Here is a 144,179-nt window from a genome sequence, read left to right on the forward strand (position 1 = left end):
TGACTTGGGGAGGGGAGAGAGAAGCACAGAAATGATGGGATAAATTCAGCAGTGAAACCCGCTAGACACTACATTGGAAATGAACTATACAATTTGGTGAGAGGGAAGTTGTGATGAGAAACTGTGAGAGAATGAGGGAGAGGGTGACACTGCTCAACAGGAAGTGTGCTCATTACCTGATTTATGTAACTGTAACCCCTCTGCACAGCACCCTTACCAGAAGACCATAAGACACTTAAAAAAGAAATTGAAACATGTCTGACTTCCTATATCTATTTATCTTAATTAGCCTTAATTTACAGCAAGTACCCAACAAGTATCTAGATTTTAGGAGGATAGCTATATAGAAAATATATTTTCTGACCAGAATGCAAGATGGTACATTAGGTGGTAAATGTGAATATATATGTGTGTGTGTGTGTGTGTGTGTGTGTGTGTGTGTGTGTATTTGTATATATATATATATATATATATATATATATATATATATATATTTCATGCTGATTGTATTTGTTACTTTTTTCTACTCACAAAAAATTCAGTCCATCTTTTAATATTTGAAAACAATCTGATATTACAAAAATAAACTGAAATATATCCATGTTCCATTGTTGCATTTTCAATGACAAAATTTTATGAGCCAAAAAGTTATGAATATAAAGGGGTGGGAAGCTTATAAAACTTAATATGGATCTCAGTATTAATATCTAAGTGAGACTGGAATTTAAGTGCTATAAAAAATTACAAGTGGGGCTGGGAAGGTGGCTCAGTGGTAGAGCGCTTGCCTTGCATGCACGAAGCCTTGGGTTCGATTCCTCAGCACCACATAAACAGAAAAAGCTGGAAGTGGTGCTGGGGCTCAAGTGGTAGAGCACTAGCCTTGAGCTGAAGAGCTGAGGGACAGTGCCCAGGCCCAGAGTTCAGGCACCATGACTGGCAAAAAAAAAAACTACAAGTGCCGGGCTCCGGTGGCTCATATCTGTAATCCTAGCTACTGAGGAGGCTGAGATCTGAGGATCACTATTCAAAGCCAGCCTAGGCAGGAAAGTCGGTGAGACTCTTATCTCCAATAAACCACTAGAAAACCAGTAGTGGCGCCGTGGCTCAAGCAGTAGAGCGCTCACTTTGAGCTGAACTACACAAGGACAGCACCCAAGCCCAGAGTTCAAGTTCCACACCGACAAAAAAAAAATTACAAGTACCTGAGCACCAGTGGCTCATGCCTGTAATCCTAATTAATCAGGAGGCTGAGATCTGAAGATCAGTGTTAGAACGTTTGAAGCCACCCTAAGCAGGAAAGTCCATGAGACTCTTTTCTCCAATAAACTACTCATAAAAAGCCAGACATAGAGCTGTGACTCAAGTGGTAGAGTGCTAACCTGGAGCACAGAGGCCCTGAACTCAGGCCCTGAGTTCAAGCCCTAAGACAGGCAAAAATAAATAAATATCACAAGTGGATGATAAAGTCTGTAAACACTGAAAATTTACAAACTAAAATCTGGAATTGCTGACTGTTCAAAAAATACACAGATGGACCATGGGTGGTGAAGGTGAGCAGCACAAAGGGATTATGGGTGAATATACACATGGACCATGGGTGGTGAAGGTGAGCAGCACAAACGGATCATGGGTGAATCATCATTATTCCAGCTACTCCTCCAGCCCCCAGTCTACAAGGCAAGTCTGAGTTTGATTAGATACTGCACCAGGATACCGTTAATAACGAATTATGCAGCCATTTCATTTGGACTGGTGAGTTAAGGAAAACATTCTGAGCAGACGTATCCAAATTCCAATAGCTTATCACTTGTGAGAGTAGGATTCAATGCCATTGAATCCAGAGTTTCCTAGCTTCATGGGAAACAGTGAGATTGTTGTATTACCTACTGGTACAGTTTGGTCAAATATGGCTGTCCTTGAAGTGATAGTCTCTAGAGGTGGGCCCTCCAGATCTGAGCCGAGTTGAGGTGCATGGACAAGGCATTGTGGGGAAAGCTTGCACTGTCACTACCTGTGTTGTACTCATCCTGATCACCTGCAAATATGACTGGAGATGACTGGAAACATATTTTTTATTGTGAAAATACCATACAGAAGGGTTACAATTACATGAGCAAGGTAATAAGTACATTTCTTATCAAGTATTGTTGCCTCCTCCTTTGTTTCCCCTTCCCTTCCCTTCCCATCCCCCACATCCCTCCAAAGTTGTAAAGTTCATTTTTTGACATAACGACTTGTATATCTCATTGTTGCAATGGGTCCACCTGTATCCCTATTTAAACAATCTGTTTTTTCCCTTCCCCTCCACAATTATACCAACATCAAATACAGTGAAAGCAGGAGTTATACCATGGGGGAGGGACATACAAAGCAACAAAAAAATCATCTTGTAAATGTGTTAGAAACAATCACAAGAAAGAAAAAAACATTTGAATCCTTATCTTGGGGTTTATTTCACCTAACATCAACTTATTTGACCTTTTCTGCTTGACTCAGACATATACTAGTTATTGCAAATAAGGGAAACCATGGAACCTATGTTTCTTTGGGCCTGGCTTACTTCACTTAATATATTTTTTCCAAGTCTTTCCATTTCCTAACAAATGTGGCAATGTCATTCTTTCTGATGGAGGCATAGAATTCCATTGTGTATATATACCAGATTTTTCTTGATGCATTCATCTACTGAGGGGCATATAGGTTGCTTCCAAATCTTAGCTATGGTAAACATTATTTACCATTTATTTAGTATTATTTACCATATTGCAGCATTCTGCAATAAACACAGTTGTGCTGGTAAGCTTTAGTATGGTCTTATTTGTGATCATTTGGGTGAATGCCCAAAAGTGGGATTGCTGGGTCATAGGGGATCTCTATGTGGAGTCTTTTGAGGAACCTCCATACTGCTTTCCAAAGTGGTTGAACAAGTTTACACTCCCACCAACAATGCAGTAAGGTTTCCTTCTGTCCACTTCCCCTCCAGCATCTGTTGTTGTTAGAGTTCTTGATTACAGTCATCCTAACTGGTGTGAGGTGGTATCTCAATGTTGTTTTGATTTGCATTTCTTTTATGGCTAGAGAGGCTGAGCATTTCTTCATGTGTCTATTGGCCATCCTTCTTTCCTCTTTGGAGAAGTTTCTCTTTAAGTCTTTAGCCCACTTATTTATTGGGCAGTTGTTTCTTTGAGGATTTGTTGTTGGGGGATTTAATTTTTATTCCAACCTCATTCTTCAAGGAAATAGAAGAGGCAATCCAAAAATTCATATGGAACAATAAAAGACCCAGAATAGCAAAAACTATCCTTTACAGAAAGAACAGTGCTGGAGGAATATCAATACCAAATTTTAAATTCTACTACAAAGCCATAGTAATCAAAACAGCTTGGTGGTACTGGTACATGAACAGACCTCAGGACCAATGGAATAGAATTGAAAACCCAGAAATGAACCCACAGACCTATAGCCATCTAATCGTCGATAAGTGGGCTAAAAAAATAGAATGGAAGAAAGACAGCCTCTTCAGTAAGTGGTGCTGGCAAAATTGGTTAATCACTTGTAGAAAACTAAAGCTAGATCCTTATATATCATTCTGCACCAGAATCAACTCCAAATGGATCAAAGACATTGGAGTCAAAGCTGACACTCTGAAAATATTAAAGGATGGAATAGGAGAAACCCTAGGTCTCCTTGGCACAGGCCGAAATTTTCTCAATAGACACCAGAAACACTACAAATCAAAGAAAGGTTGGACAAATGGGATTGCATGAAATTGCAGAGCTTCTGCATGGCAAAGGACATACCTAGCAAGATCACCAGAAAACCCACGGAATGGGAGAAGATCTTCACTAATCATACAATGGACAAGGGTCTCATATCTATAATGACTGGAGAATTTGACATCCCTGGCAAGGATGGAACTGAGAGTCTCCAAGGTGATCATGCAGACCCATTTGACACATTCAGTGATGGATTGTGAAATGTTGGTTTAGGGAGCATAACCCTTGTTTTTGAACGCAGAGTGCTTTCCTAGCAGACTTATTTTCATACTATAGCTGTTATAGAAACCATATATAGTGAAACTTGAATTATGCCAAATACCATATTGGGTATTAGAAATTTTTTAAAAAAATCTCTGTCTCCTTGAATGGAGCTTAGAGTCTAATAGGTAAATTATCTTAGCGCTACCATTCACTATTTTCACATTTTGGTCTCCTCATCTAGAGTGCACATTCCTCTGAAAATCAGATTATGCATCCCATAATGTGTATGTTTAGTTCTCTGCTCATTCATATGATCCGAAGCCTGTGCACCATAAACTTGCAACCCATTGCTCAGTGAAGATGTTGTTGGTTATAACCAAATTTCAATAAAAAGTATACAGAATTGAGTACAAAGCAAGGGAAATGACACACAGGTCAAAAGGTTGTACAGTAAGACATAGGCAGGGAACATGAGAATTTTGCTCCTTGTATTGGAGGTGCTGACCTTGATGGCATTTGCTGATTATTTGCTAGATTTTCAGAGTCCTAGTTTTCTTTAGTGACCTCCACTGTCAAATCAAGACAGTAATATTTGCTGACCTTTCAGGCTTGGAAGAATGAGCAAAAGAAGCATGCAAATGATTGCATACAAATGATCAGGCAGAGATTGGCCCAATATAAATGCTAACTAGACAAGGATGCAATTCACTTTACCCTGTAATTTCTATGCACAAAGAAATATCAGACAATCGATTGCTCCTCTTGTACATGAAAAATAGAAGGAAAGGATTCAGCATTCACAAAAATGACAATATGTTTAGCTAAAATTCTTCATATATAGCACACATCTCCTTCCAAAATTAAATGTTGATGTTAAAAATATGGTCATCAAGCAAATGGGAAGTATGTATTTTTATTGCATGTATTTCTGCAAATAGGTGGTTTTGTCTATCTTTTCTTTAACATTGTCTTCTCCTCTCCTCTGATATTTCAAATGGAAGGAACACAATTCACTTAAATTATGGATATTTACTAAAATCTTTTAGCTGTAGTCTTCATTCCTTATCCCAAATTTCCAACTTTAATCTAAAAGGAGCAATAGTTGGTTCTGGTTATTTATTAACAATTTGTAGAATCTTGTCCAGTATATTGGTATAAGTGTTATCTTTATTTATTCTACTTCTGGATCCCTATTTTCAGAACCATTTTACTTAAAAATAATATAGTAAAAGTATTATTCTTCCTCAAAACTGTTAGCTCAAAATTGGTGATAATTTTCAATGCCTATGACCAGGAAACATGTAATCTCTTTTTTGTTTAAATTATTGATCCCTTCATTGAGCTAGCATCTGCTAGACTGCTCCATTACAAAGTTAAATTGCTGTTTTATAATTCATGGCAAATATATAGAGTATAATTGAGTACTATTTAAGTATCTTACTCAGAACAAAATGTGTCACTACTTTTTATTATTTATCTCTGTTTTTAGTCATTCAGTCGTATGCCTGGTATAAATCTGTAATTACATTGGTTGTTCCAAATTGGCTGTTCTAATTCTTTTCTACACTCTGTATTTTTGTTTGGCATTTTCTGATAAGAAAAACAGTATAATCCTTTGTATATCACTCAATTGCCTTATATACTCTATTTTCCACATTTATTACCATTATGATTAGATTCTCAATTAATTCCAATATCTAAACCATCTGTAAGTGAGCTTTCCTTTCTCTTCAAGATTTATTTTTTCTTGCACTTTGCAGTTAAAATCAAAATGAAACAAAACAACAAAAATCACTGTCTGCTTACAATACTTCAATCAAGAAAGGCCTAGCTGGTTGTTGGTTGGAATCTCATGAGAACAATCACTGTTTCTCATTAGTCTTTTTCAAATGTTTTCAAATAAAAGACTGAACTTGTTCTGGAATCTTCTTCAAAATATCACTAATTTGCTCAAAGCATTATGGGAAGCACCATTTACGATTTTGAAGCTTCTTATTTGTTTTCCATCTCCTATCTTACATGACTTCAGAATTTATCATTGGCCTGAAAGGAAATCTAGCTGACTTATTTTTAAAGCAATTTTCCAATCTATAAAATTCTAATTTCTTTGTTCTCCAAATACAAATCTCATCTAGGGTGAGTGGAGGATTCTCAAATGCTTGGGCTTTTTTGTTCCAAAGTTGGCAAATTTGCTTGAATGTAAGAATAACTATAGAACTCTTCTCAGTCATTTGACGCTAACTCGCTCTCAGTCCTAGCTTCTCTATATCTTCTTGTTTTACCAGCTCTGCAAATGTCTTAACCAGATGATGTCTGTATATGAATGGACATTTAAAATTTTTTATGCTCCTGCTGAAAAATAACTAAGCATATTCCTTAGAAATAGAATCCTATTTTTGGCTTGGAAAGTTCTCATTTGTATTTGAGCCCATTATAATTTATTCCCATCATGGTTAGTTTTCTGGAATAATATCAACTTTCAGATGTATATGCCATATTTCTCCTGGCCCAAACTTAGAAACATTTTCTTCACTGTGACATCAGTATGACATTAATAGTGAAGGAAGAAATGAGGTTGTGCTAGTGTAAAGAGGTGAGTGATTTATTTTGTCTTACTTGATTTGAATGTTATTTGAGAGAACAAAGTGGTTATCACCAAAAGCATCAGTAAAGAACATAAATAATCAGGTCATCTCAATGAATGTCAACATATCTCTTCACTATTAGCACTTATGTAATTATTAAACTTAGATGAAGGCACTCACTGTAATGATAGTGTTTCATTTATTGTCATATGCATTGCTCTCCCATACCACAGTGCGGTATTTCATATCAAAGTATAAGCAAATTGCACTCTAAGGACACTCAGTAAAACCTTGCTGGTTTATCAATAGATTTGTATATTTTAAAGAGGTAAAAGTCTGTCATTGGTAATGCATGAGTGACAGTACATTTCTGGCCAAGGGATATATCTTCCAGTGTTGAGTGAGATTTCTGAAGATTGAGGCACTTTAAAATCAGTCATCTCTAGATGAGTCTTGCTCTAATCTGAAGCAATTGTTCACTGACAGTTGTCCATTTTTTATTCCTTCTATAAAACTGTATCACACAGTTATAACTTTCTTTGAATCAAGGATAAATATTATGAAGAGTGAATCAGGTATATATACATATACATATCTTTCAATATTTGGGACATACTAGTACTTATGTTCTGTAAGATACTAATTTTATTTTTTTTACACTTGTTCAAGTATTTTATTTTTAATTTTTATTGTGAAAATACCATACAAAGGGGTTACAATTACATAGGCAAGATAATGAGTACATTTCTTATCAAGCATTGTAGCCTCCTCCTTTGTTTCCCCTTCCCATCCCTTCCCATCCTCCCCCCCCAACACCAAAGTTGTAAAGTTCGTTTTTCCACATAACAACTTGTACATCTCATAATTTTAAAAGGCAATAAAATAGTTGGAAGTCCAGGGATTTATTTTTCAATTATCAATGTGGCTTTGAGTATTTTTTCCAATCTATAATATGAGTTCTTCATATTTATTTTTAGTATTCATAAATATAAGCTTATTTAATAAATGGGAAAAGAAACAGCTTTCAATTCTTTGTTCTAAGGAGGCTCAAAGTAGAAACTCTGAAATTGTAAAGTAGAAAGAAAATCCCAACAATGCAAATGTTAGCACGAAATGTTTGTGACAGTGTTCATTGCTAATAAATGTCATTACCTGCTCTCCACCATACAGCTACTTTTACTTTCCTCTTTTCTGAATGAACTAGTGGTACACAGCCCACATTTGATGGTTGGACAATTTTTCGCCTCTTCCTTTAAGACAGAGTAGATAGATGGATTATTTGAAATTCTATATGGGAAGTGCTTTTTATGCAAAATGTATTATTCTTATATTCAATTAATAAATTTTATCAACTTTAACTCATAAATATTTACTTGATATATGGGTTATAATTCAACACTGCAGCAATTTTCTCTTGTGTGTATGCTCTCTCTCTCTCCCTCTCTCTCTCTCTCTGTCTGTCTCTGTCTGTCTCTCTCTCCCTCTCTGTCCCTCAGAGTGCCTGTAAGGCCTGTAAGGCAGGCACTCTGTCACTTGAATCACGTCTCCAGCTCCTTCCTTTTCAAGGACAGGTCTCACTTTATTCTGGGGCCTCCATTCTCCTATTTGTGTTTCTCTGTTTTGCTGGAAGTGACTACTACTTTGTGTAGCCATTAGTTGTGATGAAGTCTCAGGGAAATTATTCCAGGAATGGCCTTGAACTTTGATCTTCGGATCTCTGCCTCCCAGGTATCTAGGATCACAGGCTTGAGACAAGATTCTTGGATATCTATTTTGTATTCAAATTCAACTTCTTAAAATCAGCCCCTGCCATCATCCTTACCTAGACTCTTCCTTCTCTGACTAGGCTAAAGGTGCTTTAAGATATATTATTTAATTATAGAATTCCAAAAAGAATATAAAAAATTAAAAAGTAAAGATGGATGTAAGGTGCATCTAGTTGAGTCAATCTAACAGTATGGAAGACTCTTGCTTGATCTGATGGCACAGAGGAAGATGATAAATGGAGGTAATTACATAATCTCTCTCTCTCTCTCTCTCTCTCTCTCTCTCTCTCTCTCTCTCTCTCTCTCTCTCTCTCTCTCTCTCTCTGCAATATCTGACACCTGTTCAATGGAAGAAAGATGTTTTTGTTAACTAAGTTCGGTTTTCATATAAGACAGAAAATAGAAAACACATCACTTCATTTGCATTATTAATTTGAACTAAGGAAAACAGAAGTACTGTTCTAGAAGCTGAAAGTATCCTTTTTTCCTATTTAAAATGTTTGCCTTTTCGTTAATTATTATCAATGAATGTTTTTCTTGTGGTACTGAGAATTGAACACTTTCTAGGCAAGTGCTCTACCAAAATGCTCCTGGATCCCCAAATGTTTACTTTGTAATATGCTATAATCATAATCATAATCATATTCTAAAGTTGTTTGTATCAGATGTGGTGAAACAAACATAGTTAGAAACCAGTCATAAGACAGTAAGATTGATTTATGGCTTACCAAGTATAGGTTTGAGTCTCATCACTGAGCTCAGGAATAATTGATCGCTTGGAGCCTTGTAGCAGTGGTTAAAAACTGACAAATACTAAAGTGAGCACAGTGGTTTATAGCTTCTGAAGGGTTGTGGAACCTCCATATTTCTTCCTCATCACCAGATCTACATTGAAAGGTAAAATTTAAAAGCTTTTTGTCTTCTTCACAAATTATGTTCAGACACTCAGGCACTATAGCCAAGGGAACCACAAGAAACAAGACAGGTAGCATGTGATTCACAGAATATCCAGGAGTATTTCATTGCTTTGTACTAGCCATGTAATTAGAGACAAAATTTTTGATGTTCCCTTCTAAAGTAGTGACAAGTGTTTGAAGTTTAATCTTTAGAAATGAACAGAATACTGAAAAGTAAGGTATTGAAATTCTTTTCTATGTATTAATTTGTTGTTTGTTTGCTAATTTCTGATATGTAATTGAAGCTTTTAGATCTGGAAGTTCCTCAGTAAACCACAAAAATCTAGCCACTGTTTAAATGATTTATTTATTAAATTTCTCACATTATATAGACACAAAAACATTTCTGAGACAAAACTAAAATGAAATTGTCTAATTGGATCTCCCTGCAGTTAAATGTGTAACCTCAGGAAAGAATGACTTCAAAATTACTTATCTTAAAATTATGATGACCAAGTAACTATAGGTTATTAGATTAAGGTGAAATTGTAAAAATATTTTAGGTGACATTTGAAAAATATATGGGTGGATTGTATTCAAATTCATTTCACAAAATAACAACTAAGAAATTCTTCTGCATTAATATATTAAGTTAAATTAAAAAATTATCCAATATCAAACTTTTTTTTTTTTGTCGGTCATGGGACTTGAACTCTGGGCCTGGGCACTGTCCCTCAGCTCCTCAGCTCAAGGCGAGCACTCTACCACTTGAGCTACAGCACCACTTCCGGTTTTCTAGTGATTTATTGGAGATAGGAGTCTCAAGGTCTTTCCTGCCCTGGCTGGCTTTGAACCACGATCCTCAGATCTCAGCCTCCTGAGTAGCTATACAGGCATGAGCCACCGGCGCCCGGCAAATATCAAACGTTTCACACCAAATGAACCTACATTAACAATGTTGTAAATATTTTACTAATTGTACTACAGTTTTTTTAACTCTTAATGTTTATTATGAATCTTCATTAGAAAATTACATTTCTAAGAATAGGATTTTAAAACATTATAAAAGCACAGATATATTTTCGGATCTATAATGAAGATTTTTATTTTCTTTTCTATTTCTTCCTATATCTTAGAGCTTGTCTCTGAGATAAACTATCTAGAAATACTGATCTCAGCTCTCATTACCTTTGATTGATTTTCATGGATGGGGTGGGTGAGGGGGAAAAAGAGAGAGAGACACACACACAGAGAGAGAGACAGAGACAGAGACAGAGACAGAGAGCGCACATCAATTTATATACCAGAGATGGACTATGTCAGGTTCTTACTCCTATACACCAAGCACACCACTTCAAGTCCTTGCTCATAATTTTTCAAATATATTAGTTGGGGAGCTTATTTCTTAATAGATAAATTGAGAAACATTAAGATAAGTGAGAAATACTCACTGTGGTGCTATAAGGTAGATAGACTGGCATGCTTCAGATTACAAAGAAGGCCAGGTGGAACCTATCTCACAGTCTAGGGACACACAGAATAGATTATAATTCAATACAATATCCCATAAACCCATTATGTGATTTAAGACTTAAAAATAACTCCAATATATTTCACTGTGTGAGGCAAAAAAGCACTAAAAATGGATTTTATTATTATAAGCTTAAGGTGTTCACCCAAGAATAATGTGTAAATATCAGTGGATACTCATAATATAGCAATATGCTGTAGCGTTGCATGAGGTTAATATTCCTAGCTAGGCTCCACTGACTGAGCCTAAGACTGCAAAAATTGTTTTTCCCAGTTGATGCTTAGTACCATTTGCCAGCATGACTTTTAAAAACTCTTCCAATTTAAAGCTGGGTCAAGTGCTAATGATTTAAGGACTTAAAAATCTACTTTTCCTCAATCTTCACTGCACACCTTAAGTTTGATGCAACCCATTGTGGCTCAGTTATGACTCACAATGTTTTGGTAAGATTCCAAGATAATTAAGACTCAGTATCAATTTCTAGAACTTTGGTGTTTGGGGAGAAGGCTCACAAATGTCATCTGTAAGATAATAACAACATAAAAATTTTAAAGGCCACTACCAGTTTCGAGCCTCAGTAGGAAAAGAAGTCTTATTTGAGCAATCTTATAATAAAAGTTTTTTTGAGAATTTTAAATCAGTGAATAATAACTAAATCTCAATAATAAAGCCCAAAAATTCAGAATGTCATCATGCATACAATAAATTAAGGAAAAGCAGAATCATACTTCATGATCCTAAGAAGGTTGATTCCAGGATCTTCATACAGAGTAAACATCACAGATGTTGAAGTTCCATCTCTAAAGCAACAGTATTTGCAAATAAGCTATGTACCTCTTGCTATATACTTTAAATTATCTATAGATGGTGTGCAATATCTAAAACAAGGCAAATACAATGTAAATCATTGTCCTGTATTGATTACGAAATAATAACAAGAAAAGTGTCTGGAAGGGAACCTTACTACATTGTTGGTGGGAGTGTAAACTTGTTCAACCACTTTGGAAACCAGTATGGAGGTTCCTCAAAAGACTCCACATAGAGCTCCCCTATGACCCAGCAATTTCACTTTTGGGCATTTATCAAAATGATCACAAACAAGACCACACTAAAGCTACCAGCACAACTATATTTATTGCAGCATTATTTACCATAGCTAAGATATGGAACCAACCCAGATGCCCCTCAGTAGATAAATGGATCAAGAAAAATGTGGTATATATACACAATGGAATTCTATGCCTCCATCAGAAAGAATGACATTGCCCCATTTGTTAGGAAATGGAAAGACTTGGAAAAAATTATATTAAGTGAAGTAAGCCAGGCCCAAAGAAACATAGGTCCCATGGTTTCCCTTATTTGCAATAACCAGTATATATCTAAGTCAAGCAGAAAAGGTCAGATAAGTTGATGTTAGGGGAATGAACCCCAAGATAAGTATTCAAATTTTTTTCTTTCATGCAATTGTTTCTAACATATGTATAAGATGATTTCTATGTTGCTTTGTATGTCCCTCCCCCACAGTATAATCCCTGCTTTCACTGTATTTGATGTTGGTATAATTTGTGGAGGGGAAGGTGGACCCATTGCAACAATGAGGTGTAAAAGTCATTATGTCGAAAAACGAACTTTACAACTTTGGTGTGGGGTGGGGGGGAAGGCGGAGGAGGAGGATGTGGGGGTGGTTATGGGAAGGGTTGGGAAGGCGAAATAAAGGAGGAAGCAACAATTCTTGATAAGAAATGTACTGATTACCTTGCTCATGTAATTGTAACCCCTCTGTACAGCATTATCACAATAAATAAATAAATAAATAAATAAATAAATAACATAAAATTAAAAAAGAACAATGTAGGTACACATTTAGCACAACTGCAATTAAAAAAAATATTAATGAACTGGGTACTGGTGGTTCATGCCTGTAATCCTGGCTACTCCGGAGGCTGAGATCTGAGAATAATTGTTTTTTTTTTTTTTTTTGTCGGTCGTGGGGCTTGAACTCTGGGCCTGAGTGCTGTCCCTCAGCTCTTCAGCTCAAGGCGAGCGCTCTACCACTTGAGCTACAGCACCACTTCCGGTTTTCTGGTGGTTTATTGGAGATAGGAGTCTCACGGTCTCTCCTGCCTGGGCTGGCTTTGAACCGCGATCCTCAGATCTCAGCCTCCTGAGTAGCTAGGATTACAGGCGTGAGCCACCAGCACCCGGCTTCTGAGAATAATTGTAAGAAGCCAGCTTGGGCAAGAAAGTCCGTGAGATTCTTACCTACAATAAACCACTAGAAAACCAGAAATGGCATTATGGCTGAAGTGGTAGAGCACTTGCCTTGAGCCTAAGAGCTGAGCCACAGTGCCCAGACCCAGAGTTCAAGTCCCTTGACTGACAAAGCAATAATAATAATAATAATAATGTATGATTCATAGACTTCATAGATATGGAACCCACAAATAGGGTGGGCCTTGTGTACTTATAGGGTAAATACAATGTCCTTGGAAAAAAATTAAACAAGTTGTTTTCAAAGGTTGTCTTTAGTTGTTGAAATTGCTGGAAATTTTATTTGCTTTTGCTTTAAATATTCTTTTAAGAAATTATATAAGTTTATAATTTGTATAAATGCAACTTTATGGTTACATATATATTTTGAATCATTTTCTGTATCAAAAATGATCAAAATTAGCTGAATAATTTTTCATCTAATTGGTTTTGACTTATTTGGTTTATAATTATTTGAAAGTGCTATTTGAATAATTATTAAAAAATAATTATTTTCTAATAGTGGCCTGTGTGAGGCTGGATTTGAACCACAATTTTCAGATCTCAACTTCATGACAAGCTAGGATTACAGAAATGAGCCACCAACACTCAACTTGGAAGTCTGTTCTTTAGGAAAAGTCTCACCTCTCTTAGTGTAAGAACGTCTGTTAAATGTCTTCTATGAGTCCTGCTGAGTCAGCCATATTGATTCACAGTTCCTTACAGAACAAATCACCATGGAGGCATCCTATGATATGAGACTGTTAGATAGTAATTCAGAAACAACTTTTCTGTTTTGAAATGTAGTAGTTCAAATTATGTTTATTAAAAAATATTAGCAAAAATTGAGTTATTACACAAACTTTAGTCTCTGTCAGCAACTTCATGTATTTTTTGGTAAATAAATTCTTGGATTTATTCAGTTCTGTATATGATAGCCATAGCGTGCACTCATTGAACTATTCAATGAGCTGTCTGAGATAATGTCTTACTCCCATAAGCTATTATAAAAATATCAGCCAGGAATGCTGACTCCAGACCCGAGTACCTGTGAGATCAGCTTCTCTATGCTTATGTCAGAGTGTTTTATCTAGCAAAATTGACATGGCCAATATGAGGGGTCAGGAATGTCTTTTTAAAATATAGCTTAGCATGATCACCTGCGAGGAAGAACATTCAAGAGCTAGGGAGCTTTGGATCTCAATAAAATTTACAGGTTCAGGCGCTCAGGAGTGGACTTCAGAGTGATGGTTTTGACAACTTTCATATATCACTCCCTTGGACTGCCTTTCAGCAAAGCTCATGTCAACAGAAATCATAGAAGATGGATTCACTACAAAAGACTGTAATACTAAAGCCTTTATATATCCCATACCAGTCTCAAGTCACAGCCAGGAGAGGCTTGTGACTTTCATACTATTCTCTTTTTTTATAGTCAAGACCATGCATACATGTGCCTCTTAACACACATGTACACACACACACACACACACACACACACACACACACACACACACACACACACAGAGTATTGTAGATAATACCATAGTAAATCCACAGCCTGAATCTGGCATTTTTATAGCAACTTAACAGCATATGTTTCACGTATTTAGCCTTAACATTAGCTACTTTTTAATCTGTTCCACCACTATTATCTTTTCTTCATAAAGTAATTTATCCATTCATTTTTAGTAAACAACCTTGTCAAGTTATTTGGATGGTATGAAATAAAAATCATCAAATTAACATTTAAGGAAATTAAGAAGCTAGCATTTCATCCCTGCAATCCTAGGAACTCACAAAGCCAGAGTTCAAAGCCAGCCTAATCAGAAGAGCTTACTAAACACTATCTATGAAATAAGTAGCAAAATCAGGACCACAGGTGTGACTCAAGTGGTTTGAGTGTCAGCCTAGTAAGCACAGGCCCTGAATTTAAACCCAGAACTGCCAAATATATAAACAATCAAAAATATGAATAATAGGAACAATACTAGGGAAAAGCTATAGAAAAGGCAACAATACTGAAGTTGTCTAAAGATCTATATACTGTTAACAAGAAGAATTCTAGTTTTTTTTTTCATGCAAATAAGCACCGAGAAATAGAGTATGGGATGTTTACAGTACAGACCATAAGAAATATTTTTAAAATTTACATTCAAAACCTACTTTACTCACAGATGTATTACACATACATGGCTTTGACTTTTGACCAAATGCAGTAAAAAGAAAAGAAGTAATAAAAAACAAAGGGAATTTTTTAAGAAAATCCTTAAATTCCTGTGTTTGATATGGAGAAGTGCTCAGTCATGTACATATTACCATCAGTTCTGCGATCTGTTGAGTGTTTCCCTATCCATGTTTTTGTAAAAATCTGTATCTCCAAAAGCCAATGGTTCCAAAAAACATGGGAAATGTGAATGTGATTAATTACAAGGATAATGTAAATTTTGAGATTTGTAAAAGTGTGCCATGTCTTTAGCAGAAGTTGGGATAAGAAGTGTCTATGTAAAATGCACAAAATATATGAAGATAATAAAGCAATTTGTCTATTGCTTATACCCTAGTGCCATTGTTATACTTGGTATAACTAATAGTATAACTTGGTATAACTAATAACAAAGGTATTGGTATTAGAGATAATAAAATTGCCTTTGTTTTCTATGTGATGTCATTTAAGGCATGACTATAATCCCTGTCATATTACAGGTAACTAGACTTTTGTTTTATAAATACTGATACTAATTATATGTTGAATGAAAGCAACATATAAGTCCAGACGGAGTTCATGTTCATCCACAGCTGTTCTTATTCACAATCAGAAATTAAAGAACAAAACAAAACATAACAATCTGCTCCAACAGAGTAGTGCTGGGTCATCAAACTCAGGACCTTACATGTAGCAAACTATCTTTCTATCACTGAAGTATACTCCAGTCCCTTCTTATTATTTTATGGTAAAACATTTACATCAAAGTTATCATTAAAGTCAGTATGTAGAAATTAAAGTCATATTAAGTCATTAACAAATAATGGCATTGAAATCTGGAATAATATGTGAATACAAAACAAATCACATGGAACATAAATGTGGAAAAAAAATTCCAACGTATTTTTTGTTGGTCCTGGAGTTTGAACTCTGGGCCTGGGTGCTGTCCCTGAGCTCTTCAGTTCAAGGCGAGGGCTCTACCACTTGAGCCACAGCAATACTTCTCCATTTTTTTACTATGTCATAATGCATTATTTACCTACCATGCAGGTTTCTTACTGCCCATTTTATAATAACTGCACTTCTATGATTAAATTTTAAATATGGAGATATTTTTATGTCATTATGGTAGATATTCTTGATTTCAAATTCTTCATTTGAAAACATGGAATGTAAGCCAAAGAAGGACAGGTTTAGTATTTTCACTTTTATAAACAACTTAAATTGTTTAATTATCTGTACATTGACTACTATGTTTTAGTGACTTGATATTCAAACATTATAAACAAACACTTATTAAGTGGCCATAATGAAGTGGAATATTATTTTGTCTGGGCCAGCTAGTGATAATGAGTTCCTACTTTTTTGTTTAGATTTTATCTGGTTAGTTTTATTGCTTGTAACTCCATAGGTACTTACAGACATCTACTTCCAAATCATGAGCGATAATCTTGATCAAGGGAACATGAAACATAAAATCTTTTATTCAAGGAAAGACATCTCCCTTGAGTCTCTCTGCTGCAGACATTTCATTCTTCAATATTCACAGTTTTAGAAGGACACCAGAGAACATAGGGGAAATACGCCTCCAGTATAAAAAAATATGTAAGTGCATTCAACATCACAAGCATTTGGTGTGTTACTGATTAGTTTATCTATGTTAAATATTTATTCTATAAATTAAAATTGTGCTTTAACTGTCTAGTGATAACTATTCAGTCCTCATGGAAGCATCACATATATTCAGAAAGTCACCACTGTGATATCTTGATCATTATAATTTTTAAAATCATACACATTGTGTATTAGCTAGTCTTTAACCAATGCAAATCAATTCTTCTTTCTTTCTTTCTTTCTCTCTCCCTCTCTCTCTCTTTCTTTTTTCCTTTCTTTCTTCTTGTATATAAATGATTGTGGAAAATGGAACAGAGACAATATGAAACAAAAGAGGAGGTATATAGAAATAGCAACAAAGAAATTGGCACAAAGCAAACAGGACAAATGAATATGAGTAATTAGTAATGATACAATAACTAAAACATTGAAAAAATAGCACTTTTCATAATAAAAAGAAATGATCATTTCCAAGATTTTCTCATCAAAGACCAATTACTTGACAAGGTCTCCATTCTGTGGACCCAGAACTCTACACTGACAAACTGAAGTTACAAACGATGAATAATTGTGTTTGAGTTTGTTTATCGACCTTCCTAAGAGAACGTGCCCAGTTCTGCCACACCTAGTTCATGGCACAGGTAACACCCATTCCATCCATCCATACTACCTGTTGCTAGGATCTATCCTGCTCTTTTGTATAATTCACTTGGTCTTTGTAGGTGCTTTGTAATACATTTTTGTAATAATCTGAATGAGTTGTCAGAATTGTGCCAGACTAAATTTGCAGAAGTGTGATAATGGTCCACTTCATCATCAAGCCTTGCTAAATAGACACATGTCTATTAATAAAGTTTTTTCATTGTTATGAAGGAGAAAGCTGACAACAGTGTGAGGATCTGAAAGATGAGGGGAAAGGAGGAGCCAGGAGAAAAGGGAGAAGGGAAGGAAGTGAAAAGAAATTCAAATATATTTGTGTCAATTCAATGGAAACTTTGTCTCCACTAAGCATGATGACTTTAAAGACTATTTGGTATGGGTATTTAGAAAGCTGCTTTTATTGTTAACTGAAAAAAAAATCTTGAAAATGAGTTAAAGCTTATTGTTTCAATTTTATTAAACACAAATGCCTTTTATACATGCCCAGAAAATATTTAAAATATGCATAGTCAGCTAATGACAAAATATTTTTAAATCAGAATGTTTCAACTAACTTTTATTTTCATATTTTGTAGGTTTTTTACTTTAATATTGCTGCAATAATTTTGTAAGATGTTTATGATCAGAAGACATTGTTAAACAACCCAACACAAACTCTTTCATCTCCTTAATCTGATAGTATGGAGTCATTTTTATTTGTACTTCCATCTCCAGTTCTGTGGCTAGATAGAGCATTAACTTGCAAATGAATATGAATCTTATCAGCAAAAACAATACAATCAATTAACTGTTGTTTCCATTAGTTTAAGAAGAGCAAGAAACATGGTGTCCTTTATTAGACATTTTTCCTGAAATACCTTTTACATTTATTTTAAAAAAGGTGAATATTTTCCTTCATGTATTAGAACCATATTTCACCTTTAAAACTCTGCCTCAAGGACTTTTCTATCTATTTGGTTAAACCCCATCACACTTATCCAGTGGAACTTGAGTTTTGGTAAGAGTAGAAAGAGTGTAATATTCAGAGGACTAGAGAAGTAACTATTTAAGGTGCAACTATTTTATTTTCATTGAACCATGTTTAGGTACAGGTGCTAACTCAGGAATCTAGATTAAATTTGACATCTCCTGAAAGAGACATGTGGCCTTGCTTAATAAAGTTTAAGTCTAATAGTGTTTCAAATTATGTATCTCAGCCAGACACTGGAAATAAATTTATCTGGTAATGTGGGAAGAAGCCATAACATATATCAAACAATTACTTCAACAACTGCAACTTACTTTTTTTTAATGTTCTTGGGTCTCAATCTTTTTCCAACATGCCTTCTTTTTTTATTTTATTTTCCATTTAGGAAAAAAAGACAAGAATATACAACACTCTTCATTAGTATGAAGCAAACATTTCTATTTTATTCAGGCACTCTGTGAATTGCTTGGTTGGAGGTGAAAGACATTTCTCCTTCAGTCCTCAACTCTTTCTCTCTTTTCCTTCAATACAGCATGAATCCTCTCAAAGTCTGCTTCCTCTTTTCTCAATGGAGAGTAATGATTTTGACATGAAAGCAAGTGTGAGAGATGGAAGAAATGTTTTCACTCCACTATAACTGCGTTGCTTGTGACGGACCCACAGCCCAGATTCCTCGCGTTCCTATGCTGTACATGTGCTTACCTAGATCCCGTGTGCAACTTCATGCACAGGTTCCCAAGTCTGGAGCCTCTTCATTTACAACAGATTCTTATCCACTGTCCCTCAAAATCTCTGCTGTACTCACTATGACTACATTAAGAAGGAGATCCAAAGTGAACAAAACCAGCATTTGTCCTCTAATATCTAAACTCGGGTATTGTGTTGGAATTCCTGTCAGACCCTTGATTCTTTGTAGTGAGTTTCATTTGGGAACATAAGTGGTCCTTTTTCAAAGGGTAACATACCTGGACATGTCTGCCCCACTTTGAAGGGATTGAGGCTTTGATCTATTCCTTTCTGAAGCTTTTCACACTTAAAAAAATCTATTCTCATAGTTTCCTTGCTTGTACCATTGTATTTGAAGGAGTCAAATCACTGAGACCCCTTTAACAAAGCAAAGGACAAGTATTTCCATTTTAACTAAGCACAAGGGTTAAAACAGAGAACAAAAACATGAAAGTCCGTGCTAATTTTCCTTCAACTAACTTACAGGTAATTAACAAAAGCTAAATTCTGTGCCATAAGGTATCAAGCTAGGTAATTCTCTTCTTGATGATATGGCAGTGCCACTATTGCTATACTACAGTGTACTATACCTCCTTCCCTTATCTTAGAAGTTTCCATTCATCCTTCAATGTTCAGTGCAAAGAACTATTGCCTTTCAAGTTCTAGCAAATACTGAAGCAGGGTTTCACTGTTTAATGGGTTCACAAGCTGCTGCCTTTATAGCTTATGGTACATATGTTTGCCAATCTAAATGATCCATTTGAGCTAAATTGCCACAGCTGCTAGAATACCTCTTTACCCATTTTGGAGCAAAAATGAGAATCAGAACAGTAAAACTGCTTCAAAATAATGGAACATATCTCTCAAAAGGAAAGAAAAAAAAGATAGCTCTATCATTACAAAATAATAGAAGAGAAAGAGTAAAAACCAGGATACAAATGTGAAAGAAAGATTTTCTTTTTCACTCTGTTAGTAAGAAACCAATTTCAAGAAAGTATGGTGCTGGTTTAGATTACCACCCCCCAAAGGCCTGTGTGTTAAAGGCTTGATCACAAAGGAGTATTACTTCAAATGATAGAGCCTTTAATGGGTTGAGACTAGTTACAGCTTGTTATTTCATTCGCGACTTGACTTCAAAGGTAATTGTGAGACCTCCATTTCTTCTTCATTTTGTTTCCTAGCTGTAAGGTGAGCATTTACTCCAGGATGCACTGTCTGCCATTGCTCCTTTGTCCTCCATGTTGGAGGACCAAACCAATGGTTTCTTCGTATCTCTGACAGAGAACCCTCAAACTCTGAACCAAAGCCATTTCCGCCTATAAATTAATTAATGCAGCTATTCCATTGCAGTACTTCAAAGCTGAGAAGCATAACTACATTAACAACTCATAATCAGAAAGAAAAACCACAAGGAACTATGCACCTCAAAAAAAGCTTATAGGGATAGGACACATGATTACTATGCAACACCATCATTAAACTTGTTACCTCTGAAGGCATATACTTGAAATCAATAGCAAAAATACTGTTTCTCCTTCAAGCAGAAAGTATAACAGAATTCAATTTTGAAAACAGATCAAGATAACTACCTCTTTGTAAAAGATAATCATGATATTAATCGGTTCATGCAAAATATAAATCAAGAAAATTAAATAACATCTTTAATAAAGGGACAGTGCATTGTAAAGGCAATCAGGAAAAACTTTTACCAATGAAGAACAGATAGCACACAATTTTCCTTTGAGGGATTCACAGTAATATTTGCTTAATATGCTGATAGACTTATTGAGCTTCTTGAATAAAATTGATTTACAATACAGTGGGGATTTTTCTAGTTGAAATGGGAAGAAGTTAGATGTAAAAGTGCTTTGAAATGCAGAATGGACCCAAACATTACTTCCACAGTGTATGAGCTTGAAATTAAATTAAGGCTTTGGGACATTAGGCAAAATAAATTGTAATTCTATTCACCAACCAAATAGTTATTATTTTAAAAGATTAATTGAGATATGTAATTCTGTTAAATATTCAATTTAAGTCTTCAATAGTTTAAAAACCCGATGTTGTTTTGCCTCTCCACTGAATCGTCTAAAACTAGACTGTCTTCCCAAATTTTTAATTATTTTAATGCAAGGATTGTGATTCTCAAAATTTCTCCAGATAAAAGCAATTTGTTTTCATAAAATCTTGATGTTTGTTTATGAAACACATGACTTAAACTTGCCTCTTAATCCAGACATGAGCTTCTCTCACTAGCAAATTGTATGGCAATATTAAAATCTGGAGCAGAAACTTCAGTTTTTGATACATACAATTAAATGTATCAAACTTTTTACATTTTTATCTTTCCATTGTTATATATTTTAACAGCATAATACTATTTCCCAAAATAAATGGGAATGTCTTCTAGTTGCGTTGATTTAGGATAATAGATACATAATTTAAGAACATAGAAATCAAATGATACAAATAGGATAGAAACATAATTTGGGACATAGAAATAAAACAAAATAGTATTGGTTCAATCATATTTAACTACCTGACAAAAATCCAATGAACATATTGTATTGACATCTGATATAACACTATCTGCATACATAGATATAGTTACATACATAGATGTAAATTTACATGAATGGTAATAAAACACAAGTGAGAACAATTTAAAAACATTTACCCCTTGCTTGCCTCTCCTATTTTCTACTTTTTTTTCTACTTATACATTTTAATTTCCAATGGCCAACATTAAGAGATGTAGTGGTGTGCTTCTCCTATTTCATCATTTTAAACTGCAAGCACACTTTTCCACTTATATACTTTTATTACAGATCTAATTTGTGAACTCTAAAATCACAGTACTAACTTCAAGTTTGTTTAAGGGTATTTTTATTTTCTCACTTAACAAATATTGTGGTAACTCCTATGGAATAGATTAACCTAACTATTTACAATGGCAAAATAAAGTTTCAGAATTATACAAGTTATTCTAAAATCCTACTACTGGTGTGCATTCAAAATTTTACTATAAGTTATTACAATAATTAATTCCTACAATTTTTAAAATAAGTTAGGTGGTCTAATGTGGGTAAATTAGGGCCTCAGAAGTAAGACTAAATTGAAGAATGTATATATTTATAAAATAAAAGCACTGAATAATTCCATTAAAATATAGTATTTCACACTCCTTAGACAATGTGTGTGGATACTCTTTTCTCTTCCCAGTTGCAATATTGGAATGATATTCAATTAAAAAAATCCCCTGAAAACTTTCTCAATTATACTTTCACCTCTGCTAGTTGTAAAGTAATTTTATATTTAATATGGAATTTTAAATTGTTCTCTTTCAGGAAGATGTTTCTAAACATTCAATCTACCAATTGCTAACAAATTGACTTCAAGCTTTTATTCACTGAAATCATTTATTTTAATTTCCATAATATAATCCATGTCATTTCATTTAAAATTTTGGTATGTTTTGACTTAATTAAATCAAGATCTATCTTCTTAGATATTTTGATTTATTTGGAATTCTGATTAATCAATTTAAGTCTTTTATTACTGGACTCTGTTAGGGAATTTTTAACTCCTTCTCAATCCTGGGGCTCTATAATGTATAAAATGCTGGCAAGTCTATGAGCCCTCTCAAGCTGAAATCCCACAGTGGTGACAATAGTCCCTACTTCCTCATGTTCCTTTAATATAGTTGGCAACATGTCTATTCTCTAATGAAACAATAAGAAGTCTTTCTGTTGCCAGGATTCTCCTTGGCCACAGTATTTGAGTCTCAAGATGGGTAGAAATCATTCCACACTTGCACTTTTACTATAGTTACTCCTACGCAAAAGAAATTCAATACATTTTATCTGTGCCCTTCTGAGTATGTTAGTCCTGAAGAAAAAACTCTACAGAGAAGTTTCACTGGGTCTGATTGCTGTCTGATGAAATTAGAGGAAATAGTACATATCAGACAGGAAGGATGTTATTAAAATATACAAACACTCTATTGTTTCTTTCTTCTAAACTATTCACTTACATTCTCCTCAAAAGTTGGTTTAAGTATAACATAGTACTACGAAGGCAAGAGATATAGTTCAATAGCAACTTGGTTAGCATCAGAAGGATCTAGGTTAGATCCTTAAAGCTGAAAATAATTAATAGCAATAATAATAACAATAACAACAACAATAGAAAGCCTTTAACATATGTTTGGGCTGCTATCTCCCAAACCATTTTCTCACTGTATAATTTGACAGATTGTTTAATAAACCTCCTCTAAAATTAAGCTGTTATTCTTTAATAAGGATTCCCTTCATTTTTGTTTTGAAATTCCTTCAAACAACTAAAAAATATTTTTCATTATTCACTCATATTTCAAGATTTTAATTTTCTTGACTACCTTGTTGAAAATAAGTCTGTTCATCCAGCTGTTATTTCTAATTATATTTCTCCTTTATGAAAAAATTCAATCACTGAGTTGGCAGAAAAATAGAATTATTGATCCTTAGGATATAATCAAATCTTCTCTTCCTTCTCCCCTGAGCTCCTCTTCACCTGTTAGAAACATCTGTGAGTTCAGCCACAGTTGGGTTTAACAACACAATTATGAGTTGATGTCATAAGCAAATGGAATATATTCAGCTGAAGTAGGCAGATTTCTCTTTAAACGATTATTTCAAGAAAATAAGTACAACTCAGAATCTGTTAAAGAAGTAAAATAACTAAATGTCAGGATTCAGTATAGTCTAAGGTTCATTCTGCTCAACCTAACATACTTGACCATAATATAATAGCAGACTTTGGGTAAGGTAATCCATCTCCCAGCCTCTAAAATGTTTCCTGGGTAAAAGAGAGATGATAGTATCACCCTTCTTTTATGTTTCAATATTAGAAACATGAATATGATATTAATGCTATAAACATAGTCAAATTAGTGTTGGAATAAGTCATATCATATTTGCAAACATTTGTTATTACTATTATTATCACTTGAGTGACTAAAGCATGGATCTAAACATGGCCCTATTATAATCTGATTTCATGATAAGCTTCTGTGGCTTAAAACGAAGACCATTTAAACAAAATTAGTAATTATTAAATGATATAGTAGCATCCCTTGTTGGCTTTTCTTTTTATCTAAATTATCCATTTTTTTAATTAGTTAAAGAAGTAATCAAGTAGAAGAGAAAGAAATTTGGGGAAAGGAAAAGTTGAGAATATGAGGAAAGGAGATGTGAGTAAAAACGCAAAAAATTCCATTAATCTTCTTTGTTACATTATTTTTCACAGTAACAATCATTGGGAAGCCACACATGGTGAATAGGGGTTGGTGATCTGCATTGCCATGCATAGTAAATGCACAGTCTGATTTCTATATTGAGATGGAGAGTATTAGTGTCAGTCCAATAATGAGGATAGCTGGCTCTGAGTGGAGCTTGTTTGGGGCTGGAGTTCTATGGTGGGAAAGAAAAGGATTGATGATACCTCTTCTCCTCCCTCTTCCTGGTCTGCCAGCAGCTCGCTCTCCCAGGGACCTGTCATACACACTGGGAGGTTGCCTTGACAAAGCAATAGTATCATCAATACCTATGATGTTTTAAATCTACCGTAGGCTCTGGGCATCTTATGACATGCTTCCAATCCCTGATTTTATTCTCCTTGACCTTGGACTCAGGATGACTTTTCTGTGCTTGTTAAGAGTTTTTATCCAGTTCTCTTCTGAGCCAAGAGTAACATGATAGTAGATAAGCACTCCTTGGCTCCGTTTTCTCTGTCCACTTTATTGTTTTTGGGTTTTTTGACGATTGTGGGGCTTGAGCTCTGGGCCTGGGCGCTGTCCCTCAGCTCTTCAGCTCAAGGCTAGCGGGCTACTGCTTGAGCCACAGCGCCACTTCCAGTTTTCTAGTGCTTTATTGGAGAAGCCTCTTCAGTAAATGGTGCTGGCAAAATTGGTTAACTACATGTAGAAAACTAAAACTAGATCCTTATATATCACCCTGCACCAGATTCAACTCCAAATGGATCAAAGACCTTGAACTCAAAGCAGACACTCTGAAAACATTACAGGATGGAATAGGAGAAACCTTAGGTCTCCTTGGCTCAGGCCGAAATTTTCTGAATAGAGACCCGGAAGCACAACAAATCAAAGAAAGGTTGGACAAATGGGATTGCATACGGTTGCAGAGCTTCTGCAGGGCAAATGACATAGCTAGCAAGATCAATGGAAAGCCCACCGATTGGGAGAAGATCTTTACTAGCCATACAACGGACAAGGGTCTCATATCTAAAATATACTTGGAACTCAAAAAATTAAACCACCCAACAACAAATCCTCAAAGAAACAACTGCCCAATAAATAAGTGGGCGAAAGACTTAAAGAGAAGCTTCTCTGAAGAAGAAAGAAGGATGGCCAATAGACACATGAAGAAATGTTCAACATCCCTAGCCATAAAAGAAATGCAAATCAAAACAACATTGAGATATCACCTCACTCCAGTTAGAACAGCAAAAATCAAGAATTCTAACAACAACAGATGCTGGAGGGGATGTGGACAGAAAGGAACCTTACTTCATTGTTGGTGGGAATGTAAACTTGTTCAACCACTTTGGAAAGCAGTATGGAGGTTCCTCAAAAAACTTCACATAGATCTCCCCTATGATCCAGCAATCCCACTTTTGGGCATTTACCCAAATGTTTACAAACAAGACCACACTAAAGCTACCAGCACAACTATGTTTATTGCAGCATTATTTACCATAGCTAAGATATGGAACCAACCCAGATGCCCCTCAGTAGATGAATGGATCAAGAAAATGTGGTATATATACACAATGGAATTCTATGCCTCCATCAGAAAGAATGACATTTCCCCATTTGTTAGGAAATGGAAAGGCTTGGAAAAAATTATATTAAGTGAAGTAAGCCAGGCCCAAAGAAGCATAGGTCCCATGGTTTCCCTTATTTGCAATATCTAGTATAGGTATGAGTCAAGCAGAAAAGGTCAGATAATGTGATGTTAGGAAAATGAACCCTTAAATATGTATTTTAATGTTTTCGTTTCTTTCATGCATATGTTTCTAACGCATTTATAAGATTATTTCTTTGTTGCTTTGTATGTCCCTCCCCCACAGTGTAATCCCCGCTTTCACTATATTTGATGTCAGTATAACATGTGGAGGAGATGGGGGCAAACAAGTCGTTTAAGGATTCAGGTGGACCTGTTGCAACAATGAGAAGTACAAAATGTCATGTCAAAACCAGCTTTACAATGTCGGTGGGGGGGGGGAGGGGGGTATAATTGGGTGGGGGGAGGGGGGAGGCTGGGAAGGGAGGTGAAGGGTAAACAAAGGAGGAGGCTGCAATGCTTGGTAAGAAATGTATGCATTATCCTGCCCATGTAATTGTAGCCCCTCTGTACAGTATGTTCTCAAATAAAATAAAATAGTATTAAAAAAAAAAAAAGAGTCTCACAGATGATCTTGCCTGGGCTGGCTTTGAACCACAATCCTCAGATCTCAGCCTCCTGAGTAGCTAGGATTACAGGCATGAGCCACCTGTGCCAGGCATCTGTCCACTTTAATTCTCTAGGGATGAATGCGGCACAAGATCTCTGAGGCTTTGTTTCTTTGTTTGTTTGTGACTGCATGACTTGTATCTCAAATCTGTTTTACTGGTTCTAAATGGGTTTGAGACATTTTGAATTGAGTAATTCTGAGATTACTCACATGCTGTGTTCAATAATTCTTTGTTGTCAGGGATTGTCCTGTGCTTTGTAGAGGTAGTTAGCAGCATCTCCAGTCCTTATCTGTTAGGTGCCAGCAGCTCATTCTCAGTGGTGACATCACAAAGATGTCTATGAATATTGCTAAATGTCTTTTGACCCTCAGTGAAGAATTGCTGGGTTAGAAGGTAGTGTTCTTGGGAAGAAAATTCATTGAGACACAGCAGAGTACCAGTTCTAAATCAGTTCTCTAAATCAATAACATCAGAAGCCACTTTCCATGGGTGCTCTTCACCATTGCCTCTCTTTGGAGTGAAGAGGGATTTTTAATATCACAGAGCAGGACTTTATAATCAGCTCTGAAATTCATACACAAGCACTATCTATCTATCTATATATCTATCTATATATAGATATAGATAGAGAGAGAGAGAGAGGAGAGAAAGAAAGAGAGAGAGACAGAGAGACAGAGAGAGAGAGAGAGGGAGGGAGGGAGGGAAGTAGGGAGGGAGGGGGGGTGGTGGCTCACGCCTGTAATTCTAGCTACTCATGAGGCTGAGATCTGAGGATCGCAGTTCAAAGCCAGCCCGGGCAGGAAAGTCCAAGAAACTCTTATCTCCAATAAATCACCAGAAAACCAGAAGTGGTGCTGTATCTCAAGTGTTAGAGCACTAGCCTTGAGCTGAAGAGCTGAGGGACAGCACTCAGGCCCAGAGTTCAAGGCCCACAACCACCGACAAAAAAAAAACAAAAAAAAAGTAAAAAGGTAGATAGATAGATAGATAGATAGATAGATAGATAGATAGATAGATAGATAGATAGATAGATAGATAGATAGATAGAAAGAAAGGAAGAAGTTTGTAACACATTCTGGACCACCTACAATGTACTTTTTATGTATGCCCCTATACAAATTGCCTTTGAAGAATTCGTTTTAAGCCATGATAACCTAGAAGATCATGATTCTGGGCCAGCTTTAGGAGAAAAGTTTCCTAGACTTCCTGTCCAAAATAACCAGAGCAAACAGTATATTCATCATCTTAAACACTGGGAATATCCAAAGTCCTCTCTTCTAGGTGTTTTGAAATATAGAATTAGATGGTTGTTTGTCAACCATTGTTACCCTACTGTAGACTGAAACATCTGAAGTTATTCCTTCCATACAGCCTCAAATCTACCCTCCGTATATTACACTTTCCAGCTTCTAGTAACCACTATTCTAGTCTCTGATTCTATGATATCCATTTCCTTAGCTTCCCAAACAATTGGTAATTGTCTTTCTATGTCTGATTTAATTCACTTTACCTGATTTCCTTCATCTATTTTGAGAAAAACAGGCAAGTCCTATTATTTTGAATTACTGGATAACATTCCATTATGTGTGTATAACATGTATTTTTAACTAAGCATCTCTCAGTGACCTCCTTAGTTAATAATATATCATGACTATTATGAATTATGGTGCATGGTGTTAACATGGGAGTTAAAATATCTGTTCGATATACTGGTTTCCTTTTTGTTTGAATGTACATCCAGTAAAGAATTGTCAGATTATATGATAGCTATTTCCAATTCTCTAAAATGATAATCAATTATTTTAAGAGGAATTTCTGTCTATATACTCATGTATGTACTTATGCATAATTCAGAGTGATAAATAACTATTATCAGTTGTGTCCTAGGTAGGTTAATATCTGTATAGTAATTGCTAATGTTTTACTAAAATACATATAAATATGCTAATTTATTTCTTTGAACTTTTCTAAATAAAAAAAAATCCAGGTAAATGTTACTTCCTAGATTAAAATTCAGAAGAAAAACAAGAAATATCTTGGGGCTGCAGTTCAAATGAACAAAGATTAGAAGATAAGATCAATAGCTATCTATTATAACTATGTATCAGTTGGAAGTGGCTTATTAAATGAAGTGAATGTTAGGAAAAATATGTTCAAGTTTAAAACCAACAATGTTAATAGTTAGCAACACTTTAGAAACACTTGACAGAGTGTGTTTTAGTAATAAGTTTGGAATCATGGTTTGAGTATAAGTGCCCTACCACTTGATATAAGTCCAAGACTTTTATTTTTATGTTTTTGGTGTTATTTTAGGTAGAACCTTGAGGTAACTTTCTTGGGCTAGCCTCAAACCCATGATGCTTCTGCCTCTGCTTCCCACTACAGAAATTATTTTTAATGGTCAAGCATATAAGGAAACAATTTTAAAAGTAAAGGATAAAATTATTACAACCAAAAATTGAAGTAATTGTATCATTAAAATGAAAGAGTACTTCAAAAGCAACTGTCAATAAATCTATTGCTCTTGTTAAAATTGTTTAAAATTAAATAATGCTACATTTTAAAACAATGTTTCAGAAATTTTGAATAATTTTCTCCTATTCTATATTTTCATTTCTTTAATAGTATTAACTAGGCTCTTCTTTGACATTTGGGATACATATTCAATCCATCTATTTGCATTTCTCTCTGATTTCTGCCCCAAGCTTTATGATAGGAAATAAATTAGCAAATGCCATGTTGTCAAATATGAGTTTTTAAATTTGGAAAACATTTTCATCTCCCTACTCTCCATTTCTTAGTGATTTTGATCTCATTTTATTCTTTCTCATAATATTTTATTCTGTAAAAGTCTTTTCAGATTTCCTCGTGGAAGGTAATCACTTCATTCTCTCTTCCTCTAGATTTTTGACTTTATCTTTAAAAGGCACATGACAGCACCTTAATCTCTAGTCAGTGAATTCCTTGAGAAATGTTTGGAGATATGCTAACAAAGGAGAGAAATTTAGGTAGATTCTGATTTAAGTCAGTTTATTCTGTGGTACTCCAGCATAAATGGTGAATCTCAACTACTGCTCTCATCAACAGCATGAAAGTCTACTTTTATTATTACTATTATTATATGCACAACAAAATTTACGTTCTCTGTTCATTATTTCTGCTGTACTTCACCTACTAAACATTTCACCTACATTGTGATCATGATGACTTCAGTTTCTTCCATACCACTTATATCTTGCACAATTTTATTTCTATTTTAAACTCTTATGATAGTAAAAGCTGATTATTCTTTCATTGCTGCAGTTCTTTGTTAGTGGTAGGTCATGAGCTATTATAGATGCATTTTCTTTACAGAGAATGCTCACTCTAAACCTACTACATACTACAAAACATCACTTTCCAATCAAGACTTTCTTCAGCAAATTCCTCAGTAAGGCAAAGGATTTTTTTTTATAAAACTAATTTGAGACTGCTATAAAAGATCAAGTAAAAATTTGACTATTGCCAGTGCAAACATTGTCCCAAGATCTCACAATAGTCTACAAATATTTTCAAATTATAGTCTTTACAACAGACTTCTGTAAGAATATCATGGAATCCCTAATTAGTCCAACTTTGTTTCTTGTATTCTCATCTCTGGCTCTCATCTCTGCAAGTATTTCTTTAAATGCAAGATGTTTTAAATACCATAGTCAGCACTGATATTTCACAAGAAATGAAACACAATGAAGCAATGTAGTAAATGAACACAAGAATCAATAGTTGTCAAAGGGAAGAGAAGAAATCGATAGGCAAAAGAATGTTATTTTCAAATCCTAAAGTGTCTGTGAACCCAAAAGAGTAGACAGAACTCTATAAACACATATCAGTCTCACTGTCTTCTGGCTATCAGATTAAAAGAGAAAAAATTAAATAAAAACACCAAATGCAAAATAAAGAGATTAGATTAAAACAAATGAAATGTACTAGTCCTAAGTGTGGTATTTGAACAACTTTCTTAAGTACTAATATTTCTCTAAAAGTCCATTTTTTTTCTTTTGTTGCTTTCTATTTCTTTGGTAATGTATCAATTTTACATTTGTTAACTCTTGGTGAAGATCATTTAATACAAACATTGGACATCTTTCATTAAGAAACACTTTGAGTGAAGATATTACCTAAAATGTCATATTAACAGAATCTCCATGAAACTAATATCAAGTTTAAGATTGATAGCTATTTTTTAATATAAATAAAATTTGTGTTGAAAATGGATAAAGAATCTCATTGTAAGGAAGAGTCTGCCTTGTATTTAGTTCATGAATAAAAATGTGTTGGTAGTTTACAAAGTTAAAGATTAATAATTCGCTTAATTTCCCTGAGTCAAAAGTTTATATAGCTATTTCCTAATGCTAAAATTTTGTGTCCCTTCTTATAGTATTTTATATTTTTCAATGAATTTTTGTAAACATATCAGGTGTGTTCCTTATACCAAACTTGTCATAGATATATTGACCCATTTATAGATGAAGAAAAATTTACTGGCTTACTCAAAGCTACACAATTGGGGATTGGAATTCCATTTATGGTTCTCTTAGAACTGCTTTCCTTTATTTTGTCAGTCATGGGGCTTGAACTCTGAGACTGGGTGCTGTCCCTCAGCTCTTCAGCTCAAGGCTAGTGCTCTACCACTTGAGCTACAGCACCACTTCTGGCTTTTACTGCTATGTGGTGCTGAGAAATCGAACCCAGGGCCCCATGCATTTAAGGTAAGTGCTCTACCACTGAGCCACCTTCCTAGCGCTAGAACTGCTTTCCTTGCATATTCTCTATAGTATGAATAATTTCATGCTTACATATAGAATAAACAATTTCATTGAAAAATAGATCCCAGTACTGTACTAATGTCTATGCTATCATATCCTTTCTGTGTTATCTGTGCCAATAGTTATACTATAAAGAGGAATAAAATAACTCAATACATTTTATGTTATCAGGTAAAGCTATGTACCTCTTATGTCAAGTCTTTTTAAATCATTAGTAACTAGAAACATTTCATGCCATAGACAGGTAGGAAGAATGATAGTAAAATCAAACACTTAGAACAAATTTAATATATTTTTGGTGTTTATAAACTATTAATTATTATTAATTATTAAGAAGCCTGGCACTGGTGGCTCACTCTTGTAATCCTAGCTACAGTTCAAAGCCAGCCCAGGGAGCAAAGTCCATGAGACTCTTATCTCCAATAAACCACCAGAAAACTGGAGGTGGTGTGTGGCTCAAGTGGTAGGGTGCTAGCCTTGAGCTGAAGTTATGAGGGACAGCACCCAGGCCTAGAGTTCAACCCCATGACTGACAAAAAAATTACAAAATTACTATTTCCTATGTTATATTTGAGTAACTGTAGTGTTATAGAGGTCCTGATTTGCTCCAGGCTACAAAGCTAGTTGGCATTCTCTCTAAGAAATAACTATGTCAAATAATTTCAGCTTACTGATGGAATGATCTGAATAATTTGTCAGAAAATGGTAATAAAACAAGCTTTGAATACTCTTGTTATAACATGAAGGACAGTCTGATTTTGAGGCATCACGAAAGCATAGGAAGACACAATAATGATATTTCCTTTATTTTATCTCTGGACTGCCTCTGAGTTGTAAGAAATGATAAATAGCCTTCACAAAAATCCACAAAAACTACACAGCTAAAATTTTTGACCTTCGATAACAAGATAGATTTGCTTTTTATACGAAAAATAGTATTGAACATGTCAGAGAGGTTTGGTGAACTCCAAAATAACAATTCTTTAGTCATATGGACATGTATCTAAATTATCATTCAACTTTTAGATATACTATAAGAAAGTATACAACTGATGCTATCATTTTAAAGCATCAATTTACAGTAGTAAATTCAAATTCTTCTTTGATTATAGAGTCAGAATGAGTGGCATGTTAATTTGGGGAATAGATTCTAGAATGAAATAAGATCTGCTTTAAACCAAAATGCTCTCTCTTATTTTTATTTATTTATTTTTTTTTGCAGAAGAAGGAGGACTTTATGAAGTAAAGTGTGATGGGTGATTGAAAAACTAGTGTTTCCATTTGTGGGAAATTTCCCTTTATTTATTTATTTTTTCTCTTTTGATTTGTTTTAAGTTAATGAAATGCCGGATGGCAGGATCTTTAATTGTATTTTTAAGTTTAGCTAAATAGAAAAGGATCATCATGGGACTTGAACCTCTTAATTCATTAATGATATTTTTGTACATTTTTAACACAAATATCTACCTTTAATCATTCATGCTTAACTCAAAAATATGATCTTGATGATTTTGTGTCTCAGAAACACTAGTCCTGTTTTATAGAGTTGATGCTATAATTTAAGAAAGGTAGAACAGGGCTGGGAAGGTGGCTCAGTGGTATACTGCTTGCCTTGCATGCCTGAGGCCCTGGGTTTGATTCCTCAGCACCACATAAGCAAAAAAAGAAAAAAGCTGGAAGTGGCATGCTGTGGCTCAAGTGGTAGAGCGCTAGCCTTGAGCTGAAGAGCTGAGGGACTGCGCCCAGGCCCAGAGTTCAGGCCCCACAACCAGACCCCCCAAAAAAGAAAGGTAAAACAATTCCATGTGGTTATAGAAGCCAAGTACATAGAAAGATATATCAATCCCTTTAGAACTAAGGAAATACCTAAGGAATAGAAAAAACAAACAAACAAACAAACTAATAAACTAGAAGAAAATGGGCCAAGCAGAGGGAAAGTACCAAAGTAGATGTGTGATGAATATGTTCAGCATACAGCTGAAATATGTCCAGGTCAAGATGAAGAGAGCCTGTAACACAGGAGTAAAATTGATCAAACCATTTCATTGGACTATCAATAGGATAGGATAGCTTTGGATAATTGTGAGCTGAGAAGAAATGTAATTTTATTTGTGCTTTAGAACAATCATTCTGACCACATTACTGATAATAAATTGAATGGGCAATGGAGAATATAATAAGGCAACTAAAGGCAACAAATTGAACCCAGATAAGAGACAATGCTCTGCATTTTGAGGCATGTAAAGTATGAACCTTGCTTGAAGTATGAAATGTGATTTTTTTTATGAATTATGAGATATTTAAGGAAAGACATCATTTAATGAGCATTTTATGTTTCTATTTAGTTCCGAGCAACTGGATGGGTATACTGGCCCTTTATACAAACCAAAGAGGCTTTTATAAAAGCTTGCTAATTGAAACAAAATCAATAGAGAATAAGGTATGTTCTTTAGCAAAGTGAGGAGAGACTATGATGAGAAAGGGAAAATTTTATTTTCTGTGGGGATATAAAAACCTAATAATTAGCTTTCTGATTGCATAAAGAAGGAAGAATGTACAGATGGCTGATAATATAATTTTATTCTAATTTTCTTCTATTTTGGGGGACGGGGGGGGTCCATTCGTGGGGTCTGAACTCTGGGCCTGGGTGCTGTCTCTCAGCTCTTCAGCTCAAGGCTAGTGCTCTACCACTTGAGCCACAGCATGGCACTTCCAGCTGTTTTTCTTTTTGCTTATGTGGTGCTGAGGAATCGAACCCAGGGCCTCAGGCATGCAAGGCAAGCACTATACCACTGAGCCACCTTCCCAGCCCCAATTTTCTTCTATTTTATCACTGAAATAGAAAGCAAAATTTTAAAATTTTAAAGAGAAAATTTTAAAGGTGTGAGACTAGAAAAATAATCACTAAGAAAGAAATTACAAATACATTGGAAAAATATGTGTTTATCTTTAACCAGGGGCAGGCTCAGAGCACATACAGTGCTATGTTAAATACAGAAAAAAAAAGTCATTCATGTTATTATGAAATAAAAGAGTAGCAAGAAAGCCAAATAAGCATACAATTTCTGGTTAATAAAATAATAGATTTTAAATCAAGCAATAATACAAATTAAAGCATAAAATTGTCACCTGCTAGCAAAAAGTTGGTATAATTAAAACATTCTAGTTCATCATTTTGGCAAAGTGTTGCTCAGTGTAAACTACTTGAGTGAGTAAACTCACTATAATTTCAATTGTCAGTTTGTCGTTTATCAAGTAGGGTAACTTATTTCTTGACATTGGCAATTATATATGGAAAACCTCAGGCATTGATTGATTTTAGCCAGGTTATCCCAGGTTTTATACATATACAAACACACATGTTTGTACAAACATATATGCATATACACACACAAATACATAAATGTGTGTAGCGGGGGGTGCTCTGAGGCATGAACTCAGGGCCTTGGTTCTGTCTCTGATCCCTGATCTTTTTGTGCAAGGCTAGTGCTTTACTTGAGCCACAGCTCTAACTTTGGCTTTTTTTTTTTTTTTTGGTTGGGAGGCTTGAACTCAAGACCTAGGTGCTGTCGCTGAGCTCTTTTGTTCAAGGCTAGTGCTCGACCACTTTGAGTCATAACCCTATGGCTAGTTTTCTAGTGGTTGATTGGAGGTAAGAGCCTTGTGGGTTTTCTGTCATGGCTGGTTTTGAACGATCCTCAGATCTCAAACTCCCGAATTGCTAGGATTCCAAGTGTGATCTATTGGTGCCCAATTTACTTCCAGTTTGTTTTTAGTAATTTGTTGGAGAAACATGTTTCATGGATTTGCATGGGTGGGCTTACTTACAACAGCAATCCTGAGATTTAGGCTTCCTGAAGGGCTGGGATTACAGGCATGGGCCACTGGCACTCAATTATATATATTTAAATTGGCTAAGTGACCTTCCTCTACCACCAAAAAAAATTCACTGTAGTGTGTGGCTGAGTAAGATTTCTACAAAGAAGGAGTGAAAATAATATGGAATGGTTAATGAGATTACAGATTCTTGAATGTGTTAAAACTTTACAATTCCAAGGGATTGAGAAGATGATCTGAGGGTAGAACAATGGAAATTAAGCCTTACAAGTTAATGTTTCTTTGTAGAAAGTCTCACCAGCTGTATCTAATGTTCACTGATGTTTTCTCACATATTCACAACAAACTTCACTCCCAAAAAGAAAAACACATATTCTCTTTGGAATGTTTAAAGTCTGCTACACTTACATGTTGCTGTTATAATTTAGATAACAAAAGACCCACAAGGTACTGTGTCAGTGTGCCCAGGGTGTCCAGAGTGGGAATGTTGGGAGGTGGTGGCATAGACCATTGGGTGTTGAGGATTAATGAAAGTCCTTAGGTCAATGGGAGCATGCCCTGTAAGCTGCATGCTGTTAGGGGATTGTGGGACTCTAGGAAGATTGTGGGACTCTGGACCCTTTCTTTTTCTCTTTTTCTACCCCAAACAAACCGTTTAGATATCCTAACATGATTCATTGCCACACTACTGGCCCAAAGCAACTGATTACACACTCAACTCTCAAAACTGTGAACCAAAATAAATATTTCTTCTATGTTAATTATTTTAACTAATTTTGAACAGTGACAGAAAACTAAGACAACTGGTATACTAATGAAAGACTAGTAGGCAGGCAGACACCAGTGGTTCATGTCTGTAATCCTCCATACTTAAGAGGATGAAATATGGAAATAGGTCACAGAATACATGATACTCTATCTCGAAATTAACTAGCAAAAAGCAGGGCAGGAGATGTGGCTCAAGAGGTAGAATAATATGTAAGCAAACAAGCTGAGTGAGCACAAGGCCCTGAGTTCAAGTCCCAGTTCTGCAAACAAGCAAGAACAAAAATTAGTGAATGATCTCCTGAGATTTATTCATATTATAAAACAATAATTATTATTCCTATTGTCATGTCTGTCTCATAACTTCAGTTAATATGGTTCAGACCTTAGAGCCTGCTCACTTCTAACTCCATCAATTACACTTTCTAGTTGCGGAAAAAACAGTCTCTGCACCTGTATACATCCAGTTACTGCCAATGTGAAAACAATGTGGGTTTCCAGGAGATATACCTTAACTCTGTTTGGATGCAGATGTATGGAGGATACTGAGGATTGATTTTAGTGCCTTGCACACTTGATAAGCAAGTGGTAGAGCAACTTAAGCCATGGCTTTCAACATTAGTTTTCATTAGTTATTTTTAAAGTAAGGTCTCAATTTATGTCCAAGCTGACCTGGACTATCATCTCCTACTAGAGATTTCTGGCAATGGTAGAGATGGAACTTAATGACTTAACCTAAAGCAACCACCTCTGCCTCCCCCCAAAAGCTGTATGTTAGAACTGTCCTTGCTGCAGACCCCAATGAGCCATCTCTCCTCCCCATTCCCCCTGAACAAATGTACAAGTGGTCTTGGAAGAGAGCTGGAGACCAAGGCCACATCTGATGCTGACACCCCTGACTAACACAGAGGCTGTTGAGACCTTGAAAGTCCTCAAAATAACATCCATCTCACCCTGCTTCCATCTGAGATATCCCTCTCCCCCACCAAACTTGACTCTTTCTACCTAATATTTAAAGAGCCCTAGTTGTAAGTGGGAGAGGATTGCCACTTCTTCTTCAGCAATGCTGAAGGTGAGTTGGTTACCCTTCCCAGACTCTATTCCCAAATAAAGCCTGTTGGTCTATTGCGTTCACTTCCTGCACTTTCTCTATTCTCATACTCTCATGACTCAGTTTTCTTACAACTTGTACATTTGCCCAGGCTGGACTAGAAACACGATCTCTCCATCTCTGCCTTCCAAGTAGCTAGTATTACAGGCTTGAGTTCCTAAAACTTGCTTTGCACATACTTTTGTTTTAATTGCTACCACCATAAAAAAGGATTACCAATTTATGTTTTTTTAATTTTATGCTTTGTGAGAAGGGCTCCCTGGTTGATGCTTCTCACTCCCTCACACTTATTTTTGTCTGTCATTTTATGTTTACCTCTAAAGTTTCCCTAAATAAACAGAAAATGGTCAAACAGACCTAAAATATTTTAATGACTATATTAACTATTATAGATACAAATGCTGAATACTAACTCTGCTTTCCATGATGGGGGATTCTGAATAAAGATAAATATTTCTCACCTTAAATATGATTGTGTCTTCTAGTGCATGTATTTCTATTTCTCTCTTTCTTTCTACAGCTACGCTTTAGTTTTCTCAGATCCTGTTCTTATATCAAACTATTCAAAATATCTAATCCAATCTTCCCTTCACCCAAATAGCAACTTGGTACAAAATCTCTTGTACTACGTGGTTGAGAAAGTGTTTGGCAATATTTCATGATCCTGATTTAGGATTTCTAGGATACTGATTCAAACTAGTGAATTGAAAAATGCTGAAATATATTACAACAATATTCCCTTTTATTTTATTCTCCACTTGTGAGCGTGTGTGTGTGTGTGTGTGTGTGTGTGTGTGTGTGTGTGTGTGTGTGTGTTGACACTGAGCCTAAATGCTTAGTCTTGTATTCTTGCCTTTCTTGATAATAAATGATACCCTCCCTGCCACATGAACTACATCTCCAGTCCCATTTCAGTGTCAATTAGTTTATTCACAGGTAAAGGTTAAAGGTGGAAATACTTGATTTATTATTTTTATCTTTTTTAAACAAGAAATTTGTGATGAATTAGTATTTAAACTTTAAGTTTATGGAAAGGAAGTTCTAAAGACACATTTTTGTTTTTCATTTGGGATTTCAGCTCACAGAAGTTTTTTTCTACATTAATTGGTAAGTTCCTGTATGGTACACTTCCATGACCTATTCTTTCTCAGTTACCAAAATAGCAAAGTATTATTCAACTTTATCTGTAAGACTTTGAAGTATAAAATATAAAAAATTAATATATTCACAAATAATCAAAGGAATGTAAAAAATGGAAACATTGTACTTTCGCAAGTAAATTCTAAGAACTTCCCCCCCAAAAAAAATCCAAATTTCTGTAAAGAGGTCAAAATGGTTGTGATGATATAACCTTTGGAAGATTATTTAAATTTTCTATGATAGAAAACTTCTTGAGACCCAATTTATTTACTGACAATTAGAATACATGTATATTACTGAATTGAACAATAATGAATAAGACTGCTTTGGTTAGACAGTGGAGAAGAAAGCCTTGAGGTAAGAAGATTGTATTAGAATTAAAAGTTTGGTAAACATTTTAATTCTCATAATTGAGTCTTACCATGAAAAGAGATAATTAATATTTTCTTGTGAATGTTAGGAGAGGACAGACATGAGTATTCCTTTGCTTTACAGGTTTATGATTGTTTAGCACACAGCACTGTAGTTGTGGGGAAATGAGCAGAGCTTAAGTATACCTAAACTTAATTGTATTTTCTTTGCTTGACATTTTCGATTTAATTAAAGCCTCCATAATGTCAAGGGTTGCTCATATTAATTCCTATTAATAAGGAACATGGCAATCAGGAATATTGTGCTTCCTTTTGCAAGTTCAGCTTCATGCTTCTTTGTGCTTTTGCAGTGAACCAATGACACGGGGCCAGGAACACAGGGCAACCAGTAAAGATCTATTAAGCTTTTAATGGCAGAGATATTCAGAATATAGTATTAATGATAACTTGTATGCATTGTTATATGCTTAACTGTCAAGTTTGACAACTACTAATTCATATGTACTTTGAAAAAGGATGATATTTTTATCACAGACAGATGACACCAAGGATATTGTAAATGAAAGTACAAAATGACACATAAAAGGAAAAAAACTGGTTATATTTTCAAATATTTCATACATTATAGAAATGCAATCAAGTAATTTTAACACAATTATTGCCTTGCACCCTTGGATTTCCTAAAATTCTTTATGGGGCTGAGCCAGGGACATGGTAATCAGTAAAATAGAGAAGAGGATGGAGTGATGGTTATTGCTATGGTGCAAACACGAGGTGACATTCAGGAATAATTTTTGCACATATTTAGATAGGTATCTAAAGTAAACAATGAATCAACCAAAAAACCTTTCATTAATATTTTGAATCTAGCATTTTGATGTAGCAATTATGCTAAAGAGATTTGTGAAATTAACAATGGGAAATGTCCTGTTTGAATTCAGTCGTAGTATGCTTAGGAGAGTAATTTTTAATGTGGGTATTAAGATTGCTTTTGGTATTTTTCCCACTTCAAATTTAGAAGTTTTTGCTTGGCAAAAGATCCAGGTAAGTACCAGGGAATGGTTATTTGCAAGGGTGGGGAGTTAAGGCCAAGAAGAGAAGAGTAGAAGAATGAAAGGGTGAAGGTAAGAGACTGAAAGCAAGAATACATTGTATATACCACAGAATTGAGAAAAAATAAGGGAAGGATTGAATCAAAAATGGAGTGGAGATGCTGAAGCAATGACACACAAGATGCATTGTATACATAAACTGCTTTGTTAAATGGCAAAAACATCAATACATATTACAAAAATTATCAACGTAAGGGAAGGGTTGGGTTGGGTCTGAAAGAGATGACCCTGATCAAGATTCACTGTATTCATAAACTGCTTTGCCGAATGGCAGCTCCTTTGTACAACTACTTAAAGATAATAAAAGATTATAAAATATTCAAAAATAATGAATATAAAGGATTCTGGTATGTTGTTCAAAGATCAGACAGAGTGGGAGGTCATATCTGCAATGTGAAGAATTTTCTGTGCTTACATGTAAACACCACAAAACACAATTACAAATTTGCAGAAGTTATGAAGAGAAATTTCACTGAAAGGGATATATATGTATGAAATGAACCCCAAGATAGGGAGACAAGTGGTTTTTTCTTTCTTGCTATTGTTTCTAACATATTTATAATGTACCATGTAAATCTGCCTCCTTAGAGCAGTAGGCAGCACATCAGTCTCATAATGTACCAGGTAAATTTTTTGTTTCTTTGTATGTTCCTCCCCCGCAGTATAATCTCTGGTCTCACTGTATTTGATGTCAGTGCCCTGAATCTTGTATATACACTGCTCTAATTTGGGGAGGGGAGGGGAAAGAAAACAAAATGCTACTTAAATAGGGATACACGTTGACCCATTGTAACAATGAGACATATAAGACACTATGTTGAAAAATGAACTCTCCTATTTAGGCGGTGGGGGGTGGGATATAGTTGTGGACATGGGAGGGAAGGGATGGTAGGAGAAAAACAAAGGAGGAGGCAACATTGCTTGATAGGAAATGTGTTATCTTGCTCATGTAACTGTAACCCCTCTATACAGTATTTTTACAATAAAAACATATTAAAATATGTCTTGAAAATGTATTCTTCACTAGTTGAGAAATACAAATGAACATTAAAATGAGTTAGCATGTTACACATAAGAATGTTTATTAGGGTTAGGGTTAGGGTTAGGGTTAGGGTTAGGGTTAGGGTTAGGGTTAGGGTTAGGGTTAGGGTAACAGAAATTAAAAATTAAAAAAAAAAGAATGTTTATAATAAAAATTACTAACAATACCATAGCTGGTAAACAAATATGGAAACTGGGGCACTTACACACTGCTAGTGAGACTGTAAAATGGTATCAGACTGAGTATCCTTTGTCAAATTTTAAAAATCAAAACATATAATTAACATCAGCTCAGTAATTACACTTAAACATCTTTATTCTACAGAAAATTGAAATCTAAACATAAAATGTTTTTTTTAAGTACTGAGGTTTTATCTTAGAATCTTGTACTTGACAAGTTGATGAACTACCATTTGAGCCACGATTCCAGCTCTGCTTCATTTCTTTTTTTTTTTTTCTGGATATTTTGAAGATGGAGTCTAATGAACTCTTCAGTCCAAGCTGGCCTTGAATCTAGTACTCTAGAACTCAGCCTCCTGTTAAGATTAGTAGTTGAGATTACACTCATGGAACATGTATAGGTGTCTAGCTATACGTGAAATCTTGGGAGTTGTTTTTATTCATAATAGCCAGTGATTATGTCCATACCACCAAAACCATTTCAGCAATAATAATAACAATAAAATAATTATCCATACAACAATTTGGATTGATCTCTACAGAAACATGTCAAATATGAAAGGCCAGTTCTGTAGAGGTGCATACTCTTTAATTCCACTAGCATAGCACTTAAGAAATGATAACATATAGCAATGGTGAGTATATTAGCAGCTGCCAGAGAATGTTCTTTGTAAAATAAAAGAGTAGATAAGTGGATATAAAGTAGAGGGTCAGATGGAGGATCCTATATTTCATGAAAATTCCTTATATCTTGAATGAGTCAGTATCTATTTCCTGGTTATTCTATCATATCTAGAGTCACACAGTGTTGTTATTAGCAGATATTGATTAAAAGCTTAGTAGAAACTCTTTATATTACATACTATAAAAATGACACATTTACTTAAAAATAGCTAAAGGATATGAAACTATAAAGTAATGAAGTAATCAAGATGCATTGTATTCATAAACAGCTCTATTTAATGACAACACCTTTGTACAACTACTTAAAAATTTATTTTTTAAGTAAGTGAATGCTTACATTAATGACAAAAACTTGATTTTAGGTAGCTAAAAAAGAATGCGGAATGATGTTTTCATCATCATGAAATCACCTGATCATCAAAAAGGACATAAATATCTAATTGTATACCTAACTGCTAATGGAACATGTACAAAGTAAGAATATTGTAAATTAAAAGAGAAAATCCTCAATATTTTAAAATATAATAATAGTATTTTAAAATGATGGAACAAAAACTAATTAAACACAAATGAGAATTAAACTCATTTTAATTATAGTTAGAGATTTCAATAATCTCCTCTGAATAAATGAGAAAACATATAGATAGCAATTTAGAAAAATTGTAGACGATTCCACAATAGCAAACGGCATGCCTAATTAAAATTTATAAACAGGGTGTTCCACTAAAAATAAGCAAGAAGACTATCCTCTTTTTTCTCAAGTATCTGTAGAACATTTATCAAAATAGAACATCTTAGAATACAAATCTCTCTAAACTCAAAAGTGTTCAAGTAATACAATAATATTGAAATTAACAAGAGAATACAGATAGATAAATGGATCAATAAAATGAACAGATCATTCATAATTAGAATCCCACATGTGCAGATAGCTATTTTATTGGACAGGTAAACAAGTAATTCAGTGATAGTTTGATTCTGTTGTTAGCAAGTAATGCCAGGCCATTTGTTTATCTGCAAACATAGAATAAAAATATTCTATCTCATTTAGTAAAACTAAAATGGAACATAGGAATAAAATTAAAACCTAAAATTGTACAAACAGCTAAAGAAACCATAGGAAAATAACCCCTGAAACTTTAAACTATGAGATTTTTATGCTGTATCATAAGTAATTCACACTGGAGCATGTTGATAAGATCTCTTTAATAAAATTGAAGACTCATTCTTAGACATAGCATACAATAATAGGCAAGCTGCAGAGTGAGAGGACAGAAAAAGGACTTGGTGCTACAATATTGGACAATGAGGGATCCAAGTATTTCAATTCTGTCTCACTCTGCTTGCTAGTCTCCAGCCCTGCTCTCCTGGCCCCAAACCTGGAAGGGTGGCATAACTGGTCTCCAGACATGCCCTCTTCCTTTTGGAAGGGACCACCCAAAGCAAAGAACATCTAGCTTCGGTATGTGGTAGATCTAGAAAGAAATTATGTACTAAAGACATCCAAATTGTGTGAATGAGAAATTTGCAAATGTTTTTCCCCACAAGTTAATTATGTTTCTCATTATAAAATAATATTTGAAATTAGTATGACTAACATGCAATAGACACCAATACTGTGTAATATTTTATTCTAAATGATTTTGCATATATTAACAGTTCATCTTGACAACCCAATCGATTAATGTTGTCATTCAAAGTTGAGACAGAAAGAATTATTTAAGGAGTACCAAACTATAGAGCAAAGATGTGAACCCTGGTCTGATTGCACAGTACCTTATTAAGCAGAGTCCTAGAAAAGATAGCAAAAATAAAAAATGAACTGATAAATAAAAATGGATAATTAAATCAATGAAACTATGTATTTAAAGAAGAAAAAGAAAATTTTATATTTGGTGTGGTAACTCATGAATGTGATCCCAGTGACTTGGGGATGGTGATTAGAAGAAATTTCCATCACATTAAATTATTCATGCAGAAGGTGTGTTTATAATCTCAACTATGTGAAGACTGAAAATACAACGATTATGATTCACTATTTTGATGGTGGATGGGAGAGGAAAGACCCTAAGCAAAAATAATAAAACCAAAAATGCAATGGGGCTAGGGCTGAAGACATGGAGGGCTTGCCTGGGAAATAGGTTCAAACCACAGTACCACTAATAAACAACTCAACAATAAATAAATACATACATACTACATACCTAAATTTAAAACAGATATATTTTAATATTTTATGAAAGAACATTTACATAAAACTTGCAAATTAACATTTTGTCATGACTAAGGACTAGTATAAAAATATCATCTAAATAATTTAGAGTTATAATTATATTTTAGAGCAAGTTCATAATCTGTAGTGATTTATAACTTCAGATACAGGCACACTTAAATAAATTTAAATTTTTCATTGTTATTAAAATATCCATGAATTACTTTGCATTGTTATTCTAATGTCTGTGACTCTTAAGAAAGAATGAATTATGAAAGGGTACCAGAGCCTTTGTTATTATTCCACAAATAAGCGATTAAAAAGGTATTTTTTTGGCTGAAACTATTGAACAACTCTCTCAGCCAAGAATACCTCCTTCCTTCAGAGCGTATTTGTCCAGTGCCCACTATATTCCAGGTCCTGAGAACACACCAAGAGATGCGACTGATGCAAATCATTCCTGCAGGGTTCTGTAACCTCTGCTGTAACTCAAAGGAATAAAAGATATCTGCTTTTCATAAAGAAGCTCAAAAAATATTTCTCAGTAGGGAAGATGGAGAAAATCAAGGGAAATATTTATTAAAAATTCATCAACCATTGATTTTTAACACATCAATTCAAAAAAACAATCAGTAGTAGAAAGGACTTGCTAAAGGAAGATTCAGTTGCTTAGAGATCATGGCAGCAAGGAGACTGGTCTCCTGATGTCAAGATCAGTTCTCTCTCTAAGAGATTAGCCTATTATTTAGTGAATATATATATATATATATATATATATATATATATATATATATTGAAGGTCATTGGCTTGAACTCTGGGCCTAGGCGCTGTCCCTCAGCTCTTCAGCTCAAGGCTAGCGCTCCACCTCTTGAGCCACAGCGCCACTTCTGGTTTTCTGAATGGTTTATTGGAGATAAAAGTCTCACGGACTTTCCTGCCCGAACTGGCTTTGAACTGTGATCCTTGGATCTTAGCCTCCTGAGTAGTTAGGATTACAGGCATGAGGCAGCGGCTCCCAGCCCAGTTAAAATATTTTTAAAGCATCTTAATATTAGTCCCATTAACTCAAAACAAGTGGTATTTCTAATTTATATTTTCAGAAATATTTTTTAAAGAATGATGCCATCCATCCAAAATAGATGAGCAGCCAACGAGGAAAATCTCAGAAGAAATGCATTCCATTATTTTGATAATCATAATTTCATACCTAGCTTCTTAGCAATAGGAATCATGGAAGGAAATGGTCCATCTATTTAACGCGAACAAATATTACTAGCAGCTGAAAAGACTGTTGTCATTTTCAATGCAATTTCACATTGCCAAGATAAAATGCCAGAATATTTAGGATAGAGATTGACCAATTACTTGAATGTTAGAATTCATCACAGTTAATGGAATAGAAAATTTCTCGTCAGTACCTTCTTTTTCCTTTGTCTCTCTTCAGAACAAGTAGTTTTTCAAGGAATCAGAGGTAAGGTATAGTGGAAGATTTGGATATGAGGAACCCTTGCTGTGGTAAAGGAGAGGATTATAGACTCACAGTGATGCACACTTGGACCAGATTTGAGGCTCCCTTAAGCCTGGCTTCAAGAGTAGGCTTCAAGAGTACAGACAGGTCAAAAGCTATGTATATATGACTGTGTAAGATGATGTTAATCGAAGTGAACCTCAAGACAGGGGCACAAGTGGTTTTTTCTTTCTTGCTATTGTTTTTAATGTACTTAAAATGCACTATGTGTTCCTCTTGTTTCTTTTTGGTCTTCCCCTAAGGTATAACCTCTCTTTTCACTGTATCTGATTCCTATGTCCTGCATCTTGTATATGTAATTTTATAATTTGGGGAGGGGAGGGGATATAACAAACTGCTTAACTAGGGATACAGGTTGACCATTGTGACAATGAGAACTAAAGACACTATGTTGAAAACGAACTTTACAATTTTGAGGCTGCAGAGGGAGGTGGGGAGGGAAGGGATTGTAGGGGACAAACAAAGGAGGAGATGACAATGCTTGATAGGAAATGTACTCTTTACCATACTCATGCAACTGTAACCCCTCTGTACAGTATTTTTACAATAAAAATATATATGAAAAAAGAGTACACAGTTCTCTGGCACATACTTAACCCGCTCCTGCCGGGGACCTCAGTCTTCTCTCCCACTTATCAGAACTCACTCTTCTTCAGACTGCTTGTCATCAGTTCATATCTGTCCCAAAGACCAGATTCTTTATTTTTCTGACCTTTGAAAAATTTATAATTAGTTAGTTATTATCCTTAAGTAGTTGTATAAAGACAGTTCAATGCAGCATGTCAGTTTATGCATTTTGGCCAATGTCACCCCTTTTTTGACCTTTTCACAAGAAACTGGTATTAATTTGCATACTTATGGGATACTATGATAATTTGGTGTTTATATACTCCATGTAATGTGTAATGATTAATTCAGGACAATTAACATTTAAGAAATAGAAAGATAAGGAAAAGGAAACTAAATGCTTAGAAAACTAGGTCCTAGATGTATGAAAAAGAATTTTACTTATGGTTTAAAGTAATTAGATTTTTGAGTAATGTGTATAACATTTCTATATTCCAGCACTAATTAAATATCTATGATTTTATTGTGTATTAAATAAAAGCAAAACATCATAGTCTATGTATAGTTTAGTTTGTTCTTTCCTTTTATATCTTACATAAAAGATGGAGAGGTGAATTTAGATTCCTAGTTAATCTTTAAACATATATGTTTAATATATATTTTATATATCTATTACACATAGTATACATATTTTGTATAATATATATATGTACTTTAATATTTTTCCATTGATCATCCTGGACAAGGTTTGTTTTTTTTTTGGTCGGTTGTGGGGCCTGAACCCTAAGCCTGGGCACTGTCCCTCAGCTCTTCAGCTCAAGGCTACCGCTCTACCACTTGAGCCACAGTGCCACTTCTGGCTTTTTCTGCTTATGTAGTACTGAGGAATCGAACCCAGGACCTCATGTATGCAAGGCAAGCACTCTACCTCTGAGCTACCTTCCTAGTCCCCAAGGTGTATTTTTAAGTTCAAATATATTTCATTTCTTCTAACCCAGGCTTTCCATTTGTCTGATATTTAATTTACACATCTTCATTGTGATAGGAAAAAACAAAAACTTGCAGATACAAGTTTGAGTCTAGTCTGATTTTTATAAAGTTTTATGATTTTGAAAAAGAATAAAATTATGCCATAAATTCCTAAAATGAATTAAAAGTCTTCAACATGTCACTGGCCTTTATGGGAAGTTATTTAATTAAATTAATAATAGCCAAAGAATCCTAAAAGTCATTGAAGTTTATTACTCATTTTATTTTTACCAAATCATTCTAAGTTTCCCTGGATATATGAAGCTGTAGAGAAAATTAATTAAAACTGTTAGTGTTCTATATTTGGAGTTTGGTATAGCATCAAAAATAGCAAGTTTTGAGCCAGGCATCAGTGGCAGATACAGCCAACCCAGACAGAAACATCCACAAGACCACCAAAATGTTAAAGTGGAGCTGTAGTTTAAATTGCAGAGCTCCAGCTTTGAAGCAAGGAAGCTAAGAGACATCACCCTGGCCCTAAGTTCAAGTCCCAGTATCAAAAACAAAAAACAAAAAACAAAACAAGGACCAAAATTTTAAAAGGTGAATTTTGTCCCAATTGAAAGAGGAAGTAATTTTTTGGTTGTTGTTGTTTCATATTTCATTGAAAAGACAGATGGATGAAAATATTCAAAGTAGGAGACATAAGAAAAATGATTGATGATGATGATGATGATGATGATGATGATGATGATGATGATGATGATGATGATGATGATGATGATTAGTCAGTCATGGGGCTTGAACTCTGGGCCTGGGCAATGTCCTGAGCTCTTCAGCTCAAGGCGAGCACTCTATCACTTGAGCCACAGCATCACAGCATCACTTCCAGTTTTCAAGAGTTTTCCGAAGCCAGTGCTGGTAGCTCATACCTGTAATCTTAGTTACTCAGGAGCTGAGATCTGAGGATTAGGTTCAAAGCCAGCCTGGGCAGGAAAGTCCATGAGACTCTTATCTCCAATAAACCACTAGAAAACCAGAAGTGGAGCTATGGCTCAAGCAAGCCCCAGGACTGACAAAAGAAAAAAAAAAGAGTCTCACAAACTTTCCTGCCTGCTCTGGCTTAGAAGCATGATCCTCAGATCTCAGCCTCCTGAGTAGCTAGGATTACAGGCGTGAGCCACCAGCGCCCAGAAGAAATTATTTTTAATGAATAAATTGTCAAAATAAAAGCAGGGAGAGCAGATCCTATTATAGATGGCTAAGATGACCTTATTGAAATTCCAATAAAGAAAAGAAATGGGATCCAAAAAACCTGCTTCTCAAAGTTTCAATCCAGACAACTGAATGAATCCATCTTCAAAAACCAAGAAATCACATAACTTTGATACAGATTCCCAGAAGATCGACAGTCCCTGGCCAATAGAACGGCCACACTTCAAAAGAGCACCTCACCATCTTGCCTTAAAAGATCTGTGAGAAAGACAAGAGGAACGGCTGTGGGGAGCATACTAAATTAGCCACCTCTGAACAGAAATCTGGGTTTACAAACATCTTGTTTCCTTGTCTTAGAACAAGTCAATCTAGTCTACCCAAAAGCCCCCTCTGGAATTAAGAATCCATAGAAAGGAATTCACAGAAGAGGTTGGAATGAAGACTAGAACAGCAAATAGAGTTGACTAAATTTAAATCTCCTACTTCCTTAAAGGTCCAGATGGTAAATTTGCTATAGATAGCTCATCATTGGAGGCTTTTAAATAGCTTGGTTGAGAATCAGCTTATGAACATGTCACCATTCAAATGCAGTGAATCTCAGCACAATAAAGCTGTAGTAAGCAAGACTGTGATAGGCAGCTTCAAGGTGTGATTTAACAATAGACTTGAGAAGGGTTGATTTTTAATTGAAGTTTAGGAGTATTGTATGTTTAGATGAAACACAATGGAACAAAATAAACACAAATCATGTAAAATAAGGGTTTTTCTGTCTGGCTCCTCACCATTGTTTAGAATGTTAAAATGTTAAAAATATGTTTAATGTAGCACTAATTTTAGGTTTCCTACCAAAAAAAATCAACCTAATGGAGTAAAAAAATCATTCAAACTAACATATACAAGATACAATAATACCAACTGTATTTTTTTTGCTTTAGCCAATAAAGATAATTACCTAGAAATCATTTTGTTACAAAAATCATTCTATTTACTCTAGGAGATTAGGGGTGATACTTGGGTATCAGTGTGTTTTTACTTCTCTGTTCTTTGTTCTTTAAGAAATGTGTGACACTGAGAAGGCACTGATTTTGAAGGCTTGGGTAGGAAATTGCTGAAATGGCATATCACAGCCACTATCCCCCAGTGATTCATCTTTACCTGGTGCTGGAGCAGCTTTCTACAAGCCCAATTGGCACACTTCTCTCCTGTTGGTATAGCTATATTTAGAATCCATAGCTAGAGAGCTCAGGGCTTCTCAGATGGTATTTTTAAATGTGTCATCACTGCAGACATGTTCTCCCTCCCTCTCCAACTGCTTCAGCCTCCCTCATACTTTCACACATCCAAATAGAAAAGAATCAAGAAAAAAATTCACATTGCAACGGAACCTGTGACACTAGTCTCATCCTGAATGTGAAGCTCCTGGCTTAGAAGCATGCTAATAGCTCCCTTGGCTCTTGTGCTTCCTGAGACTCGAATTTCTTTTAGCAGCCCAGACCTATAATGTTACAGCTCAGCATTAGGCTTATTGTTCACTCAAAGCCTCAAGGGAGAATATAGGAAGGTCCAGTGGAAAATTGCCTCTTCATTTTTAAGGAGTGGGGGAAGTCTTACCAAGATTTGCATGCTGGTATAACAAGAAATCCTAGCAAGTTCATGTCATGGCTCTGGTTCTGGCACATTAAACAACTGTGTAACGTGAATCATCATGTGAAAGCTAATTCTTTGTTCCAGCTTTGATGGTGTCCTTAGAAATTATCAGAGACAGGTAAAAGAATTTCTGGCCGGGCGCTGGTGGCTCACGCCTGTAAACCTAGCTACTCAGGAGGTTGAGATCTGAGGATCTTGGTTCAAAGCCATCCCGGGCAGCAAAGTCCATGAAATTCTTATCTCCAATAAACCACCAGAAAACCGGAAGTGGTGCTGTAGCTCAAGTGGTAGAGCGCTAGCTTTGAGCTGAAGAACGCAGGAACAATGCTCAGGCTCAGAGTTCAAGCCCCATACCGACAAAAAAAAAAAAAATTCTGTAATTTCTGTACGTGGAAACATGGAATAGTTATGAAGTCAAAACATTCTTAGCATGTCATTGGAATGACATGGATAATGGGAAAATCTTACCTTTACAGGAGTGGGAATCTTTGTTCTGACAAGAACAATTCAGAGATTTATAACATTATTATGATAGGTAGATAGAAAAACAGAGATAGATAGATAGATAGATAGATAGATAGATAGATAGATAGATAGATAATAGTGTGTTAAAAATAAAACAGTATTTTGTTAATTTTTTTCACTTTAATCAAAACTGGAGCTATTAGCACTGGTATCTAACCTGCTGAATGACATAAATGAGCTGAGCTGGAAATGTCATGTTGAGGGATGGCCAAGGACTGGAAATACGAGTGATAATACTCTGAAGACAAAGTTTTTTGGGGGAGGGTTGGTTCTTTTTATTTGCATTTTAATTTCATTGTCAAGGTGATACACAGATGGGTTACAATTACATAAGTAAGGTAGTGATTACATTTCTTACTGAACTTGTTATCCCCTCCTTCATTTTTCTCCCACTTTCCCTCCTCCCTAGGGTCCCCCCCTCAAGTTGTACATGTCATTTTGAAGACAAAGTTTTAAATAATCTTTTTCTTAATTTACCAGTGGAAATTTCCTCAGCTAGGTAAATATAAACTCAAGAAAAATTATTAATATTTTTGTTTTATGGAACAGAACAACAAGTGTAAAGGAGTTTATCACTCAGTGACTATAGAAAGAGCTTTAAGAGATAATGATAATAAAATTTTAACATGAGCAAAGACCATTGGCATAGGCAATGGTTATAAGAAGATACTTTATTTCACTTAAAATCTTAAATACAGATGATAGATAGACAAATAGATATAGAGATAGGCAGACTAAGACTGAACACAGACATAGACAGATAGTTAGGTAGATAGATAGATGAAAGATAGATAGATAGATAGATAGATAGATAGATAGATAGATAGATAGATAGATAGACAGGAAGTAATAGAAGATAGACATGTAGATAGAAAGAGAGAAAAGAAAGAAAGAAAGAAAGAAAGAAAGAAAGAAAGAAAGAAAGAAAGAAAGAAAGAAAGAAAGAAAAGATGATGAAGCATGAGCCAGTGGCTCATGCATGTAATCCTAGCTACTCAGGAGGCTGAGATCTGAGGATCTCGGTTCAAAGCCAGGCAGGGCAAGAAAGTCCGTGAGAGTCTTACCTCCAATAACTACCTGAAAACTGGAAGTGGCACTGTGGCTGAAGTGGTACAGAGCTAGCCTTAAGCTGAAGAGCTGAGGAACAGTGCCCAAGCCCAGAGTTTAAGCCTCACAACTGACAAAAATATAAAGAAGAATAGATAATGAGGCAGAAGCTGTGGAAGGACTTTTCAAATCCCTAACATTTGTTTTTACAGTAGGTATTTCCATGATATATTTCCATTGATATAAATTTTCCATATTGTAGAATCATGACTTAGGCAGGTCTTTAATTTTCTGGGATTCCAACCACAGTTTATCATCCATGCTCATTTTGCTAGATTTATTCTGGCAGTGCCAGTAAATGGAAGTGACATCTTGCTGACATCTGACATCCAGCATGGAGGAACACGTAAGACACAAATCTTCTGAGTGTCAGTACTACTGTGCAATGTGGTGTGAGCACTTACATGTATGTCCTCCATTCTTCCTATATTACACATGCTGTCAGCCTTCTCTTTTCTCACATCGGCCTCTCTTGTTTCCCTCTCTTGCTCAAAGGGCACCAGTATATACAAAACTATAGCGATCAAGCTGAAAGATACCAATATAAGGCCAGTTCAGATGTTCTAAGGCTCATAGAAATTGATTTTCAGCAATTTTTACATACAAGATATAAATAATTATCTTTCTTGCTGTTTTTTTTTTATGTAGTTTAATGTACTATGTGATTTTTTTTTGTTTCTCTTGTATCTTCTTCCCCTATGGTATAAGCCCTGTTTTCACTGTATTTGATTCCTGTGTCCTGCATCTTGTATATATATTTTTCTAATTTGGGGAGGGGAAGGGAATAATCCATTGTAACAAAGAGATGTACAAGACACTATGTTGAAAATGAACTTCACAACTTTGGGGGATGGAAGGGAAAAGTGGGAAGGTGGGGACAGAAGAGTTGGTAGGGGAAAACAAAGAAGGAGATAACAATGCTCAATAGGAAATATACTCATTACCTTACTCATGTAACTACAAACCCTCTGTTTAATATTTTTACAATGAAAATATATTATAAAAAGATATAAATAATGAATGGACTCTACAGTGATTTATCACAACAGTAAGTTATAGCAGAACTTTATGCTGATGTCATGGTGATAGCTACCATTGAAATGAGAGTGAAAAGTTCTATCATGGATACTCTTTTAATTATGCTATTTGTATGTTTTGAGAATTGTGTGAGCCCTCAACACAACATTGTGATTAGAATTCATTTATGGTTTGGGGCAAGTGTTTAACTTAAACTCACTGGGGACATTGAGTCAGATTCCTCCAGCTCAATCCCTCATAAACATATCAACTTTGAAAACTATGTAAGATAATTGCTTAAAAATACAATTATTCAAAGATAATAATAAAAATAACAAAATATATTTTATTTAGTTGATAAATTATAGATAATTGTTACAGGGAAACTTGATGACTCACAGAATTATAATTGTTTCCATTTCTCAAATGAAGAAAGGAAGATTTCATGAGAGGTTAATTGCTCAAGCCATGGAATACATATAGTGTGATTTTATATATATATATATATATATATATATGTTCATATGAACTATCTATATGACTGTGTCTATAGTTATAGTTTTACATAATAGGTTGTCTAGGACCAGCCATCTTTATTTTTATATTTATTTATTCTAAACTTGATGTACAGAGGGGTTACAGTTATATAAGTCTGGTAATGAGTACATGAACTTTTCAACAGTGTCACGTGTTCTCTTTTTTCTCCCAGATTTTTCCCTCCCACCCCCTCTTCCACAAGTTGTATAGTTTATTTTCAACATAATGTCTAGTGAGTATTGATGCATTTGTTCACCCTTTGTCCTACCATTTCTGCTCTCTCCCTTAACCTTCCCCAAATAGATAAACATATATAAGCCAAAAGGAACAAAAATATAAAAAGGCCTCAAAGGGAAAACAAAGGAACAAACAAAAAACAGAAATCATAGTAACAAAAAACCCTTTTGTTTCCCTTTCTCAGAATTCATTTCTATACTCATCATTTTATAGGATCATATGCATGTACCTATTGAGCCTTAGTGATCCTATCCTTTGGTCTCACTCTGTGAATATTTTGAGTCATGTTTATCTCTATCTACTTTTGTTCATAATAGTTTTTTTGTTTTGTTTTCATATTAGCCCTGCATATTATTCATTTTATTTAATCTTCACATATACTGAGTGCTAATTCAAAGCCTTTGAACACACCATTGAAATTTGATTTTGCTGATTTGTATTATTTCTGGTTTTATAAAAATGGTAGGGGGATCTGTCTGAATAAAGAATAAAGTTTGTGCAACTTGCATCTCACAAATAACTACTATAGAATACATAATTACATTCTTTCTGCTTGTAGCTGGTAATAGTCTATCTCTCATATATTTTGTGTCTTCATGATATGCACAGATAAAACTATTTTTTCTGGCTTTAAAATTTTTGTTAGTTGGCCTTTTTTAATAGACAGCAAGATTTAGTGAACTAACCTTCAAACTTCATATTCTCACTTTAGCTCTATTTGGAGACATGTTACTTATAGTCAAATTGATCAATTACTACTTACTTAAACAAATGACTTTCTCTCTCTCTACTTCAATTTTACTGTAGGTTAAAGGAAGATGACAATATAGTACTTCTGTAGAGTCGCTTCCAGGATTAAATGAATTAATATAAAGCAATTATAATGAATGCCTAAAATGGGAAATATATCACTATTTCCCCTATTTCATCTGATTCCTCTACTTGCCCTCATGTGTGTGTTTTTATGTATTTATTTAGCAAATTTAAGAAACCATCTTAACTACTGCTACTTGAGAAAGATGTGCCAATGGAAAGAAATCTCCATTGAGATATTTACATTTAAATATAAAAGTCATCTTCTCATAAAATTGATGAAGAAATACTTAAAATTTTAAATATCCCCTGTATCTAATGTTCACTTATTTAAGGATTTTGTCAATTTTAGTTAAGAGGAATTCCAATGGGTATCTTTTTCAAAGATCTGAAAGATTTGTACAACAAAACCTAGGACATCACCAATCATATACAAGTAAGGGACAAGACTTAAGTGTTGCTAGAGGTCAGTGAATTTATAATAGCCATCTGGAATTTCTTATTGTTAATTTAAATCAGTTTGGAGAATTATTTCATCCAGTTGATAATCTTGATATCTGGGTTATATTCTCTATCTGTTTTTGTTTCAGAGAGTTGTAATGCTTGCTTGTTGCAAAATTATTTTTATTTCATGAGTTCAAGGCAGTTTCTTGATGCCTTGATCTGCACAGAATGAAATTTTACGTAGGAAATATAGTTTTGATGTTCTTTTGTATCATTTTATGACATGGGCTACTATTGCACTTGTCACTTCCCTTTAATAAAGAAAAATACCCTTTGTCTCCCATAGTTTTTGAGTATCTGAAACATTGCCCTCATAACTCAAGATGAGTTCTTAACATGGTTCTTTTTCTTATCATCTGTAAAATGGAGGTTTAATTTTAGGTTTTGAACTTATTTGTTCATCTTGTCCTTTCACTTACTTTCTAGTATATTTATAATATAACTCTAACCTTCATGCTATGAAGTTTTCTGTAGTGGAAAGTATGAGCTCAATACATTCAAAATTGGACAAAAGCAATCATATTAAATTCCTAATCTTCTTCATTCCTGAGTTAAATAATCCCCTTTTCTACATAACCACTCTAAAAACAGGTTAGCTATGACAACAACTAACAGAAATGTAAGAGAAGAAGCAAAACCTGACTGTCAAGTGCAAGTAGGACTATTTTTATCTAATCAGAGAACTGATTAGAGAAAAATCCTCTTTATGTGAGAGGCAAAACTAATAAATTCAAGGGGAAATAACAAACAAGATAAATGATATATACTAATTAAAACAAAAACAACAAATATTTGCTAATTCATTAGGCTTGAGATGACTTAAGCTTTCAAATAGAGGCATAAAACAGCTGGCTACTGGCACAAGAATAGGTCAGAGGAGCAATGGAACAGAATAAAAGACCCAGAAATGAGTCCAGAGAGCTACAGCCACCAATATTTGATAAGGAAGCAAAAACACAGGTCAGAAAAAAAATACAACTTCTCTAACAGTGCTGGCAGAATTGGCTATACTCATGCAGAAAACTGAAGTTAGAGTCTTATGTATCACCCTGCACCAGAATCAATTCTAAATGGATCAAATACCTCAATGTAAGGCTAGATTCCATGAAAATATAACAGGAAAGGATAAAGATTCAGAATCACAACCAATAAAACAATGACTGGATAAAGAAGACTGCATCAAACTGAAGAGTTTTTGTATAGCAAAGGACATATCTAGTAAGATAAATAGCTCACAGAATGGGAGAAGATCTTTACTATTTATGCACCAGAGAAAGACCTCATATCTAAAATATACTTAGAGCTCAAAAAATTAAACCCCCTAAAACTAAACTCGCAAAGAAACAACAGCCTAATTAATAAATGGGCTAAAGACTTAGAGACTTCTCAGAAGAAGAAGAATAGACAATAGACACAGGAAGAAATGTTCAACTTCTCTAGCCATAAAAGAGATACAAATCAAAATAACATTGAGATTCCACCTCACCCCAGTTAGAATGGCCAAAATCAAGGAAACTAACAAGAATAGATGCTGACAGGGACATGGCCCAAAGGGAACTTTAATCCATTGTTGGTGGATTAAATGTAAACTTGTATAAGCTCTCTGGAAAGCAGTATGGAGGTTGCTCAAAATACTATACACATAGAACTTCTTTATGACCAAGCAACTCCACTCCTGGATGTAAACTGTAGAGCACAAACAAAGCCACACTAAAGCTACAAGCACACCATGTTCATTGCAGCATTGTTTACCATAGCCAAGAAACGGAATTAACCCAGATGCCCCTAAGTGGACCAATGGATCAAGAAAAGGTGGTATACACCACAGAATTCTATATTTCAGTCAGAAAGAAGGATACTGTAGTACTCCTAAGCAAATGGAATGACTTGGAAAAGTTTTATCAAGTGAAGTAAGCCAGGCCCAAAGAAACATAATAGCGTAGTTTCCCTTATTTGTTGTAACTAGAATATGCCTTTAAACTTGTAAGTAAGTGTAATAGATGGAAAAGACAGTCAGACATGAAAATTATACAGGACTCTTGACATTCACCCAGTGAGACCAAAGGAAGATATTCCTAAGGGAGGACCTCAAAGGCTAAATAGCTATGTGCATATGATCAAATAAAATGTTTATTGAAATGAATTCCAAGAAATGAAAACAAGAGGCTATTCCTAATAGCAGACCTCAAAGACTCAATAGCTATGTGCATATGATCATATAAAATGATGTTTATTGAAATGAGTTCCAAGAAATGAAAACAAGAGGCATTTTTTATTATTTTGGTTTTTGTTTGTTGCTTTTGTTTTTGTATCTTTTATCTGTTTTGGAAAGGATAAGGGGAAACTCAGAATGGATGGTACAAAGGGTGGCCAAATGTAGTGCTGCAGTGTTGGAAGAGAAAACCAGGGAGAAAATGAGCGAAGAGGTGACACTGTTTAGAAAGAAGTGTACTCATTATTTTACTTATGTAAGATAACAATAAAATAACAATAATCAATAACAGTAAAATAAATAAATACAGTGGAGTGGTCAGGATCATAAAATCTGAACCAAGTATTCAATGTTTACCCATTAAGTATACAAATGGAAATACTCAGAATAATTTATGGCCATTAAACTTTTTTGCCTAAATTCAAGCACATTTCTACATCAGTTTCTCCAACTTGTAAGATATTTAGGAGTAGAGAACTGTGTTAAACAGTATGACATATTACTGAATGTGAAAAATAACACTAGAGAGATAGCCTAGTTTCTTTAAGACGTAAATGAAGACAAGGAAAGAGAATGAAACATATTAGGTAAACCAAAATATCGAGGAATATAAATTTAGTTGAACTCTTACTAGAACAAAGTTAAACACACATTTTTAAAAATTTGAATAATATTGAATATGGACTGTTTTGGTTAATAGAAAATTAATAAATAATTATTAACAATGTAATTAAACAATTCATAACTTTTATAAATAGTTGATGATTAATTATCACTGGACATTTTTCAGTATTTAATAAAGTTTTTATTTAATCCTTAAGTTTGTAGCTGTGTTTTTTCTGATCATGTCTATAATTCTAGCTTCTCAGAAAGGTGAGATCTGAAGATTGTGATTCAAAACCATTCTGGGCAGGAAAATGTTAAAGACAATAATCTCCAATTAACCACCACAAAGCTGGAAATGGAGCTGTGGCTCCAGTGGTGGAATACTCTTGTGCCCAGGTAAGGATCCCAAAGACCACCAAGGAACCGATTCCGATGCAAGTACTAGAGAGTCATTTATTGCAAGCTCGAGCCTGGATTCACAACAGTCCCAGCCGAAGCGGGTCAAAGCTGAGAGCCCCAACCCGACCCTTCCTCTAGCAGGGTTTTAATAGGATTTTTACAGAATTTATGCATCATTGCAACACTTAACAAATCATATCACACCTCGGGAAAATCATAAAATAATTGTAAAAGATGATTAGCATAACCAGTGGCGGGATCTGACCAGGTACTGGGGATTGGCTGATTCATGGAGTTGACGCTCTTGGAAATGATTGGCCTAAAGCAGATGGTCTGAGCCACATCTGAGTGGTCTTCAACTTGCAGAAACATCCGGAACTTTGAGTTTTTCCTGTCATCTGCTGATTAGCTGTAGTTAGTGGAATTTATGGCAAAGAGGGTTGTTCCTGGAATTTGGGCTCAAGGGGATCAAAGGGAGTTGCTGACATAGTTCCTGGACAAAATGGAATCCAAACCTAAAATTGCTATATTTTGTTCAGGCTTCACAATACCACCCTTGAGCAAAGGAACTCTAAGATAGCACCCATGCTCTGATTTCAAACCCCAGTAAACCGGCAAAAATAAAAATCCTATGGTTAGAACATTATGTATAATTGACATAATCAGACATCTAGGAATTACTGCATGGTACTCTAATAAAAAAAAATGGGCTGAATTTTGGTGGAGTCGTAAAGCAAACAAGAACTGCTGAAAATAGGTCCCAGAAGTCTTCTTTTACCATCATATTTATTTTCATGCATGCCAAACTTTAATGACAGAACATTAATTTAGAGACACTGTGTATAAGCCACATGAATCGAAGCAGTTATACTGCCCGCATATATAGCTCCCTAATGGAGTGCTAAATGTAGTTCAAACAATATCAAAAGGAACAGAATTTGATGAAACTTATTGTTTTTGCATTCCCAGATCCCCATTGATAATGTACAGCTCACACCTTCGTGTTCAATAGATGGGTTGACTGTATGCCTTATTATAGAGGCCAAGCCTGTTAAAAAGGATACAAGATGTCAAAAATCATAAGCAAACAACATCCTAGACAGACAATCATGGGAGGGTACTCACTTGGTATGTAATTTAATAACTGCTAATGCACTCAATGAGTTGGTACTTTACCATTCTATACAGTGGTTGTGTCTTCCTCAATTTTCTTATTTATAGTAATTATAGTGCTTGCATACTTTATACCAGAATTGCTTTTCCTCGATTCAAGTTTCACATAGAAGAAAGACATGAGTGCTTCTTTGTTGGAGGCATGGACTTGCAAGATCCCATATGAGTTACTACTGTGTGCCATGAGAGTGTGTGCTGGCATGCATTCCTCTGGGGGAGAAGAGGGTCATGCCTTCCTCCGAGCGGGGCAAAGGTCCTGCACCTGGTGCCAGGCTCAGGTGATGGTTTTCAGGAAGTGCCATTCGTGCTCCTCCTAGTTAATTGTGTAGAACTATGCCTCAAAATTCCTTTTGTGTTTTTTAAATGGAGCCCCACCTGCACCTTGCTTACTCTTTTATTACCTTGAAGGACTCTTTCTGATCACTGATTAAAAGTTGCTAATTGTCCACATTCCCCAAGAAGGTCAACTTTCTGTCCCGTGATGGTCTCGTGACTGTCCAGTGACTGTCCCCTGACTATAGACTTACCTTCTTTGCTCCATGCCCCATATAAGTGTATGATGTTTTAATAAACTTTGTCTTTACCCATGTGGTATGGTCCCATTCTGCCTACTAGACACCGAGTTCCTGGTGTGTGAACAGCAACATATAATACTGAAACTGCGTCACAAATTTTGATATATTTGTCTCTCCTCATGACTATTAGTGACTGTGAATTATGGCATCAGCCCAGGGCCAAGAACAAATATAATGAAGTATGATTATAAAGATATAAGAAAAAATAAGACATATTTTGTGTGGTTATACATTTTTACCATTGTAGAATTTATTTTCCAATTTCATTCTATTGTTAATGAGGCCTTGAGTTTTTGTGAGTTAAATGTATCACTTCTTACAAGAATTTTAAATTGGGTACTCTTTTATATGGCTTTTGTCTTAAAAATTCCCAACCCCTCACAACAAACATATACTTTTTTTTATCTTTTTTTCATTTGCTGTTTATTCCAACAGATTATTATTAAACCTGATGGCTAAGTTGAATTTCTTATGGCAAAGTTAGCACAGAAAGTTTCTTCCTTCTTTTCTTCATTATTTTCCCTATGTAATTATTAGTATGTTCTTTCCCTCACACTGATGATGAATATATATTGTAGTAGCTACTGTTAAAATAACTTATAAAAGACAGAATTTTTTAAAATAAGTGAGGATTTTTGAGTAATGATGAGAGAATAAAGTCTAATCAAATATATAAATGCATCAAGGAAGCAACTTATTTACCAAAGACAATTGTGTGAAGAAGCATGCAGACAAAATTTAACAGCAAGCAATCAAGGAGACAGAAAGAGATTGTCACTGCATGGTTTTACTTCACCTCACTTCAAAATTATTGTTTGTGGATGAACATGAATCCGTACACATCCTGTTGTTCAGAGGTATTATATTTATTTTTCTTCTTTTTCTCATATCAAGGGTATAGTACATGGCATGAGAGGTGAGAAACAAAAACTCTGCTGGAGAGAAATAGGTGAAATGATAGATGCTAAGAACAAGAATTGATTCTTCCTAAATAGAAATACGGAGTCTAAGATTTTACTGATGTAGCAGAAACATGTGAATTTGTGATTTTTCCCTATGGATGCAAGGTGCCCAGAAATTTCTATGGAAAGAAGGCTTTGCAATAGAAACAACAGATTTATTAAACGTTGCATCATCTGAAGCCTGAGCAATCTTTTTCTACCTGAGCGACCCAACAACAGGTCATCAGCTCACAGAGGATGAAGTACATACCCTGCATCCTCAAGCTCCAGTGAAATAGTAATAAAAGTCTGGATTTTTGTGACCAGTCAAATTTATCTGCTTTGTACAATGAAAAAAATCTAAACAAAATTGCCAGCCGTAGGCATTTCCCATAGTTGAAAAACATGACACTCCTGTAGACATTACAAGAAAAAAATCTATTATTCTTTAAAGTGGAGTGATCACGTGTGATATGAAAGTATAGACCTAATAGTAGAGTGTATTCCCTACTCACAAAGACTTAGTAGACACAATGAATCAATAAAGGAAAATCTCAAAAATGTAATCATATAAAAATAAAATGCTTTAATGAGGAGTTCATTGACTTAGGAAACAAAGTAAAAAAGAAAATAGCACCCATTATAGGGCAATGAATAATTTAGTAATATGAAAGAACAATGAAGAGGCAGAGTAAAATCAAATCATGAATACAAGGAGAGGTTTGAGAAAATCATATCAAGTCTAGAATAAAATGACAAGAATACCAAAGCAATAAAAATGAAGGTGAAAATTTTAAATATCAGACATAATCCAAAATAACCCACAAAATGAGAGAAGCTAGTAATAAAAGGAATAGTAAAAAGAAATAAAGGTAATATTTGAAATACAGGACAAGGTATTGCAAAAAGTCTGTAATATGCAGTTGACTGTAATATATGATTAATTTTTTGAACATCAAATATAAAGAAATGTTCTTTGGGTAATTGGAGAGAGAAAAAAAATCAAGTGACCTATCATGAAAAAAACCTTTTGATTTCACTTTAGGCTTCTCCATGGAAATATTAAGTGCCAAAAAAAGACAATCCAAGCACCACATAGTTCTTGGGGAAAATAAAAACCTGAGCTGAGATTTTATACATAACAAAATTGTCCTTCAGGTACAATAAAATAGGACAAAACAATACACAATGACAGGTATTTTCAGTTATGTAGAAACTTAAGGAATACAATATTTATGGATCATTTTTAAAGAAAAAAACAAACTTGATAAATAACTGCAGTCAACTAAGTGATGAAGCAAAACAAAATAAAATCTGAAATGGAAAACCTGTCATGAAAGTACTGACTGAAAATATTGAATCCATTTAAAAATAGAATTAATACCAAGTTTTTCTGGAAACGGAGGTGGTAAAATAAAATACAAATTTTGACAATGTATGAAAAAAATACAAGTTAAAATGCTGGAAAGTGGATGAGAAGTGTACCAGTCTATCTAATCTTTCTATCCACAGATCAAATAACACTTTGCAAGTTAAAATAGGCATCCTTTATTAATGATTAAATATGATTTGACTAAATGTGGACAAAAAACTTGACTGGTCTCAGTTTTTTTAGGTGAAAAGTTTTGTAATAATTATATTAATTCATAGAGTCAAACTTGCATTTTATTGAACATAATGTGTTAACATGATGTTATCCGTCAAATTATTTTTAACATCACATTTTATATCCTAATAGGTAAAGTTGGTAAGGCAGACATTTGATTAAGTTCTATTTTTTTGCTTTTGTTATTCTTTTAAAATTATCTTCAATTAATTGTACAAAATGATTCCAATCCTACTTAACAATTTATGAGTACAATGCATAACAATAAGTATCACCCTTTCTACCATTCTTCCTCAACTTCATTTTGCTATGAGTCAAGAAAAAAAATAAATTTAAGACAAAAGAACATGAAGATTGAAAATATTGTAGGAACTTTAAGACAAAAAAGAAGATGGAAATCAGTCTTATTTTGGTTCCTGAGGCACCATTTGGTGTCAATAAAATTCAAGCATGTTTTATTTTCCATGTAACAGATTAAATATATCTTACTACTATTAGCTCATGTTAAAGCTAACTACTCTTGAGACACAAATGTGATCAATGACATCTCATGGAGAGCAAGTAGCAAGACATTAATGTAGAAATTTTAAAAAGGCATTTCACATGTAGGTTAAAATATTAAGTTTCATTCAACTGTCTAGAAACATCATTAGAATTTTTTTTTGAAGAACATTGCTGTTGATAACAGAGAAAGTGAGTCTTTCCTGCATGTCAGGATGTGAATAAGATAGGGTTCTTGGATCTTTCTGAGATTTCAGTGTTGTATGGAGACATGGACGAATATTCAATTAGTTAGCTGAACCATGAAGAATAAAGGAAAAGGTATATCCTAATTCACTCCCATCCAGGCAAAAATCTTAGCCAGCTGGTGGCTGGTAGCTTATGCCTATGATCCCAGCTATTGAATTGAGGCTGTCTGTTTAAAGGCAGTCTAGGCAGGAAAGTCTGTGAAACACTTGTCTTCAATTAATCACCAGAAAGCCAGAAGTGGTGCTGTGGCTCAAAGTGGTAGATTGCTACCTTGGGGCAGAAAAGCTCAGGGACAGTGCCCAGACCCTAAGTTCAAGCCCCACAACTGACAAAAAGAAAAAAAAATTTAGGCATTCTATGACATGAGACCTAAAAGATCCTTTTAAGATCAGCTTCTCCAACACAAACAAGTGTTACAATATTTCACAAATACATCATACGATTTCATTTCTAAATTGAGATCACCTCAATTAATGCATCTGAAGGAGTCACCTTTATTTTCACAGCTTACTATGAATGTCCTTACTTTTTCTACGCTTTTTTTTCTGATCTCCCCATATGAACAAAATTCTTGTTTGTTTCTATTTTCGTATATTTTATATTACTTATGTTTCTATTTTCTTATGCAAGTTTTTATTTATGCTTCTAAAATAATTCCTATTTTGAGAAACATCATGCCTAACAGGGGCAGGAATTATTTATCTTTTTTAAGACCCCTAAATATTTTTGAGTAAAGACTATTGATTAAATAAATACACTAAGATAGGTTGACTGAGAAAAAAATTAAAAGAATTAATTAATTAGTAGGATGTGCACCATTGGCTTAACAGCTGTAATCTTAGCTTCTTGGGAGATTGAGATCTGGAGGATCAAGGTTCAAGGCCATCTGACAGAAAAGTTCATGCAATTTCATTTCCAAAATAATCAGCACGAACCTGAGATAGAAGCCAGGCATTGGTGGCTCAGGCCTATAATCCTAGCTATTCAGGAGGCTGAGATCTGAGGATTACAGTTTAAAGCCAGCATGAAAGGAAATTCCTGTGAGACTCTTATCTCAAAAAAAAAAAACATTCAGAAAACCAAAAGTGGTGCTGTGGCTCAAGTGGTAGAGTGCTTGCCTTGAGCTGAAGCAGCTTAGGGACAGAGCCCAGGCCAAGAGCTCAAACCCCATGACCAGCCAAAAGAAGAGGAAGAAGAAGAAGAAGAAAGAAGAAGAGGAAGAAGAAGAAGAGGAAGAAGAAGAGGAAGAAGGAGAGGAAGAAGGAGAGGAAGAAGGAGAGGAAGAAGGAGAGGAAGAAGGAGAGGAAGAAGGAGAAGAAGAAGGAGAAGAAGAAGGAGAAGAAGAAGGAGAAGAAGAAGGAAGAAGGAGAAGAAGAAGGAGAGGAAGGAGAAGAGGAAGGAGAAGAGGAAGAAGAAGAAGGAGAAGAAGAAGGAGAAGAAGAAGGAGAAGAAGAAGAAGAAGAAGAAGAAGAAGAAGAAGAAGAAGAAGAAGAAGAAGAAGAAGAAGAAGAAGAAGAAGAAGAAGAAGAAGAAGAAGGAAGAAGAAGAAGAAGAAGAGGAGGAGGAGGTGGTGGTGGAGGAGGTGGAGGAGGAGGAGGAGGAGGAGGAGGAGGAGGAGGAGGAGGAGGAGGAGAAGAGGAGGAGGAGGAGGAGGAGGAGGAGGAGGAGAAGAGGAGGAGGAGGAGGAAAAGGAGGAAGAGAAGGAAGAGGAGGAGGAAGGAGGAGGAAGGAGGAGGAGGAAGGAGGAGGAGGAGGAGGACGAGGAAGGAGGAGGAGGAGGAGGAGGAGGAAGGAGGAGGAAGACAAGAAGAAAAGAAGTGGTGCATGGGTCCAATAGTAAAGTACTAACTGATAAAGCTAGCCCAGCAAGTATGAGGCCCTGAGTTTAAATATTGTCCTGGCAAGAAGGAAAAAGAAAAAGAAAAAGGATACAAGAAAGTTTTGAAAATGTATTTATGGACTGTCAGACTTCTAGGTATAATTATGAATAGTTTTGTGGAGAATCAATCGACTTAGGAAACTGTCAATTGTAAGGTAAAAATCTTATTTTGAAATAAAAGAACTAAGCAAATCTGAATAAGTGTTCAAAGCCCTGTAGGACAAAAGTCAGACCCTTGATGCTTACAAATTACACATTTGATATTTAATATTATGTAATTGTCTGACTTTTTATTTATAAAGCAGACTAGTGAAGATTTAAAAACATTTGCACTGTAAAATAAAGATGAACTCAAGTTATGGCTCCATACAGACTGTATATGTGTGCATAGATATCATATTACTTTATACATGGAATTTTTGCAAAGCCAGCCCATGTATGCATATTGGATGAGAACGTATGCAAGCTGATTTAAAGAAATGTGCATATTATATTCTGTGTTGCACTGCCCTTTGGATTTTCATATCAGATGCTATTGTTTCTATTGGGAGCTTAGAAGGATGAAGTTTAGCTTAATTTCTTTTAATTTCAAAGTCTCTGAAAAATTATTTAATATGCTTTCAAAACAATAGTGATGAGGCATAGCCCAGGCTAACTAGACAATCAGCTTCCCAGATGACTTAGTAAAAGAGGAAATCATGTTTTAGAACCAACATTAAATTAACAAAGTTTGCATGAGGCCTTTGAGCCTAAAACTTTTAATGAGGAGGCTGACTTACAAGAATGTTCAAGTTAGACAAGATATTATCTCTGATCTCCTTTGAATTACATATTAAAACAATAATTAAACACTTTTGAGAAGTGCCTGATTAGCTGTCGTGAAATTGTAAGGTATTTCAGTTGTAGAGTAGAAAAATGTGTTATCCATGATGCAGCTCTGGGACAATTGAGCCCCCTTCTCTAGTGTTCTTGGGGTACAGGTTTTTAGTTGGTTGGTACATTATATCTGTTTGGGGTTGAGAACAGCTAAGCATGCACACAAACAGATTTAAAATATCCTGTAAGACACTACTTCATCGTTCAGTTCAGACCTTATGGTAAATACTCTAATTAGGGAATCCAGCTCAGTTAAATTTTAGAATGTAACTTTAGTCATTGTAGATGTATCATACACAGTCATTCAAATGTGATATGTGATAGCAAAGGTAAGGAATAAAACATACATATAAAGGGTAATCTGGGTTTTTCACGATCAGTTAAAACTAGATTTTAAATTGCATCAAAAAACAACTATACAAGAGATTTAACTATTGGACACCCAGGTTTTTGTTTTGTTTTTGTTGTTGTTGTTTGTGTTTTTTGCTGTGGGTACTGGGCATAATATTGGCGCCTGGGTGCTGCTTAGAGGTTTTTTGCTTGTTTTTTGTTTTTCTGTTTTTTTGTTTTCTGTTTTGATCAAGAATAGCACTGTAACACATGAGTCACAGTTCTACTTCCATTGTATGTGTAATACACCCCCCCCACACACACACATGTGATTAATTGGATATAAGAGTGATCCTCAGATATCAACCTCTTCAGTATCTAGGATTACAGACATATGCAGCCACCAGTGCACAGTTTCTTACTCTCCTTCTTCCTTCCTTCCTTCCTTCCTTCCTTCCTTCCTTCCTTCCTTCCTTCCTTCCTTCCTTCCTTTCTCTTTCTCTCTTTCTCTCTTTCTCTCTTTCTCTCTCTCTTTCTTTCTTTCTTTCTTTCTTTCTTTCTTTCTTTCTTCCTTCCTTCCTTCCTTCCTTCCTTCCTTCCTTCCTTTCTTTCTTTCTCTCTTTCTTTCTTTCTTTCTTTCTTTCTTTCTTTCTTTCTTTCTTTCTTTCTTTCTTTCTTTCTTTCTTTCTTTCTTCCTTCCTTCCTTCCTCTCTCTCTCTTTCTCTCACCTTCCTCCTCCCTCTTTCTCTCATTTACTTTGGTTTTGCGAGTCCCATAGCTTGACTTCAGACTTTGATACTCTCATTTTGTCTCTTCCTCACTGCTGGTGTTCTACCACTTGGATAATAACTCTAGTTCAGATTTTACCCCTGCTGGTTAAGTGTAGATCCAGTCTCAGAGACTTTTCTTTTTCTTTTTCTTTTTTTGAGTTAACTTAGAAATCATATTTTTTGTTCTTAGTATATATTTTTATAGTAAAGATAATATAGAGTGGGGTTACAGTTACAGAAACAAGGTAATGAGTCCATTTCCTATGGAGCATTGTTAAACCGCCTTTATTTTTCCCCTACCATCCCTTTCCTCCCCACTTCCCCAACCTTTCCCTCCCCTACCCCCCCCTCCGCAAAGTTGTAAAGTTCATTTTCAACATACTGTCTCGTACATCTCATTGTTAAAATGGGTCATCCTGTATCCTTATTTCAGCATTTTGATATTTCCTTTCCCCTCCCAAATTAGAAAAATGTTTCTACAAGATGAAGGACACCAGAATCAAATACAGTGACAACAAAGGTTGTACCGTGGGAGAAGAACATAGGATCCTGTTAAATGAAATTCCTAGACTGTTACCTTCTGTTTCTAGGTGCTCCTCTACACCCATTATACTCATTTTAGGCCTTCTGATGTTGAATAGATCTATCATATTTCTTGGATTTGTCTTGAATAGTTGTCCATTCTTTCTTTATAATATCTAGGCTGTTTTCAATCCCAGAGATTTGATCTTCTACATAGACTAACCTACTCTCAAGACTTTCTATCTTTTTTTTTTTTACTTCTTTTCCTTCTAATTGATCAGATTTGATGGTTTCAAATTCTTTGTTGGAGTTTTTTTTAGGTCTTGTATGGACTTCTTTACTTCCTTAATTTGGTTTTCAGTGTTCATTTAAAAATTCCTAGGTTGGTTGGTTATGGTTTCATTGGACTCCCTTTCCTTCTGTTGGGCTTCATTCAGCATTCCCTTTGTGGCCTCCATGGATTCCTCCAGTTGTCTGTTTTTGGATTCCATGAATGCTTCCATTAATCTTTATCTATTCTTATCCCACTCTCAATTTGTCTATTAGTCTTAGATTAGCCTCATCACATTTGTGATATTCCTGTATTAATCTTTGGTTAGCCTCATCACACTCACACATTTCCCTTTCATGCTCACAGTGAGACCTTTGCAGGCTTTCAAACATTTCATTCAGCATGTTTACTAGTAGTGTTTAGAGCATTTTGGGAACTCTCTTTTGGGTTATTCTTTGACTGCTCTGTTGCCTGATTGTCATGAATGGGAGTTGAAATATGTGGACTTGCCATTTTTCTTGTCTTTCTGCTTTGTCTGCCCCTTTGGGTATGATAGCCAACCCAATTCTGAGCTAAAACACTATTTTAACACAAGCATCAACCAGAGCCCTGTAGTTGCACAGATTGTTTGATCCAGTCAAAATGGATACAGATACAATCTAGTTCAACAACAAACGGCTAGGAATCAATGGACTAAGAGAAATCAAGGAAATGGTCAGCAGACTAGAAATTAATAGGCTTATGGAGTACTGTTAGGAGAAAATAAGATTGGAGAAACATAGGGAGGGAAAGTGAGAAAACAATTCAGAAAAATGGCAGGATAGAAGGAAAGAAAAAGAGAGATAAAGAAAAATGAAAAATAAAAAATTTAAATTGAGACGCTTAAAAATTATATAAGTATAAAGAAATAATTCTACAGTGAATGGAGTTAAGGCTGGGAGTTGGTGAATTGAGTAATCCATATCTGAATTAAGTATGCACACAATGAAAGATAAGGTCTAATAATTGAAGACAGTTATATATCTGGGGATGAACAGAATAGCAGTTAAGTAAGGCAAAAAGAAAAAAAAAATTAAAAAAGCACCAAAAGGGAAAAGAATAGAAAGAGAATATTTTAAAAAAGAAACAATAACAACAGCCACAAAAAAAACTAAAATAAAAATGAAAAAATAGACAATAGTATTAAAAATTAGGTTGATAAATGTTCTTTTTTGGGGGGTAGGGGATTGGCAGGGGCAGATCTTGTGTCTTCCCTTTGTCCATAACCAGTCTCTTGGTGGTAGAGTTCCTGGTATGCTTGTGGTGTTTGGTTGACCTGTGGCGTGGTTGGTTTCTTTCTTTTTTTTAATTAAGTTTTTAATTGTGAAAATACTGTACAGAGGGGTTACAGTTACATGATCAAGGTAATGAGTACATTTCTTATTCAGCATTTGTTGCCTCCTCCTTTGTTTTTCCCCTACCATCCCTTCCCTCCCACCTCCTCAGCTACCCATGCCCGCACCCCTCCCCTCCTGCCTAAATTGTAGAGTTCGTTTTTCGACATAGTGTCTTATACATCATTGTCTCAATGCGTCAATCTGTATCCCTATTTAAACAATTTGTTTTTCCCTTCCCCTCCCCAAATTATATCAACATCAAATACAGTGAAAACAGGGGTTAAACCATGGGGGAGGGACATACAAAGCAACAAAAAAAATCACATGGTATCTTATAAATATGTTAGAAACAATAACAAGGAAGAAAAAACCACTTGTGTCCCTATCTTATTAGGAAATGGAAAGACTTGGAAAACATTATATTAAGTGAAGTAAGCCAGACTAAAATTTTAAACCATGCATATGACATTTGAAAATTCCATACTAGTAAATAGGTTGTTACCCAGTCTCCAAGTAAAAATGCAGAAGGAAGACTCTCTCTACCAGGCAGATTTTTGTCATGCCAGTTGATCCCTCTCTTAAATGAACACTTTACTGACAGTCAATTCTATATCTAACACTCCTTTGCTATATGGCTTTATGTAAATCCATCAAGTAACTCTCACATTACATTTCATAAATATAATTAGTCAAGTACTTTTTCATTTTTCTATTATACACTAAACATTTCATCTTTACTAGGACAAGTTTTCAGCTTTGGAGATACTGAGAATATTCACATCCCAGATTTCTTATCATCAAACAAGATAAAATCAGGACTTGGTTATAATAGGAGTGCAAACCATTGTTACCTTCGATAAGACCATGGACAGATTATATTTAATCAGAAGAACAAAAGAGATAATAATTCAAAACCAACTCCATATGTCTGGCTAGAGAAGCATTTCTGAGATTCTAATTTTCTAAGGCAGAAAGAAATGGAAATGTATGTCAAAATGTTGGAACTTTGGAACTACGTGATTGAAACAAATAACCTTCTGATTGTTTCTTTTTAAAAAAATTTTACATGTGTCATTTTAATTAGAATACATAGGCAACATGGTACTATGAGATAAAAAGAGATAGGTTACAGAACATTTTATACTAGTAATGGACAGATGGAGTATCTGCCAAGGAAAGGGCAAATTCTTGTTACATAATATTTAATAACTATGCTGGACATATGGCAGAGGCTCTGTCATTCCACTGCCATAGACTTTAATCTCTCCGAAAAGTAGGAAACAAAGCATCGTACCGATAAGGAAACTCAGCCGTGAGTACTGACTGATAACTAGTCACGAGAAGAGAGGAACCAGTTAACAAAGTTAACAAACTATGCTTAGAGGCACATTTTAACCTCAGAAGTTAACCTCAGAAGTGTATATGTGAATATGTCAGGCTCAGTATTGTGTTTCTATATTTATTTCAGTAATAACAGGTCACCAAAATCAAATTTAAGAAATGATGGGAATATTTCATATTGTAAGTGTTAACATAAAAAAAGCTTTATTCCAGCTAAATGGTGGTAACTTCAGGTGATTAAATTAAACTATCCTTTTGGGCAAGTTGTAATTCCCAACCATCTTAAGAACACCTGCCAGGTACCACATGTGTCTTTCTGAATTTTTCTTGCCTCATTTTCCCTGTAGCCAATTATTACTTGCTTTCTGAATCTTCACTAGCTATAGACTTGCTTCTAAATGTTTATGTATATATGGACATATATGTGTATGTATAAAAAAATATATATATATAATTCATATATATGAACATATGTATGTATGCATATATGTGTGCATACATATATATACAATTCATAGTTATGAACATATATATGTATATATATATATGTGTGTGTGTGTATATATATCTATCTATATATGTATGTATTTGTCTCTTGTAAGTATAGTTTTCCTAGTCCTAGACAGTCACTTTACAATCATCTTAAGGAAAAATACCAAGACTGATCAATAATGTTTTCATGAAAAGGGATTGAAACTATCCACAAGGAACAGCTTTTTGCTTTTCAGGACAAGACAACCCCACAGTTCACAATGACTTACAATAAAAAGTCATACCCTGGACCAGGAGATTTCAAGAGATGACAGAATAACTCTTTTTCAAAGATCCTGTAGAATTAGAACTCAGATAATGATCAAGCAGCCAACACCTGGACTATTCATTAATATACAATTTTATGCCTCTGCCCCTAATACTTCCTATACTTACTAACATTCATGTCTAGCCCCCGAAGATGGAAAAACAAAACTGTACTGCTGTCTTCCCATGGTTTGCTTATGTCAAATAATCTCCTTTCTCTTCATTCATCATGGTTTTTTTTTTTGGCACATAGACATAAGTCACTGAACCTTTTTTTAATAGGATTTCCTATTCCTTTACTACTTTCACATCTTTCCTGAATTCTCTTCCATTACAGACTGAAGTATATCAGCTGAGCTGAGCATCTGTTAAACATGTAAAGTTTTAATTCACTGATTATATAACATATATGTATATGTATATACCATGATATCATACACATGGAAGATAGTGTATCTGTTTCTCTTTCCTGACTTGCTTCCCATCTCATCCTAGTAAAAGCATAGTAGGTCAGAAGAAGCTTTGTCTTCCTATCCTCTTGCTGTGTAGCGGTCCCTGGTAGATGGGTTGATAAACTAACATCTCCAGTGTTTAGAGAAAAAAGTCCATTCCATTTATACTCTCTGATATAGTAGATTTTGTTTTGTTTTGTTGTAAACTTCCTACCCTTCTCCTCTGAAGAAAGTTGTGTTTCTGGGGCATTGTCCAGTTTCTCTCCTCTTTCTGTTTTGTTTGAAGCTAAGAAACTAGAAGATAGGGAAGAAAATGTTTGCACTGTGAAGTCACAAATTTCTAAATTAAAATTTTCTTTTGTTTATTTGCTTACTTAAAGTATATGAATGCTAGAAGATAAAAAATACTTTAAGGTTTCTATGCTACAATTTGACAGGAAAACTTTCATTCTAATATCAGAGTAGGTTATACTAAATGATGCATAAAACCCAAGTTTCGGTGAATAGTCTTAATTGTACTTTACACAGCATTCAAATTTTCTTTGCTTTTATCTTACAATAATTGAATATTCTATCTTTATGGTGTAAGAATTTTCTTATACATTCTATTATTTTAATTCTGGGCCTTAATCCAGCAGGAATAAGACTTATACTCAGTGGAAAGAATAGTACAGAAAAATCACATAAAAGATTTCAAATTGTCATAAGTGCTACTCAGAGTGAAGTACTTTTAAAATATAAACTAGCAGTTTTTTGAGAGCAGTGGAGGCTTAAAGATTTTTTCCCAGACTTCCTAAAAGGTTGAGGCATTTTCCTCATTTTTATTGTCTTGTTCTATTTTTAATATCTGAAATGATTGCAATTCTTTGCTTACTCATCATGAATCTTCTTTTTATGCAGTGTAGGCCCTCTGAGAAGAATGTTTCTTCTAGTCACTGTGAAATCTCTCTCATTTAGATCTGACAAATTATAGATGCTCATTAAATATTTGTAGAATGAATGAATGGATTTTAGCACATTGTTCTTCAGAGAACATACTTGAGTAATTTCCCTGAGTATGATCTTGATAGTACAAATACATCTTTCAAATAGTAAAATCATTTGCCTCATGCATTTTTCCAATAAATCCCCCACAAAAACATAATTAATAACCAGAAATGTCTAAGCAGTATGTTCAGAGAAAGATTGTTTTGAAATGTCATTAGCATCAGAAAGGCAATCTATTTAGAATAGGACAGGAGGAAATTCAAATGGACTTAAAAAGATACTAGTTAAAGCACCGGTTTAACAATGTCCAGTAATAAGAACATCACTCATGAAAATAATTTTAAAAATACTTTCACCTATAAAACATAGACCCATGAAAGAATAAATGATTCCTTTCTCTGGCTATGGTTTGTTGCCGTCACTGGAATATATAACTATATAACAGCAATTGGAAAACAAAGAAAGGAAAGTATTTTGAAAAGACTTCATTATTACATACATCTTTAATTCTCAAAGGTTAATGTGCTTATGAAATAAATGGTATTTTAGATTGTAGGTTCTCACACATTAGGTCTTAGAAGTATGAACAAGATCTGAGCATCCACATGATAATAAGCTCCCAGACGTGATAACCTTAAACTACACTTTGTATAGCATGGAACCAGTCTTGAGAAAACATTAGACCCTTTTAACAGAGTTATAGTTATAGTACATCTTTGTACATGGGCACCTTCACTTTGTTAAAAATCTCATGAGCTCAAATCAAGAGCTTCTTCCATGAACACAGGTTGGTGGCCGGATCTCTAACCAATAGTGCATCAACTGAAGGTGAAAATAGGAGTCTCAGGAAGAGTGCAAATTCTGTTGCGGCTGAGTGATCAGCATGGTAAAATAAAAACCGGCATGAGACTGAATTTTGGACTTGAAGTTCTGCTGAGTGTCCTCTGACTAAGGGAAGATCTTTATAATTTCAACACATCTATCTAGGAAAGGTGAAGCATTTCTGGGGAAATTGGTAAGAACATTTGTAAACACCTGACGATATGGCTCAGGGTTACAGATTTGTCTTATGACAATTTTGGGGGTCTACCAATAAGAAATTATGTTTTAACATATATGAAAGTTTCAGGTATACAAATGTTCAAAATGGATTACTAATAATAAAAAAATCGAAAATTCATTGCAGTGAAATAATTAAATATTTAAAAGGAAGTATATAATATAGTCTTTATTTGGACTTATTATTATCTAGCAAGACAAGGATCAGATTAATCATTTTATCCACATTTTCCATATAAATATTTGCCTGCTATGAAATAAACTAGTTTGTTTTTATGTAACAGATGTTCCTGAACACCAGCAGAAATTAAGGTATCATTCCAATACACATATCAAATTCAGAACCATCTGATGTGAAAGAAACTGTACCTTTAAAAAAATTTCATTCAAAACTTTATTGCAAATATCAAATCCATACAGATAGTAAATTCTAAGTCCAGGTACTTTTGTTTTGTAATTAAATTAGAATATTTTTGCAATTAAAATATTTTATCATGTTTATCATTATGATATATTTTCATACATGTTTATTACATATGATATATTTTCAAATAATATACATTGTGGAATTGTTAAATTGAGCTAACTGACATATATATATTTATGCACTGTAAGATGAATGAAGTATATTGAATCAATATACTTGTTACAAGAAGTATTGCAGCAATTGGGCCATTGCTTTCAAGAAAAGGAAGAGAAAAAGATTGGGGAAGAAGTTTAAAGTAGATTAAAAAATAATTACTGAAAAGAGCTCTTGAGTAGACTGTGGTTTATCTGGTAAATAGGCTATGAGGGAAAGTTTTATCTAGAAAAAAGTTTTACAACCTTCCAGAAATAATTTAGCCCTTCACCTATGGGAAAGCTTCCCTGGAAAAAAGAAGGATAAAAGATTAAGGTTTTATTAGCTAGTGAAGTGTAACGGACAACAACCAAAAATGACTTTTTATTGAGGTTTTACTATAAACTAAGTATTTGAAATGGTTTCCCTGCCAAGTCCTTTCAGTTAATCCTCACAGCACCCTGAAAAGAACACATTACATAGATGGCTCTTTACCCTCTGCCTGTTTCTTGAGTTAGATATTGCAATACTATCTGTTGGATATTGCAAAAAAACCTCAATACAATTTTACACATGTATATAACTATGAATAAACATATACACACGTAATTATTATCACATCACATATAATTTTGTCACTATGTATATAATAATACTTGGGTACTTAAGGTGAGTGAACAAGAAAAATTTTGCTTTCTGAAATTACACAGGACCTATAGGGGTAGGAAACACAATGCAACAGTGATACTCATAAGACACTATGTTGGAAATAAACTTTACAACTTGGGGGGTGTGGGGGGAGTGTGGGAGAGAAGTGGGAGAAAATGAGGGAGGAGGTAACAATGTTGAACAAAAAATGTACACATTTCCTTACTTATGTAACTGTAATCTCTTTGTATAATGCCTTTACAATAAAATAAAATTTTAAAAAGTCAAATTAAAAGAGTAATCGAAAAATTTTAATTTATTCTTCTTGATTACAATTCACAAGCTTCAATGTTACTGTAAATATTCACATATACCTTCCACACTGTCCAGGACAATGTCTTGGCAAGATAGAATCAGTGACTTTTGGCACTGGATGAAGTTAACATTTTAAGTCTTCATTGAGTCATGCTTCACCAGCCTCCTTTGGGAAAAAAAGTGCAGTATTATAAACATAATATATTTCTACTTCCTCAATGTAAGCAGTGCGCGCGCGCGCACACACACACACACACACACACACACACACACACACACACACACACATATGCCAGATAAGTTCTACCAATGCTTATGAAACCACATTATTGGAAAGAAAACAAGCAATTGCATATTAAGATTAAAGACTATGCCAACAACTTGATTGTTAGCAAATTACAAACACTCAAAAACTGGGAAGAATGAGAGGTGATGAATGGCTGAGAATTGATATCACTAGTCAAAATTAAGACTGAAGTTTTGTTTAAGACCAAGTGGCAACAGCCCCTCCCAGAGGCAATGTCAAAACATGGAGAAGAATCCTTGCTACCATTTCATCTGCATTTGAACTCAAACTCAGCAATGCACTGGCAGCTGGCACAAAGGAGACAGTCCAGGTATAATGTGACCAATTTGAATTTCAGATATATCTGTAGGAAGAAAAGACAGCAGGAGAAAATCCGGTGTGTCTGTCTGTGTGTAGATGTAACAAATGGAAATTTATCAGATGTGGTATGTAAGGGACCATTTGAGTTTCTAAAAGGCTCCATTATCACTGAAGCAAAAAAGTAGGTCGACAGAGCAAGCGGTTTGCTTCACCCAATAAAATAGCATTCCTTCACGTTGATAGATTTCCCCATCGCTCCCAGTTGTACCCATTTCAGGGTCATTCCACAAAAGAGACGCTCAGTCTAGTTACCGTGATGTAAAGTGCATTGCTAGGAAAATGTCATTCCTTATATTTACGCATGACTTCAGCAAAGACCTGGAACCATTTGACAGATCAACTGAAACAAAAATGCGTGTGGTTTACAAGTATAGAGTGATTCACATAAAATCCTGAATTTGTGAGCTTTAAGGAAAATGTGTGAAAAATAAAAACCGGTAACTCCTCTCTATGCTCTCTCACATGTGTTGTCAAATCAATTCTGTTTTCCAGGCTAAAGAAATAGTTGAGAAATGTTGCTAATATAAGATATCTATTCACTTTTGCAGGGTAGATTTACCTGTTCTAGACAAGAAACCAGACGCTGGAACAAAACTGGAGTTTTAGAGCCAAGTGGGTAAGGAAATAGACTATGCAGATTAATCAAATTCCATGTAACCATAATTTACATTCTGAATTTCAAGCGATTTAGAACTCTCTTCTTTCTCCTTTTACATTGTGGTTCTGATTTTCCCCATTGTAATTTTATTCTTTTATTCATTTACTTGCCAGTACATGGTTTGAACTCCAAGCTTTGAACTAATATTCTATCACTTGAGCCACACTTCTTGCTGGAGTTTTTGTTGGTTTTGTTTGGAGATGGAGTCTTTCAGGCAATTCCTCCCAAGCTAACTTCAAGTCACAATTCTCTAGGCCTCTGCTTCCTAAGTAGTTAAGATCACAGGCAGGAGCACTGGTACTTCGCTATAAATTTAACCTTTAAGAATGAAAATAATCATGAACTGAATATATGTGCCCAAAATATATCCTTATGAGAAGATTCAGAAAATATCACCAGCAGTTTCAGACCTATAATGATTCAATTTACACTTATGCACACACACTAAATTGACAGGTAGATAGAAGAAATATCTTTATCTATATAAATATCTTTATATATGAATTGATGACAGACTGAGTAAATACAACATATTGAATCACTGCTTTGTATGTCATCATTCAGTGGATATTAGAAAAGATCAACACTTGAATTTTTAGATCAACCACTAATTACCTAATAAGAGCTTCTTGTTAGTAAAAAGTCAATGACAGTTTTTAGTGGGGGGGGTGGCAAAGATAGATAAATTGACAAAAAGCAACTCAGTGAGTAAGAAGTTGATAAATCATATTTCAATCAATTGTTCAAGAATTTTGGCCACTAAATGAGACTGGATACTGCTTTGATAACCTGGGGGCAAAAATATACATCTCAGTAACTGGCTTAAATTTGAATTTCTACTTGACTCTGAGACTATGTATACATATATCTAACCCATGATACAGGTACCTTACTTGAAATTATAGGAAAGAATTCACAGATATATCCTAAATAATATAAATTATAAATATCCTCTAAATAAAATATCAACAAGTAGAATCAATCATAAGCATGTATCCCTAGAATTTATTCCAGGAACGTGAATTTGGATACACAGTAGTTAATCATTTCACATAATAAGAGAGGAATGTCATAATATGAATAGATGAAGAACAAAACAAGTAAAAAATGAATAAATTGTGACAAAATGCTATGTACTAAAAATATGGAAGTATACATTCTCAACATAAAAAAGGGATTAAAATAACTCCACCACTAATATCATAACTAGTGATGAAATAGGCCCTCATGTCGACTACAATCCAAACTTGCATTTAACTGTGCACCTGAAGTTATAACCAATGGAATGAAACTGTCAGAAGATACAATAAGACAAAGAGGAAAGAAATAAAACTCCTTATTTGAAGACTGGATGGTAAGTCAAAATTGAAAGTATTGAGTGAGTTTAGCAATTTCATAAAATGCAATGTCAATATTCTAAAACAATCTACAGATCAGAGGCATACAATTAGAAAACACTGAAGGAACCTAAAAGTTTAGAAGAATCAACAGAACAATGGATAAGAACCCATCATATATTCAAAATATGTATTTCTATTCAGCAATAAAAATGGAATCATACATCTCTCTCTCTCTCTCTCTCTCTATATATATATATAACACAGATAGATTTTTTAATACTGTTGAATAAAAGAAGTGAAAGCCCGTGTTCTATAAGGTTCCATTTATGTTATATAGGTAGGCACTAATTTTATTTTATTTTTATATTGTGAAACTACCGGACAGAGGAGTTACAATTGCATGGGCAAGATAATGAGTACATTTCTTATCAAGCATTGTAGCCTCCTCCTTTGTTTCCCCTTCCCATCCCTTCCCATCTCCCCCTCTCCCCCCAAGGCACTAATTAATGTTGATCAAAAATCAGGACACTGAACACCAATAGGAGGTAATGATTAACTGTAAGCATCCTGTCACATTAGAAATATCCATCATCCTTATTCAGGTTACACTCATGTATATTTATCAAAACTCCTCAGTCACATATTAGTAGCCTCATATTTCACCATATGTCAAATTTTGTTACATAAAAAGTGATTATACCTGGTTCTTCTGTAAAAATCAAGTTGAAAATGTTGATATCAAAGTACAGAAACTGTCAAAACTGGAAGAATAAAAAAGTGAATTGCAAGAATCTTCCTAGGTTAAAAAAATTGAAGATGATATATTTTTCCTAAATTTAGAAATACATGCAACTATTATTAGGTAAATCACAGAAACATGAATTCTTCTTTTGAGTAGAGGGTCAAAAGGAATATTTGAGCAAGAGTTGGCTATAAGAAAGGAAATACTTTGAAAATTCTAAGCTCAGTAATGATATTATGGAAGTCTTGTGGCTTTCTTACTGGAAGGAAGAAACTTCTAGACTTCCTATATGATTGAGTCCAAAAAATATTAATTAAGCATTGTTACCTGAATTTGTTGCTTGAGGGAAAAACAGATGCTATGGAGAAAAAAAACTAAAGAGGCTATGGGAAATACAGCAGTATATATACATATTACCTCTGATTTCCTCTATGTATATATTCCATAGGCAGAAATTTAAAAAAAGATCACTGACCTGAGATCCATAGGAAGACAGATGCCTTTATGTAGAGGGAAGGGTGGTTTTTTGGTTGTTTGTTTGTTTGTTTTTTAGAATTAACAAGGCAATAGAATGGTTACCATAAAAGGAAGAATCACAACCCAGCATGACAAAATGACCAGATGTAAAATCTCCCTCACAACATAGCAGAGAGGTGCATGAAGAAATCTTCAATGTCATGTGAAATAAAGAAAAGGGTGGCTGAGACATGGCCTTGAACGTGAGATCAAGCAAAACCGGAAGAAAAGCATGCTCCTTAACCTCAAATGTGGCAAAGAGCAGGGCAAGGAGACATTTTCATAAGCCCTTTCAATTGCATCTACAATGAGCTCCACTCATAATCACAAGTCAAGGCCAAGAGAAAAGGTGAGGCATTAAAAATTCTCAGAACGTACTCAGTCTTCTAGAACCAAGACTATACTTGTCAGTGCTCAGAGCAGAAAAAGCACAAGAATAGATACAAGTAAATCTGTGTGTAGCTTCTATGTCCTTATGTGTATTTTTTACAGCTGTATATAAAAGATGAAATAAATTTTGAAACTTTCCAGTGTCAAACAAGTACTTTAAAAAAACCTAGAAATTAGTTAGAAATAATATTTGGTAAAATATATGATAATGTAAACATGAGGCAAGAAAATTCATTTTAATGAAGATAGAAACTTAACAATTAAAGTATCAAAAATGTTGAAACATTGGCAAAACAGCTGACTAAAAGAGGTGCCTGGGGAACTTCTTTCCACACAAAAAAGGACCAAAACCTAAGAAAAGCTATAGGCATTTCACTCAGGTACCTGAGGCAGAGTGCTGGACTGCAGTGGGAGTGGAATAGAGATAATGATGCACAAATACTAGCCACAACCCTATAAAACCAGAACTAAGCCAGCAGCATCTACCATTCTGTTTCTCCAATGGAGATTAACCTTTACTTGAGGAGGATTTCCCACAGTGACTAAGAAGGTAAGCTCAGTCCCCACTAAGCCATGTGCACTGAAGTTATTTCTGGTAGAGAAGCTAAGCAGCCCTCCCAAGGAGGCCTTGAGCTCAGTTTGGGAAATTGCTAAGGAAGGCATGCAACTAGATGGCGCTGAAGAAAATGTACAGCCTGGGTGATGGCCTCCAACTAGGCTCCTAATGTATCCAACTATGTGGAAACCTCAGCCACCTAAAATCCCCGATAAGTGGCTGACTTGTCTTTAAGAACCAACTACATGGCGATATTTGTATTCAGAAGTGACCCCCGGAAGCTGCCTGGCTGTCCATCCAGTTTCCTGCTGGTCTTCCAAGTAGCCAGATGGCTACTCCCTACTGCCCCCCCCCCCCCCAGGTTTCTGCTGAGAGATCTCTTACTGTCAGGTGATGTTAGACATGGCTGCGATTCTTTCCTTCTTGTCTTCTTCTTTCTCCTCCTGCTGCCTTCTGAGACTATCCGTACACTGTTCAGAGCTTGTTTGTATTTTTAGGTAGACGGATTTGGCTGAGTTGAATATGACTGGAGGTCTTTGACATTTTTGATTTTTGGTTGTTGTTTTTGCTCTTCCTAGGGCTTGAACACAGAGATATTGTTTATGAGCTTTTTGGGTTTTAGGCTAATGGGCTGCAATTTGAGTCACAGCTCCACTTTCAGTTTCTTTTTTGTTCTTGTTGTTGTTGGCTAATGACGGTGAGTCTCATGGACGTTTCTGCTTTGGCTGGCTTTGAACCTAGATTCTCATATCTCAGCCTCCTGAATAATTAGGATTACAGGCGGATGTCACTGGCACCAGATTTGGGTTTTCACCATTTTTATAGCTGGATATTTATATCATTCTCTACTTTTGGTAACTTCTCCATTATAAACTTTTAATATAAGCTTTCTAACATATTATTATTTCACAGTCCTCTTGAACCACTAAAACCTCCATACTGTACAAAATTCTTGTGTGCTCTTCTCATTCTACTTCATTCATTCTCTTTCTCTCCCTTTCTCTCTCCTTCTCTCCTCTCTATCTCCTTCTCCCTCCTTCCCTCTCTCTCCTGAACATAAAATTTTAAATCCAAAGAAAAAAGTGCTTGCCTAGCATGCTTTAGTACTTGGAGTCCATCTTCAGTAACACAAATAGGGTAAATAACAAACAAACAAAGCCAGGCACATTCCTTTAATTCTTAGCATATCAGGAGGCTGAGATCAAAAGGATTATGATTTGAAGCCAACTTGAGCAGAAAAGTCCACAAGACTTTTGTTATAACATAAGTTATTTTGGAGAGGAAGAAAGAGACTGGAGTTATGACTGAAGTGGTCAAGCTCCAGCTGGTCAAACAGAAGTAGTTGAGTTTAAACAACTGTATGTACAACAAATGAATTTTAAAGAGACTTTTAGTAGACTTTCAGTGTAAACTGATTTAAAACAGATACAGGAAATCAACCCTTCCATTTCCCATAATTTGATTAAAATTTTATTACCAAGATCCAGAACATTGTTGACTTTACTCACAATCAATCACTTTCACCAGTTTTCTAAGCACAATATTCATACAAATTTGGCTACCTTCAGCATATATTGTTTTTCCTTGACTTAGGATTTAAATTTGTCTCATGGATAGCTTTAGTGCTTGACTTCTTTTAAATGCCTCAGTGTTGCATTCTATATTAATCTGTCATTTTTTTTCAGTTTGTTTTGGAATCATTGTGTCTAAAAGTTTACATATATACTGAATTAGCTTTTTCCAAAGAAATTTTTTATTCTTTTTTTTGTTGTGAAAATACTGTACAGAGGGATAACAATTACATGGGCAAGATAATGAGTATATTTCTTATCAAGCTTTGTTACCTCCTCCTTTGTTTCTCCTTCCCATCCCTTCCCATCCCCCCATTCCCCCAAAGTTGTAAAGTTCATTTTTCGACATAACGACTTGTACATCTCATTGTTGAAATGGGTCCACCTGTATCCCTATTTAAATGATTTGTTTTTGCCCTTCCCCTCCACAAATTATACCAACATCAAATACAGTGAAAGCAGGGGTTGTACCATGGGGGAGGGACATACAAAGCAACAAAGAAAAAAATCTTATAAATACGTTAGAAACAATCACATGAAAGAAAAAACATTTGAATACTTATCTTGGGGTTCATTTCACCTAACATCAACTTAAATCCCCCAACAACAAATCTGCAAAGAAACAACTGCCCAATAAATAAGGGGGCTAAATACTTAAAGAGAAACTTCTCTGAAGAGGAAAGAATGGCCAATAGACACATGAAGAAATGCTCAACTTCTCTAGTCATAAAAGAAATGCAAATCAAAACAACATTGTGATTCTACCTCACCCCAGTTAGAATGGCTATAATCAAGAAATCTAATAACAAAAGATGCTCGAGGGGATGTGGCCAAAGGGGAACCTTACTACATTGTTGGTGGTAGTGTAAATTTGTTCAACCGCTTTGGAAAGCAGTATGGAGGTTCCTCAAGACTCCACATAGAGCTCCCCTATGACCCAGCAGTCCCACTTTTGGCATTTACCTAAATGATCACAAACAAGACCATACTAAAGCTACCAGCACAACTATGTTTATTGCAGCATTATTTACCATAGTTAAGATATGGAACCAACTCAGATGCCCCTCAGTAGATGAATGGATCAAGGAAATGTGGTATATATACACAATGGAATTCTATGCCTCCATCAGAAAGAATGACATTGCCCCATTTGTTAGGAAATGGAAAAGCTTGGGAAAAATTATATTAAGTGAAGTAAGCCAGGCCCAAAGAAACACAGGTCCCCTTATTTGCAATAACTAGTATATGTCTGAGACAAGCAGAAAAGGTCAGATAAGTTGATGTTAGGTGAAATTCTTTTAAAGTTTATTATTGTAACTCACAGTGCACTCTTTTATTAAACATTTCTTTTTACTTCAAGGTTGGAATCATTTTTCATTTATCTTAACTCTGCAGGCTATGTCAGACAAAATTGTTTACTGACAGTACAGTTGTCCTTCTGTTTGTGTTTAAAGTTGAAAAGATGATCAACACAACAACATTATGGTTTCCCTAAACAGGTTCTAAATGTTAACGTCTGATTGGCCAGGCAGGGCTCTTTACTTTGGACAGTTTATTAAGGTCTCTGTAAGTGGGAATTTATAGTGACATTCAATAATTCAATCTTTTCAAACATGCTGCTCACCAGTTTTATTTTTCCATTTGACTACCCTTATTGTAGACCATATTCTGTGAATTCTTCAGCCCTGGTAAACTTAAATGTCATAAATCCTTAAATATTTTCAAGCAATAAATCTTACTTTCTTATTAGAAATGATACATACGCTTTTTGAAAATTCAGAAGAGAATACAAAATTAGTAAACAAATAAACCCGTCATCTTGTTTTTAAAATATTTATTAACAGTATTAATTACATTATAGGCTATTGCTATTGGAAATGCCAAGAATGTGAAGAAAGCTGTAGGCATAGAAAGTTGTAGCTGAAACTAGAGCCAGATGAAAAGAGAGGCCGCCTAGGCTGCAAATGACAAAGCCAATGGGATGGATCTTTCCACAAGCTCTGGAGCTCACATCACACATGGAACTGCAGGTTTTAATGCTAACACTGATGGGTTTTGGTCTTGGTTTACTCACTTGCTATCATCTGTGTTGACATTACTCCTATTTTGAATGGGAATGCTTAAACTCTGCAACATTGTATGTTGGAAGTATGTAGCTCACACTAAATTGTACAAGGGCTCATGGCTACCAGTTTGTCTTGAATTTGTCTTAAAATTTTGCACAATGCTGGCGCTGTTAAGATATGATGAGTATTAGAGATGGAAAAAACATTTTGCACAATGAGACAACCATGAGCCTTTGGAAAAGGGGCTAAATGCTGTGTTTGGAATATGAAATATTCCTCTTAGACTCACAGAAGGAAAGTTTGTTTCCTAACTGGTGATATATATTTGGGAGGTTCTGGAAAGTTTATATGTAATGCTACCAAGCTGGAGAGACTAGGCTACTGGGAGCATTCCCTACAATGCTGTTTATAGTCTCTTGTGCCTGTCCTCTTCCTTTCCCTCTCCCTCCCCATCTCCCTCCCCATCTTTATCTCCATCTCTATCTCCATCTCCATCTCCATCTCCATCTCCATCTCCATCTCTATCTCCCTCCCCATTTCCATCTCCATCTCCATCTCCATCTCTATCTCCCTCCCCATTTCCATCTCCATCTCCATCTCCATCTCCATCTCAATCTCCCTCCCCATCTCCATCTCCATCTCCCTCCCCATCTCCATCTCCATCTCCATCTCTATCTCCATCTCCATCTCCATCTCCATCTCTATCTCCATCTCCATCTCTCTCCCCATCTCCATCTCCATCTCCATCTCCATCTCCATCTCTATCTCCATCTCCGTCTCTATCTCCCTCCCCATCTCCATCTCCATCTCCCTCCCCCCTCCCTCCCCATCTCCATCTCCATCTCCATCTCTATCTCCCTCCCCATCTCCATCTCCATCTCCCTCCCCCTCCCTCACCATCTCCATCTCCATCTCCATTTCCATCTCTATCCCCATCTCCATCTCCCTTTCTGTTTCCCTCTCCTTCTCTCTTTCTCTCTCATTTTCTTTCTCCCTCTTCCTTTCTCTCTCCTGTTCCTTCTGCTTCTTCCCCTCTCTCTTCTTTCTTCCTCTCCCTTTCACCTTGTCTGCCTAGAAGGGGTAGCTTCTACTGTATGTTCCCCCTTTAAGATGTTCTATGTCACCATGGACATTCAGCAAATAGGCCAAGTGACCATGAGATGAAATGTCCGAAACCGTGAAGTGAAGTAAGTCTTTCCTCCTTTTAAATTGTTTCCCCCGACTGTTTGTCACAGTAACAGGACATTGACTAATACAACAGGTGTAGAAGTAGCAAAGTGCATCTCATTACATTGTATAACTAATAAATATTTAATAAATATTTAAAAACAAAGATAATGGGCTTATTTGTTTACTATTTTTGTATTCTCATCTGAATTTTCAAAAAGCATATGTATCGTTTCTAGTAAGAAAGTAAGATTTATTGCTTGGAACTATTTTCAATAAAAGAGCAAAATAGTTATTTTGCTTTATTCAATTAATTGAGCTAGAGTACTATTGTAATAACAAAACACCTAGGGAGGCCATAAGAACGAGATGTAATTTTAATACAAGTTGGAAAATATTTTTGTTTTATATTTAAAAACTATACTATCATTGACAGCCTCTTGGAAATAGAAACTGAGCTCTAAGTGGCATCATATCTTAAATGTCTATTCCCTGTGATATGTATTACTTAATATGCATCATTATCTTATTTCCTAATTCCTATATACAGATGCCTAATTTTGATGGAGAATGTATTTTCCATTTTATTTGTCTATCCATGCTTGGAGGCACAATTTAATGAATAGATCAATACAAACTCCAGGAGAATTAACAGGATAAGTAAACAAAATCCATTTTATTTTACTAGAAGAGAAATAGATTCATGTTATTTTTGAGCTTTTTCCTAAGAGAGCAGTAGTCTAGCCTTTTGAAACAAAGCTATAATTATCTAAAGTCTCATTCAGCAGGTCCAAGGAGGTCCTGAAATTCACTGTTCTTAACATTTCCATATATAATTCTTATTTCTTATCAAGTAAGAGAGGTACTTGAATTTTATCTGTTGTTTCTCCTTCTAAATATCTGAATATATCTGCATATTTACTGATGTGGGTACAGTGTTTCTCTATTGTATTGCTATTGACATTTTTTGTGATAATAAGGCTTTGTTGTAGCAGGTTTTCTGTGCATTACAGCTTACTTTGCAATGCCCCTGGTTTCTGGCCACTAAATGCCAGTAGCGCAATCCACTTTGATTTTGACAACCAGATGTTGGTAGCTGAGAACACAGTATTAAAACAGTTGACCTTCCAAGAAGATAAAGAGAGCAGCTCCACAATCAATGCCAATGGATAAATCACCAGGCACATAAGGCAGCAATAAAACTGAATATCTGACCAATAAATATGTCATATCTCATACCTCCTTAGCTCAGTAGGTGTGTCTCCTATTCCAGGCATGCAGCATCACAAGCAGCCTTTCTTATTCTTGCATATTTAAAGTCCAGAATCTTACATTTTGACCCTTTTTTAGATTAACTTATTTTTTGTCTTCTCACATTTATATTTCTTTTACTTGTATATATCCATACAACATTATAAAAATTTAATTTAGTTTTTAAAACTCAGCCCTTGTACTTAGTTCTTCCTTTCCAATAGTAAGATCTTTATTTGTCATCAATAAATGCTGATCAATTTTTTGAAATGCAAATATGCCAATTTGCTATTAAGAACTGGTGGATAACATGTATTTAATGGTTAAGATGTTAATGAGATGCAGATGTCCTTTATTTAAAGTGGATAACTATCTTATAGTGAAGGGCTTCAGAACCATTGTTTCTTAGAGACTTTATTGTGCAATGGTCACACTAACTCTGTGATTCAAAGGCATGGCTTAATACTGCAGAGGAGACATGTCTACATTAATTTTGGATCTACCTGTTCAGACACTGAATGAGTAACAGCAAGAGGGGAAAATGCACTGTTGTTTTCTTTCCAAGTTAGTAATCAGCAAGGACATCTAGTCTGTCTGGAATTTAAAAATGCTACTAGACCAGAAGGGTCATCTGACTTTCACATAATAACTTTGGAAATATAATTGTGAATACTAATCTTTTCTACCATGTGTGTTTGACTCACATCACCCTGTGATGATTTCAGATGATAGAAAATTCATTACACTCATTTCGGGTACAAGAATTTGAAGATGTCAGGGAAGAACTGGAGGAGGAGATTCACTCACTGCAATTTTGTTTTGTTTTTATTCTGTTGTGTTACCTTCAGAAACACTAGCAGTATTGGCTACATTGTTTGAGATTGACTTCATTTGAAAATCTCATAAAATAAACAATGCATATACTTTATGTTTTGGAAATTGACTGCCAGGGCAGAAAATAAATTTGGAATATTTCTCATGGGACTTCGCAAGCTATGAGTTCAGAGCAGACATCACTGGTACTTCAGAAACACAGGAATAGTTGCTTAGTCAGAGCTAGTCCTATGTGAATATTTATGGGACATCAGATCTCTCTCTTCATGCAAGTGACCTCGGTAGGGGGTGGTGTTGAAACATATTGGCACTAACGGGTTATTTTTAGCCAGCTACATTGGAGTGTTTGTTGTGGTTTTAAAGTAATCATCAATTGAAGAGCCAGGTCTTCCTTGAAGGCATAATTGTGACTGAATCTAGATTTACAAAGACAGTAGCTTTCTGGGTGATAAGACGTGGGACAGAGTAGAATTATCCCCTACAAATACTTGTACTGTGGGCATATGACTCCAAACCTTAGGGAAGAACCAGTCCTGGTGTGTGAGATGTGTGTCAGATAATCCAAGAGATTGAAGAGTGTAGTCCTTATCTCAGAACTATTGAAGGACAGGGAATCATTAGGCAAATATTACAGTGTGGATACAAAAGATAAGATGCTCTTCACAACCAACAGATAAAGTAAAACCAGGCAAACTGATAATATGTGAAATGATTTTATTTCTATAGTAATAGGAACTTCAATTGAGGTGGGAACAGATGTGTTACTAATACGCTATAAACTGGTTGTTCACAGTTTACCTGGAACTGTCAAAAAGAAACTGAATGTGCCCAAACTTGATATTTTTCAAAGATCTTTTACTTAAAGGAAAAATTAATATGTGTATTGTATAAATATATGGATTATATGTTGATTATAGAAAATATTATCTATAGTCATGGTTGCTTTTCATTCAAAAGATTATAAATGTATGTGTTTATATATTTATTCATTATTCTAGGCTTTATATTTAGGTTGATGTATCTAAACTTGATATATCACAGCATATAAAAGTTTTTGTTGTGTCAGAAATTACAAAATGGATTTTGGATGAAGGTGGAACTTACAATGCATTAGTACTATGATCTGTTTCTTTTGCTCATGAAGATTTTATGTGAAGCAGAAAAAACATGGATTTGTCTCTGAAAAAGTTGCAGAGATTAAATATAGTTTCTTAGAAACTATATTTAAAGTAATAGTGACTAATATCAAATTATATAATCATCATTTTTAATGTTATAACTACAATTGGCCTATAAAATGTCTAATTTTACATGATAAACAGTGAAAATAAATTGTAAGATCCTTAGAAGATGCATTGTTATGACAATATGAGAAATGTTTCCTCTAAAGAAAAGGAACTCTTGGATCTTACATAAAATGGATAAATTTATGCTTTATAGGGGAAAATAGTCCACCTAGAGTTAAAAAGGGAGAATATTTGATGTCTTTGGAAAATATGTTCTCACTTATAGAAATTTACTTGATTTGTCACCTAACAGTGTAAGTCTAACCTTTTGTGAAGCAACTAATACTTCTACTGGAAATTTTCCTTATGTTCTTTTGTTTCCTTAGTCCACACCCTTGAACCACAGGTGAGCAAATGCAGTAATGATATCTATTAGACACTATATGAACTAAGCAACTTGAAAGAGAGGGGAGTTGGAAGGGAAAAACTGGAAGAAAGTGCGAGAAGAGGTGACATTGTTCAAAAAGAAATGGACTCATTATCCGACTTATGTAACTGTAACCCTGCTGCACATCACCTTTGCAATAACAACTAAAAATAAAAATTCACAGGGTGCCAGTGGCTCACACCTGTAATCCTAGCTACGAGGAAGGCTGAGATGTGAGGATCACGGTTCAAAGTCACCCTGGGCAAGAAAGACCGGGAAACTCTTATCTCCCATAAATCTCCAGAAAACCAGAAGTGGCACTGTGGCTCAAATGGTAGAGCACTAGCCTTGAGCTGAAGAACTGAGGGACAGCACTCAGGCCCAGAGTTCAAGTCCCATGACAGACAAAATAATAATAATAATAATAATAATAACAACAACAACAACAATAACAATAATAATAATAAATTGCATACAAAATCTCATCTCTGCCTATTTTTACCAGGTTTATTCAGGAACTAAATTCAGGAAGAAACTCTTAAGTGTTAGAAATACTGGTGTGAAGATGAAAATTGAACAAATGAAGAAATGCATAATATGGATGCAAGAAAATAAAAGTCAACAATTAAACCACAGAAAACAACTGTATGGAAAAGAACTTTTGAAAACAACTTTAAGATACAATTTGTGTACACTTATAATTCATCCACTGAAAATACAAAATTCAGTGATTTTTAATGTATTTCAGTATGTGAAGAAATCAGTATCATAATATAATTATGGAATATTTTAATCTCTCTTAAAAAGGACTTGTATGCAATAGATTTTACTTCCTTACTGCTGCTCAACGTCCAAACTTTATGCAACAACCTACTTTCTTGATCTATTATGGATAAGCTGCTTGTTATAGATATTTTACCAACTTGAATTTCACAACATGTTTTATCATTTTGTAACTTCTTTCACTTAGCATAACATTTTAAAAATGTTTTGCTCTTGTATATGTTAAATTCCACTTTATGTTAACCTTTCTACCTTAATCTATGAAAATGCTGACAGTCATTATGAAATAATGATTTACATAATTGGATAGCAAACAGGGCATGATTATAATCTCTGAGAGAATTTGATTGACAAGGTAAATCCTATAAATGCAATAGCTTACATTATAAAGGTAGTTTTCAGGTGATGAAAGTCAGGTTAACTTCAGAAATGTCCACTAATAAAGAGACAAGAGATTAGGGCTCCAGATACTAAAGTAGCCATTATTATTTGTGAGAAAGAATACTTTGAAGGAAAGAAGCTACATATTTATGCATACACACACACACACACACACAAACACACACACCAGACAGTAGTAGGTTAACTAGAAATGTGTATAACATATTCCCCAAACAAGATTGGAAATATTAAATACAGAGCACATCTACTTGAGTTTTCAAGTTCTTTCCTTAGAAATAGAGGTAAATTAGAACTAAACCAGGCTTGGAATTTACTACAATCAATATAAAGATGAAGTTATTATCTAAATGATTTAGGCTTTATGAATTTTTGTTGTATTTATAAATATCTGATGGGTTACCAAAGTGATATCTTGCTGAATATTGATACATACTTGTTGAATGTTTGAATGAAGTGACAAGATCTTGCCAACGTTATAAAAGTTTAACTAACAAGGCTTCTGTCTTAAAGAAATGTTCCTATTCTCGGCTTTCCTGTGACATTTTAATCTGCTGGTTTATATCTATCCATTTACCCACCTCTTTGTTACTTCTATTTCCATCATCTATGTACAAATTTTTATTGGTAAAATAAACTTATAAAACAAAGCCTTCCTTAAAATTAGTCTGTCAACAGATGGCTGAGAACTCTTAATTTATGATGTGCAGACTTTATTATGTTAAATGTGTTGAGTATTTTCAACACAACCCGGCCTGTTACCAGAATTTAAGAACAACTTGCTGCCCTTTTGCTTTAGAACACTAACTAATATCTTGTTCTTTCAGAGTATTCTTTCTCTCTCTATTCATTAATAATTTCCTCATGTGTCATTCTACCTTCCTGCCTCAACAAGTTTAGGTCTTATGACCCAGACAAGAACCTCAGATTGTACAAAAATATAATTACGCTTTTATTCTAAAATCCATATCAATCTAATAGAAATATCCTTAACTGAAGCAAAGAACTACGTTATTATTCCAGGTAATATTCAGTAAGGAATGTTCCATATCTGGAAAGAGAAATATCCATATTCACACCACAAATATGAGCATAATCCATTCATGGTACGACGTGGTTTCATTTTGTATGCTTTGTGTCCAGCTCACATATGTACTTTTTTTTTGGTCAGTCATGGGGCTTGAACTCTGGGCCTGGGTATTATCCCTGAGCTCTTCAGCTCAAAGCCAGCGTTCTACCACTTGAGCCACAGCACCACTTCTGGCTTTTCTGTTTATGTGGTGCTGAGGAATCAAACCCAGGGCCTCATGCACATGAGGCAAGCACTCTACCACTGAGCCACCTTTCTAGCCTCTCGCTTATATACTTTTCAGATTGTCATAGGAACTAAAAATCCAGAATTATTCTAAAAACTGAAAACTGAGTAGAAAATTTGTGTCATCCAATAAGAACACTTCATAAAACATTGACCAATAATCATACTGCCAGTGTTTCAGATGTGTCCTTTGGGTGATCTTGTCCTCCCTTCTTTCCCACTCCCTGCATAATAAAGGATACATCATGGGGGGGGGGGGGATCATGCAACTCGCCATCTGTTTTTGCTTACTCAAACTTACAAGAAATTTGCACAGTGCTGGAACTTAGTAGGTTAGTAGTTTTACTTTGAATTGCAAAACATTCTAGAAGAGAAATAAAATCTTATACATCATCAATTTACACGTTATTATGGTTTAGGGAATAATCCAGAAACATTCAAAGTCATCCTAAATACATAACTAAACAGTCTGTAGAACAGAACTCAAGCTTCAATCTGTATTTTAATACAATACACCTATCACAAAAAGATCTGTACTGTGAAGGTGAGAAATATTTGGAATAATGGCTCATCTTATGTTAAAAATGAGACACTGATAAATGCCCAAAAGTGGGATTCCTGGGTCAAAGGGGAGCTCCATGTGGAGTCTTTTGAGGAGCTTCCATACTGCTTTCCAAAGTGGTTGAACAAGTTTACACTCCCACCAACAATGCAGTTGATTTCCCTTTTGTCCACATTTCCTCCAGCATCTGTTGTTATTAGAGTTCTTGATTATAGCCATTCTAACTGGGGTGAGGTAGAATCTCAATGTTGTTTTGATTTGCATTTCTTCTATGGCTAGGGAGGCTGAGCATTTCTTCATGTGTCTATTGGCCATACTTCTTTCTTCTTCAGAGAAGTTTCTCTTTAAGTCTTTAGCTCACTTATTTATTGGGCAGTTGTTTCTTTGCAGATTTGTTGTTGGGGGATTTAATTTTTTGAGTTCCATGTATATTTTAGATATGAGATTCTTGTCTGTTGTATGGCTAATGAAGATCTTCTCCCAATCTGTGGGCTTTCTATTGATCTTGCTAGCTATGTCCTTTGCCATGCAGAAGCTCTGCAATGTCATGCAATCCCATTTGTCCAACCTTTCTTTGATTTGTTGTGTTTCTGGGTTTTTATTAAGAAAATTTCTGCCTGTGCCAAGGAGACCTAGGGTTTCTCCTATTCCTTCCTGTAATGTTTTCAGGGTATCTACTTTGACTTGGAAGTCTTTGATCCATTTGGAATTGATTCTGGTGCAGGGTGAAATGATCAGAAACAATACCATACTAAAGCTACCAGCACAATTATGTTTATTGCAGCATTATTTAGTATAGCTAAGAGATGGAACCAATCTATATGCTCCACAGTAGATGAATGGATCAAGAAAATTTGGCATATATACACAATGGAATTCTATGCCTCCATCAGAAAGAATGACATTGTCCCATTTGTTAGAAAATGGAAAGACTTGGAAAAAATTTATATTAAATGCAGTAAGCCAGGCCCAAAGAAACATGGTTTTCCTTATTTGCAATAACTAGTATATGTCTGAGACAGGCGGAAAAGGTCAGATAAGATGATGTTAAGCAAAATGAGCCCCAATATAAGGACACAAGTGTTTTTTCTGTCTTGCTATTGCTTCTAACATATTTATAAGGTGATTGTTTCATTGCTTTGTATGTTCCTCCCCCATGGTACAACCCCTGTTTTCACTGTATTTGATGTTGGTATAATTTGGGGAGGGGAAGGGTAAAAACAAATTGTTTAAATAGGAATACAGGTGGACCCGTTGCAAAAATGAGATGTACAAAACACTATGTCAAAAAACAAACTTTTCAATTTAGGCAGGGGTGGGGTGGGGAAGTGTAGTTGTGGAAATGGGAGGGCAGGTATACTAAGGGAAAAACAAAGGAGGAGGCAACAATGCTTGATAAGAAATGTACTTATTACCTTGCTCATGTAATTGTAACCCATCTGTACAGTATTTTCACAATAAAAAAACTTACTAAAAATGAGATACTGAGGGAAAACTTATCAAAGTTTCAAGATAATGACAGAATTTGGAATATAATCAGGTCTCATGATTAACAGCAGGTTTATTCTTCTGTATACAATGTCTTGGTTTCCGCCAAGGCTAAGATTTTAATACATTGTCTCGACCACAGCACTCTGAAATGTTCATTACCTACAATGCAATTTCTCATATACAATTTTTTTAATTCCCAAACTAGTTTATGTTTGACATTTTCAAATGCCTATTTATGACAGAGAGAGAGAATGATAACCATGGTTGTTATTTTATGGTTTTTTATATTCTCGTTTTTTGATATGAGGAATTGAACCCCGGCACCAAATGATCTCTCACTTGAGTTATATAACCAGCTCAAATTCATGAATATCATATCAGTATATTAACACCTCTTAGAGTAAATTATTTTTCTTTTTTATTATGATAATAAATACTAAGGAGAGGAAACTGTTGCCACAGTTTTCTTTTTTGGACTTTTCTGTGTGGACTGGCTTCAAACTATGATCCCTAGATCTCAGCCTTCAGAATAGCTAGGATTACAGGGGTGAGAACTACATATGCCTAGCAAAAGCCTCAGTTTTTAACCATCATTTAAATTTAGATCTCTGCAAGTATCAACTTATTCTGACTATTCTTTTTTCCTCTGTATATACAACCAGGTTTCTCCTTCCAATTTTCAAATTGTCTTCATTTAAATTAGGCTCTGTTTATTCACTTAAATTAGACCTCTGTTTATTTTTTCTTGTCTCATTCCATTAATCGTAATAGAAGTGGAAATATATACTTGGAATTCTTTATACAAACAATTGAATATTTCAGTATCTAGGATCTTCTCTCCTGAATAACATTGGTAGAAACTACAGATGTCATAACTTACAACAGAACTTAGCAAAGCACACCCCATGTACCACATCTAGAACACCACTGGTATTCAAAAATCACAGACATGGCTACTGGTTGATGTCTTTTCTCTTTCAAGTTATAATATCAATTATGACAGATTATGTAGAATACAAAACCCAGCATACTTAACATCTAGCTATTTACAAAAATATTTACTTTTTCAGCTGGGCACCAGTGACTCACACCTGTAATCCTAGCTACTCAGGAGGCTGAGATCTAAGGATGCCAGTTCAAAGCCAGCCTGGGCAGGAAAGTCTGTGATACTCTTTTTTTTTTTTTTTTAAATTGTATTTTATTTTATTTGAGAACATACTGTACAGGGGGGCTACAATTACATGGGCAGGATAATGCATACATTTCTTACCAAGCATTGCAGCCTCCTCCTTTGTTTACCCTTCACTTCCCTTCCCCGCCTCCCCCCTCCCCCCACCCAATTTTACCCCCCTCCCCCCACCCAATTATACCCCCCTCCCCACCCCCACACCGACATTGTAAAGCTGGTTTTGACATGACATTTTGTATTTCTCATTGTTGCAACAGGTCCACCTGAATCCTTAAACGACTTTTTGTCCCCATCTCCTCCACATGTTATACTGACATCAAATATAGTGAAAGCAGGGTTACACTGTGGGGGAGGGACATACAAAGCAACAAAGAAATAATCTTATAAATGCGTTAGAAACACATGCATGAAAGAAACGAAAACATTAAAATACATATTTAAGGGTTCATTTTCCTACCATCACATTATCTGACCTTTTCCGCTTGACTCATACCTATACTAGATATTGCAAATAAAGGAAACCATGGGACCTATGCTTCTTTGGGCCTGGCTTACTTCACTTAATATAATTTTTTCCAAACCTTTCCATTTCCTAACAAATGGGGAAATGTCATTCTTTCTGATGGAGGCATAGAATTCCATTGTGTATATATACCACATTTTCTTGATCCATTCATCTACTGAGGTGCATCTGGGTTGGTTCCATATCTTAGCTATGGTAAATAATGCTGCAATAAACATAGTTGTGCTGGTAGCTTTAGTGTGGTCTTGTTTGTAAACATTTGGGTAAATGCCCAAAAGTGGGATTGCTGGATCATAGGGGAGATCTATGTGAAGTCTTCTGAGGAACCTCCATACTGCTTTCCAAAGTGGTTGAACAAGTTTACATTCCCACCAACAATGAAGTAAGGTTCCTTTCTGTCCACATCCCCTCCAGCATCTGTTGTTGTTAGAGTTCTTGATTTTTGCTGTTCTAACTGGAGTGAGGTGATATCTCAATGTTGTTTTGATTTGCATTTCTTTTATGGCTAGGGATGTTGAACATTTCTTCATGTGTCTATTGGCCATCCTTGTTTCTTCTTCAGAGAAGCTTCTCTTTAAGTCTTTCGCCCACTTATTTATTGGGCAGTTGTTTCTTTGAGGATTTGTTGTTGGGTGGTTTAATTTTTTGAGTTCCAAGTATATTTTAGATATGAGACCCTTGTCCGTTGTATGGCTAGTAAAGATCTTCTCCCAATCGGTGGGCTTTCTATTGATCTTGCCAGCTATGTCATTTGCCCTGCAGAAGCTCTGCAATCTTATGCAATCCCATTTGTCCAACCTTTCTTTGATTTGTTGTGTTTCCGGGTCTCTATTCAGAAAATTTCAGAGTGTGCCAAGGAGACCTAGGGTTTCTCCTATTCCATCCTGTAATGTTTTCAGAGTGTCTGCTTTGAGTTCAAGGTCTTTGATCCATTTGGAGTTGATTCTGGTACAGGGTGATATATAAGGATCTAGCTTTAGTTTTCTACATGTAGTTAACCAATTTTGCCAGCACCATTTACTGAAGAGGCTGTCTTTCTTCCATTCTATTGTTTTAGCTTCCTTATCGAAGATTAGATGGCTATAGGTCTGTAGGTTCATTTCTGGGTTTTCAATTCTATTCCATTGGTCCTGAGGTCTGTTCTTATGCCAATACCAAGCTGTTTTGATTACTATGGCTTTATAGTAGAGTTTGAAATTTGGTATTGATATTCCTCCAGCAGTGTTCTTTCCGTTGAGGAGCGTTTTTGCTATTCGGGGTCTTTTATTGTTCCATATGAATTTTTGGATTGCCTCCTCTATTTCCTTGAAGAATGAGGGTGGAATTTTGATAGGTAATGCGTTGAATTTGTAGATAGCCTTGGGAAGTATTGCCATTTTCACGATGTTAATCTTGCCAATTCAGGAGCATGGGAGGTTTTGCCATTTTTTAAGTTCTGTGTTGATTTCCTTTTTCAAGATTTTAAAGTTTTCATCATAGAGGTCCTTCACTTCTTTGGTTAAGTTAATTCCTAGGTATTTTATTTTTTGTGGGGCTATTACAAATGGAGTTGCTTTCCTAATTTCAGCCACACTTTTCTCATTGTTGGCATATAGAAAAGCCATTGATTTTTGGGGGTTAATTTTATAACCTGCTACTTTGCCAAAGTTTTGAATCAGCTTGAGTAATTTGGGAGTGGAGTCTATGGGATTCTTTAAATACAAGATCATGTCATCTGCAAAGAGGGAGAGTTTTATTTCTTCTTTCCCTATTTGGATCCCCTTTATGTCTGCATCTTGTCTTATTGCTGTAGCTAGGCATTCTAATACTAGATTGAAGAGAAGTGGAGAGAGTGGGCATCCTTGTCTTGTTCCTGAGTTAAGAGGAAATGGCTTTAGTTTTTCACCATTGAGTATAATGCTGGCTGTAGGTTTGTCATATACAGCCTTTATTGTATTGAGGAATGTTCCATGGATTCCTAGTTTTTCCAGAACCTTCATCATAAAGGGGTGTTGGATCTTGTCAAATGCTTTTTCTGCATCTATTGAGATAACCATGTGGTTCTTATTCTTGCTCCTGTTGATGTGATGAATAATATTAATTGATTTGCGTATATTGAACCAGCTTTGCATCCCTGAAATGAATCCCGTTTGATCATGGTGTATGATTTTTTGGATGAATTGTTGAAGTCGATTGGCCAAAATTTTGTTGAGAAGTTTTGCATCAATGTTCATCAAAGAAATGGGTCTACAGTTCTCTTTCTTTGATGAGTCCCTGCCTGGTTTTGGGATGAGGGTTATGATGGCTTCATAGAATGTGTTTGGTAGTGAGCTTTCTCTTTCAATTTCATTGAAGAGTTGGAGGAGTATTGGTCTGAGCTCTGCTTTGAAGGCCTTGTAAAATTCCGCTGTAAAACCATCTGGTCCTGGACTTTTCTTAGCTGGGAGGTCTCTTATTGCTGTTTCTTTTTCAATGCTTGATATGGGCCTGTTAAGCTGGTTTAACTCATCTTGGTTTAGTTTTGGCATGTCAATATTTGCTAGGAAAAGGTCCATTTCTGTCAAGTTCTCAAACTTATTAGCATAAAGTTTTGAGAAGTATCCCCTAATAATGTTCTGAATCTTGGTTGTTTCCGTGGTGATGTTTCCATTCTCATCTCTGAGTTTATTAATTTGGGTGTGTTCTCTCCTTTTTCTGATAAGGTTTGCTAAGGGTCTGTCAATTTTGTTAAGTTTTTTGAAGAACCAACTCTTTGTTTTGTTGATTCTTTCTATAGTTTTTTTGGATTCTAATTCTTTTAATTCTGATTTAATTTTGATTATTTCTTTCCGTCTACTGGATTGGGGTTTATCTTGCTGCTCTTTTTCAAGGAGGTTTAGATGTGTCATTAAATTGTTAGTTTCCGATCTCTCCAATTTGTTGATGTAGGAGCTCAGAGCTATAAACTTGCCTCTGAGTACTGCCTTTGCTGTGTCCCAGAGGAGCTGGTATTTTGTGTGTTCATTTTTGTTGAATAGCATGAACATTTGAATTTCCTTTCTAATCTCTTCCATGACCCACTCATGATTCAGCAGTGTGTTGTTCAGCCTCCATGTGATACCGGACTTTCTTTGGTGGCTTTTGGTGTTGAGATCTAATTTTATTCCCTTGTGGTCAGAGAGAATGCAAGGTATAACTTCAATGTTTCTGAATTTAGACAAGTTTGCTTTGTGGCCTAAAATGTGGTCTATTTTAGAAAACGTTCCATGTGCTGCTGAGAAGAACGTGTATTCTGTTGCTGCTGGGTGAAATGTTCGGTAAATGTCTGTTAAGTCTAGTTGATCTATGCAGCTGTTTAGATCTGCGGTTTCTCTGTTGAGTTTTTGCCGAGTTGATCTATCTAGTGGGGAGAGTGGTGTGTTAAAATCCCCAACAATTAATGTCTTTGGATCTATATGGGATTTGAGGGAAAGTAGTGTTTCTTTGATAAATTTGGGTGCTCCATTGTTTGGCGAATAGATATTTAGAATTGTAATATCCTCCTGAAGGAGAGATCCTTTAATTAGTATGTAGCGACCTTCTTTATCTCTTCTCACGAATTTTAGTTTGAAGTCTATTTTATCTGATATTAGGATTGCAACTCCCGCCTGTTTATGAGGGCCGTTTGCTTGGTAGATTTTGTTCCAGCCTTTAACTTTGAAAATATGTTTGTTTTTATGGGCAAGATGTGACTCCTGCAGGCAGCAGATAGAGGGGTCTTGTTTTTTAATCCAACTAGACAGTCTATGTCGCTTAATTGGAGAGTTCAGTCCGTTAACGTTAAGAGATAGGACTGAGAGTTATTTGGGGGTTCCTGCCATGTTATCCACCTTCTTGGGGGCTGTGAAAACTGGGTTCTTCCTAAGGTTCTTGGATTCTCAGTTTGGGTGCAATTTCTTGGCCTTTGTTGCGTTCTTGTTGGTTTTCTATGTGTAGGACATCTTTAAGAATCTTTTGCAGGGCTGGTTTGGTGGAGATGTATTGTTTCAATTTTTCTTTGCTATGGAAGGTTTTTATTTGGCCTTCAGTTATGAAGGAGAGTTTAGCTGGGTACAGTATTCTTGGTTGATAGTTGTTTGTTTTTAGGGCATGGCATACGTCATTCCAGGCTCTTCTTGCTTTGATTGTCTCTGCTGAGAAATCTGAGGTGATTCTAATTGGTTTCCCTTTATAGGTGATTAACCTTTTCTCCTTGACAGCTTTAAGGATCTTTTCCTTGGTCTGGGTTGATCCTGTGTGGATTATAATGTGATGGTGGGATGTCCTATTCTGGTCTGGTCTATTTGGGGTTCTAAAAGCTTCTTGTATCTGAATAGGCCTATCTTTTTGTATGTTTGGGAAGTTCTCTGCTAGGATCCTGTTAAACAAATTTCCTAGACCATTAACTTCTGTTTCTAGGTGCTCCTCTACACCCATTATCCTTAGATTGGGCCTTCTGATGGTGTCTTCCAGGTGTTGGATAGACCTATCATATTTCTTGGACTTGTCTTGGATGGTTGTATGTTCTTTCTCTATAATATCTAGGCTGTCTTCAATCCCTGAGATTCGATCTTCTGCATGGTCTAACCTGCTGTCGAGACTCTCTACTTTGTTTTTTATCTCTTTTCCTTCTAATTGGTCAGCTTTGATGGTTTCAAGTTCTTTGTTGAAGCTCTGTTTTAGGTCTTGTATGATTTTCTTTACTTCCTTAATTTGGTGTTCAGTGTTTGTTCTCAAATCACTTAGTTGATTGGTTATGGTTTCTTTGGACTCCCATTCCTTCTGTTGGGTTCCATTCAGCATTCCCTTTGTGGTCTCCCTGACTTCCTTCAGCTCTTTGTTAATGGATTCCATGAATGTCTTTAGTGATCTTTGTGTATTCTCTACCTGGTCTCTTAATTGGTGAATTACTCTTTGATTAGTTTCCTCCTTTCTGTGGGATTCCTGCAGTTCTCTTTGAGTGTTCTCTGCCTGCTCACGCCATTCCTCCCTTTCTCTTTGAGTATTCTCAAGTTGTTCACGCAAATCCTGTATCAGTTTTTGAGAAGCTTCCTCACGCTTATGATATTCCTGTATAAACTTCTGGGATGCCTCCTCTCTCTCCCTATCACGCTCATACAGAGTCCTTTGTACATTGTCAAACTTCTCATTTATCATGTTTGCTATTAGTGTTTGTAGAGCTATTTGGGAACTCTCCTCTGGATTATTCTTTATCTGTTCTAATCCGTGATTATCAAGGTTGGGAATTGAGATACCCGAATTTGCCATTTTTCTTGTGTTTTTCTGGCTTACTCGGCCCATTTGAGATAAAGATTGCACCAGTTTTGTGCTAGAACACTATCTTAAGGCAACCATCAACCAAAGTTTGCATTTGTACAGTCAATAGTCTACAGATACAATCTATTTCAACAGATACATCTATTCAACATCAAACGACTATATGTTAAAGGACTTCGAACCGCAGAAAAGAATTTGGAAAACCAGAAATTATTAGGATTAGGGAGAGATGTGGGTAAAAAATAGGAGTAGATTGGTGTGGGGAGGCACAGGGAGAGTTAACTATGTCCTAATCACAGTGCAGGAAATGAGTTGGTTAGGATGCAAGTAGAGAGAGAGAGAGAAAGAAGAGATGGAAAGGGGAATAAAGAGAGACCAGAAAAAGAATAGAAACGTAAAAATTAATGTTATTATAGAGGTTAAAAGACCGTCTATTTAGAGTGGAATGTGAATATGTTCAGAGAAGGGGAGGGACATAGAGGAGATGTGAAAAGCTTTAAGGATGGGAAAGGGAGAAGAAAAGATCAGAAGTTCAGTAGAGCTAGATAAAAAACAAAAAGATAATTAAGAAAGAAAGAAAAAGAGAAAGAAGACAAGAAAAGAAAGGAAAACTCTTATTCACGTATTCCTAAAATAAAAATTATAAGATGAGAAAAAAAAAGGTTACTGGAAAACAATTATTTTTTCAGAAGAGGCAAAAATTAAAGATTAATAAAAGTTTTAGAAGGGAAAAAATTCATATATATATATATATATATATATATATATATATATATATATATAAGGTAACAAAAAACAAAAAACAAGCAAAAAAAAGAAAAGAAGAAGGAAAAAAAAGAAAAAAGAAAAAAAGAAAAAAAAGTCTTTTGATTTTTTTTTGGGGGGGGAGGAGTGGGAAGAATCCTGTATCTCCCTTTTGTCTGTAACCAGTCTCTTGTTGGAGTCTCTGGTCAGCTTGAGGTCCTGTGGCTTGATTGGTTTCTTAAGTCGGTTGGTTGGAAGAGGCAGAAAAATGCTCTGCTTTACCCAAGATTTTGAGATCCCCCTCCCAGGTTAGTTTTCTGGGAGGGTGGTCTGCTTTGAGAGTCACAAAAGAGGGGGATGTGGTGATGAGGCTAGGTTCTGGGTAGAGTTGAGGCCTTTCAATAAACAGTAGCTTTTCCCTGGGGCTATTTTGTGATAAAGCTCACAGCGCCCAGCCTGGAGCCATTCTCAGGGTTTCTGTTTTGCAATTGATTGTGGTGGCTGCTAGAGGGAGGGGCAGCCTCTGGCTCTGGTTACCCAGTGAAGTAAGGCACTCCTATGGCTGGCGCCTGAGCTGGGTGGCTTTTCCCTGGATGGAGCTGAGTCTGGCAGGTCACTTCGCCGTTAAGTTCTTGTGACCTGCCAAATGACTCATTTTATTCCAAGGCCTGAGCTGGAGCTAGCAGCTCCTCCGAACTTTGTGGGTATCCAAGATGGAGATCACCGGTGCTGGGGGGGGAGGGGTGGCCTTCCCTCCTCTGCTCCCTGAGGAGTGAGGATGTCGGGCTTGTACTCACGCCTAGTCTTGGATCCTGGGTCGTCTCTGGTCTGCAAACAGCAGGATGAAGATGTTCGCTCCTTGTCGGTTCTTGTTGGTGTTGAGTAGAATCCGCTCGTCCGCTGAGTCTGGCTCCTTCGTCCCCGACTCTCTGTGTCTCAGGTATGTCTCCGCGGCGGTGGTCGCCGCCGCCGCGGCCCCGCCGCCGGAGCGGCAGCTGCTGCGTTTCCTTGGCTTCCCCTCTCTTGTCTAACTCTCTGTCCTGTGATGACACACTTGGTGTGATTCTCTGGCTTAGGACTGTTCACTGGAACTCTAAAACTCCTTTCTATGTGAGAGCTTGTTCAGATTCCAGCTTCTCCTCCGCCATCTTCCCGGAACTCCCCAAGTCTGTGATACTCTTATCTCCAGTAAACCACTCAAAAACCAGAAGTGGCGCTGTGGCTCAAGTGGTAGAGTGCTCGCCTTGGGCTGAAGAGTTCAGGGACAGCACCCAAGCCCAGAGTTCAAGCCCCATGACCAACAACAACAACAAAAATAACTTTTTCAATTCCTAGTCTGCAGTTGATAATTATCCCTAAGTTGTTTGCTATTGTCCATGAATATGTAAATTAATGTTAAACATACAGAGTAAACATTTTGGAAACTCACATGATGAGTTGACAGACTCATGGCATGTCTTTGAATCTATTGAAAGGAAAAGAGTCTTGTTCTATTCTGCTTTAATTTTTTTAAATTATACCACTAATATATTGTGGTTATAGAACATCAGCCTTGCATAGATTGAAATGAAAAGAAATAAATGAAATTTAGATTTTTATCATGGTATGGGAAGTATTAGATCAGAGTTCTTTTCCTGCTTATAAACCTGGCTCTTGCAGAGAAGTAAATGTTCTTGTATGTTTTTTTTTACATGAGTATTTTATCAAATTCACTCCCAGTGTAGTCTTAATTTTTCAAAGACAAGAGCTATTGAAGCGAAAGAAAATTCACTGATAAAATTAACACAAAAGAATGAAGAAATAATATTGTTTCTGGCTTAAGCAAACCAAAGGAGAAATATCAGTGTAAAGATTGGATATGATATTAATTCTGTCTGGGAATTATTAATCAAAAAGGTTAAATTTTGTTATATAACTAGGTATGAAAATTATATATAGTGCCCTTTAGCTTAATGATTTCAATTTTCTTGCATCGTTCATTTCACAGAATAGTTTTTAACTATAATGCTTCTATAATCTTCATTATTGAAGAGCCAAATAATTTCATCTCTTATGAGAATAAGATTTTTTTTATTGTTGTTGTCGCTGTTGCTGATTTTGTTGCCTTTTGCTTTTGTTTGTTAGTTTATTTGTCTTTGGAAGGGTAAGGAAGTCAAAGGAAAGATGGCACAATGAGTGAAGAAATACTGCTTTGGTACTCAGTAGGCAATATGTGGAAAATGAATTCTAAAACATGTGGGTGGGGCAAGAGGGAAAAACTGGGAAAGAACAAGGGAAGGGGTGACATGGTTCAAAAAGACATGTACTCCTATGTAACTGTAATCCCTTTGTATATCACTTCTGTAATGACAATGAAATATATATATATATATATATATATACTTAATTCTTGGATAAAAGAATACAAATTATTAATAAGGCATAATATAATAGAACTCATAAATGCTTTCTTTCAGCAGTATTTTCCATATTTTGTGATTTACAAAATCTGATTGAAACTTGCATTCCATATTAAGAAGTTTGATAGAAACAATTTCCAGTTATTTCTGAGATAACAACAATAACACAGTTCACAGCAAACAGCTACAGTTAGTACTTACACCATATTTTTATAGTTTAAAAAGTGCATTTTAGAAATGTGTGGTCCTGCTAGATTTCAGGCACTTAAATCTACCATCACAGAAATGAAAACTGGGACAACAATCAGTTGTCCGGAATTGAATAATTAGTGAGTGACCAGGAAATTACATTTGTGTTGTCTAAACTGGGTCTCCTGGTTTTCAATTATTCAGCTATACCCTGGAGTTTCATAGCCTATGCCCTTGCTTTTAGACTTCTTTGCCCGACTTTGTTTACTGAATGTTGACTTAAGATGCTGATAGAAATCCCTCAGTTACCAGCATGATAAAAATCCAAGTCCTTTCAAATATTTTTTGTTCATGAATATTCATTCATTGGAAACCACTACCAAAACATGCTGGGTAGAATTAGACTCTGAAGTCTAGATGAGAGAGGACTTGAGTGTAAATGAGAGACTGAACTTCTGAAAATGTTCAAGTAATTGGCATTCCTTAGACAGTGTTATCCTCTAGGTTTTTCCACATATAACCTCACAATCCCATAGTAATCAGATTATCATAAAATGAAGCAACCTAAAATTCTAGGAAAACAGGGGAAAGTTCTGGCCTTGGTGGGTTGATTATAACTATATAGAAAAATGTAATTGCTCTAGAGAAAACTTTGATATGGAAAATAGCTCTGATTTATCCCAATGCCTCTTACAATTAGCTCTTTTACTAAACGGGCCTATTAATCTCAATATTTCGAGGATAATTGTTTGTAGCTCAGTGATAAATAGCAAGATACCATCTGTACATGAAATCTCTTTCTATTTCTTTCTTGTTGGTGTTTTTCAATGTTAAAGCTATTTTTAAGGCCATGCATTTTAATAGTGAAGAACTAAGAAGCAGACACTTCTTAGCAAGTTTGGAGTAAACTTATATCACCAAACATATGCATCTTAAAATTTTCAAGGATCTCAGTTGCTGGCAAAATCAACTCAAAATAAAGATCTACAACTACTTCATTTCAAGATTAGTATAGTTGTATGCATTCATAATGCAGTATAATCAAATAGGTTACAACAAAGATATGTTGTACCAGCAACTTTTTAATAAATAAAAAGTTGTTTAGAACATTAAAGTAATTATGGAATGTATGATGCCAACAGTCAGGGAAATTAAAATTCATAAGTAGCAAACTATTTTATACACCATGTATGACCAAATGGGGAATAGAATACTTGTCAAAAGACACCAAAACAGTATGTGCATAAACATACTGTACTTGATTCTTACAATGGAAAAGGAATAATATATATTTTTTTTCTGGCTCTGATTAAATGTGTCAACACTGTTCCTATCATTTGAGGCAATGATTTTTTTTCTAGACAAAATGGAGGGAAAATATTATAATAAACCTTGGCTACATTTGATAATATCTGGATATTACTTTTACAGAAAATGTGTGGATAAATTGATTGACTTACTAAAGATTATTTTTAATTAAATCATTTTTTCTGCTTGAAAATTAATATTGCAAAGATATATAAAATGAAGAGGGTCCTTCAGACTTTGCTATTGCTGTTTCTTCATCTTTACGGTGAGTAGTTAGGTTCACTTTACACTGAACATGATGGATTCTGCAAGTAGGATACACAATATTCCCCAAGTTGTCCATGTTAAATGCTTAAGTAAATGGAAGATGAACATGTCTAATAGGAAGGTAGTGGCCCCTTTTAAGAACTGGAGTGCAGCAGGAGGTCTTAGAGTAATTAGGGCATACTATCAAATGGGATTATAGGTTACTGTCTGTCTGCCTCTCTGCCTCTCTCTCTCTCTCTCTCTCTCTCTCTCTCTCTCTCTCTCTCTCTCTCTCTCTGTCTCTCTCTCTCTCTCTCTGTCTCTCTCTCTCTCTCTGTCTCTCTGTCTCTCATGATAAAGTGAATAGCTTATGCTGTTATGTGTTCCTACCATGACATACTGCCTAACACAGGCAGAAAAGCAATGAAGCAAGTTGACTGTGGAGCAATACCTCCAAAACTGTGAACCAGAACAATTCTTCTCTCCTTTTAAGTTGATTATCTTAAGTATTTCATTGCAGAAATAAAAAGCTAACTAATATATGAACACAAAACAAGTCAAAGAGTTTTTTTTAATTCTGACAAAGACAACACAGATGATTTAAACCGGTCTTAAAGATATTTCTCAAAATTCAGTGAGTCACATACTAATACAAATCTTGTTAAAATGCATATTTCACAAGAATGACATCAACAAAATGGTGGTCACGATTCCATATTTTTCCAATTTCACAAAACTTAATAAAGTAAAATAAAGCAATAAAGCAGAACTTTCCAAACCAAATTTGGTAAATGTTCCAGAACTCTAGAAAGTATTCTTATGGCAATGACGTGTAGGCGGTAGCAGGAAACAGGTCATGGAAAACTATACAAAATCATTTTCATGTTCTAACTTACCCATGCCTCCTTACTCCTTGCTTAGAGTGGTGGCCATCATGAAGCAGTGACTGCTATAGTTGTAGTTTTTAGAGTAAAAAGAATAGACATGATTTTGTTTAAAATACCTGGAAAAGCCTAAAGAACCAATCTAAGTTCTTATCTCTATGTTGCTTCAGTCACAACTCAAGCCAGAAAAGTATAAAGTGTAGCTTGAAAACACTGCTAGGCAAGCAAGCAACCTGTAGGTAAATAGGATTATGAACTAGACATACAATAGATCACCAAAGCCATAAGAGAAAAATCAAGAGAATTCCTGATGAAATCAGAACATCCAAAAGGATTTGTAAACACAATGGAATTTAACAGCTATATACCCCACAAAACTGCCTCAAAATACAGGGCCCCCCAAATGAAGACAAATACAGTAATTTATTATAGTAGTGACTTCAAATTCCTTCCTTCAATAATAAATATAACATGTAAATATAAGATCAGTAAGAAAATACAGAAATAAACCTAAAAGATATACACAGAACACTCTCACTCTCACTAAAACAGTATCTAAGTGAATCATGTGTTAGTAAAGAAGAAAATATTCCTAAATTTGAAAAAATCAAATAACATTTTCTCTAATAACAACAGGATGAAGCTAGAAATCAATTACAGAAAGAAAACTTAAAAAGAGAAGAAGCAATTAATCTAAACAACATATTCTTAAACTTCTAATGAGTGTAAATAAAATCACAAATCAATTTAATAATGCCTAGAGACAAATAAAACTAAAAACAGCATGGCATGTTTATGGGATTCAGTGAGAGAATTGATATCTCTAAATCCCTTCACTAATGGAAAAAAGATTCAAATACATAAATTAACATTGCACCTTAAGGAACTATAAAAATGAATAAACTATATTCAACAATGATGGAAACAATAAAATTATAGAGATTAAAAAATAAATAAAACAGTGAATAAGATGATTGATGTACTCCATGTACATACATAAAAATAAAATAATGAAACTCATTAAAATTATACAGAAAGTAAGAGTAAGAAATCATAATAGAAGATTTGAAATTTTATCAAAGTACATTATGTTTGTCTATGGAAATGAAGCCTTTTTACATATATTCTATACTAATCAAAAGAGAAAGAAAACATATATGGAAAACCAATAATAACAAAAGTTGTTATTGAAAAACTGAGCTAACATACAATGAAAAAAGAAAAAAATGGCTAATAAGCATGAATTTAATCAGAAATGTAAGTAGGAACACTATTATTCATTTTTTAAAAAAACCTGAAAACAGAATAATAATATAGAACCAAGTATACCACAAAAATCATATTCTAAAAAATAGTTAATTTCAATAAAATGGAAACATTCCTACAAACATGTATTACCAGAACAGAATAAAGCAGAAACAAATATCAACAGATACTAAATTAGCAATCAAAGAAAATCTCAGAACCATATATTGAAGCCCAAGGGCTTCAACCAAATACTTACAAAAAATAAAGCCTTTAAAGATCTCAGAAATAAGAGAGAAGGTAATATTCTCTAGTTCATTCTATAAAGCCACCTTTGTTCCAATACCAAGGAATCTAAAAGAAAATAAAATTGCAGATCCATATCTCTTGTGAATATAAATGCAAACATCCTCATCAAAATGCTAGCATATTGAATTTCATATCACAGTAAATGGATTTTATGTGGTGGCCAAGTGGGTTTGTTTAACTTAAGACAACACCAGCACATCGGCAAATCTGTTTTCCAGTGCTCTACGTACAGTCATTTAAAATAGGAACCAGGTGGGAAGAAATGTTGGAATGTCCATGAACAGTCAAATTGACAAATAAAACATGGTATGGTATAAAACATGGAATGTCAAGTCAGTCTGATACATGAACACAGTCCCTCCACAGCATGCAGAAGACTTGAGAATATTATGTGAATTCAAATAAGGGGGAAACACAATGATTTTTTATTCCATCTAAGTAAGTATTACAGAATAGGAAAATGAATTGAGATATATTGTAGATTAGAAATTACCACAGGCTGGGAGAAGACCATAGTTGGAAAATATTGTTTGAAGAATTTTTTTCTCTATATCATATTTGTTTTCTTATTATTTTAAAATACTTACAAATGAGTTGCCATGCAACAGAGTAGTTAGAAATACATCTTGATGAATGTTCCCCCTTTCAACATTGTCATTCATCACTCTATGCCCACACTTTCCCTCACTCTTCTTAATTTTGTAAGATACATATTGAATTTTTTACTGCATAGTCCTTCTCCTCATTCACCTACCCCTCTCCCAGTGACTCCACCACTTTCAACTACCCATTTCCTGATGTCTATTTTGTTGAAATTTGACTTTGATTTTCTAAGGAGTTATACTATTTGAGTTCTCACTTGAATCTTCCATATTTCTGTTAAAACATTTGTGTATTCCTGCATACCAAGCAATGTATTCACTTACAAATTTATAAGCTAATTCTAGCTTCCATATATGAAGAAAAATATGGAATCTTTGTCTCTTTGCGATTGACTTAGCTGAATTAACTTTTGCAGGTATTTCCATTCCTACACAACTGACACAGTATCATTCTTTCTAATGGATAATAAAATTCCATTGTATATATACACATATATATGTATATATCCATATATACATTCATATATTTGTATAGGTTACATATAAACATATAGCCTATATATATATATTCCATTATATGTGTGTACATATACATATGTATATCTCCTACTGTTTCATAATCCATTTGTCTATTGAGGATCTTCTGGGCTGATTCCATACCTTGGCTATGGTGATTAGTGATGCAATGAACATGACTTTGCTGGTGGCCTTACTATATTCTAGTATATATCTTTTGTATATATGTGCAGACTTGGAATTCCTGGATCTGCAAGTAGTTTTAAATTCAGTTTATTTAGGAATCACCATAATCTTTTCCAGAGTGGTTGAACAAGTTTACATTTCCATCAATATGGTATTAAGGTTCTCTTTTGGCCATATCATTACCAACAGTTGTTATTGTTTGCATTTTTGTAAATTTTTTTGTAATTCTCAGGAAAGGTTTGGGAAAGTATAGTTGTAAAGGTTACACAATATTTTGAATACAAAGAAGACCTGGGACAGGGCCTAGGTCCTAAGTTCAAGCCCCAGGGTAAGCACAAAAAGCCACTGAACTGTATATGTTGTAAGTAAATTGTAATTTTATGCATATTTTATGAAATTTCAAGATTAAAAGATTAATTTATAAAAGTTTGCATGGTTATGCATTATTCATAAATTCAAATAAAAACAAAACATATTCAAAATGCCATATTAACTTATTATTTGTTTTGAAAGGAAAGAAATCAGAAAGAAAGGAAGAGACACAGAAAGAAAGAGAGAAGGGAAGAAAGAGAAAGAACAGACAGATGAAGGAGAGAGGAAGAAAGAAAGCAATGATAAAGATATAGGGTGGAAGCAAAAAGAAAACAAGTTGAGCTATAGGATTTAAATAAATAGAATCATACCACAGACTGTACAGATTTAAGCTTGACAAAAAACATATAGTTTGTTTACTGTAGGACCTGTATTGTTTAACACATACATTCTTAATGAATTTCTAACAAACCTTGAACATGAAAGGAAAAAATGGAGTATTTCAAGTTGCAGAACATTGGAAATGTAAAGCAAGTCCTGGGAATCAAATCCAGCACCTTCTGCATGCCAGAGGCAATTGCTCTGCCATCTGAGCAAGTCTTCCACTCAAACAAGTCATTTAAAAAAATTGTTCCATAAACTCCCTTCTTCGTATGATTGAAAAAGATACATTATTTTCCCTACATGGTTGAAGATTTTAGTTGCAAATTTCAGGAGATAAGTGTCATGGCCTCCAGCTGTGCTTATGAAAAGCTGCAAAACTTATAAAATTTAAGGAAAAGGGTATTAATGCCCTCCTTCAAACAACTTACCTTCAAATACAAGCGTATTACAAAATGGATAAGTAGATGCATTCTTACCAGTCTAGGCTATCTAAGGAAGACTATTTTTATTTATATGTGTGTGTGTGTGTGTGTGTGTGTGTGTGTGTGTGTGTGTGTGTGTGTGTGTGTGTGTGTGTGTGTGTGTGTGTAAAATCTCCTTACAATGTTTGGTTACATGTTTGGTATTAACCTTGCTGTTTGGTATTAACCTTATGCATATGAGTTGGATGCATTTATTGGCTTGGGTTGCATATAAGCCTTCTGATGACTTGGTCTTCTTTGATACTGCTAGCTCATAGGACAAGTGTTAGAATCAGCAAGAATGCTGTATTCTCAATTTTAAATGAATGTTTAAAGGATACTATTATTACCCTGGTTATTTTAAATCCTGAAACTTTTCTTCCCATAAACTTATTTATTAGCTCATATTTATTGCCTTTATTTCTGTTCTGTATATTCTATTTTTTAAAAAAAAATATTGTTAAGGTGATGTACAGAGGAGTTACAGTTATATAAGTAAGGCAGTGATTACATTTCTTGTCTAACATTACCCCTTCCCTCATTTTTCTCTCTTTTCCTCGCATCCAATTGCCTGTCCCTCTCCCCAAGTTGTACAGATCATTTCCAACATAATGTCTTGTGCGTATTGCTGTGGCATAGCTTCCCTCTTTGTCCTTTGACCCACCATTTTGTTGTTCCCCTTCCCTTCCCTAATTCAGGTAAATGTGTACACAATACCTAGGGTACCAAAATCAAATGAATATGTTGTCATTGAATCAGTTTGGGTACAGTTCAGCTCCATCTTGGCTGTTTCTTTTGTATGTGTGCTGTGGTGTGTGTGTGTGTGTGTGTGTGTGTGTGTGTGTGTGTGTGTGTGTGTGTGTGTGTGTGTGTGTGTGTGTTGATGGAGATTGAACAGAGGGCTTTGTGCATGATAGGCAAACAAACCCTCTCCCACTTAGTCCATCATCATTTACTTAATTGAGGTAAAAACTAAATCTCAATTTTCAGTCCCATCGATACTTCCTATGTACCAGGAACTAAATATTTTAAAATCTGTATCTTATATAACTTCCATGATACTCTTGCAATTGAAGCACCAGTGTTATATTCATGGTCCACGTTTACAATGTAAGAACTTGTATAGAAAGTTTATCTGATTTGGGAGAGGTAAGTGGCATCACAAAACAAGGGGACTGAGGGTAAACGAATGCAACAGTGATATTCACTAGACACTATGTTGGAAATGAACTTTACAACTTGTGGGAGGTGTAGGGAAGTCAGGGGGTGGGAAAAAAGGAAGAAAAGGGTAACACTTTAAACAGAACTTTGGGGAGGAGTGAGGAAGGAGGGGTAGGGAACGCATAGTGGTAGAACAACAAAGGAGGGGTTAACAATGCTCAACAAGAAATGTACTCATTACCTTATTCATGTAACTGTAACCCCTCTGTACAGCATCTTTTTAATAAAATAAAAATTTTTAATGTACTCATGACCTTCCTCAGGTAATTGTAATCCCTGTGTATATCACCTTTATAATAATTTTTTAAAAGAACTTTGTCACAGAACCATGACCTCTCAAAGCCAGCATCCTAACATTGTAGTCTGACTCAAGATTCTGTTCTTCCTGTCACTGTTTCTCTGCTCAGAGCATTTCTTGTTTGCTCTGTTCCTTAGTTACCTCTGCTGCTTCTGTTAGCTTCAAGGCCCAGTTCAAATGCCACTTCGTACTTGGTGCCCAGAGTGGCAATTCTATGTTCTCATATATTTTTATAGTTTGCATATTCCAACCTTTGTGTTCTTTTCTGCACTATTGTCATGCATGTGCAGGCTTGTTTTCAAAATGTCATCCATATTTCTATTTCTATTAATGTCTGATTTCCACACGTATCTTTAAAAATGACTCTCTTAAGAATCTGGCCAAGGAATGTGCAAGTAAAAAGAACCCAAATAGTTCAATGATATTTTCCTAGTTTCTTTTGTTTTAAAAAGCCAAATATGCATATAATGAAATGTCAGAACCTTAGGAGAATAGCAAGAGGGAATTATCCAAGTCTACTTCTAATAGCCTTACTAGAATCCCAGAGAGGCAAAAAGGCAATTTGCAAGTTAAATCACGAATAACCCTAAACTCAATTTTGTAATCACTTTTCTAGAGTTGATAAGCTACGGGCTCACATGGGAACATGGTCTACTTTCCTGGCAGGCAGGCAGGCAGGCACCCAAACTGTCACTCTGACCACCTTATCTCCTCTGACTTAAATGAGCAAGAATAAAATGTTACCTAAAAGAAGGGATGAAGAAAAAGAAGGGAAAAAATACCCACAGTATCTCTGGGTTCTACATGAGCAGATTCAACTAGCCATGAATAGAAAATGTTTTTAATTGTGTCTGTACCAAGCATACAGACATTTTCTTATTGTTAACCCATACACGGCATTGAAGTACAACTACATATAGAGTTAACCTTGTAGCGGGGTATTCATCATTTTTACTTCACCATAACAAATATGAGAGAAAACCATCTCATAAAGACTTCACACTTTCAGACAATGGCTATTGGCCTCATTGGGCTTAATATGAGGTAGTACAAGCATGGTGGGGGAAGCCATTTACCACATTATAGCAAAAAAGTGAAAAAAAATAAATATGGGCTATTAGGTCCTTCTGTCTCCTCTGTTATCTATCAGTGACCTAACTTTCTTCCACCATCAACCTCCCTCCACCAGCACTTTAAAAGTTCCCACCTTTTAGTGTCAAGTGACCGAAGGTTCAACACAGGGACTTTGGGAGAACATTCAAGATCCAGACAAGCAATTTGGTTTTATACATAATTGTGAAATGGTTTAAAGCATATGAGAGTTTATATGCAAATACTAGTCCACTTAATAAAGAGACCTGAACATCTGCAAATTTTGGTATCTTTATGTGTAGTGCAACTAGGTCAGGAATCTGATTCCTGAAAAAATTGAGAAATGACTGACTATATAAACACTAAACCATGGTTTGAAAGATTAACTTGTGTTTATAAAATATTTCATTTTAGCATCTTTATTTGTTAAGATATAGTTTATCACAAAGTCTTTTAATCTTCTTGAGCCACTAGAATAGAATATCCTAAACTAGGTGAATAGCTTATAGGCAACTGACATTTATTTCCCACAGTTCTATGGGCAATTAAAATCAAGGACAAGGCCCTGTCATATACATTTTCTTGTCAGGATTGGATTTGTGGTTCATGAATGGAATCAACTGCGACTTCACATGATAGGCACCCAAAGAAGTTCTCTAGGGTCTCTTTTGAATTCCATTCTTTAAGGACCTACCTTTATGACCTAAGCACCAGCCCCTCCCCAAAGTCAGATTTACAATTGTCAATATTCAGATAAGGTATTTGGTCTTCTATTGCCCTTGAGAAAAGCTACTTTTGAGAATAAAGATTAACTGGTGATTTTTCCCTTCTACTCCCATTATCTAACAAAGATAATGGGTTAAAGATTGTATGTTAACTAAATCATGCTTACAAGTGTGACCATTGCCTAAAGGCATTGGAACATTTTCTGAGAAATAAATTTGGGGTATCTCTTCACAAAAAAGAATTGTTGATAAAGGGGGGGAGTGGTCAAAGAGAATTAGCTTGGTTGAATCTTGATCATGCTGTCTTGTGAGTTTCAACACTAAGAAACTGAGAATATAGTTCCTACTGTGTAGATGTTATCTGAAGAAAATCCAGCATATTTCAAGGAAAATGCATATGTGCAATTTTACATGCGTGCACATTTAAATACATACAGATTTTGTATATATTAATATAAAACAATGTAAAATTAATGCCTGGTAGGTGGATCTGTCTTCCTTTTGGATGTTATACACTCAGAGGATTGTGGTCCTGCCAACAACACTGGTCCCTCTGAGTTTTACTAATTTTGAACTGCTGTCCTTAAGAACTATCAGAAATTAAGTTCCTTCTGTAGTAAACCATTAGGTTCATGGAAATTGGTTTAGCAGTTCTAAGAATTTAATACACCCAAATGTAGAATCATTTTGTGCTACACTAGGAGACTGTTGTTCCCTTTGGAATCTAACAATCTCTCATGTTTGTTTAATGATTCTCTGATTCTTCAACCAGCTCTGTTCTTTTTACTTTGATCCCTCTACTTCTGCTTTTTATCTTAATATTATGAATGTAATCAATACATTGAATACTACTTTTAAAAGTAGTTAAGATGGTAAAATAAATGTCAGGTATATTTTTCTCACAATAATACTTTTATTTATTAAAATAAAATATTGAAATTGTACCTTATACTCTGCTTTTAAATATCCAATTCTTCCACTAAATTTTACATGAAAGCTGATCAGGTACTTTCAAAATATGTTTAGGAAGCCTATTGGTCTATAGTTCATCTTTTGATATCACTTGAATGTATTCCTCCATTTTATATATATATATATATATATACATAAATATATACATATACATAATATGTATACATACATATATATATATATATATATATACATATATATTTGAGCCAGAGTCTTGCTCTGTAGCCTAGGCTCGCTTCTAACTTGTGATCCTCTGGTCTCAACTCTCAAGTGTTATTATGAGAAGTTTGGGGCACCTGTCAACACGTTGACTCTCTGCCCTTCAATACCATTGCCTTAGTTCAAGTGCTTATCATTTTTTCTTAAATTGTTGGAAATGCCCATAACAACTGTCTTGAATCCTTCTCAGTTGGTTTATGTTACTTGTATCTCCCTGTGCAATTCAACTATGTGGATTCCTTGTTTAAATATGTCTGTCTTTTCCCATGTGGTTTTGGAATAAAATAGAAACTCCTTACAGAACACAGAGGTCTTTTAAAGTCTATCTCACCTATTCATCCATGTTTTCTTTCCATTATTCTCTTTCATCCTATTTCTGCTTGATGGATGTTTCAATAGCCCAAAGCCCCATGAATTTCTGATTATCTGTAAAATGTACACTTTCTGGGGCTACCCTGTTGTGCCCAGATAGCTGATATTTTCAGAATGGATTATCCAAATCAGAAAAGCATAATTAATGTTTATGTGAAAAGTATTCTTCATATTTTCCAAAACATTACCATATCGATTTCAGTAGAAGTTCAAATATACAGTACTGAACTCTGACTTTGACACATAGTGGTCAATACAATTGTTTTTAAGTCTCTAGAAATTTCCTGGTAAATACGGCTTTTGTATAGAGCACAAGCTTATTTTCTCATTCTTTTGATTAGTATTACTTCTGTTCTACTTACATGCTTATACCCCAATTTCTCAGTATGGAACTCAGAATCACAGATGAATTTGCAACATGGGAAGCCTACCAATTTCTTTAGGTCTATTTTCAAGAAGCGTAATGATATCTTCAATTTGAAGTAAAAATATCTGAACTGGAAAATGTTTTCCAGAAGCCTGTAATAGGAACACTTCTAATTTATCTCAAAGGAATTTCAGTCTGCTGTTGCTTGTCTAAAATATGAAATCTTTGGCTGTAGTCACTGCATTTTTCCTGTATTCAAGCATGCTAGCTTGGCTCCAGTCTTTGGTGACCAACATAATGAAGCACAGATTGAAAGCAAAGCCTCTTTAGTGGAATAGGAGGTTTGAATTTAAATGTGTAATACTTTTATTTAAGAAATTGTGTATGGGAAAAAAATCAGAAAGTCTGCTTATCTCTAAAGAGGGAAAGTGTATACCCTTTATCATTAACAACTACATTTTATGAGACACTTAAGAAATGAATATGAGTACCTATTTTAGTCTTAATCAATAAATCACTTTTCAGACACAGCTTGTTTTCCTTACATAATTATGATTTTGAATCTTCTCCTAATAAGATTTAGCAACAAATATAGTGATAGATTGAATTCCACATATCAACTTCTCAGATTTCCAAACACATCTATTTTATTTTGTAGATTTTTCTTTGCTCTGAATTTTAAGACATTTGCTAATAGAACCAAAAGATGCACTGACATTGATGAAATTATAAATCCACTGGTTTCTGACAAACACAGTGTTAAAACAGCTAGATGATGATTATAAATGAATTTCAAAAGTCCAGAAAATATTTTGGGGAGGGGCAGGTGTAGTTTTTTTAAAAATAAGTTTTTTATTGTGAAAATACTGTACAGAGGGGTTACAGTTACATGAGCAAGGTAAGAGTACATTTCTTATCAAGCATTGTTACCTCCTCCTTTGTTTTCCCCCTACCATCCCATCCCTCCCACCTCCTCTACTAGACTCCCCTCTCTCCTCTCCCCCACCCTTGCCTAAATTGTAAAGTTTGTTTTTCAAAATAGCATCTTTTACAATCTCATTGTGTCAACCTTTATCCCTATTTAAACTTTCTTTCTAAATGATGTCATTAACGTTTGAGGGAAAGATTGCCCTCAATGTAGCAGACAACGAACTTCAAACGTAAAGTTATTATGTTGCCTTATTTTATATTCAATTAGTACTTATATGTGGATATGAAGCTGGTAAAACCTCTGCATAAAGCTATGCTTTTATAGGGAGAAAATATGGACTGTAAAAACTAACTAGTAAAGTAAGATTCCCTGAGGTGAAAAGGAAAAAAAAAGGAAAGAAGCTCAAGACAAATAATGTGGATTTATTTGTCTGCAAAGAAACTAACTTATGCTTATAGTCTAGGTAATATGTTTTGTATGTTTCAAATCAAATAACACAATTTTGATTCCAAGAGCACATATTCATAATGATAACCATTATTCAATAGAGATAAAAGATTACTCTTCAAACCAATAAATCTCAAAACCTATGAACATAAGTAAAATCTATAGGAATATTGAAATATTAAATATCTAGTTCTTGTCTTATATTTTCTTTTATGATAAACACACTTTTTCCACCTGGGGCAAGGCCAGGGTACAGACATGAAGGCAGTAGTGAACTATGGGTGAGGATTTCTGCCTAACTCTTGTGACCTTCACTGGACATCCTTGAATTTCAGCTCCTACATCTGTAACATTGACTATGCAGTTTGTGCTATTTGTTCTAATTCTTCAGAAAGAGACAACAAACACAGATCATGTCAGGAAAATACAATATACCATCTGATATGGTTGGAGGGATTGTCCTCAATTTGGGGCCCAATGTTACACAGCAGTCATAATTTCAAAACACAATAAGCCTTATTTTAACCTTAAAAAGGGGTATTTATAAACAATTGGGAAAACTGAAGGTGATATTTACAGTAGGGTTATTAAGTCAAAATTGGTGTTCTTAACTGGATCTATTTAGAGCCTTTATCAGGTAATGACTTTGCTGTGTTTTTATTACTTTTGTTACTGCTGTTGTTTCCCAAGTATGCAGGAAATTCACTTAATTTCTAATAGACTGACAAGAGGAGAAAGAGGAGTGAAGAGAGGAAAGAAGAGGAAAGGAGGCAGGGAGATTGGAGGGAAGAGAGAGGAGAAGGTAGGCCAGTAGAGAGGAGAGGAGAAGAGGAGAGAAGTATATCATCAGAAGCAAAAATATCCACTTTAAAAAGCACTAGCCGCAGTATAAACTTACCAACTGGAAAGAAAGCAATTAACATTGCATCCTAGAAGACAGCTTCCATAGTTTTGGGTCTCAACTTTTAATAGAATTTTATAAATTCAAGAGTAAATAGAAAGTTCTAACATTGGTACGTATGTTCCTCTAATATACACTGAGAACTTAATCTGGTATCATCTTAAGTATAAACAAGAAAATATGTGTTTCAGTAGGGATTCCACTTAGTAGTGGTTATCAAGATCAAAACTGAAAGATTCGTTGACTTTAACACACATGATAACCCAGGTATGATCTTGTACAATCTTCTCACCAAGTACTTTTTTTAAAAAAAAATTATTTATTTATTTATTTATTGTGAAAATACCATAAATAGGGGTAACAATTACATGGGCAAAGTAATGAGCACTCATTATCAAGCATTGTTGCCTCCTTCTTTGTTTCCCCTTCCCATCCCTTCCTATCCTCCCCCCCCCAAACTCCCGCGCCAAAGTAGTAAAGTTCACTTTTGACATAATATCTTGTAAATCTCATTGTTGCAATGGGTCTACCTGTGTCCCTACTTAAACAATTTGTTTTTACCCTTCATCTCCACAAATTATATCAACATCAAACACAGTGAAAACAGGGGTTATACTGTGGGGGAGGGACATACAAAGCAACAAAGAAACATAAATATGTTAGAAAAAATAAGAAAGAAAAAATATTTGAGTCCTTATCTTGGGATTCATTTCGCTTAACATCAACGTATCTGACTTTTTCTGCTTGACTCAGACCTATACTACATATTGCAAATAAGGGAAACCATGGGCCTGGCTTACTTAATATAATTTTGTCCAAGTCTTTCCATTTCCTAATAAATGGGGCAATGTCATTCTTTCTGATGGAGGCATAGAATTCCATTGTGTATATATACTACATTTCCTTGATCCATTCATCTACTGAGGGGCATCTGGGTTGGTTCCATATCTTAGCTATAGTAAATAATGCTGCAATAAACATAGTCATGCTGGTAGCTTTAGTGTGGTCTTGTTTGTGACATTTGGGTAAATGCCCAAAAGTGGGACTGCTGGGTCATAGGGGAGCTCTATGTGGAGTCTTTTGAGGAACCTCCATACTGCTTTCAAAAGTGGTTGAACAAGTTTACACTCCCACCAACAATGCAGTAAAGTTCCCTTCTGTCCACATCCCCTCCAGCATCTGTTGTTATTAGAGTTCTTGATTATAGCCATTATAACTGGGGAGAGGTGGTATCCCAATGTTGTTTTGATTTGCATTTCTTTTATGTCTAGGGAGGTTGAGCATTTCTTCATGTGTCTATTGGCCATCCTTCTTTCCTCTTCAGAGAAGTTTCTCTGTAAGTCTTTAGCCCACTTATTTATTGGGCAGTTGTTTCTGTGGAGATTTGTTCTTGGGGGATTTAATTTTTTGAGTTCCAAGTATATTTTAGATATGAGACCCTTGTCCATTGTATGGCTAGTGAAAATCTTCTCCCAATGTGTCGGCTTTCGATTGATCTTGCTAGCTATGTCCTTTGTCATGCAGAAGATCTGCAATTTCATGCAATCCCATTTGTCCAACCTTTCTTTGATTTGTTGTGTTTCTGGGTCTCTATTAAGAAAATTTCAGCCTGTGCCCAGGAGAACTAGGGTTTCTCCTATTCCATCCTGTAATGTTTTCAGAGTGTCTGCTTTGACTTCGAGGTCTTTGATTCATTTGGAGTTGATTCTGGTGCAGGGTGATATATAAGGATCTAGCTTTAGTTTTCTACATGTGATTAACCAATTTTGTCAGCACCACTTACTGAAGAGGCTGGCTTTCTTCCATTCTATTTTTTTAGCTCCCTTATGGAAGATTAGATGGCTATAGTTCTGTAGGATCATTTCTGGGTTTTCAATTCTATTCCATTGGTCTTGAGTTCTATTCTTGTGCCAGTACCAAGCTGTTTTGATTACTATGGCGTTGTAGTAGAGTTTGAAATTTGGTATTGATATTCCTCCAGCAGTGTTCTTTCTGTTGAGGATCATTTTTGCTATTCGCGGTCTTTTATTGTTCCATATGAATTTGTGGATTGCCTCTTCTATTTCCTTGAAGAATAAGGTTGGAATATTGTTAGATATTGCATTGAATTTGTAGATAACCTTGGGAAGTATTGCCATTTTCAAGATGTTGATCCTTCCAATCCAGGAGCATAGTAGGTTTTTCCACTTTCTAAGTTGTTTTGATTTCCTTTTTCAGGTTTTTACAGTTTTTATCATAGAGGTCCTTAACTTCTTTGGTTAAGTTAATTCCTAGGTATTTTATTTTTTGTGGGGCTACTATGAATGGAGTTGCTTTCCTGATTTCAGCCACACTTTTCTCATTGTTGGCATACAGAAAAGCCATTGGTTTTTGAGGGTTAATTTTATACCCTGCTACTTTGCCAAAGTTTTGAATCAGCTTGAGTAATTTTTTGTCAGTCATGGGGTCTGAGTGCTGTCCCTCAGCTCTTCAGCTCAATGTTAGCACTCTACTACTTCAGCTACAGTACCACTTCTGGTTTTCTGGTGGTTTATTGGAGATAAGATTTTCACAGTCTTTCTTGCCCGGCTGGCTTTGAATGGAGATACTCAGATCTCATCCTCCTGAATAGCTAGGTTTACAGGTGTGAGCCACCGGCACTAGGCCTAGGGGATTCTTCACACCTGCTCTGCCAGTCCTGTACAACTTGACCTATGCCTTTCATGCTTTTGTTTTTATGCTTTTTCCTTTTTAAGGCAAAATCTTTTCATTACATGTACCCCAGCTGAACTCAAATTGATCATCTGAACTTGAAATCTTGGGTCTGGAACTGGTGTAGCTAAACATATACCACTTCACCTGACAGAAATCAATTCTAGATGGAGGAATAAAGAAAATGTTAATAATTTAATAACTTAATGGAAACAGTGTAGCATAGAATAGTGTAGAATATCATGGAAAGTGTCATTAAATCTTATGCTCAAATATGTTCAACTTTTGGTAAACTTTACCAACATGAATTAAGTTTGTCTGTACTATGAAATGTGTGTGTGTGTGTGTGTGTGTGTGTGTGTGTGTGTGTGTGTGTGTGTGTATGCTGGTCCTGAAGCTTGAACTTAGCACCTGGGTGCTGTCTCTGAGCTTCTTTTTGCTCAAGGGTGGCGCTCTTCCATTTGAGCCACAGCTCCACTAATGACATTTTATTTGCAGGGAGGGAAGACAGTTAATTGGAGATGAGAGTCTCATGGATATTTTTCTGCCTTGGCTGGGTTCAGACTGAAATCCTCAGATCTCAGCCTCCTGTGTAGATAGCATTACAGATATGAGCCACTAGTGCTTACTTATAAATTTTCTGTCTCAGTTTCCTCACATTTGAAGGTATATAACATGAAGGCTGCCTTTGCTTTGCATAAAAGGCTATTTGTGGATGGCTTGTATTAATATTTGATGGTCTGACAAAATATTAGTGATTATAACTGGCTTTCAGTAAATTTTGATAAATTGTTTATTTTTTCTGAACACACATGGAAAAATTTTTTATACAATTTGTGTTCTAAAAGTATTTATTGGCAATAATATTTCTCAGGAAGGAATGGCACAGAATCTTTTTAACTATTCATCGGATCATCCATATCATTATTAACAAAACAAATATAGAGAGGATATTCACTGCATGGGTCACATTATGGCTATCACCCTGTCTGTCTCTAAGCAGGGATTTGATTAAAGGAATATATTATTCATACTGTTTATTACATTTGCACTTAAGTATCAATGATAGGTTTATAGGAGCTCATTTTATTATAAAGTTCACAATGGAGATTTGTTGCCTATATATACACTTTTGCATACATCAGATATTGTATTTAGAAGGACATATTTATTAAAAATGAATAATTCATTAAAACTTGAGGCTAGCCTATCACTTTACCTATCAGAGTGTGGAAACATAAATTGTCAAATTTCTTTAAAAACATATACGTTTTTCCTATCATACTCATAAAGGCCAAAGGAATTTTAGCTTAATGCACATATACTCCTGAATTGAGGACAGTCATGGCACAGTGAGTCTTTCTCTTTATTGCACTATTATATGGTTTCATGGTGAGGTAGATTCATGATTCTCAATTGGTTGTCTTGGAACAGAACTCTTTCATGGAAAAAAGTTAACATATTTTCCTTCTGTCTACTATGCTATTCTCTTACCATGTTTTTCTGGACATAACCCATTAAACTCAAATCTTCAACTAGCCCAAGCATAGTTGAACTTGACAAATGTACACTCTATGTGGTAATACCACAGTGAAACCCTTGTACAATAAATATGTACTAATAAACTATTATTAAAAGAGGACTCTGTTTGGGGATGGGAATGCCTATCTGCGGTAGAGCATTTGCCTAGCATTTGGGAATCCCTGGGATTGATTGGCAGCACAGAGAAAAGAGATCGATGACTTTGAGTTTGCCAATGTGTTTTGGTCAGTGACAAACTTTCCTATAGCCATGAATACTTTATCCTCTCTCTCAGTGAGGCTTATTATTTTATATGTCACATACTTGTGAGATTAGTCTACGTATATGTACTTGTTGATGGAGTCTCTGTGCTTATTTTTAATAAATCAAAGTTACTTGATTTAGTTTATGAGCCTTATAACCTAAAAGGAACAAACTAACACCAGTATTCCTAAGAAAAATGACTTTAATAACTGAAAGAAACTATAGAGGCAAAATAGTTTACAAGTTCATATTGAAAGATTAAGTTCCTATAACTTCTGGGTAGAATGTTCTTTCAAATTTTCTGTCATCCTGCCATGGTCAACTTACTGCCTTTTATGGTAGCAATTGAAACGACATTAAAAAAAAATCAAATTTCTTTTCCTAGAGTAAATGGGTATGTGTTGCAATGCGTTGTGATAGTTCTTAGGATGAATAATAAAACTAGGCCTCAATTTTGTTTGCCATAAATGGATCCATGCCTGTATAATTTCTCTGCTCTCTGTAGTAACTTATGAATAGAATGATAATATAAATCTGACAACATTTAATTTTATAATTATGACCATGAGAGCATTAATCTGGCATTGTTCTCTTGGTATGTTTAATTGTAAACGGAGCATACCACCAATATATTTTCCACTTTTAAGTACTGCTAACATTAATAGATTAAATTAAAATAATATTAAATATTATCCCTGCACCTACCCTTATGTGTAACCTTAGGCTATAATCTCTGATAATTTTTTAGTTTGCAAAAAAACCTTTGTTGTTTTATTTGATTTATTTGTGCCCATACCATGTCTTGAATTCAAGGCCTTATATTCTTGTTTATCTTTCTTACTCTTGGGCCACATCTCCGTAACAACATTTTGCTCATTAATTGGAAAGGATTCTCCTAGACTTTTCTGCCTAAATTGGCTTTAAACTGTAAATGTCCAGGTCTCAGCTGCCTAAATAACTAAGATTCTAGATATCATCTACAGGCTTTATTTAAATTTATTTAAATTGTAATTATAATGTGTTCCTTAGTTGAATGTGGGATATTTTTATATCCTATTTTTATTTTGCTCCTTTATTTCCAGATGATTCCTATTTGTCTTGCCTTTTAACTACAGTAAAAACACATTATACCCAGAGTCATAAATTATCATTCCATTAGGAGTGATATTCATGTGGCATATATTTTAAATTCCTTATCAATTAATTAATAAAGCAGAATGTCCTACTTACTCTTCTAACCTACATAATGTTGAAGTGGAAATCAGTTGAAGGTTCACTATTTTATCTCTTTTTTTGTCAATGAAAAGCATATTCATAATTCATAGAACTGAGTTTGTAAAAAATTCAGTGAAAAACTAGTATGTTTCTAGATTGATTGAAATACACAGTATATTTAAGTATGGTCAGTTTTCACTTAATCTCTAATTGATGTTGAATTTCATCATAAATCAATTCCATGTTTAGGCACAATGACAAGTTTCTGACCAGAATTATATCTATCATGCCTCAAGATCCCTGTCTCTGTTCAACTTTGTCATTTGGATCCATGCTCCTGCCATCTGACAAGTATTAGCATGTCATTAAATGCCAGAATCATTTTTCACTACCTAGATATCACAGCTATTTCATTGACCCTGCTTTCAATCAATAGTTGTCTGATAATTAACAATATACTATTACTTCTTTCTGATTCAAATATACAAATTTAAATGAAGATTTTTAGTCTTTCCATTATAAAAAATTATTATTAAGGTATACTAAAATGTCTTATTTTTTACCTTGGAAAACATCCTTTCTCCTTGATATAAAGCATTGAAGGACAGGATGGAAAGGCAGGCTGTAGTGTTGTAAGACATGATACTTCACAACGATTCCATACAACACCTCTTTACAATATTATTACCTTATCCTTTATAAGATATTGAAAGATGAATGTATTCAAATCATAGAGTTAGTGATAGAAGTTATAAAGAAACTTTTATAAAAGTGTCTATAAGTTATTTTCCACAGTATGCAGCTACGATTGGAAGTTTCAGGCATTTTCAACATTAAAACCAGAAACAATGAACAGAAAATCAGAAGTGTGGCAGCTACCATTTGACTATCCCTCCTGTCAAATTTCCTACTTTTTGCTGACTGGATCCTGGAAGTCAGGAAATAAGATAGTTTTATATCAAATGTTGCCATCTACAATCACATTGGAACAGATCTTAATCTCTAGTGTACTCAAATCACAAGTGCTTCTCCTGAAGTCCTTAGAATAACGCACAGCATTGCATCTAATTTCTATTTTGCTATCATTATTACAATATGCCAAATGTCAAAAAGAATGATAAACTGAACTGTATAGATTTTAAAATATCACCCACTGTATAATAAACTGAGAGAAGAGCTATATAGAGGAAATCAATGATACAAACCTTAATTTAAAAATTAGTTGGCAAACATACATGTTATAGGACCGAAAAGAGAATAATCATGTGTGTGTGTGTGTGTGTGTGTGTGTGTGTGTGTGTGTGTGTGTGTGTGTCTATGTGTCTGTCTGTGTATTCTGGGGAAGGGACTTGAAGAGAACACTTGCTTCATAACACTGTGAAGATGCCTGGCAAGCCTTGCTATTTGAAGAGAAAATGCTCCTGCTGGTGTTTATTATTATCAAGTGCATGGAAAACAGAAAGCATTTGCTTCATCAATAGTCCTGTAAAAGTTGCAATTGGAGTCAGAATTTGATCAAGTTTGCGATAATCGATTCTCATCTGCTTATCTTAGAAGTTCCAACAGTAGGTTGTTACTGTAACAACCTTGGTGAATGATGGGTGAGATAAATTTCTTGATTTATAGTTCATGTATTTCATGAATGCAAAAGCTAATAACACAGCTTAAATATATTTAAATTTCATAAGGCTCTCCTGAATAATTTGGTAAACTACTGTGTGGATGGAAAAAAAATCAGTTTGAGTACCCCCTTTTTTAGAACATCTTGATGGGGATTTTTTGTAAGGTATTTTAAAATTATGGGAGACTTAAACTGAAAACCAAGATGAGACACTAAAAAGCACACTGGATTAATTAGATCTCTTGACATCCCAAAAGAGTGCTTTGAAAGTTCTTTCTCAAGATAATTTAGGCTCTGCAAGATTTAGAATCACAAATTCAGTAGTAGTGATTTTTGACAATTGTTAAATTTAGAGGCATATTTATATCGATCATTTTTATTCCAAAAAGGAGACTATTATTATTATAATTCTGCCAATCTTTTCTCTGTAACTCAAGTTGCTTTGCATGCACAATTTATGCAATTTATAATCTTGCCTGTAGATTTTATCACAGCTTATTGTATGGTTATGTTGATTAAGGAAAATAACCCTACACAATCTGTAACTATTTTTGCTGTTTCTTAATTTCCTTACCTGCTTCAAAACAGAGGCTATGAAATTGTTATGTATCTTCATATAGGTTGAATGTAAAGAGCAAGGTAAATTTTAGGATGGAATCCATATTTGGCTGGGATGACAGGCTTCATATGTGATTTATTTACAATGTTGCACAATACATTCCTATTTTCATTCCTAGTTTGATGCTAGGATGACTAATGTTTTAGGTAATGCCACTTAGGTATTTTAGAAAAATCCTCATGACTATATTTTCATGTTTTTCACCTAAATTTTGGGAATCAGAATTTGGTTTAGTTTCTGAAAATCTTTTCTTATCTATTTATTGACCTTTTTTATTTTTAACCAAAGGCAAAAATGAATTGGGAGGATATGGCAGGAATTACAACACCTCTATCTGTCAACTTTTTTAACATAGATAGATAGATAGATAGATAGATAGATAGATAGATAGATAGATAGATAGATAGATAGATAGATAGATAGATAGAGATATTGTAAAAATACTTTACAGAGGGGTTACAGATACATTAGTAAGGTAATGAGTACCTTTCCTTTCGAGCATTGTTACCCCCTCCTTTGTTTTTCCTCTACCATTCCTTTCCTCTCCACCTTCCCAACTCCTCTCCCAACCCTGAAGTCATAAAGTTTGTTTTCAACATAGTGTCTTGTATATCTCAGTGTTACAATGGGTCAACCTGTATCCTTATTTCAGCATTTTGTTATTTCCCCCCTCCCCAAATTAGAAAAATGCATATACAAGATGCAGGGTACCAGAATCAAATATAGGGGTTATACCATGAGGGAAGAACAAAGGACATTATAAATACATTATAATAAAAAGAAACAAAGTATATTATAAGTACATTAAAAACAACAGCTACAAAGATAAAACCTCTTGTGTCCCTATCTTGGGGTTCATTTCACTAGAATCATCTTATATGGTCATATGTACATAGCTTTTGACCTTTTCTACCTGTCTGGTAAGATTAGCCTAGATGTATACTAGTTATTGCACAGAAGGGAAACCATGGGACCTATGTTTCTTTGGGCCTGGCTTACTTCAGTTGTTTAGTGATTATAATAATGTGCCTTGTTCCAGAGCTTCAGCATTACTTCTTACATCTTGCCTTCCCACCACTCTAGCCATCTTTTCATAGATGGAGAACCAATGTGACTACAGGAGATACAGCATATCCTTTAGTATTGAGTTCACAGAAGACTAATGTTGAAGAGAAATCTGAAAATTCATAGAATTCTGTGCTGTACTGTGGATGCCTGATTTATTTTCTCATAACATTGTCCAATTTCTAAAAGCTTGTTACTTCTTCACAAATCTGCATTTAAATTAAATGTATTCACTTTTAACTTGCCATGTTTTTTCACCATTTGTTTTCTGAGTGGCATAATTTCACAAAATTAAGTCCAGGGAAACACTCAGCAGATCACACAATGATTTACCACAATCAACAATGATGGAGGAATGAGTAAGAATTTCTCAGTGAGCTCTGTAACATACACACAGAAATTTAAAGTTTTGCCCAGAAATGTATTAATTGATTTTAATCAATTAATTGCTTGGTGAAAACCATATGTAATAAATCCACAGACAAAATTGGTTTGTGGTGATTTGTGTTCGTGTCTATGTGCCAGTACTTGGACTTGAACTTCAGGCCTGGGCTTTATCTTTAACTTTATCACTCAAAGCTGGCACTCTACCACTTGGAGAAAACAGACTCACAGACTTTCCTCCAGGTCTGGCTTTGAATCATAGTCCTCCAATCACAGCCTTGTGAGTAACTAGCATTAGAGGAATAAGCCACCTGCCTCTGTCTTATTTATTAAAATATTATTAATGTAAATGCCAGCGTTCTTAGTACTATGTCTTCTATTTTCACATTGTGTTTTCTATATAGCATAAAATTAATGTGTAAAATGATTGCTTTAAATCTTTTGGACAAAGAATGTTCAAAATGTAGTTCCATCACATTAGCATTTAAAATTATAAGGACAGAATTGAATAGATTTTGCACTGGTTATAAAGATTAAGATGACAGGAATTCAAAGTGGGATCTTATTGAGATGTTACATATAATCACCATGAAAAAAAAATCCAAATAATCCATAGAATATAAATCCAGGACTTAGGGCATGGTAGATCAGTGATCGCCATGAAGGAAAACTACCTATATAATAATTATTCCAATTGTTTTCAAGTACTTTAGAATGTTGTACATATTTACATAGATCCCTTACATATTTCAGTTGCTGAGTATTGATTCAGTACCTCTGTTTAGCATGTGATCAAAAGTAAAGAAGATGAGCTCAAAGGTTAAGGCCAAATGAAAACTTCAGGCATGATAAATGCATTGTTTCCCCAGAAGATAGCTTCTGCTCCAGCAATATAATTATCAAGCTTTCTATAAAATGGAATATTTTTATTATACATAATAAAATAATACTTAGCATTTCAGAAAATAAATTATCATTGTCAGAAATATAAATGAGTATTGCATCTAGAATCTTACCAGCAACTCATTTATACAGTAGACTAAAATTTTATTTTCATGGTATTTATTTCCTTGAATTATGTCATAGTGGATATCACTTAAGATAAAAACAATTTATCTTATCACAAATGACAAGGAGTCCCTAAACTTATATGTTCCTAAAGTTTGCTCAAAGAACACACCTAAATCAGTAAGATAAATGAAGAGATGAACCATGGAGTTGGCTTAACCCTGCCTGCTTATAATATGCAAGATTTCTATGTAAGTGGACATTTGTCCTTCCCAGCATGTAAGTATGGAGTTGTACCTAGGTAATGTCACTTTAATATTTCACAAGTTTTAGCTAGGCATAAAAAATTGTCTACTAGATTAGATCAAGCTATGGCTTCTAATAATAATTTTAATACATGTGGGATGGAAATTGCCATTTGAATGCTAATGTCAGGAGATCAGCACCAAAAATATGATTATGTGATTCAAGAATGCATTTAAAGCTCTTCTCAGTTATGTGAATTTTTTAGTATTTTCAGTCAGATCAGGTCATGTGAATCAGTTCCATATGTTTACTACCTACTGGGCAAAATCAGCAGTTACACTACAGAGTCACAAAACCACCACTTTCATTTCCAGGAGGTGCCCTCTATTATTACAGGCTTAATAAAAAATACAAGTTGATTCTTTCATTCATATTTCATATTTCACAGCTCAAGTACACTATGAGAAAGTCAAATTAAATTCTCTTACATTACAAAGAAAACTTAGCTCTACAAAACTCAGAAATATTTTCTAAATATATGAATAATGATATGCTGTATCTTAATAAAGTGTTATAACTTTGAAGTCTACTCATTCTTATCTCATTTTGCCTTTCAGATTTCCTTGATTTTCTGTATAATAATAAATATTCATTAAAAATATACTTGATTTAATACATTTTAGAGAGAACAGCAAATTGTAAAAATAATAGCTGTGTAATAAATATATATATATATATAATTTTACAGCTCACCTATGGCATATAAAGAAATATATGGACCATATCTAAATTTTATAGAATGGAAAGAATTTCATACTATGACAAAAAGAATAGGTATAGGGTAAAGAGGACAGGTTTTTGTCATTTTAAATAATATACTGTAAATTTCACTGGCAAAATGAAATGATCATTGTTCTTAAGGAATTGAGAGAATTAGCAATGAAGGTTAATATGAAACAATAGCATTTGACATTCAGTTATTTGAGCATAAGCAAGGAACCCAGAGTTCACTTGAATGCTAAGGGAGACTAATGGAAAAACAGAGAAATTACAAAAGTCTAATTTGTATGGCCCAGGAGGCCATTGTAAGAAATTTGGTTCCTTCTTGGTAGGAAATGAAATCCCTCTGCATAGAGTTGAACACAGGAGGTTAAACAATCTGATACGTATTTTTCAAAGGGTCATTCTGTATATTGCCAACAGAATTTAGAATGCAGACAAAAAATCAGAAGAAAAAAAGTCTTTTAGGAGTTTCTTGCATTGTGCAAGTGAAATACAATAGTTAAAAGATTGTAGACATCAATTGTAGATTCTTTCTAATGATCTAGGAATAGATAAGGGTAAAAACTAGTGCATTTACTCAGCCAGAAATGTGTGTTTTGGGGGCATAGCTTAATGTTCATAATGGTTAAGATTTTGATTAAAGGGTGGAGCATAGTGGGACATATTTGGTCACAGGGGCAGGCGCTCAAGGAGGATTGTGGGTCTTTGGTCTTTTCTTGTCTTACTTTTGCGTTTCTTAGCTAACATAGAATGGGAAGTTTGCCAAACTCATGTAGGCTTCACCATGGACTACTGCCTCACTGCAGGCTCCAGGACATCAGAGCCAGCATACTATGGACTGAAATTTCTACAATTATGAAGCAAAGTAAAACTTCAACTAATTTCAGCTCTTTATTATGACAATGCAAAGATGACTGACACTAATACTGTCTATGCCTCAAATAGGATTCTTGCTAAAGAACACAGAAAAACCTTGAAGTATCCATTTTTAGTTTTAGCAAACCAATATCACTCACACAGGGAGCAGGAAAATGTAATAATCCACTCTAGTAACCTTAATAGCAAATATCAAATATGAATGAAAAAGGAATTTTCCAGATACTCTATGGAAATTAATAGGTTAGGTTCATGAGGATAGAAAATGCCATTTCAGTAGTCTGAGTGAGATATAATGTCAAGAAGAAGTAGAACTGTATGAGAAAGCTAGGATCCAGTTAGAGAAATTCCGAAATTTGTAATGGTAATTTACCTCTAGAAAACTATGAGCAGGGATCACATGCCTATATTCCCCTAAAAATACTATGCATATATTTCTTTTTTGTATGTTTTTATTGTAAAAATACTGTACAGAGGGGTTATCACCTATAATATGTACCACACAGAAGAGATTCTTTAGAAGATACATAAATGTTCTATTTCTATTTGTGTGTGTGTATGTGTGTGTGTGTGTGTGTGTGTGTGTGCATTGGATCTGGGGCTTGAATTTAGGAACTGAGTACTATCCATGAGCTGTTTTGCTCAAGCATTTGAGCCACACATTCACTTCTAGCTTTTGGATGCTTAATTAGAGATAAAACTACCAGACTTTCCTCCCTGGGTTGGCATTGAACCATAATCATCAACTCTCACCTCCTGAGTAGCTAGGATTACAGACATGAGCTACCAGCACCCAGCTGTTTTTATTTTCTTTAGCGAGTTTTTTTTAAAAAAATAGGACAGTCATATCCAGGGTGTAAAGTTAAGGAGATGGGATAGATCTGGGGTCTGACTCATGATGCTAAAATAAACTACAATAATATAAATGATGAGTAAAGTTATAATCAGCTCTTTCTTGCCATTTACTGTGTTTAGTATCAGATAGTTAACAGAATAAAATTTCATGTAGCATTTTTGGTACAATAATTAATATCCTTTCCCACAGGCAAAAAAATGTTTCTTTCAAACTGGTGTTGCTTATTGAATTATGATCTTCAGCCTGCCTACATCAAAAGCATCTAAATTACAGATTTCTGTGTTGCATATCAGTCTAAGTAATATGGACTGGCTGGGGATAATTTCAGGATATCTGATTTTCAATAGTGACCTCAAGTAAGGTTTTGTCTTATGGGCATAAAAAGAAAAACACAGGCCTATGCTACAATCTGCATGCTAGTTGGGAAGGGAATGTCATATGTTTAAGGTTCACTAATATTTCTTAAAAGACAAGTACATGCCATGTTTGTTGAGAGAATTGTGAAATGAACAGAACAATGAAAGCAAATTAAACCATAACTCTTTGTTTGGACTTTGCAAATTTTCAGAGTAAGACTTGCAAAAGTTATAAATACATGAATGCAAAATTGTTGTTTATTCACATTGATTATCTTTACCCAAAGCTAGAGCTATAATTCCATAACTGTGAAAGAGAATCTTTGAAATACAAGCAAGATAATATTGGCCTTGATGAAGTTGGCAAAAGTAGGCTGGGAATGTGGCTTAGTGGTAGAGTGCTTGCCTAGCATCCATGAAGTCCTGGGTTTGGTTCCTCAGTACTCTATAAACAGAAGAAGCCTGAAGTGAGTGCTGTGGCTCAAGTGGCAGAGTGACAGACTTGAGCAAAAGAAGTTCAGGGACAATGTCCAGATCCTGAATTCAAGCCCCAGAACTGGCCAAAAAAGAAAAAAAAAGAAAGCCTGCAAAAGTTAGAAAATGATGAGAGTTTGGGTAGCTCTATGAGGAATGAGGAGATAGCTCTGATGGTTGTGTTAAAGGACAACTCAAAAAAAATAAAAAACAAGTGGAAAAAGATACAGTCTCCAGACTATTCATTCCAGTTATAGCAATTAAACCTGATGGAACAAGTACATTTAATTATAGATAAAAGGTTTCAATTGTTTTATTGGCTCTAAGTAAGGAAAAATATCCTAAATTACTATTAAGGTTATATTTGGAGAATGAATTATGATACACTTATACTATCTGGAAAATTGAAACTATTAAAATAGTACAAATCAATATATTCTCACATGACAGATAAAAATGATGTTTAAGTTTTAGACAAAAATGTTAATGAAGAGTAGGATTTTGTGAAGAGGAAGAGAAACACATGGAGGGGAAGGGGATACAAAGAAGAGTGATTGAAGGTGAATGTGGCCCAATTATATTATGTACATGTATGAAAATAACAATGAAGCCAATTATTTTGTAAGATTAATATCCACCAAATAGATTTTGAAGGGAATACCATTTATAAAATGTATTTTTTCCAATTCTTGTGATCTGTATTTATTTTTTTTAGAAAATGTTTGGATGCCTGCTAATAACGTTACTAAAAGCATTTGTTTCTGTACAATAGGGCTGGTCTCAGGTATAACTCTTCTTTTAAGAATTGTTTACCTTTCCATACTTACATCTATATTATTTTTTCCATGTCTATTTCTATATATAGAGAGAAAAAAATAATTTTGTTTTAAATAATTCATTAAATTTGTTTACTTATAATACTCTGAAATTATTTTAGTTTACATTCAAATGGCAAAAAACCAACTGTTCTATTTTAAAACTATAGTGTGATGAGCATTAAATTTACATCAATTAACACGTAAGCTGCTAATTGAAATACATTTAAACATACTTCAGATACATTTTAAAAATGATTACTTTCTACCTACTTCCTATACTAAATTTAAAGTTTAAAATGCATGATTTTTTGCATTTTTTATTTTCAAAATACTGTACAGAGGGGTTACAATTATATGGGCAAGAAAATGAGTACATTTCTTGTCAAGCATTGTAACCTCCTCCTTTGTTTCCCCTTCCCATCTCTTCCCATCCTTCCTCCCATCCTCCACCCCATACTCCTCCCCCCAGCACCAAAGTTGTAAAGTTCATTTTTGACATAACGACTTGTACATCTCATTGTTACAATGGGTCCACCTGTATCCCTATTTAAACGATTTGTCTTTTCCCTTCCACTCAAAAAATTACACTGACATCAAATACAGTGAAAGCAGGGGTTATACTGTGGGGGAGGGACATACAAAGCAACAAAGAAATAATCTTATAAATGTGTTAGAAACAATTACATGAAAGAAAAAAAAACATTTGAATACATATCTTAGGGTTTATTTCCCTAACATCACCTTCCTTTTCTGCTTGTCTTAGACATATACTAGTTATTGCAAATAAGGGAAACTATGTTTTTTTGACCTGGCTTACTTCACTTAATATAATTTTGTCCAAGTCTTTCCATTTTCTAATAAATGGGGCAATGTCATTCTTTCTGATGGAGGCATAGAATTCCATTGTGTATATATAACACATTTTCTTGATCCATTCATCTACTGAGGGGCATCTGGGTTGGTCCCATATCTTAGCTAAGGAAAATAATGCTACAATAAACATAGTTGTGCTGTAGCTTTAGTATGGTCTTGTTTGTGATCATTTGGATAAATGCCCAAAAGTGGGATTGCTGGGTCATAGGGGAGTTCTATGTGGAGTCTTTTGAGGAACCTCCATACTACTTTCCAAAGTGGTTGAACAAGTTTACATTCCCACCAACAATGAAGTAAGGTTCCCCTCTGTCCACATCCCCTCCAGCATCTGTTGTTGTTAGAGTTCTTGATTTTTGCCATTCTAACTGGAGTGAGGTGGTATCTCAATGTTGTTTTGATTTGCATTTCTTTTATGGCTAGGGAGGTTGAGCATTTCTTCATGTGTCTATTGGCCATTCTTATTTCCTCTTCAGAGAAGTTTGTCTTTAAGTATTTAGCCCACTTATTTATTGGGCAGTTGTTTCTTTGAGGATTTGATGTTGGGGAATTTAATTTTTTGAGTTCCAGGTATATTTTAGATATGAGACCCTTGTCCGTTGTATGGCTAGTGAAGATCTTCTCCCAATCCGTGGGCTTTCTATTGACCTTGCTAGCTATATATATTCAAATGTTTTTTTCTTTCATGCGATTGTTTCTAACACATTTATAAGATTATTTCTTTGTTGCTTTGTATGTCCCTCCCCCACAGTATAACCCCTGCTTTCACTGTATTTGATGTCAATATAATTTTTTGAGGGGAAGGGAAAAAACAAATGGTTTAAATAGGAATACTGGTGGACTCATTGCAACAATGAGATGTACAAGTCACTATGTCAAAAATGAACTTTACAACTTTGGTGCTGGGGGGAGGAGTATGACGTGGAGGTTGGGTGGAGGATGGGAAGAGATGGGAAGGGGAAACAAAGGAGGAGGCTACAATGCTTGACAAGAAATGTACTCATTATCTTGTCCATGTAATTGTAACCCCTCTGTACAGTATTTTCACAATAAAAATTGTCTTTAACTCATGTTTTGTCATCTTTTACTGTAGAAAGGGAGAGAGAGGAAAAGAGAGAGAAAGAGAGGGAGAGAGAAAAAAGAGAGAATCCACTTTCACGATAAAAGAGATGACAAATCTGAACTTTTCTCTTATTCAAATTTTGGCTTTCCGGGACAGTGTTCTGAAAACATAATATCTTTTAAAATATATAGTAATCTATCATCCTCAGGACCATACTTCCACCAACAAGCAGAAGGTAAGTTTTCTTACCAAAATTCTGAAGCACAACTAAGAGATTGAAAATGGAAGAATTCCGATCTTTACTGGTATGTTTATCATGTTGTTTTCATACAAGCTTATATTGTACTTGGATCATATTTGCTGCCTACTACCTCATCTCTACCTCTTTCTATTAATAAGAAAATATCCCTTTCACGTATTTCACTTTTTTCTGCCTCCCTATTAAATTCTCTTCTGTGTTCATGTCACTCGTTTCCACAAATGAGAGAACACATGTCATTTATCTTTCTGTAACTGACATATTTCACTTGACATGATGATCTCCATTTCCATCCAATTTCCAACAAATGAGATAATTTTGTTGTTCTGTATTACCTATGCAAATTCTACTCTGTGTATATGCTACATTTTATTTAACAATTTATTCATTGTTGATTCCATTATTTTATATTATGAATAGCATGTGATTAACATGGTTATACATAGATCTATATAATAAACTTACTTTGATTTTCAAAAGTACTATGGCTAGATCACAAAGATATCTATTTTAATTTTCTGGAAGAACTTGCATACTGATTTCCACAGTGATTGGTCAATCTATGTCCCCACTAACATGAGTGAGCTTCTTTTTCTCTCATTTGTTGTTCCTTGCTTTCTTGATAGTAGCCATCTATCTTACTAGAGTAAGGTAGCATATCAGACTTTTTTTATTTGTATTTCTCTGATAGTTAGGGAAAGTATTTTTTCATGTATTTATTGCCATATGTTTCTCTTCATCTGAAGAAAATGTCTGTTTTGTTTATTTCCTCATTTATTGATTTGATTATTTGTCATTTGGGTGTTTAATTTTTTGAGTTCTTTGTATGGTCTGGATATTAGTCTCCTGTCAGATAAATAGCTAGTGAAGACTTTCTTCAGTTACATAGGCTCTTTTCTCTGTTGATTTTTTCTCTGTGATGTATAGAAGCTTTTAAATCAATCATCATCAATTCTTGCTGTTATTTCATGAGATATTAGAGTCCTATTCAGAAAGTCCTTCTCTATATCTCTAACTTGAGGAATTTTCCCCATTACTTTCTCTGTTAAAGTTTTCCGCTTTTCCATTAATGTTTGATCCATTTTGAGTTGCTTTTTAGTATAGGCTGAAAGATAGAGATCCAAATTCAGCCTTCTGTATATGAATGTTTAGTTCTCCAGACACCATGTGTTAATGAAGGTGTCTGTTTCCCAATATAGCCATTATCAAAAATGAGATGACAGTATTTGCTGGAGCCTTTTTCTGAATCTTCTGTGACTGTTACTATTCCATTAGTTTGTGTCTTTTTTATACCAGTACCATTCTATTTTTGTTACTATGGCTCTGTAGTATATCCAGAATACCTCCATCACTGACTTTTTGGGTCAGATTTGTTTTGATTATTTGGAATCTTCCATGTTTTCATATTAATTTTGAATTTTCTACTTATGTTAAGAATATCATTGGCATTTTGCTGGGGATCACACTGAATAATTAGGTTGTATTCAGCAGTATGGATATTGTAACAATGTCCCCTAATCCTCCTATTATACAAATTGGAGAAAACTCTTGCCTAAAAGGCATTATTTGATTAGATTCGTCCCACCTAGATAATTTATTACTAATATTAGATAATTAATACATGGATTACAACTTCAAAAAATCCTTATAATTATTAGGTGGGTAACTGAGAGGATGAATGTTTACAACAAAATTAGGAATTTGAAGGTTTATTTTCTGGTCATGCTTATAACAAATATACTATGTATTATGACATATCAGCTATTTGCGTAAGATCTAATAATATCATTTTTATGTAGAGCATAATAGTCAGAAACCATCATTGAAAGTTTTAAGATTTCATAAATTTTCATGAGCTGTCATGGTTTTGGCAAGAGTCTGACTTAAACACATTGTTCCTAGAATCTGAGGTAATAGAGAATTTAGGAATAAGTAATGATTAAATAGGTCTATAAAACTATAATTATTTAATTATGTAAAAAGTAGAAAATGGCATAAGTGAAGCATAAAGATATTAAAGAATTCGTATTATTTTATAATTATGAATACACTTCTAGTAGTGGGAAAAATCTATATGTAGGTTGAAAAAGTAAGTGATATTAAGGGATGGGTTTGAGTTGGAAAATAACCTTTATTTCTATACAACAAATTAGGACTTTTGTCATTTGGACAAGTAACTAGTTATTCTATTCATGATGAAAAAAGGAGCATAGTTATCGTCTTAACTAATTACAAATACCCTTCATTGGGTGAGAAATCTCACAAAAAGAACATGAATAGAAGCAGACCTGACCAGACTCAGAGTTTTACATCCAACTTTAGCTACACTAAAGGATTCTTCGCTTCCCGCCATTATGTGGGTCTACTAGGTGGTGTATTTGTATATCATAATATTTTATTCATTCTTTCCCTGAGCTCTTGCAAAATACATGCGTTCATTCACTTGTTTGGCTAACATTTACTGAGTACCTTGTCTGTGCCAAGCCCTGATTAATGTTTTATCAGTGGCCTTCAAATTTTATGAATATATTTAGAATATGATCAGCACTATGAGTTTGTCAACTTAGACTTATTTTGCACTGGTAGAATATGCACATCCATTCTAACTATTATGGGAAAAACAGTCTATACCTTTGAGCAATTTGAGAATCTATGAAAAGCAAAGAAAATAATTAGGAACAAAGTAATATGAGAGTTGCTATATATGGGGTGTGATGTATGATGCTGAATTGGACAGGATTCACAAGTGAGGCTCCCAACATGGTTAATCCCTAAAGTGGGAATCTCTTTTTTCTGCCAATACCAGGACTAGAACTCAGGGCCTCAAGGTCTTGCTCAGCTTGCTGGCTCACAGCTGGCTTTCTACAACTTAAGCCACACATCTAGTCTGGAGTTCTACTAGACAATATGGAGTCATACAGACATTTGTACTGGGACCAGCTTCAAAACCTGATGTTTAGCTCTCAGTCTCATGAGTAGCTAGAATTACAGGCATGAGTTATTGGTGCCCAAATTTAATTAATATCTTCAACTGGAATCTCTCAATGATCAAAAAATGCAAAAATCCATGTCATCAGTTAGAAAATAACTAATGCCCAAATCCATGCTTTCTTATGGATCAACCAACTCTGCTTTAAAAAAGATGTTTTAAAAATTTCCATCATTGGTTGCAGGATCCAAAAACCAGAGTGATAGGGGCTTGCAGTGTGTGTGTGTGTGTGTGTGTGTGTGTGTGTGTGTGTGTGTGTGTGTGTGTGTGTGTGTGTGTGTGTGTGTGTGTGTGTGTGTGTGTGTGTGTTACTAGGGATTGAACCAGGGCTTTATGCTTTTAGCCAAACACCTTTATCACACTCTTGTGTTCTCATCTTCTGTTTCTTTTTTTGCCAGGTTGGTCTTGAATTTGTTATCCCCCTACCTCTGTCTCCTGAGTATCTGGATTTACAAGCATACAGCACCATGCCCCTCTAACAGTCTCAGTTTTAAAATTAACTCACCTGAATGTTTCTAACAGCATTAATTTAAGTGCACATTAATTATTTCTGCTTTTAAAAAACAGGTCTTCAAACAACTGAATTACAGAAAGAACAAAATCTGTGATAAATTAGTGTATCTGCTGTAATACTTCATTAATGTAATATTTTAGTATTATTATATGTTTTATCAGCCTATAATTTTTATTATATAAAATCACATCTTTAAAGTTGATCCTAGATAACATAGCTAGCAAGATCAATAGAAAGCCCACAGATTGGGAGAAGATCTTTACTAGCCATACAACGGACAAGGGTCTCATATCTAAAATATACCTGGAACTCAAAAAATTAAATCCCCCAACAACAAATCCTCAAAGAAACAATTGCCCAATAAACAAGTGGGTGAAAGACTTAAAGAGAAACTTCTCTGAAGAAGAAAGAAGGATGGCCAATAGACACATGAAGAAATGCTCAACCTCCCTAGCCATAAAAGAAATGCAAATCAAAACAACATTGAGATACCACCTCACTCCAGTTAGAATGGCAAAAATCAAGAACTCTAACAACAACAGATGCTGGAGGGGATGTGGACAGAGGGGAACCTTACTTCATTGTTGGTGGGAATGTAAACTTGTTCAACCACTTTGGAAAGTAGTATGGAGGTTCCTCAAAAGACTCCACATAGAACTCCCCTATGACCCAGCAATCCCACTTTTGGGCATTTACCCAAATGTTTACAAACAAGACCACACTAAAGCTACCAGCACAACTATGTTTATTGCAGCATTATTTACCATAGCTAAGATCTGGAACCAACCCAGATGCCCCTCAGTAGATGAATGGATCAAGAAAATGTGTTATATATACACAATGGAATTCTATGCCTCCATCAGAAAGAATGACATTGCCCCATTTGTTAGGAAATGGAAAGACTTGGAAAAAATTATATTAAGTGAAGTAAGCCAGGCCCAAAGAAACATAGGCCCCATGGTTTCCCTTATTTGCAATATCTAGTATATGTATGAGTCAAGCGGAAAAGGTCAGATAATGTGATGTTAGGAAAATGAACCCATAAATATGTATTTTAATGTTTTTTTCTTTATGCATTTGTTTCTAATGCATTTATAAGATTATCTCTTTGTTGCTTTGTATGTCCCTCCCCCACAGTATAACCCCTGCTTTCACTATATTTGAGGTCAGTATAACTTGTGGAGGAGATGGGGAAAAACCAGTTGTTTAAGGATACAGGTGGACCTGTTGCAACAATGAGAAGTACAAGTTGTCATGTCCAAAACGAGCTTTACAACGTCGGTGCGGGGGGGGGGGGGGGGGGAAGGAGGGGGGAAGGATTGGGACTGTGGGGGGAAGGGGGGAGGCTGGGAAGGGATGTGATGGGTAAACAAAGGAGGAGGCTGCAATGCTTGGTAAGAAAGTACGCATTATCCTGCCCATGTAATTGTAACCCCTCTGTACAGTATGTTCACAAATAAAATAAAATAAAAGAATAAAAAAAAACAACTTGGGGAGAGGAGTGTCTGGAGGGGAAAAACTGGGAGAAAATGAGGGAAGGGGTGATACCTTTCAAATGCTTGATAAGAAATGTACACATTAAATTGCTCATGAGATTGTAACCCCTCTGTACAGTATTTTCACAATTAAAAAAAACCTTATTTAAAAAAAAAGTTGATCCTAGATAAAAGAATGAGAAATAATGAAAATCACAACTTTAGGTACTTATCTTCAGAAAAATAGTTGAGAAATATAAATGACTTTTTTTCTTTGTGAAAATGTGGTATAAAATATATTCTGGGAAGATGTAAAAGTCATTTTTATTTTTTATGCATTTGGAAGAAAAGTCCAACTGAAAACTTAAAATAATTACATACAAGCAGGATAATTCAAGACATACTTCATTCTCTTACAGCAGTATTTTAATAGGTAAAAATGGTGGAAATGCTATGATATTACCTTATAAAAACACCCTCATATACCTAATAGATGGGTAATACATTTTGTGGAAATTAGACAAACATGTCCTATGACAGTTATGGAAGGATACATTGTATTGGAATCTTAAAATATACATCTTTTAGAAGTAGATTGTAAGAGATGAAACGTATAGGTCAATGGGTAGAACATTTGTGTAGCAAGCAAGAAGCTCTGGATTCAATCCCTAGTACCTCAAAATGAAAACGGTAGAATGAGGCTTACTAGAGGCTGGGATACTTGGGGACTGCAAGATTTGGGGAGGGGATGGTTCAAAATTTCAATTAGATAAGAAATAACTGAATAAACGAGACATTGTATGACAATGATACTAAAGCTAATAATGAAAAGCAAAATGCAGAATAAGTGCAGAATAATGAATAATAATGAAATGCAGAAAATATAAATTAGATGTCTTCACCACAAAGAATGACAGCTCTATGAAGTAATACATATGCCATAATAGCTTCATTTATTCATTTCATAACATACATACAATGCTGAAACATAGGTAAATGACAAATGTGTGGAATTTCATCTAATAATTTTAAAGTGGAAAAAGTTTAGAACAGGTGGATTTCAATGACAACATACTTTGGGATTTTTCAAAAATCATTATTAGCATTCTATAGACCAAAATGTTGTTAAAGAAGAGACAACAAACGTAGAATCCTTTTCTAAATATCAATGAGGCTAATAACTGTGGTAATGAGAAATAGAGACATCTAAGATAGGAGATATATTTTTTCTTTTTCAATGGTATTTTCAATATCTTTGTGTGGTTGTACAATTTGGTTTCAATTCAACATGCCACTTTATGTGTACAATGCATCTTGATTTGTGTCAATTCTTTCATCATTCTTCCCCATCAATTCCCTTCAATTATTCTAGTTCTGTTTTCACATGTATGCATTGAATACAATCATACAACTATCACTCTTTACAACCATCTTATTCCTCTTTCCATTTGTTCCACCCACCTCCCCACAAATTTCGATAATGCATGTTATTAACAAAAATTGGAAAATTATAAAACATGAAAGGAAAATAATAAAACATGAAGAAAATATAAAGATGCTAATGTCATTGCATGTAATTGAGATCTGCACATTACAAAATATTAATCCAATAATAAATATTCACTCATCTATAAACCAGCTATTCAAAATGTATTGTTTATATTTTCTAAAAATAAAATCAACAATGTTTAATATTATCTCAGAAATATTAGACAAAACTTGGCAAAACAATAGAAACAATTATTTAATTCAAATTATATAAATCTATTTGAAAACTAAGAATGGACTTCATGTAAAAATTATTCTATGGGATGGATATTTATCAACATTGGTAAGTTACACTGAATCTGTCTGTGTCGTTATCCAGTTTTACTGTTATATCAGAACACCAGAGTAAATAGTTTATAGGGAGTAGAACTTTACTGGCTCAGTGTTCTTCTTGCTGAGAAGTTTAAGGTCCAGGAACTGGCCTCTGGTGAGAGTCTTCTAACAGTAACATCCATGGTAAAATGTCAGCGTGAGGATGTGAGAAGAATAGAGGGCTCCCACAGGAAGATCATTGGTAAATTCATGGCGACTTAAGAGTTTCTTAAATATCCCACCTCTTTATATCATATTTATATATAATATTTATATCATATTATTATATTATAATAATATTATACTATTTATATTTATAGTGACAAGTGAAGTTCAACCAAAAGTTAGAAGAGACCAAACATTCAAAGGGTAACAATATAATAATAATAATAATAATAATGGGAAATATATTTCCTACTTTCAAATTTTATTTATACTTATTGTTTAATTGCATCAATTTTAGGGTACTCTGTGATAATGCAAACTTGTAGATGATATGATTACCAAAGTAGTTAATATTTTCTTCTTGTATATATTTAAATATATTGTACATGTTTTGGGGTGTGATAGTTTAATTTGTCATGAAATATTCATCTCTGGTTCTCATATTTCTAATCCCTCCTATGCATTCCTTTATAAAACTCTCCAAAATAGTTTCTTTATTTCCTCACCCATGCTCAATGTTTTTCTTGTCTCATCACCTACTGTCACTTCACATGTTACTCTGTTGGTATAACCTAGCATCACAGATTTGCTTCTCAGGCTTAATATTGACAACTCTGAACAAATGCTCTTTTTACCATTCTCAACAATGTTCATGAATATTCTGAGCTACACAGCTATGCTTAATTTAGGGGTCTTACATGAATACTTTATTTCTCCCTTTCTGACTTTTCACACCCTAATTATAGTTTATGATTTCTTTTACATCCTATAACTTACAAGAAAACCCCCATCTCTGATGGTTGTACTCAATTTACTTCTCTCATTTCCACATAACCTACTTTGTGAAGTATGGTGATTTTTCTTTCCTTTTATGCAAAAGCCATCATAATGCACCTTATTCCTTATAACATGGGATCCTGAGGACTCTTTGTTAACCTCAATCTTAAGAAATCCATGAGTAATCAGTTTGTATTGAAACCAAGAGTTTTTGCTGCATACTGTGATTTTTCACTTGGATTTGGTTGAAAGAAAGAAATATCACTTATTATTCATCACATAAATATTAGACTATTAATCTATCAAAATAACCACCTCTTTTCTTTTGTTTTGGGGGGGTGGTCTGGTCATGGGGCCTGAACTCTGGGCCTGGGCACTGTCCCTCAGCTCTTCAGCTCAAGGCTAGTGCTTTACCACTTGAGCCACAGCGCCACTTCCGGCTTTTTTCTTTTTGCTTATGTGGTGCTGAAGAATCGAACCCAGGGCCTCATGCATGCAAGGCAAGCGCTCTACCACTGAGCCACCTTCCCAGCCCCAGCACCTCTTTTCTTTAGAACCATTAACTTTTTCTTTATCCTATAACTCCTAGTTATAGTTTGTAGATAGACACAGTTTGTATATGTCAGTGTGTAACATTTCTAGTGCTGTGAGAAAACACCTAAGATAAATAATCTCATAAAGGAGACAGATTTATTTGGGCTCAAGAGTTTTAAGTCTATGATTTTAGAGGTTTTAGCTCATAATTGGTTATCTCGGTAACTTTGGTTCTGTGGTGAGACAGAACATTGTGGCTGAGATGATGTGATCAGCAACACTATTCACTTCAAGGGAGGTGAAAACTAGAAAGAGGAGAGGAAAATAAAAACAGATAAAGACAGATTGAGGGGCAGGGGAAGTGGCTTAGTGGTAGAGTACTTGCTTAGTTTACATGACTTGAGTTACATTCCTTAGCACCACATCAACAGAAAAAGCCAGGAGTGGTACTGTGGCTCAAGTGGTAAGTGCTAGCCTTGAGCAAAAGAAGTTCAAGCCCTAGGACTGGCAAAAAAAAAGATTGAGAGCAAGAGACAGATTGATAGAACAGTAGATCAAGTACAATATCCTCTTCAAGGTCACTCTCCCAGTGTCCTGCTTCCCTACTTTCATCCCACTTCACCCGACCTCCTCTAAGTTTTACATATCTCAGTAGTGCCACAGAATGGTAATCAAGACTGTGGGGCATTTGAGATTTCAATTATAATATTCAGATATCACCGTCCACTGTTGTTATTTATGACAACACAGCCACTTAGTATTGGTATAAAATGGTATATTTCAAGTGAGTCTTGTTTAATCTGACAAGAGGAAAAAAAAAGGCAAACCCGTTACTGACCTTAACATAGTGATAGAGACTCAAAACTCTTAGGTAACTGGAATAGAATTGCATTATTAAATTATATATAGCCATGAGTGTTTGTTGAAAAATGAACATAATACATTTGTTCATCTAGGTGGGGGAATAGGGAGGGATGGCAGTTGGGGGACTGGGGAGGTAGATGGTAAGGGATGGGAAGGGGAAACAAAGGAGGAGGCTACAATGCTTGATAAGAAATGTACTCATTACCTTGCTTATGCAATTGTAACCCCGCTGTACAGTATTTTCACAATAAAAAAAATGAAATATATAGAAATACATTGTCTTAAACAGTCTTTAGAAGCCCAGGCCAGTGACTCACAATTCTACCTACTCCTGATCCTGAGATCTAACGATCACAGTTTGAAGTCAGCCTGGCAGGAAGAACCATAAAACTCATTTACAATTAACCATCAAATCGGCCAGAAATGGAGCCATGGTTCAAGTGGTAGAGTGCTAGCCTTGAGCAAAAGTGTTCAGGGAGTGGGCCCAGGCCCTGAGTATAAGTAAAAGTGTGTGGGGCACACACACAAGCACCTAAAATTTTTATTCTTGTTATTTTCTATATATACATTAAAATAACTTGACCTGGTACAAACCTACTTTTCATTTGGAAAGAATCAAAGCATTATTTATACTGTTAATTCTAAGAATGTCACATGCCAAAAAGTGAAAAAGTCCACACAAGAAAGCTACC

Source organism: Dipodomys merriami, unplaced genomic scaffold, assembly GCF_024711535.1.
Source record: "Dipodomys merriami isolate MVZ:Mamm:240054 unplaced genomic scaffold, mDipMer1.0.p SCAF_17, whole genome shotgun sequence".
Taxonomy (NCBI): Eukaryota; Metazoa; Chordata; class Mammalia; order Rodentia; family Heteromyidae; genus Dipodomys; species Dipodomys merriami.